This window comes from Tachypleus tridentatus, chromosome 4 (genome assembly GCF_004210375.1).
Source record: "Tachypleus tridentatus isolate NWPU-2018 chromosome 4, ASM421037v1, whole genome shotgun sequence".
Lineage (NCBI taxonomy): Eukaryota > Metazoa > Arthropoda > Merostomata > Xiphosura > Limulidae > Tachypleus > Tachypleus tridentatus.
In genome coordinates, this window is record NC_134828.1 from 117714303 (window position 1) to 117836198 (window position 121896).

General features: G+C 31.1%; 1 protein-coding gene across 3 annotated transcripts; it reads left to right on the forward strand.

The window, feature by feature from the left end:
* The first annotated feature begins 67772 nt into the window (after window positions 1–67772).
* LOC143249942 (myelin expression factor 2-like) lies at window positions 67773–116075 on the forward strand. Of its 3 annotated transcripts, XR_013028047.1 has the most exons (17): window positions 67773–67920; window positions 71799–71974; window positions 73292–73352; window positions 73835–73928; window positions 75381–75599; window positions 78739–78892; window positions 80915–80964; window positions 81789–81834; window positions 83083–83142; window positions 86076–86147; window positions 88459–88784; window positions 89761–89812; window positions 92464–92544; window positions 94210–94266; window positions 109156–109291; window positions 109790–109854; window positions 115132–116075. XR_013028047.1 is itself a non-coding variant. In XM_076500563.1 (15 exons), exons 1-14 carry the CDS (start codon window positions 67847–67849, stop codon window positions 94263–94265), a joined length of 1521 nt encoding a protein of 506 aa, XP_076356678.1. In that variant the 5' UTR covers window positions 67773–67846; the 3' UTR covers window position 94266; window positions 94706–95939. The 3 variants fall into 3 exon arrangements, 1 of the variants encoding a protein (XP_076356678.1); XR_013028046.1 differs by lacking the exon at window positions 109790–109854; XM_076500563.1 differs by lacking the exons at window positions 109156–109291; window positions 109790–109854; window positions 115132–116075 and adding an exon at window positions 94706–95939.
* The last annotated feature ends 5821 nt before the right edge of the window (window positions 116076–121896 follow it).

The window sequence follows — 121896 nt, forward strand, 5'->3', positions numbered from 1 at the left end:
TGTAGATTTGAATCCCACAATCGTGTAGTCTACATATCTGTACCAGTATAGTGGTGGATGTAATGCTGTGTTAATTGTTTGTGTTTCAACTTCTTCTAGCCAATATTTTATGCCACTAGTTGTCTTACCTTAGAGAAGTACTTACTGAGAGTGATCTTGTTGTCTTACCTTACAAAAGTAATTTCTGACAGTAATCTTGTTGTCTTACCTTACAGAAGTAGTTCCTGACAGTAATTTTGCTGTTTCACCTCACAGATGTAGTTTTTGACAGTAATCTTGTTGTATTACCTTACTCAAGTAGTTCCTGACAGAAATATTTGTATTACCTTACACAAGTAGTTCCTGACAGAAATATTTGTATTACCTTACACAAGTAGTTCCTGTCAGTAATCTTGTTGTCTTACCTTACACAAGTATTTTCTGACAGTAATCTTGTTGTATTACCTTACAGAGTAGTTTCTGACAGTAATCTTGTTGTATTACCTTACAGAAGTAGTTTCTGACAGTAATCTTGTTGTATTACCTTACAAAAGTATTTACTGACAGAAATATTTGTATTACCTTACAAAAGTATTTATTGACAGTAATCTTGTTGTATTACCTTACTCAAGTAGTTCCTGACAGAAATATTTGTATTACCTTACACAAGTAGTTCCTGACAGAAATATTTGTATTACCTTACACAAGTAGTTCCTGTCAGTAATCTTGTTGTCTTACCTTACACAAGTATTTTCTGACAGTAATCTTGTTGTATTACCTTACAGAGTAGTTTCTGACAGTAATCTTGTTGTATTACCTTACAGAAGTAGTTTCTGACAGTAAATTTGTTGTATTACCTTACAAAAGTATTTACTGACAGTAATCTTGTTGTATTACCTTACACAAGTAGTTCCTGACAGTAATCTTGTTGTATTACCTTACACAAGTAGTTCCTGACTGTAATCTTGTTGTATTATCTTACAAAAGTATTTACTGACAGTAATCTTGTTGTATTACCTTACACAAGTAGTTTCTGACAGTAATCTTATTGTCTTACCTTACACAAGTATTTACTGACAGTAATCTTGTTGTCTTACCTTACACAAGTATTTACTGACAGTAATTTTGTTGTCTTACCTTACAAAAGTAGTTCCTGACAAAAATCTTGTTGTATTACCTTACAGAAGTAGTTTCTGACAGTAATCTTGTTGTATTACCTTACAAAAGTATTTACTGACAGTAATCTTGTTGTCTTACCTTACAGAAGTAGTTTCTGACAGTAATCTTGTTGTATTACCTTACAGAAGTAGTTTTTGACAGTAATCTTGTTGTATTACCTTACAAAAGTATTTACTGACAGTAATCTTGTTGTCTTATCTTACAGAAGTAGTTTCTGACAGTAATCTTGTTGTCTTACCTTACAGAAGTAGTTTCTGACAGTAATCTTGTTGTATTACCTTACAAAAGTATTTACTGACAGTAATCTTGTTGTCTTACCTTACACAAGTATTTACTGACAGTAATCTTGTTGTATTACCTTACACAAGTAGTTTCTGACAGTAATCTTGTTGTATTACCTTACACAAGTAGTTCAATTCTAGAATATCTGAATAATGTATTATCATATATGAAATGTTTTAGGAATAATATAATTTTTTCTCCCAGATAATATTATTTGATTTTATCAAATGTCACTGATGTCTTCCAAAATCGGTGTGTCAGCCTTTAAAATTAAAGTGATGGCTAATGTCGAATAACAAGGTCCTATTATCATTGTTTATTGTAAAACACAACGGTTTTTAGCCCACCATAGATTAATGAAAATTGAAAATACACCCAGTATACACGGTGTTGTTTCACACCAATGGTAACTGTTTCCCAAACATATAGACTTATCTGAAGCCTAACACTTTTGATTTCCATAAAGATATAAACAATTAGATATGCCTGAAATCTAAAATAGTTTTCTGTCATAACGATATGAACCTAGGTGAAATGTAATAGAGTTGTTTGTCTCAATGAGATAAGCTACTGTAACTGGGTGTATTTAGTTGTAATGATATTAAGAACAAATATTCAATGTTTTATAACAACTCATACGACATGCATTTTGGAGCCCAGATCTTTTTATAAAGTCATATTTTCATCAGTTTTCAGTGTGTTATATGAAGGTCTCCAACAAGTTTGTGTATCACTCAACACATTTCTCTCTTTCCTGCTAAACCTCTAAGAGTTTGATGTTTTTAAAATTAACTTTTATTGTAAGCAGTGCCATACTAGACATGTGTTACACATAACACAAATTGTGCTGGCTTTGATACAAGATTAAAATGTGGTATTTTAAAATCGTTCTTGAAAAAAAAAAATCCAATTTCATGGAGACAACATTTATTATAAAGAAATTCATAAACTTAATATTAATTTGTTTCAAGTAATTAAAAATAACTTACTAAAGTGACAAGAAAATGTAAACTTGTTTCAAGACTCAGTTTAGTTCCACACTGCACTTCTTACTGTACGGGTTCTAATTTCGATTAATTAACCAGCATCAACAAAAGTTCTAATGTTTCCTCACAAATCCTTGAGTTTAGAATTTCTAATTCCATTTCTTTTTAAATATAAAACGAAACCGTATATCTCTCAGTGGCAGGACACGTAGCTTCATGTAACCCTTTTTTTAGTACGTAAGGAAAGTCACAAATTTAGTTTAGAGACCCTGACTTAAGAAACTTCATTACACCGTGTCTTTACTTAATCCTTAAACGAAACTCGTTCTTTGGTGTCGGTTGTAAACACTTTTTTTTTTGTAGACTCGATAAATTATCTGACACGGCCGGTGACAGGCTGTTAAATAGGTCAAAAGCTCATTTGACAAGAGAAGGTTCTGGATCAACTGAATTTTGCGATAAACGGTGTTTGTTTGTTTTTTGTATCTGCTTAGAATCTTGAATACATTATTTGTCTTGATTAACTGTATACTTGTCTCAATAAAACATCCGTTTCCAAGAGTAAAATAGTGTTTCGTTTGTTTGGTAGCTGTTAAGCACAAAGTAGCACAATGAGCTATCTGTGTTGTGGCTACTGCGAGTATCGAAACCCAGTCTTTAGACTGACCGCTGAGCTAATGGGAATAAGAAGTGGATACGTAGAACTGAGATAATACCAATTTTACCATGTTCATTAAAAGAGAAATTAAAAAAGAACGTATTTATGTAATTATTAACTAGTTCTGTCAATATAATTTATTAAAAAGTAAACTTCGAGTCTTAAAATACGTTCTTGCTTTTACTTCGGATTTGTGTTTAAGAGAGGATGAAAAAATATTGTAATTAACATGAAATATGTTATTAAACAAACTTTAGTGTTTTGGAAATTCGAAAGTGTGAAATTAAAGTGATATGTAATTACAATTGAAATAAACATAATGTGCTGAACTAATGTGCATGCCGTCTAGTTTGTGATACAGAATAGCATTGTTTTTACCATACACTCTGACAGTATGTTCGGTCAAATAATCTACAGGTTTATGTAAGTACAATATCATTCATACGCATATCGTCAGAATCAAATACAGTTTTCGAGTTGAACGTCACAGTCATGGCTATCCCCTCTTCTCTACTTTCAGTGTTGTCTTGATCTTTTCATAATTATCTAATTGAGACCGTCCATTAATATCATTGACACACACTTTCCTTCTATTGTTCCTGGTTTAGATAACATTAAATACAGTATTTCCAGGAACATTGTAATATATATCCAAAATATAATTTTCATTCTGTAAACATTCTCAAAACATGCTTTCTTAGTTACATAATATTAAAACTAAACATTATTCAGATATTCTACGAACATCCTGTTCAGTTATGTGATATTCTATCTAAACATTATTCAGACATTCTCAGAACATCCTGTTTAGTTATGTGACATTCTATCTAAACATTATTCCAACATTCTCAGAACATCCTGTTTAGTTATGTGACATTCTATCTAAACATTATTCCAACATTCTCAGAACATCCTGATTAGTTATGTGACATTCTATCTAAACATTATTCAAACATTCTCAGAACATCCTGTTTAGTTATGTGACATTCTATCTAAACATTATTCAAACATTCTCAGAACATCCTGTTTAGTTATGTGATATTCTATCTAAACATTATTCAGACATTCTCAGAATATCCTGTTTAGTTATGTAACATTCTATTTAAACATTATTCAGACATTCTCAGAACATCCTTTTTTGTTATGTGATATTCTATCTAAACATTATTCAGACATTCTCAGAACATCCTGTTTAGTTATGTGACATTCTATCTAAACATTATTCAAACATTCTCAGAATATCCTGTTTAGTTATGTGACATTCTAACTAAATATAATGATGAAAGATCTGTATATGGTCAATCACTTTCCTTTAGTACCATTATTTAGTACTACAATACCTAGTGTCAGGTGATCAAAGAAGAGTATGTGATCAATCACATTTCTTTCTTACAACTGTTTATTACTACCAGACCGAGTGTCAGGTGATGAAAAACTGTATATGGTCAATCAACCTCTTTCTAACCATTGTTTAGTACTTCCAAACCTAGTGTCAAGTGATGACCGAAATCTATATGATCAGTCACCATTCTTTCTTACCACTGTTTACTACTTCCAGACCTAGTGTCAGGTGATAAAGGGACAGTATATGATCAATCAACCTCCTTTCTTACCATTGCTTTGTACTTCCAAACCTAGTGTCAGGTGATAAAAGGACAGTATATGATCAATCTATCTCCTTTCCAACTATTGTTTTGTACTTCCAGACCTAGTGTCAGGTGATAAAAGGACAGTATATGATCAATCACCATTCTTTCTTACCATTGTTTTGTACTTCCAGACCTAGTGTCAGGTGATAAAAGGACAGTATATGATCAATCAATCTCCTTTCTTACCACTGTTTACTACTTCCAGACCTAGTGTCAGGTGATAAAAGGACAGTATACGATCAATCAACCTCCTTTCTTACCATTGTTTTGTACTTTCAGACCTAGTGTCAGGTGATAAAAGGACAGTATATGATCAATCAACCTCCTTTCTTACCACTGTTTACTACTTCCAGACCTAGTGTCAGGTGATAAAAGGACAGTATACGATCAATCTATCTCCTTTCTAACCATTGTTTTGTACTTCCAGACCTAGTGTCGGGTGATAAAAGGACAGTATATGATCAATCACCATTCTTTCTTACCATTGTTTTGTACTTCAAGACCTAGTGTCAGGTGATAAAAGGACAGTATATGATCAATCAACCTCCTTTCTTACCACTGTTTACTACTTCCAGACCTAGTGTCAGGTGATAAAAGGACAGTATACGATCAATCTATCTCCTTTCTAACCATTGTTTTGTACTTCCAGACCTAGTGTCAGGTGATAAAAGGACAGTATATGATCAATCACCATTCTTTCTTACCACTGTTTACTACTTCCAGACCTAGTGTCAGGTGATAAAAGGACAGTATACGATCAATCAACCTCCTTTCTTACCATTGTTTTGTACTTCCAGACCTAGTGTCAGGTGATAAAAGGACAGTATATGATCAATCAACCTCCTTTCTTACCACTGTTTACTACTTCCAGACCTAGTGTCAGGTGATAAAAGGACAGTATACGATCAATCAACCTCCTTTCTTACCATTGTTTTGTACTTCCAGACCTAGTGTCAGGTGGTAAAAGGACAGTATATGATCAATCAATCTCCTTTCTTACCATTGTTTTGTACTTCCAGACCTAGTGTCAGGTGATAAAAGGACAGTATATGATCAGTCAATCTCCTTTCTTACCATTGTTTTGTACTTCCAGACCTAGTGTCAGGTGATAAAAGGACAGTATATGATTAATCAACCTCCTTTCTTACCATTGTTTACTACTTCCAGACCTAGTGTCAGGTGATAAAAGGACAGTATATGATCAGTCACCATTTTTCTTACCATTGTTTTGTACTTCTAGACCTAGTGTCATGTGATAAAAGGACAGTATATGATCAATCAACCTCCTTTCTTACCATTGTTTTGTACTTCTAAGCCTAGTGTCAGGTGATAAAAGGACAGTATATGATCAGTCACCATTCTTTCTTACCATTGTTTTGTACTTCCAGACCTAGTGTCAGGTGATAAAAGGACAGTATACGATCAATCTATCTCCTTTCTAACCATTGTTTTGTACTTCCAGACCTAGTGTCAGGTGATAAAAGGACAGTATATGATCAATCACCATTCTTTCTTACCACTGTTTACTACTTCCAGACCTAGTGTCAGGTGATAAAAGGACAGTATACGATCAATCAGCCTCCTTTCTTACCATTGTTTTGTACTTCCAGACCTAGTGTCAGGTGATAAAAGGACAGTATATGATCAATCAACCTCCTTTCTTACCATTGTTTATTACCTCTAGGCCTTGTTTACTTAAGAACAAATACCAATATCTTGCAGTTTACTTAAGAATAAATACAAGTATTTTAGAGTTTACTTAAGAACGAATGCCAATATAATTCAGATTTCTTAAGAATTAATACCAACATATTAGAGTTTTCTTAAGAATTATTACCAACATCCTAGCATTTAATTAAGATCAAATACCGATACCTTAGAATTAACTCAAGATGAATACCAATATCTTAAAGTTTACGTAAGAACAAATACCAATATTTTTGAGATTACTTAAGAATAAATAGAATATCTTAGAGTATACGTAAGACGAAAACCAATATCTTAAGGTTTACTTAAGAACAAATACAAATATGGCAGAATTTACTTTCGAACAAATATCAATATGTTACAACTTACTTACGAACAGTTAAAAATATCTTAGAGATTACTTAGAACGAATACCAAAATCATAGAACTTAAGAACAATTCAAAATATCGTAGAGTTTACTTAAGGAGAAATACCGATATTTAAGTTTATTTAAGAACAATTATCAATGTTTTAGTTTATTTAAGAACAATTATCAATATCTTAGTTTATTTAAGAACAAGTATCAATATGTTAGAGTTTATTTAAAAACAAGTATCAATATGTTAGAGTTTATTTAAGAACAAATACCAATAAGTTATAGTTTAGTTATGAACAAATACCAATATTTTGGTTTACTTAAGAACAAATACCATAATCTCAGAGACAACGAAAAGAAAATACGTAGGAATAGTTGAACGAACGATTGTATTGACTAACAGTACATTCTGGGACCATGAAGTTATATTCATAATTAATATTAATATTCACAGAAAGAATATTGCGTTTCAATGTCACATAACTAAACAGGATATTCTGAGAATGTCTGAATAATGTTTAGTTAGAATGTCACATAACTAAACAGGATATTCTGAGAATGTCTGAATAATGTTTAGCTAGAATGTCACATAACTAAACAGGATATTCTGAGAATGTCTGAATAATGTTTAAATAGAATGTTACATAACTAAACAGGATATTCTGAGAATGTCTGAATAATGTTTAGATAAAATGTCACATAACTAAACTGAATATTCTGAGAATGTCTGAATAATGTTTAGATAGATTGTCACATAACTAAACAGGATATTCTGAGAATGTCTGAATTATATTAGCTGGAAGAAAAAATTTAATTATTCCAAAAACATTTCATATATGATAATACATTATTCAGATATTCTAGAACTGAACTACTTGTGTAAGGTAATACAACAAGATTACTGTCAGGAACTACTTGTATGAGGTAATACAACACTATTACTGTCAGGAACTACATGTGTAAGGTAATAGAAGAAGATTTCTGTCACCAAATCTGATACATTCCTCTGTTGAACTACTAAACAGTTTCTCAAGCCATAACACCATAGGCTTCTGCAAATCTGACACAGTCCTCTTTTAAACTACTAAATAGTTCCTTAGGTCATTAGACCATAGACTTCTGCAAGTCTGGCACAGTCCTCTGTTAAACTACAAAATAGTTCTTTACGTCATAAGACCATAGGTTTCTGCAAGTCTGTCACAGTCCTATGTTGAACTACTAAACAGTTTCATAGTTCATAACACCATAAGCTTCTATAAGTCTGGAACAATCCTCTCTTAAAATACTAAACAGTTCCTTAAGTCATAAGACCATAGGGTCCTGCAACTCTGGCACAGTTCTCTGTTAAACTACGAAACAGTTAATTAGGTCTTAAGACAAAAGGTTCTTGCAAATCTGGCACAGTCCACTGTTGAACTACTAAACCATAGGCTTCTGCACGTCTGGCACAGTCTTCTCTTAAACTACTAAACAGTTCCTTAAGTCAAAAGACCATAGGCTCCTGAAAATCTGGCACAGTCCTCTGTTGAAATACTAAACAGTTTATTAGGTCATAACACCATAGTCTTCTGCAAGTCTGGCACAGGTTTCTGTTAAACTAAAAAAAGAGTTTTTTAGGTCATGAGACCATAGGCTTCTGTAAGTCTGGCACAATCCTCTGTTAAACTGAAAAAGAGTTTTTTAGGTCATGAGACCATACGCTTCTGTAAGTCTGACACAATCCTCTGTTAAACTACTAAACAGTTTCTCAGTTCATAACACCATAGGCTTCGATAAGACTGGAACAATCCTCTGTTAATATACTAAACAGTTCCTTAAGTCATAAGACCATAGGGTCCTGTAAACCTGGCAAAGTTCTCTATTAAACTACTAAAGAGTTATTTAGGTCTTAACACTATAAGTTCTTGCTAGTCTGGAACAGTTTTGTGTTAAACAGTAAAACAAATCCTTAGGTCATAAGACCATAAAATCATGCATGTTTCGCACAATTTTCTGTTAAATTACTAAACAGTTATTTAGATTATAAGACCATACGCTCTTGCAAATCTGGTACAGTCCTCTGTTGAACTACTAAACAGTTTCTTAGTTCATAACACCATTGGCTTCCATAATTGTGGAACAATCCTCTATTAAACAACTAAACAACTCCTTAGGTCATAAGACCATAGGACACTGGAAGTTTGGCACAGTTCTCTGTTAAACTACTAAACAGATCCTTAAGTCATTATTCCAAAGGTTCTTGAAAGTCTGGCACAGTTCTCTGTTAAACAACTAAACAACTCCTTAGGTCATAAAATTCATAGGCTCATGCATGTTTCGCACAATTCTCTGTTAAACTACTAAACAGTTATTTAGGTCATGAGACCATAGGCTCTTGCAAATCTGGTATAGTCCTCTGTTAAACTACTAAACAGTTTATTAGGTCAAAAGAAACTATTGTCTTGGAAGTCTGGCAAAGTCCTCTGTTAAACTACAAAACAGAACCTTTGGTCATAAATCAATAGGCTTCTGGAAATTTCTCACAGTTCTCTACTAAACTACTAAACAGTTCCTTAGGTCATAAGATCATATGTTCCTGCAAGTCTGGCACAGTCATCTATTAAACTACTAAACAGTTCTTTAGGTCATAAGACCATAAGCTTCTGCAAATCTGCCATAGTCCTCTGTTAAACTACTAAACAGTTTCTTAGGTCATAACACCATAGTCTTCTGCAAGTCTGGCACAATTTTCTGTTAAACTACTTAACAACTCCTTACGGCACAAAACCATAAGCTCATGCATGTATCGCACAATTCTCTCTTAAACTAATAAACAGTTCATTAGGTCATAAGACCATAGGCTCCTGCAAATCTGGCACAGTCCTCTGTTGAACTACTAAACAGTTTCTTAGTTCATAACACCATTGGCTTCCATAATTGTGGAACAATCCTCTATTAAACAACTAAACAACTCCTTAGGTCATAAGACCATAGGACACTGGAAGTTTGGCACAGTTCTCTGTTAAACTACTAAACAGATCCTTAAGTCATTATTCCAAAGGTTCTTGAAAGTCTGGCACAGTTCTCTGTTAAACAACTAAACAACTCCTTAGGTCATAAAATTCATAGGCTCATGCATGTTTCGCACAATTCTCTGTTAAACTACTAAACAGTTATTTAGGTCATGAGACCATAGGCTCTTGCAAATCTGGTATAGTCCTCTGTTAAACTACTAAACAGTTTATTAGGTCAAAAGAAACTATTGTCTTGGAAGTCTGGCAAAGTCCTCTGTTAAACTACGAAACAGAACCTTTGGTCATAAATCAATAGGCTTCTGGAAATTTCTCACAGTTCTCTACTGAACTACTAAACAGTTCCTTAGGTCATAAGATCATATGTTCCTGCAAGTCTGGCACAGTCATCTATTAAACTACTAAACAGTTCTTTAGGTCATAAGACCATAAGCTTCTGCAAATCTGCCATAGTCCTCTGTTAAACTACTAAACAGTTTCTTAGGTCATAACACCATAGTCTTCTGCAAGTCTGGCACAATTTTCTGTTAAACTACTTAACAACTCCTTACGTCACAAAACCATAAGCTCATGCATGTATCGCACAATTCTCTCTTAAACTAATAAACAGTTCATTAGGTCATAAGACCATAGGCTCCTGCAAATCTGGCACAGTCCTCTGTTGAACTTCTAAACAGTTTCTTAGTTCATAACACCACAAGCTCCTATAATACTGGAACAATCCCCTCTTAAACTACTAAACAGTTTCTTAGGTCATAAGACCAGAGGCTTCTGCAAGTCTGGCACAATCCTCTGTTAAACTACTAAACAACTCCTTAGATCATAAGACCATAGGCTCCTGCAAATCTGGCACAGTTCTCTGTTAAACTACTAAATAGTTCCTTAGGTCATAAGACCATAGGTTTCTGCATGGACATTAATAGTGGGATAGGTATTATGTTGAAACACTTAGCAGTGGAATGGGCATTAAAAGTCAGACAGGTATTATATTGAAACACTTAGCAGTGGAATGGGCATTAAAAGTGAGACAGGTGTTATGTTGAAACACTTAGCAGTAGAATGGGCATTAAAAGTGAGACAGGTATTATGTTGAAACACTTAGCAGTGGAATGGACATTAAAAGTGAGACAGGTGTTATGTCGAAACACTTAGCAGTGGAATGGGCATTGAGACAAGTATTATGTTGAAACACTTAGCAGTGGAATTGGCATTAAAAGTGAGACAGGTATTATGTTGAAACACTTAGCAGTGGAATGAGCATTGAGACAAGAATTATGTTGAAACACTTAGCAGTAGAATGGGCATTAAAAGTGAGACAGGTATTATGTTGAAACACTTATTAGTGGAATGGACATTAAAAGTGAGACAGGTATTATGTTGAAACACTTAATAGTGGAATGGGCATTAAAAGTGAGACAGGTATTATGTTGAAACACTTAGCAGTGGAACAGGCATTAAAAGTGAGACAGGTGTTATGTTGAAACACTTAATAGTGGAATGGACATTAAAAGTGAGACAGGTGTTATGTTGAAACACTTAGCAGTAGAATGGGCATTAAAAGTGAGACAGGTATTATGTTGAAACACTTAGCAGTGGAATGGACATTAAAAGTGAGACAGGTGTTATGTTGAAACACTTAATAGTGGAATGGACATTAAAAGTGAGACAGGTGTTATGTTGAAACACTTAGCAGTAGAATGGGCATTAAAAGTGAGACAGGTATTATGTTGAAACACTTAATAGTGGAATGGGCATTAAAAGTGAGACAGGTGTTATGTTGAAACACTTAATAGTGGAATGGACATTAAAAGTGAGACAGGTGTTATGTTGAAACACTCAACAGTGGAATAGGCATTAGACATGAGGTATTTCTCACATTATAATGACTGTGAAGGAGGTGTCTTGAACATTTCCAAACGATAGTGTTTTCAGTATATATAAATATAATCTAAGCTTTATATCGTAGAAGATTGTCACGCTTACAACTTATTTCAATCAGAATCTGATTCATTATGTCAAACCGCGTGCGCGAACAATCCAATTAGCCCATTGAACTGAAATATCTTCGTGTAGGTTTTAAAACATTAGTTCATTCTGTATAATAGTTAGATAAACAATGTAAAGAAGATTTATGAAGTGAGGTTTGAAAACATAGGATCCATCACTACCTTGTGAAACCTAATGTGAAATAGATGAATACAGTAGTTTGATATCTTTAGAAAAAGTTCATGTGTAAAAAAAACGGACAGTTTATCTTAAACTGACAGTCCAGCTTAAAGCAAATATTCTTTTGTTTTGAAATTCGCACAAAGCTACACGAGGGCTCTCCACCCTAGCCGTCCTGATGAAGACAGCCATTCATCATCACCCACGGTTTAGACTCTTGAGCTACTCTTTGGCCAACGAATACTGTGACTGACCATCAAATTATAATTCCCCTACATCTGAAAGGGCAAGCATGTTTCGTTGGACGGGGATCCGAGCCCACGATCCTCAGATTGCGAGTGAAGCGTTTCAATCATCTGGCCATGCCGGGCCTCCTGAAGAAACACCAAATAATCCAAACAGCGTAACTCTAAACGTGTAATTCACCAAACCGAACTATCAAAGTCGGCGAGGCTCGATGGGTCACGTTCTGGAAGTCCGTTCTCCAGTGAAAGTCCCCCAAACACTTTTTCGTGTTCTCAGATTTTACATCATGCTGATTAAATATCTGTCTTATTGTAAATAACATTAAGACTTTATGTTAAACCTATGAGGCTAACTCTCGGAGTAAATGGTGTGTTGGTTTCTCTGTATCTAATAACTGCTACAACTTATTTAGTAGGTGTTGTAACTTTCGGAGTGTGTGAGAAAGGAATGTAACTGAGATTAGAGTGTCCTCTATTGACTAATAGAACAATTAATGTCGAAATGTGCACGTTATTTAGATGCTTCATTTTGAAGTACATGTTAAAAACAAGCAGATGTATGTTTTTTGTTTTTCTCTTTCTTCAGTTTTAATTACTAACAATTATTTTTAATGGATAAAACTTTAAGTCAATTGTTTATATTAGGTAGGTTTTTTAATACTGAGAATTACCCAAGTGCTCTGGCATTCTTTGACCCCCCAAAATAGTTGTGGCATTCAACTTAGCCTTCTGTAACTTAGTAGTAAACTCTAACTTGGGGTTTGACCCCTATAATAGTGACATAATAAATAACCTATTTTCTCGTTTAGTTATTAAAACAAGAGTTCGGTGAAAGAAGAAAAACACTTTGTGGGCTTGAGGAATTACTTCTGTCTTATCAACATAAAATATACTTCACATTTAAAGATGACAACTTTAACTGGTACGTGAAGTTTTCTAAAAATCCGATTAATCAATTATTGTGGATATTTAACGCATTACCTCTTGCCTCAACAGTAGGTTTAAACTTGAAACTCATGTGAGATATTAAAGGCTTTGTAACAACCCTTATTGTGTGTGTGTTTTCATATAGCAAAGCCATTTCAGGCTATCTGCTGAGTCCACCGAGGTGAATCGAACCATGGATTTTATAGCTGTAAATCCCTAGACTTACCGCTGTACCAGCGGGTGACTTATTGTGTGTCCTGCATCCAATGCGGATGACATATTGTGTATCGTACATTCAAAGCGGGTAACGTATTGTGTATCCTGCATCCAATTTTTATGACAGTTTTTAGATTCGGTCGTGTGTAGGTTGTTTAGTTTATAGCTTCAAGCATACCGTTGTATCCTGAAAGTTATAACTAAGTGGTTCCTATATACATACTTTGATTGAAAATCTGTCTGAAGTACATGGTTCGAATCATGAGTAATGTTAGCATATACTTAAAGAAAATTGTCGAATTTCTACTGATTATTTTATTGAAATTATTTCGGAGATTGTATTTTGGTAGAATATTTATGTAGATTCCCTCAGGAAAACGTCTTTCATCTCCAACATGATCCACAGATAACAATATTGTATACTATGTATTTGTAACACACAAACGAAGACAAATACATTTTCATATTGAATGTTTTTCTCAGGCTTGAGATTACATTATTAAAACTTTGAAGCTTTAATAAATTTAATGCTTTCTTCCATATAAACAGAATAATAAAACAGGGCATATGATAAGTTGAAATGGCGCCATCTATGGTAAAACTTAGCGGATTCTTTATTTGGTGTTTGCTCTGTGTGATGTCAAATATCACGAGATATATGGGATTCTATGCAGTAGTTCCATTTGAAGGAAATCTACAACTGAGAAATTAGACCATTTACTTAATTAATTAGGACTGGGCCTTTTTGATCAAGAACTTTACTACTTAGAATCAATAGTCAACTTCATTTTTACCCTAACACTCTGTCTAAAGAAACACAAGCTGTTTTACTTACAATCAGTGAACTTTTCAGGTATACTTCACTGTTTCTGTTTAAGTTTAATGCAAGTGTCATCACTTAGATAGTTTATAACGTGAGCTAGTTTTAGAAGTTATAGCGAAGTTATAGTTTAACGTAGGTTGTTTTGTATTTTTTTTTACATAACTGTTTACGAATCATACGCCGTGTAGTTCAATAGTTATGAAAGGGTGATTCTTATGTTACTGAGTCATGTTGCTAGAATTTTTTGGGTTTTTCTCTTTGTTTTTGAATCAATTTTATAGTATCATAATATCTAGTAGAATGTGAAACGATCTAGACCTTTGTTAGGATATAAATACAAGATAGAACGAGACTCCGCAAATGATATTTTAGCCATAAGAAACGTATAGTGGTGATTTAAATTATCACAGTTATGTTGTACTAACAGAGTATCAGGAATAAATTATCTTGTCATTTGTGTTCTAAAACAATTGAAACAGCATATGTAACTTTCAAAAAATAAAACAGTTATTCAAATATTTCAATACAACTGTGGTAACCAACATTTGTAGGGTGATGTTTAAATGAAATTACTACAAACTATGCACCTCAGAACAGCTGGTATGGGTTAAGAAAAACTGAAGACGACCTAGAAAGGTCAAAACATTCTTCTCTCCTTATCAATTAAAGTGTTAATACCAATACCAGCCGTTCTGAGATACACTTTTATTTCAAGCGGGTTTTTCATCATCAAGTATTAAAGACTATATTGTCATAACAAGATACAGAGAATAATTCCTTTTGTCAAATTCTGTGAGCTTTGATTAAAATGATACAGTTATGTAAAGCTCTGAATACAACTGTGATAACCAACTGTGCACTCAATATTTTATTTAGTATTATTGTATCGTAATATCTAGTAGTCTATAAAATGTTTTAGACCTCTGTCGGGGTATAAATACACGTTGGAAATTTGTTCAAAAGATAGAACTAATTGCGTATTGTAAATTTACTCATAAAGAACATATAGTAGCGATTGTTAATGTGAAATTATCACAGATTGCATTGTAATAACAGAATAGAGAAAAAGTAAGTTCTCTTATCAATTTTGTTCTGAAGTAATTGAACCAGACAGTGTGGACTTTCACGAGAAGGTGACATTTATTTAAAGCTGAAGATACAACTGTGGTAGCAAACAGCTATAGTGATGATTTAAAGTGTAGTTATCACATACTTTATTGTGAAAATAGAACAAAAATAACAATTTATCTGGTCAAGTTTTCTTACAAAGCTACTGAAACAACCTGTGTGAACTTTCACGAAAAGAAAACAATTATGTAAAGCTTTGGATAAAAAAACAAACAGTGCAATAAATATATGTTTTTCACTTGTTTCATATGTCATTTCAAACTAAGTTTACTGTGTGCTGTTTATTTATTGTTAAAATTTATCGCCAAAAAGTTACAGACACCTGGTACAAACAGTTTGGCCAAATATATAATCATCTAACACAGGGGTGTGCAACAGGCGGCCCGCCAAGCCATTTAGTGTGGCCCTAGTTGTTGTAATCTAACCATGTGGCCTGATCTGTAATCCAACGCAAATGGAATATTTTTAAAAGCATCGATCCTACGGGATTCCCAGGCTTCGACTCGACAAACTTCTAAAATTATCTTTGCTAGAGAGGAGCAGGCCGAATTCGATTGGTCGGCCTCCTTAGGGCATGAATAGATGACGTGCACTAGCACTATTGTCTACGACTCAACGTCATGTCCTAAACCTCGCCTTCGCCCGCTGGCGACAATTTTCCCTAACCTCTGCTGTCCGTCATTCATTATTGGTGAAAATTTTATTACCTTTTACAGTTACTACAAGAGATTGAAGGTAAATTGATTATTATTTAGCATATTGTTGTGACTTTACTGAATTTATTAAAATTTTTGCTTTCAGATGCATCTGATTCTATGTACAGTGTGACCTCGTTATTCGCGGGGGTTACGTTCTTTACCCTCCCGCGAATAGCGAAAACCGCGAATATTGGATGCAGTTTTAAAACGTATATGTATGCGATTATATACTATATGAAATGCTTCCCAAACACTAATGATACTTATACTCATTGATGCAGTAATAATGTAGCAATATTGCATACTGTTATGTATTTCACTAAATTGTACCGTGCGTTACCAGGCTGTGCTTTGCCGTTTGCGTTGTTGGGGAAGCTGAGGCAGTCAGCCAATAGCAGTCAATCTTGTTTGGTGAAGACGACAATTGATAAAACGGCTTGATTGAGTAAATACAACAGAAATCTCCTAAAAGCCCTTTCAGTCTCTGTGACCTACAAAAACGCAGTTCGCGCATAACCCGCGAATATGCGGGGCCGCGAATGGCGAACCGCGAATAGGCGAGGTCACACTGTATTTTGCTATTCTCAATTAATTTAAGTACCGGAAGGCTATGATCGGGATGCCAATTTAGAAACATGTGTTTCTGTCCATAAGAGGTTCCATGTGTAAATAAATTCTATGTTTTTTCTACTTTGCTATTTTCGTGAGAATAATTTTTGTTTTGATTTCAGGGCTAGTAAAATGTCAGCAGTTAAGAAACGAAAATTGATGATGAGGGAAGGTTATTCAACAGTGAATGGTGCACAAAATATCTTGTTGTCCCACATGATCAACGTGTTGTCTGCCTCGTCTGTCAAACTACAATTGCAGTCATGAAAGAGTACAATATTAAGCGACATTACGCAACTAAGCACTCCTCCCAGTTTGATGAAATTGTTGGTCAGGCACGAAAGGACAAAATTGAACATTTAAAACATCCATTGAAAAGCAACAAGGTGTTTTACCACTTTCAAGAAAAATTCAGAACTGGTGACAAAACTGAGTTTTAAGCTTTGTGAATGTATGGCAGAAAAGGGAAAGCCTTTCAGTGATGGAGAATTTATTAAAAATTGTTTAACAATATTCACAGAATATGCATGTCCAGAGAAAAATAGTTGGTGGAGCAAACTAGCCTTTCCGCTTTACTGTCTCACGCAGGACAAAAGATCTTTCAGAGGACATCAAAGAAACTTTGAAAAAGAGATTGAATTCGTGTAAAGCTTTCAGTCTGGCTTTGGATGAAAGCACTGATATCAATGACACATCCCAGCTTGTCATTTTCATCAGAGCTGTTACTGCAGGCTTTGATGTTTTCGAAGAGTTTTTAGATATGGCAAGCCTTTCCTCCACAACCACAGGACAGGATATTTGTGAACAAGTGCTTAAGGTTGTAGAAAAGTTTGAACTGAATCCTTATAAATTATGTGGTGTTACAACAGATGGTGCTCCTTCCATGACAGGTAGGACAAATGGATTCACCAAGAAATTTCTAACTGCAATTGGAGCACAAGACGTAGTTGTAAGCCATTGCATTATTCACCAAGAGAGCTTGTGCACCAAAGTTCTGGATTTTGCAGAAGTCATGAAAAATGTCGTCCAATGCGTAAATTATATTCGAACACGAAGATTAAATCATCGACAATTTAAAACTTTTTAAAACTGGACAGTGAGTATTCAGATGTTTTGTACTTCTCTGCTGTACGTTGGCTTAGTAGAGCTGCTACTTTGAAGAGATTCTGGAATCTGCGAGAGGAGATTAAGTTCTTCATGGAGAGCAAACGTCAGAATGTGGACTTCTTGAGCAATGAGAACTGGCTGAATGACTTAGCATTCCTCACAGACATTACACAGCATCTGTCTGATTTAAACTTAAAACTACAAGGGAAAAGTCAACTTGTGAATAAGTTGTTTGAGCATATTTGTGCTTTTGAGAAGAAATTGGAACTTTTCCAGGTTCAGTTGAGAAGAGCCATATTGACCCATTTTACATGTCTTGCAACCAGGAAACTGGAATTTCCTAATCTGGATTGCACCAAATATGGAACCAGTGTACAAAAGCTGCGTGATGAGTTTGCAAACAGATTTCCAGATTTCAGACAAACTGAAATTAGATTGAAATTGTTCGCTCAACCTTTTGATTTGGCAGTGGAAGACAGTCCTGATGATTGCCAAATGGAACTCATTGAACTGCAGGCTGACATGGACACTAAAAGGAAATTCTCTGAAAACAGTTTGCTAGACTTTTACAAACTCTGTGTACGTGAAAAGTTTCCCAATTTGTCCCGTCATGCACAAAGAATTGCCTCCCTTTTTGGTAGCACCTACTGCTGTGAGCAATTTTTCTCCAATATGAAGTTCATCAAAACCAAATGTAGAAATCAGCTGACTGATGAACATTTGACCAGTCAGTTAAGAGTGGCAACCACTTCTGTCAAAGCTGATATTGACAAGCTCTGCAAGGACTCTAAATTTCAAGTGTCGCACTAAAATGATCACTCATGCAAAAATATAAAATATTATTGCTTGCATTTTGAGAATTTTTTTAATTTATTGTGCATGTACACGAACAAGCTTGTTTTTTAAGTGGCCCCGCTTGATTGATGAAGTTGATTATATGGCCCACCGACGAAAAATGTTGCACACCCCTGATCTAACAGAACTTAATCTCCACACATAATATACTGTATATAAAAGCACGAGCTGCTTTACTTACAACCAGTAGATCAATCCAATTCAATCATCTTCTGCATCTATAATATTATATGTACAGAAGCACAAGCTGTTTTATTTAGAACTAGTAGACTGAACCAGTTTAATCTTTGTCTACACCTATAATATTATGTATATAAAAGCACAAGCTCTTTTAATTAGAACTAGTAGACTGAACTAGTTTAATCTTTGTCTACACATATAATATTATATATAGAGAAGCACAAGCTGTTTTATTTAAAACTAGTGAACTGATCTAGTTTAATCTTTGTCCACATCTATAATATTATGTATATAGAAGCACAAGCTGTTTCATTTAGAACTAGTGAATTGATCTAGTTTAATCTTTGTCTACACCTATAATATTATGTGAATAGAAGCACAAATTGATTTAATAAGAACTAATGTACTGATCTAGTTTAATCTTTGTCTACACCTATAATATTATGTATATAGAAGCACAAGTTGTTTTATTCAGAACTAGTGAATTGATCTAGTTTAATCTTTGTCTACACCTATAATATTATGTATATAGAAGCACAAGCTGTTTTATTTAGAACTAGTGAACTGATCTAGTTTAATCTTTGTCTACACCTATAATATTATGTATATAGAAGCACAATCTGTTTTATTTAGAACTAGTGGATTGATCTAGTTTAATTTTTGTCTACACCTATAATATTATGTATATAGAAGCACAAGCTGTTTTATTTAGAACTAGTGAACTGATCTAGTTTAATCTTTGTCTACACCTATAATATTATGTATATAGAAGCACAAGCTGTTTTATTTAGAACTAGTGGACTGATCTAGTTTAATCTTTGTCTACACCTATAATATTATGTATATAGAAGCACAAGCTGTTTTATTTAGAACTAGTGAACTGATCTAGTTTAATCTTTGTCTACACCTATAATATTATGTATATAGAAGCACAAGCTTTTTTATTTAGAACTAGTTGAATGATCTAGTTTAATCTTTGTCTACACCTATAATATTATGTATATAGAAGCACAAGCTGTTTTATTTAGAACTAGTGGACTGATCTAGTTTAATCTTTGTCTACACCTATAATATTATGTATATAGAAGCACAAATTGTTTTATTTAGAACTAGTGGACTGATCTAGTTTAATCTTTGTCTACACCTATAATATTATGTATATGGAAGCACAAGTTGTTTTATTTAGAACTATTGGACTGATCTAGTTTAATCTTTGTCTACACCTATAATATTATGTAAATAAAAGCACAGCTTGTTTTATTTAGAACTATTGGACTGATCTAGTTTAATTTTTGTCTACATCTATAATATCATGTATATAGAAGCACAAGTTGTTTTATTTAGAACTAGTGAACTGATCTAGTTTAATCTTTGTCTACACCTATAATATTATGTATATAGAAGCACAAGCTGTTTTATTTAGAACTAGTGAACTGATCTAGTTTAATCTTTGTCTACACCTATAATATTATGTATATAGAAGCACAAGCTGTTTTATTTAGAACTAGTGAACTGATCTAGTTTAATCTTTGTCTACACCTATAATATTATGTATATAGAAGCACAAGTTGTTTTATTTAGAACTAGTGGACTGATCTAGTTTAATCTTTGTCTACACCTATAATATTATGTATATAGAAGCACAAGCTGTTTTATTTAGAACTAGTGAACTGATCTAGTTTAATCTTTGTCTACACCTATAATATTATGTATATAGAAGCACAAGCTGTTTTATTTAGAACTAGTGAACTGATCTAGTTTAATCTTTGTCTACACCTATAATATTATGTATATAGAAGCACAAGCTGTTTTATTTAGAACTAGTGATCTAGTTTAATATTTGACTATACCTATAATATTATGTATACAGAAACACAAGCTTTTTTATTTAGAACTAGTGGACTGATCTGGTTTAATTTTTGTCTACACTTATAATATTATGTATATAGTTTAAGCACAAGCTGTTTTAATTAGAACTAGTAGACTGAACTAGTTTAATCTTTGTCTACACATATAATATTATATATATAGAAGCACAAGCTGTTTTATTTAGAACTAGTGAACTGATCTAGTTTAATCTTTGTCTACACCTATAATATTATGTATATAGAAGCACAAGCTGTTTTATTTAGAACTAGTGGACTGATCTAGTTTAATCTTTGTCTACACCTATAATATTATGTATATATATAGAAGCACAATCTTTGTTTTATTTAGAACTAGTGTTTTATTTAGAACTGATCTAGTTTAATCTTTGTCTACACCTATAATATTATGTATATAGAAGCACAAGCTGTTTTATTTAGAACTAGTGGACTGATCTAGTTTAATCTTTGTCTACACCTATTATATTATTTATATAGAAGCACAAGCTGTTTTATTTTGAACTAGTGATCTAGTTTAATCTTTGTCTACACCTATAATATTATGTATATAGAAGCACAAGCTGTTTTATTTAGAACTAGTGAACTGATCTAGTTTAATCTTTGTCTACACCTATAATATTATGTATATAGAAGCACAAGCTGTTTTATTTAGAACTAGTGGACTGATCTAGTTTAATCTTTGTCTACACCTATAATATTATGTATATAGAAGCACAAGCTGTTTTATTTAGAACTAGTGGACTGATCTAGTTTAATCTTTGTCTACACCTATAATATTATGTATATAGAAGCACAAGCTGTTTTATTTAGAACTAGTGGACTGATCTAGTTTAATCTTTGTCTACACCTATAATATTATGTATATAGAAGCACAAGTTGTTTTATTTAGAACTAGTGGACTGATCTAGTTTAATCTTTGTCTACACCTATAATATTATGTATATAGAAGCACAAGTTGTTTTATTTAGAACTAGTGGACTGATCTAGTTTAATCTTTGTCTACACCTATAATATTATGTATATAGAAGCACAAGTTGTTTTATTTAGAACTAGTGGACTGATCTAGTTTAATCTTTGTCTACACCTATAATATTATATATAGAAGCACAAGCTGTTTTATTTAGAACTAGTGAACTGATCTAGTTTAATCTTTGTCTACACCTATAATATTATGTATATAGAAGCACAAGCTGTTTTATTTAGAACTAGTGAACTGATCTAGTTTAATCTTTGTCTACACCTATAATATTATGTATATAGAAGCACAAGCTGTTTTATTTAGAACTAGTGACTGATCTAGTTTCTTTGTCTACACTATAATATTATGTATATAGAAGCACAAGCTGTTTTATTTAGAACTAGTACTGATCTAGTTTAATCTTTGTCTCTACCTATAATATATATATATAGAAGCACAAGCTGTTTTATTTAGAACTAGTGAACTGATCTAGTTTAATCTTTGTCTACACCTATAATATTATGTATATAGAAGCACAAGCTGTTTTATTTAGAACTAGTGGACTGATCTAGTTTAATCTTTGTCTACACCTATAATATTATGTATATAGAAGCACAAGCTGTTTTATTTAGAACTAGTGGACTGATCTAGTTTAATCTTTGTCTACACCTATAATATTATGTATATAGAAGCACAAGCTGTTTTATTTAGAACTAGTGGACTGATCTAGTTTAATCTTTGTCTACACCTATAATATTATGTATATAGAAGCACAAGCTGTTTTATTTAGAACTAGTGGACTGATCTAGTTTAATCTTTGTCTACACCTATAATATTATGTATATAGAAGCACAAGCTGTTTTATTTAGAACTAGTGGACTGATCTAGTTTAATCTTTGTCTACACCTATAATATTATGTATATAGAAGCACAAGCTGTTTTATTTAGAACTAGTGGACTGATCTAGTTTAATCTTTGTCTACACCTATAATATTATGTATATAGAAGCACAAGCTGTTTTATTTAGAACTAGTGAACTGATCTAGTTTAATCTTTGTCTACACCTATAATATTATGTATATAGAAGCACAAGCTGTTTTATTTAGAACTAGTGAACTGATCTAGTTTAATCTTTGTCTACACCTATAATATTATGTATATAGAAGCACAAGCTGTTTTATTTAGAACTAGTGAACTGATCTAGTTTAATCTTTGTCTACACCTATAATATTATGTATATAGAAGCACAAGCTGTTTTATTTAGAACTAGTGGACTGATCTAGTTTAATCTTTGTCTACACCTATAATATTATGTATATAGAAGCACAAGCTGTTTTATTTAGAACTAGTGGACTGATCTAGTTTAATCTTTGTCTACACCTATAATATTATGTATATAGAAGCACAAGCTGTTTTATTTAGAACTAGTGGACTGATCTAGTTTAATCTTTGTCTACACCTATAATATTATGTATATAGAAGCACAAGCTGTTTTATTTAGAACTAGTGGACTGATCTAGTTTAATCTTTGTCTACACCTATAATATTATGTATATAGAAGCACAAGCTGTTTTATTTAGAACTAGTGGACTGATCTAGTTTAATCTTTGTCTACACCTATAATATTATGTATATAGAAGCACAAGCTGTTTTATTTAGAACTAGTGGACTGATCTAGTTTAATCTTTGTCTACACTATAGAAGCACAATATTTATGTATGATCTAGTTTAATCTTTGTCACTATAATATTATGTATATAGAAGCACAAGCTGTTTTATTTAGAACTAGTGAACTGATCTAGTTTAATCTTTGTCTACACCTATAATATTATGTATATAGAAGCACAAGCTGTTTTATTTAGAACTAGTGGACTGATCTAGTTTAATCTTTGTCTACACCTATAATATTATGTATATAGAAGCACAAGCTGTTTTATTTAGAACTAGTGAACTGATCTAGTTTAATCTTTGTCTACACCTATAATATTATGTATATAGAAGCACAAGCTGTTTTATTTAGAACTAGTGAACTGATCTAGTTTAATCTTTGTCTACACCTATAATATTATGTATATAGAAGCACAAGCTGTTTTATTTAGAACTAGTGGACTGATCTAGTTTAATCTTTGTCTACACCTATTTATTATGTAGAAGCACAAGCTGTTTTATTTAGAACTAGTGGACTGATCTAGTTTAATCTTTGTCTACACCTATAATATTATGTATATAGAAGCACAAGCTGTTTTATTTAGAACTAGTGGACTGATCTAGTTTAATCTTTGTCTACACCTATAATATTATGTATATAGAAGCACAAGCTGTTTTATTTAGAACTAGTGGACTGATCTAGTTTAATCTTTGTCTACACCTATAATATTATGTATATAGAAGCACAAGTTTAATCTTTGTTTTATTTAGAACTAGTGGACTGATCTAGTTTAATCTTTGTCTACACCTATAATATTATGTATATAGAAGCACAAGCTGTTTTATTTAGAACTAGTGATCTAGACTGATCTAGTTTAATCTTTGTCTACACCTATAATATTATGTATATAGAAGCACAAGCTGTTTTATTTAGAACTAGTGAACTGATCTAGTTTAATCTTTGTCTACACCTATAATATTATGTATATAGAAGCACAAGCTGTTTTATTTAGAACTAGTGGACTGATCTAGTTTAATCTTTGTCTACACCTATAATATTATGTATATAGAAGCACAAGCTGTTTTATTTAGAACTAGTGGACTGATCTAGTTTAATCTTTGTCTACACCTATAATATTATGTATATAGAAGCACAAGCTGTTTTATTTAGAACTAGTGGACTGATCTAGTTTAATCTTTGTCTACACCTATAATATTATGTATATAGAAGCACAAGCTGTTTTATTTAGAACTAGTGGACTGATCTAGTTTAATCTTTGTCTACACCTATAATATTATGTATATAGAAGCACAAGCACTGTTTTATTTAGAACTAGTGAACTGATCTAGTTTAATCTTTGTCTACACCTATAATATTATGTATATAGAAGCACAAGCTGTTTTATTTAGAACTAGTGGACTGATCTAGTTTAATCTTTGTCTACACCTATAATATTATGTATATAGAAGCACAAGCTGTTTTATTTAGAACTAGTGGACTGATCTAGTTTAATCTTTGTCTACACCTATAATATTATGTATATAGAAGCACAAGCTGTTTTATTTAGAACTAGTGGACTGATCTAGTTTAATCTTTGTCTACACCTATAATATTATGTATATAGAAGCACAAGCTGTTTTATTTAGAACTAGTGGACTGATCTAGTTTAATCTTTGTCTACACCTATAATATTATGTATATAGAAGCACAAGCTGTTTTATTTAGAACTAGTGGACTGATCTAGTTTAATCTTTGTCTACACCTATAATATTATGTATATAGAAGCACAAGCTGTTTTATTTAGAACTAGTGGACTGATCTAGTTTAATCTTTGTCTACACCTATAATATTATGTATATAGAAGCACAAGCTGTTTTATTTAGAACTAGTGAACTGATCTAGTTTAATCTTTGTCTACACCTATAATATTATGTATATAGAAGCACAAGCTGTTTTATTTAGAACTAGTGGACTGATCTAGTTTAATCTTTGTCTACACCTATAATATTATGTATATAGAAGCACACAAGCTTGTTTTATTTAGAACTAGTGGACTGATCTAGTTTAATCTTTGTCTACACCTATAATATTATGTATATAGAAGCACAAGCTGTTTTATTTAGAACTAGTGGACTGATCTAGTTTAATCTTTGTCTACACCTATATATTATATATAGAAGCACAAGCTGTTTTATTTATATAGAAGCACACCTATAATGTTTTATTTAGAACTAGTGTTTTACTGATCTAGTTTAATCTTTGTCTACACCTATAATATTATGTATATAGAAGCACAAGCTGTTTTATTTAGAACTAGTGGACTGATCTAGTTTAATCTTTGTCTACACCTATAATATTATGTATATAGAAGCACAAGCTGTTTTATTTAGAACTAGTGGACTGATCTAGTTTAATCTTTGTCTACACCTATAATATTATGTATATAGAAGCACAAGCTGTTTTATTTAGAACTAGTGGACTGATCTAGTTTAATCTTTGTCTACACCTATAATATTATGTATATAGAAGCATCTTTGTCTACACCTATAATGTTTTATTTAGAAGTTGTTTTATTTAGAACTAGTGGACTGATCTAGTTTAATCTTTGTCTACACCTATAATATTATGTATATAGAAGCACAAGTTGTTTTATTTAGAACTAGTGAACTGATCTAGTTTAATCTTTGTCTACACCTATAATATTATGTATATAGAAGCACAAGCTGTTTTATTTAGAACTAGTGATCTAGTTTAACTGATCTAGTTTAATCTTTGTCTAACACCTATAATATTATGTATATAGAAGCACAAGCTGTTTTATTTAGAACTAGTGAACTGATCTAGTTTAATCTTTGTCTACACCTATAATATTATGTATATAGAAGCACAAGCTGTTTTATTTAGAACTAGTGGACTGATCTAGTTTAATCTTTGTCTACACCTATAATATTATGTATATAGAAGCACAAGCTGTTTTATTTAGAACTAGTGGACTGATCTAGTTTAATCTTTGTCTACACCTATAATATTATGTATATAGAAGCACAAGCTGTTTTATTTAGAACTAGTGGACTGATCTAGTTTAATCTTTGTCTACACCTATAATATTATGTATATAGAAGCACAAGCTGTTTTATTTAGAACTAGTGGACTGATCTAGTTTAATCTTTGTCTACACCTATAATATTATGTATATAGAAGCACAAGCTGTTTTATTTAGAACTAGTGGACTGATCTAGTTTAATCTTTGTCTACACCTATAATATTATGTATATAGAAGCACAAGCTGTTTTATTTAGAACTAGTGGACTGATCTAGTTTAATCTTTGTCTACACCTATAATATTATGTATATAGAAAGCACACAAGCTGTTTTATTTAGAACTAGTGACTGATCTAGTTTAATCTTTGTCTACACCTATAATATTATGTATATAGAAGCACAAGCTGTTTTATTTAGAACTAGTGAACTGATCTAGTTTAATCTTTGTCTACACCTATAATATTATGTATATAGAAGCACAAGCTGTTTTATTTAGAACTAGTGGACTGATCTAGTTTAATCTTTGTCTACACCTATAATATTATGTATATAGAAGCACAAGCTGTTTTATTTAGAACTAGTGATCTAGTTTAATCTTTGTCTACACCTATAATATTATGTATATAGAACCACAAGCTGTTTTATTTAGAACTAGTGGACTGATCTAGTTTAATCTTTGTCTACACCTATAATATTATGTATATAGAAGCACAAGCTGTTTTATTTAGAACTAGTGGACTGATCTAGTTTAATCTTTGTCTACACCTATAATATTATGTATATAGAAGCACAAGCTGTTTTATTTAGAACTAGTGGACTGATCTAGTTTAATCTTTGTCTACACCTATAATATTATGTATATAGAAGCACAAGCTGTTTTATTTAGAACTAGTGGACTGATCTAGTTTAATCTTTGTCTACACCTATAATATTATGTATATAGAAGCACAAGCTGTTTTATTTAGAACTAGTGGACTGATCTAGTTTAATCTTTGTCTACACCTATAATATTATGTATATAGAAGCACAAGCTGTTTTATTTAGAACTAGTGAACTGATCTAGTTTAATCTTTGTCTACACCTATAATATTATGTATATAGAAGCACAAGCTGTTTTATTTAGAACTAGTGAACTGATCTAGTTTAATCTTTGTCTACACCTATAATATATATGTATATAGAAGCACAAGCTGTTTTATTTAGAACTAGTGAACTGATCTAGTTTAATCTTTGTCTACACCTATAATATTATGTATATAGAAGCACAAGCTGTTTTATTTAGAACTAGTGGACTGATCTAGTTTAATCTTTGTCTACACCTATAATATTATGTATATAGAAGCACAAGCTGTTTTATTTAGAACTAGTGGACTGATCTAGTTTAATCTTTGTCTACACCTATAATATTATGTATATAGAAGCACAAGCTGTTTTATTTAGAACTAGTGGACTGATCTAGTTTAATCTTTGTCTACACCTATAATATTATGTATATAGAAGCACAAGCTGTTTTATTTAGAACTAGTGGACTGATCTAGTTTAATCTTTGTCTACACCTATAATATTATGTATATAGAAGCACAAGCTGTTTTATTTAGAACTAGTGGACTGATCTAGTTTAATCTTTGTCTACACCTATAATATTATGTATATAGAAGCACAAGCTGTTTTATTTAGAACTAGTGGACTGATCTAGTTTAATCTTTGTCTACACCTATAATATTATGTATATAGAAGCACAAGCTGTTTTATTTAGAACTAGTGGACTGATCTAGTTTAATCTTTGTCTACACCTATAATATTATGTATATAGAAGCACAAGCTGTTTTATTTAGAACTAGTGAACTGATCTAGTTTAATCTTTGTCTACACCTATAATATTATGTATATAGAAGCACAAGCTGTTTTATTTAGAACTAGTGAACTGATCTAGTTTAATCTTTGTCTACACCTATAATATTATGTATATAGAAGCACAAGCTGTTTTATTTAGAACTAGTGGACTGATCTGATATGTATATAGAAGCACAAGTTTAACTAGTTTGATCTAGTTTAATCTTTGTCTACACTATAATATTATGTATATAGAAGCACAAGCTGTTTTATTTAGAACTAGTGGACTGATCTAGTTTAATCTTTGTCTACACCTATAATTTTATTTAGAACTATTTAGAACTGACTGATCTAGTTTAACACCTATAATTTGTATAGAAGCACAACTGTTTTATTTAGAACTATACTGATAGTTTATCTTTGTCTACACCTATATATAGTATAAGCACAAGCTGTTTTATTTAGAACTAGTGAACTGATCTAGTTTAATCTTTGTCTACACCTATAATATTATGTATATAGAAGCACAAGCTGTTTTATTTAGAACTAGTGGACTGATCTAGTTTAATCTTTGTCTACACCTATAATATTATGTATATAGAAGCACAAGCTGTTTTATTTAGAACTAGTGGACTGATCTAGTTTAATCTTTGTCTACACCTATAATATTATGTATATAGAAGCACAAGCTTTGTTTTATTTAGAACTAGTGGACTGATCTAGTTTAATCTTTGTCTACACCTATAATATTATGTATATAGAATCACAAGCTGTTTTATTTAGAACTAGTGGACTGATCTAGTTTAATCTTTGTCTACACCTATAATATTATGTATATAGTTTAATCTTTGTCTACACCTATAATATTATGTATATAGAAGCACAAGCTGTTTTATTTAGAACTAGTGAACTGATCTAGTTTAATCTTTGTCTACACCTATAATATTATGTATATAGAAGCACAAGCTGTTTTATTTAGAACTAGTGGACTGATCTAGTTTAATCTTTGTCTACACCTATAATATTATGTATATAGAAGCACAAGCTGTTTTATTTAGAACTAGTGGACTGATCTAGTTTAATCTTTGTCTACACCTATAATATTATGTATATAGAAGCACAAGCTGTTTTATTTAGAACTAGTGGACTGATCTAGTTTAATCTTTGTCTACACCTATAATATTATGTATATAGAAGCACAAGCTGTTTTATTTAGAACTAGTGGACTGATCTAGTTTAATCTTTGTCTACACCTATAATATTATGTATATAGAAGCACAAGCTGTTTTATTTAGAACTAGTGGACTGATCTAGTTTAATCTTTGTCTACACCTATAATATTATGTATATAGAAGCACAAGCTGTTTTATTTAGAACTAGAACTAGTTTAATCTTTGTCTACACCTATAATATTATGTATATAGAAGCACAAGCTGTTTTATTTAGAACTAGTGAACTGATCTAGTTTAATCTTTGTCTACACCTATAATATTATGTATATAGAAGCACAAGCTGTTTTATTTAGAACTAGTGGACTGATCTAGTTTAATCTTTGTCTACACCTATAATATTATGTATATAGAAGCACACAAGAACTGTTTCTAGTTTAAGAACTATAATATTATGTATATAGAAGCACAAGCTGTTTTATTTAGAACTAGTGGACTGATCTAGTTTAATCTTTGTCTACACCTATAATATTATGTATATAGAAGCACAAGCTGTTTTATTTAGAACTAGTGGACTGATCTAGTTTAATCTTTGTCTACACCTATAATATTATGTATATAGAAGCACAACCTATAATGAAGAACTAGTGAACTGATCTAGTTTAATCTTTGTCTACACCTATAATATTATGTATATAGAAGCACAAGCTGTTTTATTTAGAACTAGTGGACTGATCTAGTTTAATCTTTGTCTACACCTATAATATTATGTATATAGAAGCACAAGCTGTTTTATTTAGAACTAGTGGACTGATCTAGTTTAATCTTTGTCTACACCTATAATATTATGTATATAGAAGCACAAGCTGTTTTATTTAGAACTAGTGGACTGATCTAGTTTAATCTTTGTCTACACCTATAATATTATGTATATAGAAGCACAAGCTGTTTTATTTAGAACTAGTGGACTGATCTAGTTTAATCTTTGTCTACACCTATAATATTATGTATATAGAAGCACAAGCTGTTTTATTTAGAACTAGTGGACTGATCTAGTTTAATCTTTGTCTACACCTATAATATTATGTATATAGAAGCACAAGCTGTTTTATTTAGAACTAGTGAACTGATCTAGTTTAATCTTTGTCTACACCTATAATATTATGTATATAGAAGCACAAGCTGTTTTATTTAGAACTAGTGGACTGATCTAGTTTAATCTTTGTCTACACCTATAATATTATGTATATAGAAGCACAAGCTGTTTTATTTAGAACTAGTGAACTGATCTAGTTTAATCTTTGTCTACACCTATAATATTATGTATATAGAAGCACAAGCTGTTTTATTTAGAACTAGTGAACTGATCTAGTTTAATCTTTGTCTACACCTATAATATTATGTATATAGAAGCACAAGCTGTTTTATTTAGAACTAGTGGACTGATCTAGTTTAATCTTTGTCTACACCTATAATATTATGTATATAGAAGCACAAGCTGTTTTATTTAGAACTAGTGGACTGATCTAGTTTAATCTTTGTCTACACCTATAATATTATGTATATAGAAGCACAAGCTGTTTTATTTAGAACTAGTGAACTGATCTAGTTTAATCTTTGTCTACACCTATAATATTATGTATATAGAAGCACAAGCTGTTTTATTTAGAACTAGTGACTGATCTAGTTTGATCTAGTTTAATCTTTGTCTACACCTATAATATTATGTATATAGAAGCACAAGCTGTTTTATTTAGAACTAGTGATCTACTGATCTAGTTTAATAGAACTTTGATCTAGTTTAATCTTTGTCTACACCTATAATATTATGTATATAGAATCTCAAGCTGTTTTATTTAGAACTAGTGGACTGATCTAGTTTAATCTTTGTCTACACCTATAATATTATGTATATAGAAGCACAAGCTGTTTTATTTAGAACTAGTGGACTGATCTAGTTTAATCTTTGTCTACACCTATAATATTATGTATATAGAAGCACAAGCTGTTTTATTTAGAACTAGTGGACTGATCTAGTTTAATCTTTGTCTACACCTATAATATTATGTATATAGAAGCACAAGCTGTTTTATTTAGAACTAGTGGACTGATCTAGTTTAATCTTTGTCTACACCTATAATATTATGTATATAGAAGCACAAGCTGTTTTATTTAGAACTAGTGGACTGATCTAGTTTAATCTTTGTCTACACCTATAATATTATGTATATAGAAGCACAAGCTGTTTTATTTAGAACTAGTGGACTGATCTAGTTTAATCTTTGTCTACACCTATAATATTATGTATATAGAAGCACAAGCTGTTTTATTTAGAACTAGTGGACTGATCTAGTTTAATCTTTGTCTACACCTATAATATTATGTATATAGAAGCACAAGTTGTTTTATTTAGAACTAGTGGACTGATCTAGTTTAATCTTTGTCTACACCTATAATATTATGTATATAGAAGCACAAGCTGTTTTATTTAGAACTAGAACTACTGATCTAGTTTAATCTTTGTCTACACCTATAATATTATGTATATAGAAGCACAAGCTGTTTTATTTAGAACTAGTGGACTGATCTAGTTTAATCTTTGTCTACACCTATAATATTATGTATATAGAAGCACAAGCTGTTTTATTTAGAACTAGTGGACTGATCTAGTTTAATCTTTGTCTACACCTATAATATTATGTATATAGAAGCACAAGCTGTTTTATTTAGAACTAGTGGACTGATCTAGTTTAATCTTTGTCTACACCTATAATATTATGTATATAGAAGCACAAGCTGTTTTATTTAGAACTAGTGGACTGATCTAGTTTAATCTTTGTCTACACCTATAATATTATGTATATAGAAGCACAAGCTGTTTTATTTAGAACTAGTGGACTGATCTAGTTTAATCTTTGTCTACACCTATAATATTATGTATATATGTTTTATAGAAGACTGATCTAGTTTAATCTTTGTCTACACCTATAATATTATGTATATAGAAGCACAAGCTGTTTTATTTAGAACTAGTGGACTGATCTAGTTTAATCTTTGTCTACACCTATAATATTATGTATATAGAAGCACAAGCTGTTTTATTTAGAACTAGTGAACTGATCTAGTTTAATCTTTGTCTACACCTATAATATTATGTATATAGAAGCACAAGCTGTTTTATTTAGAACTAGTGAACTGATCTAGTTTAATCTTTGTCTACACCTATAATATTATGTATATAGAAGCACAAGCTGTTTTATTTAGAACTAGTGGACTGATCTAGTTTAATCTTTGTCTACACCTATAATATTATGTATATAGAAGCACAAGCTGTTTTATTTAGAACTAGTGAACTGATCTAGTTTAATCTTTGTCTACACCTATAATATTATGTATATAGAAGCACAAGCTGTTTTATTTAGAACTAGTGGACTGATCTAGTTTAATCTTTGTCTACACCTATAATATTATGTATATAGAAGCACAAGCTGTTTTATTTAGAACTAGTGGACTGATCTAGTTTAATCTTTGTCTACACCTATAATATTATGTATATAGAAGCACAAGCTGTTTTATTTAGAACTAGTGGACTGATCTAGTTTAATCTTTGTCTACACCTATAATATTATGTATATAGAAGCACAAGCTGTTTTATTTAGAACTAGTGGACTGATCTAGTTTAATCTTTGTCTACACCTATAATATTATGTATATAGAAGCACAAGCTGTTTTATTTAGAACTAGTGGATTGATCTAGTTTAATCTTTGTCTATACTTATAATATTATGTATATAGAAGCACAAGATCTAGTTTAATCTTTGTCTACACCTATAATATTATGTTTATTTAGAACTAGTGAACTGATCTAGTTTAATCTTTGTCTACACCTATAATATTATGTATATAGAAGCACAAGCTGTTTTATTTAGAACTAGTGGACTGATCTAGTTTAATCTTTGTCTACACCTATAATATTATGTATATAGAAGCACAAGCTGTTTTATTTAGAACTAGTGGACTGATCTAGTTTAATCTTTGTCTACACCTATAATATTATGTATATGGAAGCACAAGCTGTTTTGTTTTTTAGAACTAGTGAACTGATCTAGTTTAATCTTTGTCTACACCTATAATATTATGTATATAGAAGCACAAGCTGTTTTATTTAGAACTAGTGGACTGATCTAGTTTAATCTTTGTCTACACCTATAATATTATGTATATAGAAGCACAAGCTGTTTTATTTAGAACTAGTGGACTGATCTAGTTTAATCTTTGTCTACACCTATAATATTATGTATATAGAAGCACAAGCTGTTTTATTTAGAACTAGTGGACTGATCTAGTTTAATCTTTGTCTACACCTATAATATTATGTATATAGAAGCACAAGCTGTTTTATTTAGAACTAGTGGACTGATCTAGTTTAATCTTTGTCTACACCTATAATATTATGTATATAGAAGCACAAGCTGTTTTATTTAGAACTAGTGAACTGATCTAGTTTAATCTTTGTCTACACCTATAATATTATGTATATAGAAGCACAAGCTGTTTTATTTAGAACTAGTGGACTGATCTAGTTTAATCTTTGTCTACACCTATAATATTATGTATATAGAAGCACAAGCTGTTTTATTTAGAACTAGTGGACTGATCTAGTTTAATCTTTGTCTACACCTATAATATTATGTATATAGAAGCACAAGCTGTTTTATTTAGAACTAGTGATCTAGACTGATCTAGTTTAATCTTTGTCTACACCTATAATATTATGTATATAGAAGCACAAGCTGTTTTATTTAGAACTAGTGGACTGATCTAGTTTAATCTTTGTCTACACCTATAATATTATGTATATAGAAGCACAAGCTGTTTTATTTAGAACTAGTGGACTGATCTAGTTTAATCTTTGAACTAGTATAGAAGAAGCAAGCTGTTTTATTTAGAACTAGTGATCTAGTTTAATCTTTGACTATACCTATAATATTATGTATACAGAAGCACAAGCTTTTTTATTTAGAACTAGTGGACTGATCTAGTTTAATCTTTTTGTCTACCTATATATTATGTATATATATAGAAGCACAAGCTGTTTTATTTAGAACTAGTGAACTGATCTAGTTTAATCTTTGTCTACACCTATAATATTATGTATATAGAAGCACAAGCTGTTTTATTTAGAACTAGTGAACTGATCTAGTTTAATCTTTGTCTACACCTATAATATTATGTATATAGAAGCACAAGCTGTTTTATTTAGAACTAGTGAACTGATCTAGTTTAATCTTTGTCTACACCTATAATATTATGTATATAGAAGCACAAGCTGTTTTATTTAGAACTAGTGAACTGATCTAGTTTAATCTTTGTCTACACCTATAATATTATGTATATAGAAGCACAAGCTGTTTTATTTAGAACTAGTGAACTGATCTAGTTTAATCTTTGTCTACACCTATAATATTATGTATATAGAAGCACAAGCTGTTTTATTTAGAACTAGTGGACTGATCTAGTTTAATCTTTGTCTACACCTATAATATTATGTATATAGAAGCACAAGCTGTTTTATTTAGAACTAGTGGACTGATCTAGTTTAATCTTTGTCTACACCTATAATATTATGTATATAGAAGCACAAGCTGTTTTATTTAAAACTAGTGGACTGACTGATCTAGTTTAATCTTTGTCTACACCTATAATATTATGTATATAGAAGCACAAGCTGTTTTATTTAGAACTAGTGGACTGATCTAGTTTAATCTTTGTCTACACCTATAATATTATGTATATAGAAGCACAAGCTGTTTTATTTAGAACTAGTGGACTGATCTAGTTTAATCTTTGTCTACACCTATAATATTATGTATATAGAAGCACAAGCTGTTTTATTTAGAACTAGTGGACTGATCTAGTTTAATCTTTGTCTACACCTATAATATTATGTATATAGAAGCACAAGCTTTGTTTTATTTAGAACTAGTGAACTGATCTAGTTTAATCTTTGTCTACACCTATAATATTATGTATATAGAAGCACAAGCTGTTTTATTTAGAACTAGTGGACTGATCTAGTTTAATCTTTGTCTACACCTATAATATTATGTATATAGAAGCACAAGCTGTTTTATTTAGAACTAGTGAACTGATCTAGTTTAATCTTTGTCTACACCTATAATATTATGTATATAGAAGCACAAGCTGTTTTATTTAGAACTAGTGGACTGATCTAGTTTAATCTTTGTCTACACCTATAATATTATGTATATAGAAGCACAAGCTGTTTTATTTAGAACTAGTGGACTGATCTAGTTTAATCTTTGTCTACACCTATAATATTATGTATATAGAAGCACAAGCTGTTTTATTTAGAACTAGTGGACTGATCTAGTTTAATCTTTGTCTACACCTATAATATTATGTATATAGAAGCACAAGCTGTTTTATTTAGAACTAGTGGACTGATCTAGTTTAATCTTTGTCTACACCTATAATATTATGTATATAGAAGCACAAGCTGTTTTATTTAGAACTAGTGATCTAGTTTAATCTTTGACTATACCTATAATATTATGTATACAGAAGCACAAGCTGTTTTATTTAGAACTAGTGGACTGATCTAGTTTAATCTTTGTCTACACCTATAATATTATGTATATAGAAGCACAAGCTGTTTTATTTAGAACTAGTGGACTGATCTAGTTTAATCTTTGTCTACACCTATAATATTATGTATATAGAACCACAAGCTGTTTTATTTAGAACTAGTGAACTGATCTAGTTTAATCTTTGTCTACACCTATAATATTATGTATATAGAAGCACAAGCTGTTTTATTTAGAACTAGTGGACTGATCTAGTTTAATCTTTGTCTACACCTATAATATTATGTATATAGAAGCACAAGCTGTTTTATTTAGAACTAGTGACTGATCTAGTTTAATCTTTGTCTACACCTATAATATTATGATCTAGTTTAAGTTTAATCTTTGTCTACACCTATAATATTATGTATATAGAAGCACAAGCTGTTTTATTTAGAACTAGTGGACTGATCTAGTTTAATCTTTGTCTACACCTATAATATTATGTATATAGAAGCACAAGCTGTTTTATTTAGAACTAGTGGACTGATCTAGTTTAATCTTTGTCTACACCTATAATATTATGTATATAGAAGCACAAGCTGTTTTATTTAGAACTAGTGTGACTGATCTAGTTTAATCTTTGTCTACACCTATAATATTATGTATATAGAAGCACAAGTTTAATCTTTGTCTACACCTATTTTATTTAGAACTAGTGAACTGATCTAGTTTAATCTTTGTCTACACCTATAATATTATGTATATAGAAGCACAAGCTGTTTTATTTAGAACTAGTGGACTGATCTAGTTTAATCTTTGTCTACACCTATAATATTATGTATATAGAAGCACAAGCTGTTTTATTTAGAACTAGTGAACTGATCTAGTTTAATCTTTGTCTACACCTATAATATTATGTATATAGAAGCACAAGCTGTTTTATTTAGAACTAGTGAACTGATCTAGTTTAATCTTTGTCTACACCTATAATATTATGTATATAGAAGCACAAGCTGTTTTATTTAGAACTAGTGGACTGATCTAGTTTAATCTTTGTCTACACCTATAATATTATGTATATAGAAGCACAAGCTGTTTTATTTAGAACTAGTGGACTGATCTAGTTTAATCTTTGTCTACACCTATAATATTATGTATATAGAAGCACAAGCTGTTTTATTTAGAACTAGTGAACTGATCTAGTTTAATCTTTGTCTACACCTATAATATTATGTATATAGAAGCACAAGCTGTTTTATTTAGAACTAGTGAACTGATCTAGTTTAATCTTTGTCTACACCTATAATATTATGTGTATAGAAGCACAAGTTGTTTTCTTAAGAACTAGTGCACTGATCTAGTTTAATCTTTGTCTACACCTATAATATTATGTATATAGAAGCACAAGCTGTTTTATTTAGAACTAGTGGACTGATCTAGTTTAATCTTTGTCTACACCTATAATATTATGTATATAGAAGCACAAGCTGTTTTATTTAGAACTAGTGAACTGATCTAGTTTAATCTTTGTCTACACCTATAATATTATGTATATAGAAGCACAAGCTGTTTTATTTAGAACTAGTGGACTGATCTAGTTTAATCTTTGTCTACACCTATAATATTATGTATATAGAAGCACAAGCTGTTTTATTTAGAACTAGTGGACTGATCTAGTTTAATCTTTGTCTACACCTATAATATATGTATATAAGCACAAGCTGTTTTATATAGAAGCACAATATTATGTTTTATTTAGAACTAGTGGACTGATCTAGTTTAATCTTTGTCTACACCTATAATATTATGTATATAGAAGCACAAGCTGTTTTATTTAGAACTAGTGGACTGATCTGGTTTAATTTTTGTCTACACCTATAATATTATGTATATAGAAGCACAAGCTGTTTTATTTAGAACTAGTGGACTGATCTAGTTTAATCTTTGTCTACACCTATAATATTATATATATAGAAGCACAAGCTGTTTTATTTAGAACTAGTGAACTGATCTAGTTTAATCTTTGTCTACACCTATAATATTATGTATATAGAAGCACAAGCTGTTTTATTTAGAACTAGTGGACTGATCTAGTTTAATCTTTGTCTACACCTATAATATTATGTATATAGAAGCACAAGCTGTTTTATTTAGAACTAGTGGACTGATCTAGTTTAATCTTTGTCTACACCTATAATATTATGTATATAGAAGCACAAGCTGTTTTATTTAGAACTAGTGGACTGATCTAGTTTAATCTTTGTCTACACCTATAATATTATGTATATAGAAGCACAGCTGTTTTATTTAGAACTAGTGTTTTATTTAGAACTAGTGAAGCACAACTGATCTAGTTTAATCTTTGTCTACACCTATAATATTATGTATATAGAAGCACAAGCTGTTTTATTTAGAACTAGTGGACTGATCTAGTTTAATCTTTGTCTACACCTATAATATTATGTATATAGAAGCACAAGCTGTTTTATTTAGAACTAGTGGACTGATCTAGTTTAATCTTTGTCTACACCTATAATATTATGTATATAGAAGCACAAGTTTAATCTTTGTTTTATTTAGAACTAGTGTGACTGATCTAGTTTAATCTTTGTCTACACCTATAATATTATGTATATAGAAGCACAAGCTGTTTTATTTAGAACTAGTGGACTGATCTAGTTTAATCTTTGTCTACACCTATAATATTATGTATATAGAAGCACAAGCTGTTTTATTTAGAACTAGTGGACTGATCTAGTTTAATCTTTGTCTACACCTATAATATTATGTATATAGAAGCACAAGCTGTTTTATTTAGAACTAGTGAACTGATCTAGTTTAATCTTTGTCTACACCTATAATATTATGTATATAGAAGCACAAGCTGTTTTATTTAGAACTAGTGTTTTATTTAGAACTGATCTAGTTTAATCTTTGTCTACACCTATAATATTATGTATATAGAAGCACAAGCTGTTTTATTTAGAACTAGTGGACTGATCTAGTTTAATCTTTGTCTACACCTATAATATTATGTATATAGAAGCACAAGCTGTTTTATTTAGAACTAGTGGACTGATCTAGTTTAATCTTTGTCTACACCTATAATATTATGTATATAGAAGCACAAGCTGTTTTATTTAGAACTAGTGGACTGATCTAGTTTAATCTTTGTCTACACCTATAATATTATGTATATAGAAGCACAAGCTGTTTTATTTAGAACTAGTGGACTGATCTAGTTTAATCTTTGTCTACACCTATAATATTATGTATATAGAAGCACAAGCTGTTTTATTTAGAACTAGTGGACTGATCTAGTTTAATCTTTGTCTACACCTATAATATTATGTATATAGAAGCACAAGCTGTTTTATTTAGAACTAGTGGACTGATCTAGTTTAATCTTTGTCTACACCTATAATATTATGTATATAGAAGCACAAGCTGTTTTATTTAGAACTAGTGAACTGATCTAGTTTAATCTTTGTCTACACCTATAATATTATGTATATAGAAGCACAAGCTGTTTTATTTAGAACTAGTGGACTGATCTAGTTTAATCTTTGTCTACACCTATAATATTATGTATATAGAAGCACAAGCTGTTTTATTTAGAACTAGTGGACTGATCTAGTTTAATCTTTGTCTACACCTATAATATTATGTATATAGAAGCACAAGCTGTTTTATTTAGAACTAGTGGACTGATCTAGTTTAATCTTTGTCTACACCTATAATATTATGTATATAGAAGCACAAGCTGTTTTATTTAGAACTAGTGGACTGATCTAGTTTAATCTTTGTCTACACCTATAATATTATGTATATAGAAGCACAAGCTGTTTTATTTAGAACTAGTGGACTGATCTAGTTTAATCTTTGTCTACACCTATAATATTATGTATATAGAAGCACAAGCTGTTTTATTTAGAACTAGTGGACTGATCTAGTTTAATCTTTGTCTACACCTATAATATTATGTATATAGAAGCACACAAGAACTGTTTTATTTAGAACTAGTGTTTTATTTAGAACTAGTGGACTGATCTAGTTTAATCTTTGTCTACACCTATAATATTATGTATATAGAAGCACAAGCTGTTTTATTTAGAACTAGTGGACTGATCTAGTTTAATCTTTGTCTACACCTATAATATTATGTATATAGAAGCACAAGCTGTTTTATTTAGAACTAGTGGACTGATCTAGTTTAATCTTTGTCTACACCTATAATATTATGTATATAGAAGCACAAGCTGTTTTATTTAGAACTAGTGGACTGATCTAGTTTAATCTTTGTCTACACCTATAATATTATGTATATAGAAGCACAAGCTGTTTTATTTAGAACTAGTGGACTGATCTAGTTTAATCTTTGTCTACACCTATAATATTATGTATATAGAAGCACAAGCTGTTTTATTTAGAACTAGTGGACTGATCTAGTTTAATCTTTGTCTACACCTATAATATTATGTATATAGAAGCACAAGCTTTTTTATTTAGAACTAGTGGACTGATCTAGTTTAATCTTTGTCTACACCTATAATATTATGTATATAGAAGCACAAGCTGTTTTATTTAGAACTAGTGGACTGATCTAGTTTAATCTTTGTCTACACCTATAATATTATGTATATAGAAGCACAAGCTGTTTTATTTAGAACTAGTGGACTGATCTAGTTTAATCTTTGTCTACACCTATAATATTATGTATATAGAAGCACAAGCTGTTTTATTTAGAACTAGTGGACTGATCTAGTTTAATCTTTGTCTACACCTATAATATTATGTATATAGAAGCACAAGCTGTTTTATTTAGAACTAGTGGACTGATCTAGTTTAATCTTTGTCTACACCTATAATATTATGTATATAGAAGCACAACTGATCTGTTTAATCTTTGTCTACACCTATTTTATTTAGCACAAACTGTTTTATTTAGAACTAGTGATCTAGTTTAATCTTTGACTATACCTATAATATTATGTATACAGAAGCACAAGCTGTTTTATTTAGAACTAGTGGACTGATCTAGTTTAATCTTTGTCTACACCTATAATATTATGTATATAGAAGCACAAGCTGTTTTATTTAGAACTAGTGAACTGATCTAGTTTAATCTTTGTCTACACCTATAATATTATGTATATAGAAGCACAAGCTGTTTTATTTAGAACTAGTGGACTGATCTAGTTTAATCTTTGTCTACACCTATAATATTATGTATATAGAAGCACAAGCTGTTTTATTTAGAACTAGTGGACTGATCTAGTTTAATCTTTGTCTACACCTATAATATTATGTATATAGAAGCACAAGCTGTTTTATTTAGAACTAGTGCACAAGCTGTTTTATTTAGACTGATCTAGTTTAATCTTTGTCTACACCTATAATATTATGTATATAGAAGCACAAGCTGTTTTATTTAGAACTAGTGGACTGATCTAGTTTAATCTTTGTCTACACCTATAATATTATGTATATAGAAGCACAAGCTGTTTTATTTAGAACTAGTGGACTGATCTAGTTTAATCTTTGTCTACACCTATAATATTATGTATATAGAAGCACAAGCTGTTTTATTTAGAACTAGTGAACTGATCTAGTTTAATCTTTGTCTACACCTATAATATTATGTATATAGAAGCACAAGCTGTTTTATTTAGAACTAGTGAACTGATCTAGTTTAATCTTTGTCTACACCTATATATATATATGCACAAGCTGTTTTATTTAGAACTAGTACTGAAGTTTAATCTTTGTCACAAGCTGTTTTATTTAGAACTAGTGAACTGATCTAGTTTAATCTTTGTCTACACCTATAATATTATGTATATAGAAGCACAAGCTGTTTTATTTAGAACTAGTGGACTGATCTAGTTTAATCTTTGTCTACACCTATAATATTATGTATATAGAAGCACAAGCTGTTTTATTTAGAACTAGTGGACTGATCTAGTTTAATCTTTGTCTACACCTATAATATTATGTATATAGAAGCACAAGCTGTTTTATTTAGAACTAGTGGACTGATCTAGTTTAATCTTTGTCTACACCTATAATATTATGTATATAGAAGCACAAGCTGTTTTATTTAGAACTAGTGAACTGATCTAGTTTAATCTTTGTCTACACCTATAATATTATGTATATAGAAGCACAAGCTGTTTTATTTAGAACTGGTGGACTGATCTAGTTTAATCTTTGTCTACACCTATAATATTATATATATATAGAAAGCACAATCTTTGTCTACACCTATAATATTATGTATATGTTTTATTTAGAACTAGTGGACTGATCTAGTTTAATCTTTGTCTACACCTATAATATTATGTATATAGAAGCACAAGCTGTTTTATTTAGAACTAGTGGACTGATCTAGTTTAATCTTTGTCTACACCTATAATATTATGTATATAGAAGCACAAGCTGTTTTATTTAGAACTAGTGGACTGATCTAGTTTAATCTTTGTCTACACCTATAATATTATGTATATAGAAGCACAAGCTGTTTTATTTAGAACTAGTGGAACTGATCTAGTTTAATCTTTGTCTACACCTATAATATTATGTATATAGAAGCACAAGCTGTTTTATTTAGAACTAGTGATCTAGTTTAATATTTGACTATACCTATAATATTATGTATACAGAAACACAAGCTTTTTTATTTAGAACTAGTGGACTGATCTGGTTTAATTTTTGTCTACACTTATAATATTATGTATATAAAAGCACAAGCTGTTTTAATTACAACTAGTAGACTGAACTAGTTTAATCTTTGTCTACACATATAATATTATATATAGAGAAGCACAAGCTGTTTTATTTAAAACTAGTGAACTGATCTAGTTTAATCTTTGTCTACATATATAATATTATGTATATAGAAGCACAAACTGTTTTATTTAGAACTAGTGAATTGATCTAGTTTAATTTTTGTCTACACCTATAATATTATGTGAATAGAAGCACAAATTGATTTAATAAGAACTAATGTACTGATCTAGTTTAATCTTTGTCTACACCTATAATATTATGTATATAGAAGCACAAGCTGTTTTATTTAGAACTAGTGGACTGATCTAGTTTAATCTTTGTCTACACCTATAATATTATGTATATAGAAGCACAAGCTGTTTTATTTAGAACTAGTGGACTGATCTAGTTTAATCTTTGTCTACACCTATAATATTATGTATATAGAAGCACAAGCTGTTTTATTTAGAACTAGTGAACTGATCTAGTTTAATCTTTGTCTACACCTATAATATTATGTATATAGAAGCACAAGCTGTTTTATTTAGAACTAGTGGACTGATCTAGTTTAATCTTTGTCTACACCTATAATATTATGTATATAGAAGCACAAGCTGTTTTATTTAGAACTAGTGGACTGATCTAGTTTAATCTTTGTCTACACCTATAATATTATGTATATAGAAGCACAAGCTGTTTTATTTAGAACTAGTGGACTGATCTAGTTTAATCTTTGTCTACACCTATAATATTATGTATATAGAAGCACAAGCTGTTTTATTTAGAACTAGTGGACTGATCTAGTTTAATCTTTGTCTACACCTATAATATTATGTATATAGAAGCACAAGCTGTTTTATTTAGAACTAGTGGACTGATCTAGTTTAATCTTTGTCTACACCTATAATATTATGTATATAGAAGCACAAGCTGTTTTATTTAGAACTAGTGGACTGATCTAGTTTAATCTTTGTCTACACCTATAATATTATGTATATAGAAGCACAAGCTGTTTTATTTAGAACTAGTGGACTGATCTAGTTTAATCTTTGTCTACACCTATAATATTATGTATATAGAAGCACAAGCTGTTTTATTTAGAACTAGTGGACTGATCTAGTTTAATCTTTGTCTACACCTATAATATTATGTATATAGAAGCACAAGCTGTTTTATTTAGAACTAGTGAACTGATCTAGTTTAATCTTTGTCTACACCTATAATATTATGTATATAGAAGCACAAGCTGTTTTATTTAGAACTAGTGGACTGATCTAGTTTAATCTTTGTCTACACCTATAATATTATGTATATAGAAGCACAAGCTGTTTTATTTAGAACTAGTGGACTGACTGATCTAGTTTAATCTTTGTCTACACCTGTTTTATTTACTATGATCTATTATGTATATATAAGCACAAGCTGTTTTATTTAGAACTAGTGGACTGATCTAGTTTAATCTTTGTCTACACCTATAATATTATGTATATAGAAGCACAAGCTGTTTTATTTAGAACTAGTATATGACTGATCTAGTTTAATCTTTGTCTACACCTATAATATTATGTATATAGAAGCACAAGCTGTTTTATTTAGAACTAGTGGACTGATCTAGTTTAATCTTTGTCTACACCTATAATATTATGTATATAGAAGCACAAGCTGTTTTATTTAGAACTAGTGGATTGATCTAGTTTAATCTTTGTCTACACCTATAATATTACGTATATAGAAACACAAGCTGTTTTATTTTGAACTAGTGGACTGATCAAGTTTAATCTTTCTCTTCACCTATAATATTATGTTTATAAAACCACAATCTGTTTGATTTAAAACTAGTGGATTGATCTAGTTTAATCTTTGTCTACACCTATAATATTATGTATATAGAAGCACAAGCTGTTTTATTTAGAACTAGTGACTGACTGATCTAGTTTAATCTTTGTCTACACCTATAATATTATGTATATAGAAGCACAAGCTGTTTTATTTAGAACTAGTGAACTGATCTAGTTTAATCTTTGTCTACACCTATAATATTATATATAGCACAATGTTTTATTTAGAAGCACAAGCTTTGTCTACACCTATTTATTATGTATTTAGAACTAGTGGACTGATCTAGTTTAATCTTTGTCTACACCTATAATATTATGTATATAGAAGCACAAGCTGTTTTATTTAGAACTAGTGAACTGATCTAGTTTAATCTTTGTCTACACCTATAATATTATGTATATAGAAGCACAAGCTGTTTTATTCAGAACTAGTGGACTGATCTAGTTTAATCTTTGTCTACACCTATAATATTATGTATATAGAAGCACAAGCTGTTTTATTTAGAACTAGTGGACTGATCTAGTTTAATCTTTGTCTACACCTATAATATTATGTATATAGAAGCACAAGCTGTTTTATTTAGAACTAGTGGACTGATCTAGTTTAATCTTTGTCTACACCTATAATATTATGTATATAGAAGCACAAGCTTTGTTTTATTTAGAACTAGCTGTTTTATTTAGAACTAGACTGATCTAGTTTAATCTTTGTCTACACCTATAATATTATGTATATAGAAGCACAAGCTGTTTTATTTAGAACTAGTGGACTGATCTAGTTTAATCTTTGTCTACACCTATAATATTATGTATATAGAAGCACAAGCTGTTTTATTTAGAACTAGAACTAGTTTAATCTTTGTCTACACCTGTATATAGAAGCACTAGTTTACTATCTTTGTCTACACCTATAATATTATGTATATAGAAGCACAAGCTGTTTTATTTAGAACTAGTGGACTGATCTAGTTTAATCTTTGTCTACACCTATAATATTATGTATATAGAAGCACAAGCTGTTTTATTTAGAACTAGTGGACTGATCTAGTTTAATCTTTGTCTACACCTATAATATTATGTATATAGAAGCACAAGCTGTTTTATTTAGAACTAGTGAACTGATCTAGTTTAATCTTTGTCTACACCTATAATATTATGTATATAGAAGCACAAGCTGTTTTATTTAGAACTAGTGAACTGATCTAGTTTAATCTTTGTCTACACCTATAATATTATGTATATAGAAGCACAAGCTGTTTTATTTAGAACTAGTGGACTGATCTAGTTTAATCTTTGTCTACACCTATAATATTATGTATATAGAAGCACAAGCTGTTTTATTTAGAACTAGTGGACTGATCTAGTTTAATCTTTGTCTACACCTATAATATTATGTATATAGAAGCACAAGCTGTTTTATTTAGAACTAGTGGACTGATCTAGTTTAATCTTTGTCTACACCTATAATATTATGTATATAGAAGCACAAGCTGTTTTATTTAGAACTAGTGGACTGATCTAGTTTAATCTTTGTCTACACCTATAATATTATGTATATAGAAGCACAAGCTGTTTTATTTAGAACTAGTGGACTGATCTAGTTTAATCTTTGTCTACACCTATAATATTATGTATATAGAAGCACAAGCTGTTTTATTTAGAACTAGTGGACTGATCTAGTTTAATCTTTGTCTACACCTATAATATTATGTATATAGAAGCACAAGCTGTTTTATTTAGAACTAGTGGACTGATCTAGTTTAATCTTTGTCTACACCTATAATATTATGTATATAGAAGCACAAGCTGTTTTATTTAGAACTAGTGGACTGATCTAGTTTAATCTTTGTCTACACCTATAATATTATGTATATAGAAGCACAAGCTGTTTTATTTAGAACTAGTGGACTGATCTAGTTTAATCTTTGTCTACACCTATAATATTATGTATATAGAAGCACAAGCTGTTTTATTTAGAACTAGTGGACTGATCTAGTTTAATCTTTGTCTACACCTATAATATTATGTATATAGAAGCACAAGCTGTTTTATTTAGAACTAGTGGACTGATCTAGTTTAATCTTTGTCTACACCTATAATATTATGTATATAGAAGCACAAGCTGTTTTATTTAGAACTAGTGGACTGATCTAGTTTAATCTTTGTCTACACCTATAATATTATGTATATAGAAGCACAAGCTGTTTTATTTAGAACTAGTGATCTAGTTTAATCTTTGACTACACCTATAATATTATGTATATAGAAGCACAAGCTGTTTTATTTAGAACTAGTGGACTGATCTAGTTTAATCTTTGTCTACACCTATAATATTATGTATATAGAAGCACAAGCTGTTTTATTTAGAACTAGTGGACTGATCTAGTTTAATCTTTGTCTACACCTATAATATTATGTATATAGAAGCACAAGCTGTTTTATTTAGAACTAGTGGACTGATCTAGTTTAATCTTTGTCTCTACACCTATAATATTATGTATATAGAAGCACAAGTTGTTTTATTTAGAACTAGTGGACTGATCTAGTTTAATCTTTGTCTACACCTATAATATTATGTATATAGAAGCACAAGCTGTTTTATTTAGAACTAGTGGACTGATCTAGTTTAATCTTTGTCTACACCTATAATATTATGTATATAGAAGCACAAGCTGTTTTATTTAGAACTAGTGGACTGATCTAGTTTAATCTTTGTCTACACCTATAATATTATGTATATAGAAGCACAAGCTGTTTTATTTAGAACTAGTGGACTGATCTAGTTTAATCTTTGTCTACACCTATAATATTATGTATATAGAAGCACAAGCTGTTTTATTTAGAACTAGTGGACTGATCTAGTTTAATCTTTGTCTACACCTATAATATTATGTATATAGAAGCACAAGCTGTTTTATTTAGAACTAGTGGACTGATCTAGTTTAATCTTTGTCTACACCTATAATATTATGTATATAGAAGCACAAATTGTTTTATTTAGAACTAGTGGACTGATCTAGTTTAATCTTTGTCTACACCTATAATATTATGTATATAGAAGCACAAGCTGTTTTATTTAGAACTAGTGAACTGATCTAGTTTAATCTTTGTCTACACCTATAATATTATGTATATAGAAGCACAAGCTGTTTTATTTAGAACTAGTGAACTGATCTAGTTTAATCTTTGTCTACACCTATAATATTATGTATATAGAAGCACAAGCTGTTTTATTTAGAACTAGTGAACTGATCTAGTTTAATCTTTGTCTACACCTATAATATTATGTATATAGAAGCACAAGCTGTTTTATTTAGAACTAGTGAACTGATCTAGTTTAATCTTTGTCTACACCTATAATATTATGTATATAGAAGCACAAGCTGTTTTATTTAGAACTAGTGGACTGATCTAGTTTAATCTTTGTCTACACCTATAATATTATGTATATAGAAGCACAAGCTGTTTTATTTAGAACTAGTGGACTGAACTAGTTTAATCTTTGTCTACACCTATAATATTATGTATATAGAAGCACAAGCTGTTTTATTTAGAACTAGTGGACTGATCTAGTTTAATCTATAATATTTGTCTACTGTTTTATTTAGAACTAGTGGACTGATCTAGTTTATCTTTGTCTACACCTATAATATTATGTATATAGAAGCACAAGCTGTTTTATTTAGAACTAGTGGACTGATCTAGTTTAATCTTTGTCTACACCTATAATATTATGTATATAGAAGCACAAGCTGTTTTATTTAGAACTAGTGGACTGATCTAGTTTAATCTTTGTCTACACCTATAATATTATGTATATAGAAGCACAAGCTGTTTTATTTAGAACTAGTGAACTGATCTAGTTTAATATTTTGTCTACACCTATAATATTATGTATATAGAAGCACAAGCTGTTTTATTTAGAACTAGTGACTGACTGATCTAGTTTAATCTGTTTTTTGTCTACACCTATAATATTATGTATATAGAAGCACAAGTTGTTTTATTTAGAACTAGTGGACTGATCTAGTTTAATCTTTGTCTACACCTATAATATTATTTATATAGAAGCACAAGCTGTTTTATTTTGAACTAGTGATCTAATTTAATCTAGTTTCTAGTTTAATCTTTGTCTACACCTATAATATTATGTATATAGAAGCACAAGCTGTTTTATTTAGAACTAGTGGACTGATCTAGTTTAATCTTTGTCTACACCTATAATATTATGTATATAGAAGCACAAGCTGTTTTATTTAGAACTAGTGGACTGATCTAGTTTAATCTTTGTCTACACCTATAATATTATGTATATAGAAGCACAAGCTGTTTTATTTAGAACTAGTGGACTGATCTAGTTTAATCTTTGTCTACACCTATAATATTATGTAGAAGCACAAGATGTTTTATTTAGAACTGATCAGTTTAAGCTACACCTATTTTATTTAGAACTAGTGAACTGATCTAGTTTAATCTTTGTCTACACCTATAATATTATGTATATAGAAGCACAAGCTGTTTTATTTAGAACTAGTGGACTGATCTAGTTTAATCTTTGTCTACACCTATAATATTATGTATATAGAAGCACAAGCTGTTTTATTTAGAACTAGTGGACTGATCTAGTTTAATCTTTGTCTACACCTATAATATTATGTATATAGAAGCACAAGCTGTTTTATTTAGAACTAGTGAACTGATCTAGTTTAATCTTTGTCTACACCTATAATATTATGTATATAGAAGCACAAGCTGTTTTATTTAGAACTAGTGGACTGATCTAGTTTAATCTTTGTCTACACCTATAATATTATGTATATAGAAGCACAAGTTGTTTTATTTAGAACTAGTGGACTGATCTAGTTTAATCTTTGTCTACACCTATAATATTATGTATATAGAAGCACAAGCTGTTTTATTTAGAACTAGTGGACTGATCTAGTTTAATCTTTGTCTACACCTATAATATTATGTATATAGAAGCACAAGTTGTTTTATTTAGAACTAGTGGACTGATCTAGTTTAATCTTTGTCTACACCTATAATATTATGTATATAGAAGCACAAGCTGTTTTATTTAGAACTAGTGAACTGATCTAGTTTAATCTTTGTCTACACCTATAATATTATGTATATAGAAGCACAAGCTGTTTTATTTAGAACTAGTGGACTGATCTAGTTTAATCTTTGTCTACACCTATAATATTATGTATATAGAAGCACAAGCTGTTTTATTTAGAACTAGTGAACTGATCTAGTTTAACCTTTGTCTACACCTATAATATTATGTATATAGAAGCACAAGCTGTTTTATTTAGAACTAGTAAACTGATCTAGTTTAATATTTGTCTACACCTATAATATTATGTATATAGAAGCACAAGCTGTTTTATTTAGAACTAGTGGACTGATCTAGTTTAATCTTTGTCTACACCTATAATATTATGTATATAGAAGCACAAGCTGTTTTATTTAGAACTAGTGGACTGATCTAGTTTAATCTTTGTCTACACCTATAATATTATGTATATAGAAGCACAAGCTGTTTTATTTAGAACTAGTGGACTGATCTAGTTTAATATTTGTCTACACCTATAATATTATGTATATAGAAGCACAAGCTGTTTTATTTAGAACTAGTGGACTGATCTAGTTTAATCTTTGTCTACACCTATAATATTATGTATATAGAACCACAAGCTGTTTTATTTAGAACTAGTTAACTGATCTAGTTTAATCTTTGTCTACACCTATAATATTATGTATATAGAAGCACAAATTGTTTTATTTAGAACTAGTGGACTGATCTAGTTTAATCTTTGTCTACACCTATAATATTATGTATATAGAAGCACAAGCTGTTTTATTTAGAACTAGTGGACTGATCTAGTTTAATCTTTGTCTACACCTATAATATTATGTATATAGAAGCACAAGCTGTTTTATTTAGAACTAGTGGACTGATCTAGTTTAATCTTTGTCTACACCTATAATATTATGTATATAGAAGCACAAGCTGTTTTATTTAGAACTAGTGAACTGATCTAGTTTAATCTTTGTCTACACCTATAATATTATGTATATAGAAGCACAAGCTGTTTTATTTAGAACTAGTGGACTGATCTAGTTTAATCTTTGTCTACACCTATAATATTATGTATATAGAAGCACAAGCTGTTTTATTTAGAACTAGTGGACTGATCTAGTTTAATCTTTGTCTACACCTATAATATTATGTATATAGAAGCACAAGCTGTTTTATTTAGAACTAGTGCACTGATCTAGTTTAATCTTTGTCTACACCTATAATATTATGTATATAGAAGCACAAGCTGTTTTATTTAGAACTAGTGAACTGATCTAGTTTAATATTTGTCTACACCTATAATATTATGTATATAGAAGCACAATTTGTTTTATTTAGAACTAGTGGACTGATCTAGTTTAATCTTTGTCTACACCTATAATATTATGTATATAGAAGCACAAGCTTTTTTATTTAGAACTAGTGGACTGATCTAGTTTAATTTTTGTCTACACCTATAATATTATGTATATAGAAGCACAAGCTGTTTTATTTAGAACTAGTGGACTGATCTAGTTTAATCTTTGTCTACACCTATAATATTATGTATATAAAAACACAAGCTGTTTTCTTCAGAACTAGTGGACTAATCTAGTTTAATTTTTGTCTATACCTATAATATTATGTATATAGAAGCACAAGCTGTTTTAGTTAGAACTAGTGCACTGATTTAGTTTAATCTTTGTCTACACCTATAATATTATTTATATAGAAGCACAAGCTTTTTTATTCAGAACTAGTGGATTGATCTAGTTTAATTTTTGTCAATACCTATAATATTATGTATGTAGAAGCACAAGATGTTTTTTTAGAACTAGTGAACTGATCTTGTTTAATCTTTGTCTACACCTATAATATTATGTATATTGAAGCACAAATTTTTTATTCAGAACTAGTGGACTGATCTAGTTTAATCTTTGTCTACACCTATAATATTATGTATATAGATGCACAAACTGTTTTATTTAGAACTAGTGCACTGATCTAGTTTAATCTTTGTCTACACCTATAATATTATGTATATAGAAGCACAAGCTGTTTTATTTAGAACTAGTGGACTGATCTAGTTTAATTTTTGTCTACACCTATAATATTATGTATATAGAAGCACAAGCTGTTTTATTTAGAACTAGTTGACTGATTTGCTTTAATTTTTGTTTACACTTATAATATTATGTATATAGAAGCACAAGCATTTTATTTAGAACTAGTGAACTGATCTTGTTTAATCTTTGTCTACACCTATAATATTATGTATATAGAAGCACAAATTGTTTTATTCAGAACTAGTGGACTGATCTAGTTTAATATTTGTCTACACCTATTATATTATGTATATAGAAGCACAAGCTGTTTTATTCAGAACTAGTGAACTGATCTAGTTTAACCTTTGTCTACACCGATAATATTATGTATATAGAAGCACAAAATGTTTTATTTAAAACTAATGAATTGATCTAGTTTAATATTTGTCTACTTTTATAATATTATGTATATAGAAGCCCAAGTTTTTTTATTTAGAACTAGTGAACTGATCTAGTTTTATCTTTCTCTTCACCTATAATATTATATATATCGAAGCACAAGCTGTTTTATTTAGAACTAGTGTACTGATCTAGTTTAATCTTTGTCTACACCTATAATATTATGTATATAAAAGCACAAATTGTTTGATACAGAACTAGTGGACTGATCTAGTTTAATGTTTGTCTATACATATAATATTATGTATATAGAAGCACAAGCTTTTTTATTTCGAACTAGTGTATTGATTTAGTTTAATCTTTGTCTACACCTATAATATTATGTATATAGAAGCACAAGCTGTTTTATTTAGAACTAGTGGACTGATCAAGTTTAATCTTTCTCTTCACCTATAATATTATGTGTATAGAAATACAAGCTGTTTTATTTAGAACTAGTGAACTGATCTAGTTTAATCTTTGTCTACACCTATAATATTATGTATATAGAAGCACAAGATGTTTTTTTAGAACTAGTTGACTGATCTAGTTTTATCTTTGTCTACATCTGTAATATTATGTATATAGAAGCACAAGCTGTTTTAGTTAGAACTAGTGCACTGACTTAGTTTAATCCTGGTCTACACCTATAATATTATTTATATTTAAACACAAGCTTTTTTATTCAGAACTAGTTGTTTCATATTTTTAATTTTTGTCAATACCTATTATATTATGTATGTAGAAGCACAAGATGTTTTGTTAGAACTAGTGAACTGATCTAGTTTTATCTTTCTCTTCACCTATAATATTATGTATATAGAAGCACAAACTTTTTTATTCATAACGAGTGGACTGTTCTGGTTTAATTTTTGTCTACACCTATAATATTATGTATATAGAAGCACAAGCTGTTTTATTTAGAACTAGTGGACTGATCTAGTTTAATCTTTGTCTACACCTATAATATTATGTATATAGAAGCACAAGCTGTTTTATTTAGAACTAGTGGACTGATCTAGTTTAATCTTTGTCTACACCTATAATATTATGTATATAGAAGCACAAGCTGTTTTATTTAGAACTAGTGGACTGATCTAGTTTAATCTTTGTCTACACCTATAATATTATGTATATAGAAGTACAAGCTGTTTTATTTAGAACTAGTGAACTGATCTAGTTTAACCTTTGTCTACACCTATAATATTATGTATATAGAAGCACAAGCTGTTTTATTTAGAACTAGTGGACTGATCTAGTTTAATCTTTGTCTACACCTATAATATTATGTATATAGAAGCACAAGTTTTTTTATTCAGAACTAGTGGACTGATCTAGTTTAATTTTTGTCTATACCTATAATATTATGTATTTAGAAGCACAAGCTGTTTTATTTAGAACTAGTGGTCTGATCTAGTTTAATCTTTGTCTACACCTATAATATTATGTATATAGAATCACAAGTTGTTTTATTCAGAACTAGTGAACTGATGTAGTTTACTCTTTGTCTACACCTATAATATTATGTGTATAGAAGCACAAGCTGTTTTATTTAGAACTTGTGGACTGACCTAGTTTAATCTTTGTCTACACCTATATTATTATTTGTATAGAAGCACAAGCTGTTTTTTTAGAACTAGTGTACTGATGAAGTTTAATCTTTTTCTTCACCTATAATATTATGTGTATAGAAGCACAAGCTGTTTTATTTAGAACTAGTGGACATACCTAGTTTAATTTTTGTCAATACCTATAATATTGTGTATATTATAGCACAAATTATTTATTCAGAACTAGTGGACTGATCTAGTTTAATCTTTGTCTACACCTATAATATTATGTATATAGATGCACAAACTGTTTTAGTTAGAACTAGTGCACTGACTTAGTTTAAACTTTGTCTACACCTATATTATTATTTGTATAGAAGCACAAGCTGTTTCTTTAGAACTAGTGTACTGATGAAGTTTAATCTTTCTCTTCACCTATAATATTATGTGTATAGAAGCACAAGCTGTTTTATTCTGAACTAGTGGACTGATTTGCTTTAATTTTTGTCTACACTTATAATATTATGTATATAGAAGCACAAGCTTTTTTATTTAGATCTAGTGGACTGATCTAGTTTAATCTTTCTCTTCATTTATAATATTATGTAAAAAGATGAACAAACATTTTTATTCAGAACTCGTGGACTGATCTAGTTTAATATTTGTCTACACCTATAATATTATGTATATAGAAGCACAAGCTGTTTTATTCTGAACTAGTGGACTGATCTGGTTTAATTTTTGTCTACACTTATAATATTATGTATATATAAGCACAAGATGTTTTATTTAGAACTAGTTAACTGATCTGGTTTAATCTTTGTCCACACCCATAATATTATATATATAGAACCACAAGCTGTTTTATTTAGAACTAGTGGACTGATCTAGTTTAATCTTTGTCTGCAACTATAATATTATGTATATAGAAGCACCAGTTGTTTTATTCAGAACTAGTGAAATGAATGGTTTAACGCCGAGCATTTTAACAATCTAACAACTACATTTCTATAAGTTATAAATATGAACTCAGCTAAATGGTTAATCTCCGAGCGTTTTAACATTCTAACTACTCCATTTCTCCTAGTTATTAATATGAATTCAGCTGAATGGTGAAACTCCGAGCATTTTAACAATCAAACTACTTCAATAATCCTTGTTATTAATATGAACTCAGCTAAATGGTTAAACTCCCAGCATTTTAACAATCTATCTACTACAGTTCTCCTAGTTAATAATATGAACTCAGCTAAATGGTTAAACTCCGAGCATTTTAACAATCTAACAACTATAGTTCTCCTAGTTATTAATATGAACTCATCTAAATTGTTGAACTCCGAGCATTTTAACAATCTAACTGCTACAGTTCACCTAGTTATTAATATGAACTCAGCTAAATGGTTAAACTCCCAGCATTTTAACAATCTAACAGCTACAGTTCTACTAGCTATTAATATGAACTCAGTTAAATGGTTAAACTCCAAGCGTTTTAACAATCTAACTACTACAGTTCTCCTAGTTATTAATATGAACTCAGCTAAATGGTTAAACTCCAAGCATTTTAACCATCTAACTACTACAATTTTCCTAGTTATTAATATGAACTCAGCTAAATGGTGAAACCCCGATCATTTTAACAATCAAACTACTACAATTCTTTTAGTTATTAATATGAACTCAGCTAAATGGTTAAACTCCCAGCATTTTAACAATCTAACTACTACACTTCTCCTAGTTATTAATATGAACTCGGCTAAGTGGTTAAACTCCGAGCATTTTATCAATCTAACTACTACAGTTTTCCTAGTTATTAATATGAACTCAGTTGAATGGTTAAACTCCGAGCATTTTAACAATTTAACTACTACGGTTCTCCTAGTTATTAATATGAACTCAGCTAAATGGTTAAACTCCAAGCATTTTAACCATCTAACTAGTACAATTCTCCTAGTTATTAATATGAACTCAGCTAAATGGTGAAACCCCGATCATTTTAACAATCAATCTACTACAATTCTTTTAGTTATTAATATGAACTCAGCTAAATGGTTAAACTCCGAGCATTTTAACAATCTAAGTACTACTGTTCTTCTAGTTATTAATATGAACTCAGCTAAATGGTTAAACTCTGAGTGTTTTTACAATCTAGCTACTACAGTTCTCCTAGTTATTAATATGAACTCAGTTGAATGGTTAAACTCCGAGCATTTTAACAATCTATCTTCTACAATTCTCCTAGTTATTAATAAACAACAAATGCTCTTGTATGATTGTTGAATTTTGCTTTACTAGCCATTTCTAATTTAGAAATGATTTGTTAGACAGAAGGTTCTTATTTCACATCACCCACCGTCAGCTAAGGACTATTCTTTCACAATGAAGATTGGAACTTAACATAACATTATAACGTCCATATGGCTGAAAGGATAACAACATTGAATTCTGCGACAAGCAGACTGCAAGTACATTGCCCTAATCATAAGGCCATGTTACACAAACAAAAACAGACACATTTTTCCAACTACCACGCATACAAGCCGTTTAACTAAGGCCTATTGAGAAACACAATGACTACAATCCGTGATGACGAGAACATATTCAGATACTCTTTGTTGTTGTTGTTTTTTCTTTTGTTCCATTTCAGATGTCCTAGTATTGCTATATTATCCAGAAGTAAAAACATTTATTAAACTAAGCATAATTTCTTAGGGCATGTTTCAACATAATTAATATGGTAAATTACTTAACCACTACCTTATGGTATTTGAGTGTTCTGTATATACCTTTAGTAGAATGTGTAATTTCTAAATAAAACTTACACTTTGTGAAGTTTTTGTAAAATATGTGGTCTTTTCTCAATAACTTAATGTTTTCGTCCCCCGCCGAAGCAGCAGTAAGTCAAGGGATTTACAACGCTAAAGTCAGAGGTTTAATTCCCCTCGGTGGGCACAGCAGAAATCTCTTAGTGGCTTTGCTATAAGACACTCTTAAGTTTTTCCGTGAGTATTATAAGTCTAGTATAGTGTAGCTTCTATCTTCTACTTAAAGTTCAAAAATACAATATTAAACAACTTTTTCTAAAATGAATTGGTTAAACTTTCAATGAAAATAAGATGTGTTTGTGTTCTTGTGGCGACTGATGAATAAAATGTGCAATGTTGTGGTAATCGTAAATACTAATGGCGACTGAGAATAACAATACAGAACAATTATTGAAAGCATTCACCCATTTATGAATAACATTATACTTCATTTTTAAAACGACTGGGTTTTGGTAACAAATAGCGGTTGCAAAACAGCCATATACAAGTACTTATTAAAGGACTTACTAGTGGTTACTGTAAACACTGAAGGTGACTGTTAAGTAACAACATACAAGTTTCCATTATAGTAATTCTAAATACTAATGTCGATATATAAACAATAATACACTAGAATTTTTAAATTGATTTACTAATTGTAACTGTAAACATTTTCGGCTGTTATGAAATATATAAAGATATATGAAGATTTTTCAAATATTTTGGTTACCAAAAGTCATCACTTTGAAACTCTTAATTATCTAACGCAGGTCCTACATATATATATCTAACGTATATTCTATATATATCTAACGTATGTACTACATTAATATATACATAATCTCTTCTATATATACCTAACGTATTTTCTATATGCATCTAATATATGTCCTATATGTATCTAATATACGTCCTGTATATATATAACATATGTACCACTAGGGTGCGTCAGCGGATAAAGGATAAAAATTAAAATGTCCCAATTTTTTTGCTCAGTTGCTCAGTTGTGCCACTGCATAAGAAAAGAACATAGACAAAGTTTCATTTCAATCGCGAAGTATTTAGGGGTCGCGCATCTCTGGCAAAGTTCACTATTTTCCTTATATTTACCCTACATTACATTGTTAATGGTAATTAAATTATTTAAAGAAATTATTTAATATTTATTGATTATACTATTTAACAAAAACATTAAAACTTGGAAGAAAAATTTATTTCATTGAAGTTTTATCTTGCCTGCCCCCTTCGCATTATGTTCGCCGATGTTCTTCTGCCACCTGAATCATATACTGAAATTGATCTTCGTTCTTGGTGCGGCCCTTTGCTGTGAACTGTTGAATTATAGCTACTCCTCTTTCAGCTGCGTCATTTGTCACAAAAAGTTTCTTTACTCTGTCCTTTCCTTGTTTGTACTCTTTGGAGGCGCTCCACTCTTTCGGTGGTAATGATAAAAATGCGCTACTAATATCCAGATGGTAGAATGTTTGTTTGTTTTTGGAATTTCGCACAAAGCTACTCGAGGGCTATCTATGCTAGCAGTCCCTAATTTAGCAGTGTAAGACTAAAGGGAAGGCAGCTAGTCATCACCACCCACCGCCAACTCTTGGGCTACTCTTTTACCAACGAATAGTGGGATTGACCGTCACATTATAACGCCCCCACGGCTGGGAGGGCGAGCATGTTTGGCGCGACTCGGGCGCGAACCCGCGACCCTCAGATTACGAAGCGCACGCCTTAACGCGCTAGGCCATGCCAGGCCCCAGATGGTAGAAAATTTTCTTCGTTGCCGAGGTAAAAAAATCTGGAAGTTTTCTGAAAACAGCATTGCTTGCAGCATCAACTGTTAAACGTGGAGTTGGCCTAGGAGATCCTTTCACGGTATTCATATTTGAGACCATCTTGAGTTTGTCGCTATTCGTTACACCGTCATCAAAGAGCGCAAGCCCAACTGCAACCTCAGATAAATACCATAAATGCCGATTCATTGCCTTTGTACCAACTTCCTTAATCATATGATTTTCATGCAATGCAAGTTTCTTGAGTAGTGTAAGTTCCCTTCGAGCTGCCACGGAAGCATCCTTAGCTGTAAACCATGAGAGCAAGTAATGTTTAGTTATAAAGACACACAAATCGCCACGTTTGCTGCAGAAATGTGCGTCAAATGAAACACGAGATGAAGCAGGCCGTGGTTGCAGTCTACCAAACTCCTCTTGGAACATCCAAATTTTTAGAGAATATATTGCTCGAGGCATCCATCGTGCACGATGTACAGCACCAGAAGTACGGAAAGAAACTGAGAACGTCCGTGTGGAAGAGATCCAAGAAAAATGACAGCTAATTCCAAGAGCTCTTTATAATCGTCCCGTGGTTGATGAGATTGAATGAGATTCTGACAAAATTGAATAATATCATCCTTCCAAGGCTGTATTCGGAGTGGCATTTCTTCTATTGCTGTTATGTACTTAGTTTTATTAATTTTAGGCCAACAATCTCTAAAGTTTAAAAACAAAGTAATATCTGGACTTTTTGATGTCTCTATCACGAGAGTAGAGAATACAGCGCTCAGAAGAATCTCCAAAATGTGATGTCTACAGGCAAGGTGCAAGAGCTCACGTTCAAGTAACATTTCAATCCTCAGACAGACGCCAGATTTGGATCCTGTATTGGTCGCCGTGGTATCAAAGCAAAGCGATTTAATTCTGTCTTTTACATTCCATTCTACTAAAACTGATCCGATCTCAGAAGCTACTGAATTTGCATCCCCACTGTCAATCTTGGGCACTGAAAGAATCTTCTCTATACCTTTACCTGAAACTAAAATTGCCAAACGTTCGATCTTCTCTCTGCCAACCAAGTCAGGCATCAGCTTACCATCCCAATGTAATGTCCATAACATAATAGGACATATGTTAGATATATATACATTATATATATATATATATATAGGACATACATTAGGTAAATATCGTACGTGCATTAAATATATATAGAACATGTATCAGATATATATAGAACATACATTAGATATATATAGACACGCATTAGATATATATAGTATATACATTACATGTTTATAGTACATACATTAGGTATATATAGTACATACGTTATATATATATATAGGACATGGTTAGATATATATAGTATATACATTAGATATATATATATATATATAGGGCATACATTAGATATACTGCTGGTCAAAACCTTAAGGCCAATGAACATAAAGGAAAAATATGCATATACTATGTATATCTAACGTATGTTCCATATGTATCTAACGTATGTACTCTAGTTATCTAATTATGTCCTATATATATATATATAAATATACTCTATACATATCTAATGTGAATCATATATATATCTAATGCGCGTCCTATATATATCTAACGTATGTTCTATATATATCTAACGTACGTTCCATATATATCTAACGTATGTTCTATATATATGTAAAGTATGTCCTGTATATATCTAACGTGTGTTCTATATACATCCAATGTATGTTCTGTATATATATATCTAACGTATGTCTAGCATATGTCCTATATATATCGAACTTATGTTCTATGTATATATAACGTATGTCCCATATATATTTAATGTATGTCCTATATAAATTTAACGTATGTTCTATATATATCTAAGTTCTATATATATATATCTAACGTATTATACATGTGTAACGTATGTACTATTTATATCTAACGTTATGTTGTATATATATGTAACGTGGGGCCTGGCATGGCCTAGCGCGTTAAGGCGTGCGCTTCGTAATCTGAGGGTCGCGGGTTCGCGCCCGAGTCGCCCCAAACATGCTCGCCCTCCCAGCCGTGGGGGCGTTATAATGTGAAGGTCAATCCCACTTTTCGTTGGTAAAAGAGTAGCCCAAGAGTTGGCGGTGGGTGGTGATGACTAGCTGCCTTCCCTCTAGTCTTACACTGCTAAATTAGGGACGGCTAGCACAGATAGCCCTCGAGTAGCTTTGTGCGAAATTCCAAAACAAACAAACAAACAATATATGTAACGTATGCTCTATATATATCTAACGTATATTCTATATATATCTAACGCATGTTCTATATATATCTAACGTATGTTCTATATATATCTAACGTATATATCTACTGTATATATATCTAACGTATGTTCTATATATATCTAACGTATATATCTACTGTATATATATCTAACGTATGTTCTATATATATCTAACGTATATATCTACTGTATATATATCTAACGTATGTTCTATATATATCTAACGTATATATCTACTGTATATATATCTAACGTATGTTCTATATATATCTAACGTATATTCTATATATATCTAATGTATGTCCTACTTTAGATATGCTTAGTATAAATTCTTATACTTCTTGCTAATATCTATAGAACCCGGATGAAATATGTATTGTTGTAGAATGTATTAGGTGTAATTCGAATATTCTATGACAGATAATTGAAAAGGGAAGAGCCGTCTTTACCAAGCAGTTGCTTATTATAGTATTTTGCTAGTCATCACGTCTTACGGGCTAATAACCCCACTTCTTCTATCTTGTATGAAACGCTCTTCACTGTGCACTGAAGATTCATGGGTTTGGTACAACTGAATGAAATCTTTTTAATGAGTTTTGGTTTCTTCATGTCTGATGTGACTCACAGCAGGATATAACTCTAACTTACACCACGATTTGTTGCATTGGGCTTCCAGTTTCCAGCTATCATCATCAATGTTGCATAGCTTTAAGCAATCTTCAAAAGTGGAGACTATCAGATCAGTATAACAATAAATATAATAATGATAAAACACATAAATGTTTTTACACTTTGCAGAGCAGATTACAAGATTGAGATTATGTTTGTATGAAAAGAGTAAGCATAATCCACAAAATGTAATTTTCACTTACGCCTTTTTATGGAATTTAGCGTCGCACAAAAATGCATAGACTTAAGTTTCCTACTCGTACAAACTGCTTAAAGAATAGACAAGAGACATACCTCACACATTCACAGTTTATAATTGTAGTTCCTTCCTTTGTCATATCTTTTATAGAGAGTATTTTCTCCACTTCTATATAATGTCCCCGCACATTTTAACAATTAAGGAATAATGACTTGTTTCTAACACTGTATTATTCATTCTGGATATTGTTGTTATGTACCCCTCTGTGTCCATAGAAGATGGAATAGATGCATCTAGTAACAGTATGAAACATAGTCATTCAACACTTGAGACTTTAAATATACCATTTCGGTTGACCAACAATATATTTCCTAAGTTTTTATGCACATATACTTTAATTTTTACGATACTGTTTACAAACAAACACAGGTATGAACACTTCTGTTGCTCTCCCTAAAAATTTTATGGACACATTGGAAAGCTGTTCAATTTTCCATTGGTAGTTTGAAACAAGACCTAATACGTGGTATCATTACAATCATTAAAGTTTTGGTATTTGTAGTCATGACTATTCATTTTTTTATTATAATTTGTTAATTTCGTTAATTTATTTCATAACGTTTAATTCACTGTTTTGCACTCTGAGAATATTTTTCAGATCCTTACTTGATACGATTATCTTTGTTGGAAATAACAACCTTGTTATTGAAATCCACCAGAAAATGAGTTCAATCATTGATTTTACATTTCAAATCACACCATCCACATAATTCTATACAACTGAAAAGTATTGAAAGGCTTTAACACAAGTAAAACAACCGCTTTGTCAGACTTCAGAAAACCTCTTCATTTTAATGGTTACCGTAATAACTATACTTAAGAATTTTTTTAAAAGTTTCTTTTAAATAAAGTTTGACAAAAACGGTTCAAGAAAACTTTACAGAATGAAAAGCTCAGCTGGATTCCTCATTTTGTAAAACTATTTAATATTCTGAGTGAAATATTCGTATTGTACAAATATTACACCAAGAAATTATTTGTTTAATCAGTGTAAATAAGAAAAATGAGTGAAAAGCAAAATTGACTTCCTAAAAACATTGGACTGAGTGGCTATTGTATTGTTAAGAATTCGATATATTAAATAAGATTCACTTAGTGTGATAACACATTGGTAAAACTGATCGTCCAGTACATGAACATTATAAGAATCTATTGCCACTTTCTAATTAAACATTGTTCAGTACATAAAACAACATAATTGGGTTGTCACGTTGTCTAAACTGAATTTAAACTATCAAATAAATAAACTGAAATAGATATAACAAATGAAATAAAAATCTCAAAGCCAACACTTATTATACACATACTTATCATGTTGTTTAACTCAAATTCACTTACCATACCGAAGATCAATCACTCTCTTACAAAAGTGAAACTTTCTTGGCTGAAGATTACTCTTATCCCGTGAAACGTAATGAAAATCCATTTACCATTTATTTGTCCAACTCATTAAATGATCTAAAACCTTTTGTAAATCAGCAGCATCCTCTTCACAGATAGCAACTTAATATAATCTGCAAGTTTATACATTGACTATTCCTCCTTCATCTATATCACTAGTGTGAAGACCTTAAGACTGAGATAACCCCTTTTAACATTAATCCAACCTCACTGAAATCCATTTATAATAAACTTATGCTTTCTTCCATCCAGCCCTCAGTGGCACAGCGCTACTTACAACGCTAAAATCCAGGTATCGACCCCCGTGATGGGCAGAGCACACATAGCCCATTGTGTAGCTTTGTGTTTAATTACAAACAACAGCGACATTTTTCATCTAGCCACTCTTTTATACAATTAGCTAACTTGTTTCCCCCACAAGAGAACATTTTTACAAACCTTTTATGTGGTACCTTGATAAATGCTGTTTGAAAATCCAAATACACTAAATCTACATTCTTATCTTCACCTACTAAAACAGTAACATTTTTAAAGAATGTCACAAGCTTTATATTGTAAGATGTTTCCTTCTGAAACTATGTTGACTATCCAGCAAAATTCTAATCCTTTTTAAATACCATTGCAAAAAATCTTTTATAAATTTTCCGCAACCGACGTAAGACTAACAGGCCTGTCCACACTGGTGCAACAGTATGTCTGCGCACTTACAACTCTGGAAACCAGGTTTCGTTACCTGTGGTAGGCAAAACACAGATAGCCCTTTGAGTAGCTTTGTGATTAACTATAAACAAACAAATACCTAATAGGCCTATAATTATAGAGGTAATCTTGTTTGTTTTGTTTTGAATTTCGCACAAAGCTACTCGAGGGCTATCTGTGCTAGCCATCCTAGGGAAGGCAGCTCCGCCAATTCTTGGGCTACTCTTTTACCAACGAATAGTGGGATTGACCGTAACATTATAACGCCTCCACGGCTGAAAGGGCGAGCATGTTTGGCGCGACAGGGATGCGAACCAGCGACCCTCAGATTACGAGTTGCACGCCTTAACACGCTTGGCCATGCCGGGCCCTGTGATTTTACATTGTTATTTTGATCATCTGTCTCCAAATAAGTCAACAACAGATAATTCTTGTCGCATCCCTTCAAAATTTTCTTTTCTAAAATTTGTAACCAAAATATCATTATTTCTATTTCTACATACCAGAATGAGCAATGATCACTTGAACCCAGTTGTTCCACAGTTTAACCCTATTACTGATTTCTGTAATTGAAGATTAAAGGTTAGTTTGAAGTGAAACAAAAAGCAACACAATAATCTATATGTGATTTCCCACCAAAGGTATCGAAATCCATATCCTATTGTTGTAAGCCCACGAATATACCACTGTGCCATTGACCTATTGGTAAAAAAAATCACAATGATAAGTTTTCAAAACCTTTCTCCTACATGGGTTGAGTCTAGCATTTAACAATCTTTATGTCTGAAATGAAAATCTCTCATAATTAAGACTTCAATAAGTGTTGAAATATTATTCTCATTTAAACTTTCCCACTAATTTCATGAGTTTTATCTAGTTGTGTATAACAGATTCCCAATAAAAAAAATTTTCCCTTTATGTCTGCTCATAGAAACCCAGGTTGATTCAATTTCCTTGTTATTATATTTGATATCCACAACTGCCACAGGATGTAACTCACACTTTACGTCTAAAGGTCTTCCCCCTCTCTTTAATACTCTATCCGTATTAAATAACTTATGACTCTGTACTTCAAAAAACTTCTGTCGTCAAAACGTAAATACGTTTCAGTTACTCCCATTATATCAACATCCATCATTCTTGCCAGTGCTCTAATGTAATCTGTTTTATTTCTTATACTTCTACCATTAGAACAGTAACAATTAAAACTATTCTTAGGACTAGCACTGTTCTTACTTCCTGTGCTAAACGTTTCTCTGCATATTTTATTTACATTCAGTTTATCCTGGCTCTCACCACTATCTAGTCCTAGTTTACAATTTCCCTTTCAGCTGAATAAATAATTCTAGTAAACAAGCCTGCCCCCATCTTTGGACTGATCCAAAAGGTCCAACCAAACAACTTGCTCATTCTTACTTACCTAAGCCTAGCATTTAGCCCTAGTGACCTACTTTTAACTTCATACACACAATTAATTCTGGACAGTATCCCTGCCAAAATTAAATTATAGCCTTTTACTTTAAATGGCTTTGTTGAAAGCCACTTAAAGGTTGAAATTTGTTGCTCTGTACAACAGGGTCATTGTAATTAAATTTTGTCACCCAGCAGCACAGTAGCACATCTGCAGATTCACATTGCTAGAAACTGGGCTTAGATACGCAGATAGCCCATTGTGTAGCTTTGTGCTCAATTCCAAACAAATAAAAATAACTACATTCACTACTTTTAGCTCTGTTAGTATTCTTTTCTGAATGTATTTAATGTATTTCTTACATGTAAAATTTTAATCTGCTCTTGAAATCCTGCTGTCATTACCCTTCATCTCAATAGTTTACCCTTCTTTTTATTTTTTACCTCTACTTTAATTAAGCTAGCCTCCACCTCTTCTTACAATCTCCAAACTCTACATACAAACTGCACATTTTCACTACTAGTAACTAGCATCCTTAAATATATATATCAATCCAGAGTTCCCAAATAAAACCAACAACATTTAACATTACGCTCTTAGCAAAATATAAAGACAAAGAGTCTCTTCTGACTCAGTTTTATAAACCTAGAATAAACAAATATAATTATTGGCTTTTATGATTATTATTTGCTATTTGTCTGATAGGTTGTAATTATCTATAAATAAGTTATTCTAATATCTTTTAACTTGCGTGTGCCAGCACATTACATTTCTATTATCAAGTCAGTTTTTAGTTGTTCTACGTGTCCTTATCGGTTATCAGTGTGTATTAGTTTTTAATGCTTTAACCTCTGATAAAGATATAAACCAAAATATCTGGCTTGAATGAATTTTTGTTTTCTGGAATATGATCAGTCTTTGTTTGTTTGTATTCATTTATTTTTCTTAAAATCAATTACATTTACTACTCCCATAAACTTTGAAGACAACTACTCCATGTCTTTATAAAAAAATGTCTTATTTGAAGATGATTACCATCCTGCCAAAATTTATATTTGTATACCGTAGTCCTACTATTCTCACTGTTAAGTAGGAAAAAAGATGATACGTCAAAACTACCAGTTTCCTTTACAGTCTTAAACACCTCAATCAGACCTTTAACTCTTTTTTCAAAAGAAAACAATTCGAAAGATTTCAACTTTTTCTGGTATGAAAACCTCTACATCCTAGGCAACATTTTAGAAAACCTTCTCTGAGCTCTTTCGAACAATTCAATGTATTTCCTAAGGAAAGGAGCTAAAGACTGAACAGAATACTCCAAATGTGGCCTAACCAATGATTTATAAACAATGAAATTATAATCTCTTTCGACTTGCATTCAATATTTCTGTAGGTAATCGAAAATCCTATTTTCCCTACCATTAGCAACAGCATACAACTTGGATGGCTTTAGAGACTGATCAACTAGTACACCAAGATCCTTTTCCTTCATAACAGTGTTAAAGTTATTCCCATTCAAATTATACTTAATTAAATAAGTATTAGTAAATAATTAAAATCAAACTCTGAAAACCCACGTGAATGATATTGCATTTAATATAAATAAAACCACATGCTATTTATTTCTCCAACTCACTAAATGATACAAATGCTTTTGTAAATGAACAGCTTCCTCCTCTTAATACAATTTGCAAATCTAAGTAATTTATTGTCCACTCCTTCATCAGCATCATTGATGTAAATTAAAAAGAGCAAAAGTTCTAATACTGAATCCTGAGGTGACCTACTTGTGACATTAATACAATTTGACTGAACTCCGTTTGTAATAGCAATCTGCTTTCTTCTATACGGCCATTGTTCTAACCAATTTGCTAAATTATTCGCCACACTTATAGAGATATTTTTACAAGCCTTTTATATGCGCCTTGTCAAATGTTTTCTGAAAATCCAGATACATTAAAACTACACCCTTATTCTCATCTACATAAGCAGTAACCAGAATGTAATCATGTAACCTAAATGAAGTCAAAATTTTCATTTACTAAAACTGTGTTGACTATCCAATAAAATTGTAAGCTTTGTTAAATGAGTTTGCGAAACATCTTTTAAGAGACTTTCCAAAAGATTTCCCATAAATAATTTTTATCACTTCCCTTGGAAAGAGGAATTACATGAGAAAACTTCCGATTCTTTGGTATCTACCCACTATTTAAGAACTGACAAGAAAACAGCAGTAAATGTCTCACGTGTACAAACACTTAGGGAAATGTTATATGATCCAAGAGCCTTATCGTTATTTAAACCTCCCGAATTTTTCTTAACCAGCACAGGATTAATGCAGTCATTTTGTTTGATCTCGTTTATATCAACTGTTTAAGATGTGGAATTATGCTTAAATTTTCGTTATTAAAAACCGAAGAAAAATCAAAATTTAGTAATGTATATATATATTTTTGTAAGGGGTTTATAAAATCGTTATACTAAATTATATATATTATTTCATTTAAAATACACACACACACACACACACATATATATATGACACTTAATATTAATGTCATACGACATGTACAATTGTTGTCGTTCTTTGGTGGCTTGTAAAAGACGAACATACCACAACAATGAGAACTATCGTGTGGCTGGAACATTATTATACACTTTTCTAATTTTTTAAAATATCTAAGAAACACTAGTAATACTGTCTCATGACAGTATTCTGTATATATATATGCAATCAAATACAAAATCAGCACAATTAATTAACTGAAGTTACACAAAAACTAATATTTGTAACATTGTTTAAAATAACACTTTAGGTATGTCGCAATAGGGATTTTTTGTTATTTTTTATTTTGGGAATATATCGACCTCTATCGTAGAATAGCTGTAATTTAATTTGCAGTAGCTATCATTTAACGCGCGTGCTCACGTTTCTTAGTTCTTACTTTGTTAGTGGTATACAAAAAAAGCGATGGAAAACATGGATACTGTTGGTGGTTTCGATGGAAATGGTACATCTAGCCCTGATAATAACTTTGACCTCAGGTACATTGATTTTAGTATTAATAACCGTTTGATACTTTAAGTAAAAGCATTAGCGGTAACGTTGAATATTTTCATTGTTTTTAGTGTTAAGGTGCTCAGATTTTCTATTTAGCTGTTAACGGTTACACAAGTTAGGGTTAAGTTGTCGTTAGGCTTAGCAGTGGGAACTTATTGTTTGTTATAGTGGTAGTGTTGGTTTACATTGGTAGACCTTAGCGGTAATTTGACTGAGCGTATATATGTGGTATTATTCATCATTATTAACAATGTTTTGTAATATATTATATAGATAACAATGGATCGCCTAGTCTTTATTTCACAGTTCAAGGTTGTTGTATTTGTTCGGAGGAATGAACACTGAAATCGCCCATTTCTTTCCAGAGATATTCATTGTTGATTATTATTTTAAGCAGTTTTATTACTTTTTCAGGTTTACATTGAGGTAGGGGTTTCATTTATTTTTAAATGTGTCAATTTACTCACTATTGGATTCGACAGTAGTAAATGGTAAATGACTGGATACAGTGAAACCTGCTAGACCAAAGTAGAGCATCAACATTAGTATCATTTCATGCATCACTGATCTTTATAGGTCCAGCCAAACTAAATTAGAGCATAAACAGAGGTAGTGTTTGCATCACTGATTTGTATTGGTTCAGGAATGTGAAATGACATACTGATTTCAGTTTTAACATTAGATTCTTGACAAGTGATGGACAATGAGTTTCATTATCATTATGCTATTTTTAAAGTGGATTTACAACTTGTGAGAGTTGAATTGCATTGAAATAAATCATCCAAATTTAGCGTGTGTTAATGCTTTAGATGGTTTTGTTTTTGTTGCACAATATTCTTTTTTGTGAGATTTATATATCAGCAATTTCTATTTCATATTAACATTCTTTCATAGCCAGAAACTACAATTATCTTCAACCCCTTAAATTACCAGACCAAGCAGACTTCATCTCAAAAATCTTAAATTTACATATCTCTGAAACCACCCTAATGTTTCTTTTCAATAAAACAATATTTTATCTCATTTTTTATCCTGTCACTGTATGGGTTGATCAGTTTGACTGACCTTATAACCACCAAAACAAATCAATTTAAAATTACCTTTTTTCTTTGGAGAATAATTTCAAATTGTAATGTGAAACTACATTTGTCTGTCCTAAGTATTTTTAAATTTGGTGATGACAAGAAAACCTACTTGTAGAGAAAAATATATGTGTAAAAATGGCTGGTTTGGGTTGAGAAAATTTTTATGTAGAGGAGTGAACAGTGTTTCGACCTTCTTCGGTCATCATCAGGTTCACAAAGAAAGAAAGAGGTAACTGACCGATAGCTGACCACATGTTTGAAGGGGGTGGTATAACCGAGTGTAGGAATGTAGAGGGCGTACTTAGATGTTTGATAATATTTATTAATATAGGTATAAAGGTGTTCCTTTGTATTGGTTTATTTTGGGCTTGAGTTGTTGTATAAGTAAGGCTTCTTTAATTTTGCATTTGTTTGTTTGTTTCTTTATTTAGTATTTGGGTGTTTTCTATGGTTATGCTATGTTTATTTGATTTGCAGTGTTCAAAAACCTGTGAAGGCGACTTTTTGTGTTACCTTTCTTTGTTAACCTGACGATGACCGAAGAAGGTCGAAACGTTGTTCACTCCTCTACATAAATATTTTTTCAACCCAAACCAGCTGTTTATACATATATGGCTTTAAACTTGTATACATCAACTTGTGCTTCAAGTTTATTGTTTATGTGCTATTTAACTGTGTTTAACTACTATTCTCACCATTATAAGTTACAAATTACTTGAACGTGTGGACAAAAACATATACACATTATTGTATTCCACAGTTTGACACTAGTAGACTTGCACTACAACTTCAGTTATGTGTATAATAATAAAAAAACTATCAATAATGATACCTGTAAATTCAGCTTTTGGACCAAGCAACCATTGGAACAGTGCTAACTAAAATATCTAATATAAAAGTATTGATTCACCTGGTAACCTGAGACACTTGAAAAATCATGACAATGTAAGATAAAATGTAGTCCTAATAAAATGTGTTGAAAACATATATGTGTGATTTCATGTTAAGTGAAATGAAAATTGTTAATTACCAGTGTTAAAATGAAGAATGAACTTACATATGTGCCTGTATAAGTAAAATACGAAAATTAATATCAAGATGTTTTGATAAAACAGAGGAGGTCTCATTTAAAATGTGTTTTTTAAAGACATTTCTCATTCTTCATGATTTATTTTCAAAGGGTCGATATTAGTTTTATATTTCTTCAAAGAAAAAAATCAACTGCTCATCTTAATTTTTATTCAGTGGTCTTTTTTTATGATCAAAAATCAGTTTGGAAAAGGAAAACAAGTGGACAGGTAGCTGTAAAAAAGAAGTGGGATGCTAAATGTGTATTTCTTCAATTGGCCCAAAGGAAATGAAACTATGGTATACTGCATAGTAGACTTGCCAAACCATCATATTGTCTTTTTACATTCAGTTCATGATATAAAAACAGGCTATCGCCAATTAACAATTTAAGCCCATCTTTGAGAAGGTGTCAGTTGCAGTTGGGAAGACGTGTATGTATATGTGTTATAACTTAGAAATAAGCTAAAACAAAATAAATTAAACAAAAAAAAAACTGTATTAATTGAAAAGATCCCAGGATTTTTTGTTTTTTGTAGATCTTATTGAGAGATGTAAGAATATATGGTAAAAACCTGAAAAGGCTGAATAACTGGTGACATGGTCAAACTGTGACCTGAAGTAAGGCTATTTTTAGCAAAATCAGGTTACATACAGCTGTATTTTTTTACAGGAGATCATAAACTTTTAATTACAACAATTGCTGATTTATCAACTGATATGTTATAGGAAATTAGAAAAACAAATTCAGCTTTGTATCATATCAAGTCTTAGAGCTATGGCTTATTACATAAACCAATATTTTTTTAAGATTTTGGGTTTTCAGGTGATTTTACTACCTCACTATGCAAATCCTGATAGCAATAAACTTTGACAGAAGTGTAATTTGAAAGACAGAGTTACAGGCTATTCAACTCTCCCAGCACAGGCTTGGTCCATAAGACAGAATTCATAACCATTTGTTCACTTTACAGTTTATATACTACTGACTTTTAGTATATTAAGTGTATCTTCACAATATGTGGTAGACCTTTAGTAAACATTACAATGCTTTTGGACATGAAGAATCGATGAAGTGTTTATACTCTTTGTAATATATCAGTTGTTTGTTTTAAAACTAGTGCTTGTGCAAAGTGATTTTTATTTTAAGATTACTTTTCTTTGTCTCAAAAATATCAAATTTTATTGACATAACCTCTAAAGCTTAAATACATATAACTTTTCCCTTTGTAAAACTTTATCTGTTATCATGTTTATTTGTTTCTTCAACCTGTAGACAACTCATCAAATATAATAAAAAGGAAAATTGTAAAATTAGAAATAAAATGAGCAGTACTGTGTGCTTTTTGTTTAAGAACAAATAAGATGTTAACCATCTTCCGCAAGGAAAGGTTTGTTTCTGTGAATACTGTGAATGTAACTTAATTCTGCAAATAAAATCTATTTCACTGAATTAGAATTCTTATCTGTATCATTTGTTTTTGTTAGTTGTTAAACTATGATAGAAAATTTTAATATTTTTGACTAGTATTAGATATCTGGACAGGTATTGTCTGGCCTTAGAAGACAAAGTTCAGTAAGCATCATTTGTTTGTTAAGAGTTCTATACAGTAATCTAAATTATCTGGTATTGTTTGTGAGGAGAGATCCATGATAATTATAAATGATTATATAGTCTGCTTAAATGTTTTATTCTTTCTTGTGGAAAGATCACGTTCAAGGTCTCCCATTGAACGAAACAAAGAAAGAGACAGAAAGGATTATTCTAGGGACAGAGGTGGGGAAAGACGTCAACATAGACAGACAGGCTACAGACGTGTGTATGTAGCTAATATACCTTTTGAATCTAAATGGACAGATATTAAAGATCTCTTCAGGGAGCAAGGTGAGTTGTATTTGAAATATAGTGTGATACTGTTATGTACATATATAGCTTTAAGGGTAGTTTTTGGTTTTAAACTGAATTGAAGGTTATTATTAGCTCCAGTAGCACTTTCACAGTTTGTTTGTTTGAACTAAATAAAACATTAAATCTTTAGGATAATGTTCATATATAAAATATTGAGGTGAAATGTAACTGGAATCATATAAAGAGGGAGTTGCTGTCTTGTGTGTGAAGGGGTCAGTAGGTGTCGGTTTAGGTCATTATGAGATCCAATAAAATGTAACAGTCTTCAGTTATGTTTTATTCAAGGGTTTAAGCTTGTAGATATATTAAATGTTCTTATTTGCTAAAATTATTTTTATATGCTTGTAAAATGTAATCAGAATTTAAAAAAATACGTTTTAAATTTTATGAGCCAGACCTTTTTGGTTTCTTTATTTTGAAGATAACTTTCTGTTTTTTATCAGTACTACATTACTATCTCGTGCATACAAAATCACTGATAGTTTTAACCTTTACTAAGTGGATTTTTCATCTTTCTTTTGTTAAAGCTAAAGCCAGAAAGATAAGTGACAATAAAAAGGGGACCCCTACACAGTAATTAAACGTGTGCAAAAACGGCTCGTTTGGGTTGAGAAAATATTTTACGTAGAAGGTCTAAACATTGTTCGCTCTTCTACGTAAAATATTTTCTCAACCCAAACGAGCTGTTTTTGCATATATATTTCTCTACAAGTGGGTTTTCTCGACATCACTGAGTAGTTAAACAAATACATTTTGAAAATAATTACAAACTTTTAAATAACTTAAGTCTAGGAGTAAACCAATCTTCTAAACGTGTAATTTGAAACAAAGATAAAGTAATAAAAATCTCGAACTCAAAACAGTAAAATAAATTATAAAGTAATAGAATCTAATCTGAATTAGGAATGTTGACACTCTTAGAAACAGGTGAAACACTAGTGTGATAAATATTAAACAGGTTGCATTCAATTTATTAGAAATAGATGCACATTGAAAAAGACCCAGCATAAGTCTTAAGAACTGCTTTTTCAATAGCCCAATCTATCTTGCACCAAAGTGTGAAACACTTAAGTATCTGACTGTAGAAAATGACATATAGTAGATCTGACAGAACAATACTGCTTAAGCATTTTAATGACATTCACCCTTGAGTTATTATCACAAAATTTCATTTTCCTGACTTCATTTTTTGTGATTTTTTCATTTTTCTTTCTCTGCATATACAATTAAAAGTTAAGTCATCCTTTCCTTTCTCAAGCTAAATTAAGCTTGGTTTTTAATGTTTTTGAACAGTTGGAGATGTTTCTTACGTTGAACTCTTCAATGATGAAAATGGAAAGTTTCGTGGATGTGGGTAAGTAAATCATGATAATGGATGATTAAAGCTAGTCTGTTATAATGTGTTTGGGGGATGGAACTGTGCCATAAGTAAGAAGTTGTCCAGAAAGAGAAAACTTATCACATTTAAACTGTATATGTAGGCATTGAATAATTTAAATATTAGTTAACTTTCTGAATTAATACCTTCAATCCAGTTCTGGATACAGTTAACTTGTATAAAGCATGCTCAAAATGGGTGAGAATTTTTCCTTGGGAAATCTTAAAAGATTATAAAAGAGTTCCAATGACAAAATTAAAACATTTCAGCTTTATGAATTTTTATTAGAAAAAGAAAGACAAACAGATGCGAACTTCTGGCATAAGTAATTAATGTTTATTCTTGAATATATTCAAGTATCTGATAAACCAGCAATTAGTATGATACACAAATGTTTAACTAGTGTGTTTTCAAGTAAGCAATTGAAATGGTAATTATTAGTTACTGTTGTGATTTAGGATTGTTGAGATGAAAGATGAAGCTGCAGCACAGAAAGCTATTGATGTACTGCATAGATTTGAATACAAGGGAAGAAGTCTGGTTGTGAAAGAAGTAAGTGTTGAACATTAAGAATTATTAATAAGTTTGTAGAAGCATAGTTTAACTCACTAAATTATCCAGAGGAACCTATATTTCATCTGTTATTGGTTTTATCATTATGCTTTTGTTATAGTTCAGTAAAATGCATGTATTTAGAACAGCACGTGTGTTCCTCATAACAGTTAATACTGTATCGTTGTATCTAGAGCAGGATGATTCAGTGATTAATAAGTGTTTCCAACTTTTATTTCTAGTCATCAAAAAAATAATTAACTGATCTAACTTCTGGCTATAATTGTTTGATTATTTCTACTGTACAAGTGATCAGAATATTACCATCATATTTAACTGTTATTAAACACCAAACTACATAATGGAGTGTCACATTATGAGTTTAGTTCTTCTCACCACTACACTTCCTTGCCCGGTATTTATTGTTACGAAGCTACTAATGCTTTCTGACAGTATTGCTAATTTTAAGGTGCTGATTATAAGGAAGACAACTGGCTAGCAACACCGACTGCTAGCTTTGGCTAATAGTGTAAATTTACTGGTGTATTATGTTCCATGTTTGTTTCTAATTAATAACTGTGATTCTTTAACTCTGCTGACACTGCCTAAGCCCACTGGATCAAACTTCTAAAGTCACTACTAGTAACTTCTAATGTATTAAATGTATCTTCATAAACTTTGATAGGCATTTGGTACACATTACAAGGCTTTTATACATAAAGTCAGGTTTTTTAATGAAGTATTTTTTATTAATATTTGTTCATGAAATTGTTGATTTTGTAACTAGTACAAGAGTAAAGTGATTTTCATTCTGAGATTAAAGATACTTTCCTTTGTCTCGGAAATCTCATATTTCACTTGTATAATCACTGGGAGGTTCAACTGTTAAATATATCCCACATATATTGTTTATTTTACTTTCAGTGCCTAAAGTTAAACCCACTGTAAACAGTTAATATCACGGACCATTATGGCATATGTTTTAGCCTGTACTCTATTTAGTTCATTAGTCAGTAACTATTTCTTAGCACCACTGCCATCATGAATTAAACATTTCATGCTTTAAAGCTGTAATAAATTGCTATATATATATTTGTGTGTGTGTGTGTGTGTGTGTGTATATATATATATATATAAAACTAAAGGTTTTATATCTTGTGTTTTAAACATTTGTTCCATAAATCTTGATTGTACATGTAATATTGTTTGATTAGGTTGTCTGTAATGTGAATATAACTTGGTGTGTTCTTTAAAATATTCATTTTATTAAATTGTAATAAATCTTATGTTTCAGTATGTGTAATAAGTTCCTTATGAAATTATAAGACAAAATGTTGATTATTAAAAGATTTCTCTTTTACTGGAGTTGTCATAAATTAATCAAAGATACTGTCTCCATTTAATTTTATTATTATTTAATATCACTGTAATTTCTGTTTATTATTATATTAGGATGATGACGTGGAAAGAGATCGATATGGACGACCATTAAAGGGCTCCAGAGAAAGAAATGTCTCTCTGAGTAACAGCTTTGCAGGGGGAATGGACGTAGGTCTGGCAGGGATAACCAGTACTTCATCCTCCCAGTTTAACACCTATGGATTAAGTCCTCAGTTTCTCAGATCACTTGGAATAGATGGACCTTTGTGTAACAGAGTATTTGTTTCAAATGTATGTCCTTTGTTTTTTAAGAATACCTAAATACTCTAAACATTCTGTTTTTTCTCTCTGCATGTTTCTTTCTTAACTACAAATTAAGATATAACATTTATTGGGAATCCATAGAAACTGGTGCTGCTCTAAAAATGTTTATATTGAATAATAAATAAAATTATTCATACATTATAAGAAAACAAACTTTGCTTTCTTTAATGAATAAAATTTTGATTTAACTTGCAACATGGACTCACTCGAACTGACCAACAACATGACCACTTTATACTTTTTCTTTGCAACTAACTTTGCCTTCACAAAAATTGGTAGACTTTCAGTTAGCATTACATGTCTTGTATATACAGGATTTCATAGTGAAGTATTGGTATTAAGGGTTTGTGTGTAATTTTTTAAATTTCATAGTAACATTTCAAGCATGTTTTTGGTGTTTCTTCATCAATAAACTGTCTTTTATTTTTTCTTTACCTTAACTGTACAAGGTTGGTCAATTTGATTAGCCTAGTAACCACCAAACCAAAAATGAAATTAATCTAAATTACCGTCTGTTCTTTCTAGAATAACTAAATTGTAATATGAAACCACATTTGTTTATCTTATAGCTTTAAACACATAACAGTAAACATTGTTTATTGTTTTATTGCCCTTTTGAATGATGTCTTAACTACTTGAACAACTTAAGTTATGAATCACTTGGAATGTGTAGCTGATATCACACTTGAATTACATTACTTACAAGTTGCTCAGAACATTTCGTGTGTGTGTATCATGAGAAAATTGTATTGTACTTAATTTAACCTTAATATGTTTCTGTTTTTACTTTTATAGGAAGGTACACAACAAACAAGAAATGAGTACTTACCTGGGTCTTCTTTCTTTCTTTGGCTGTCAGTGACAGTTAAACTTGCTTTTTTATACTAACGGTAATAGTGCATTAAATTTTTAGTTAATTAAATAATGCACCACAAAACATAGAATGATAATATGAGAAAAACAGACTGTGTCTCATAACTCATCAATATTTTTCTTTCCCTCTTACTATGTGACAAGAACTGTTACTAATTCATCTAAGCTAATTGTTGTTTTCCTTGAGAATGAAGGTTGTTCTGAAAGACAAATTAACACAGTAAACAATATAGCATGTCATTTGATAGAAGAAATCCTCAGTTTGTTGTTGTTTAAATGTGATAGAAATATTGACAAATCCTGAAAGAGAGGATATGACAGGTGGATGTAACAAGAGAGGGATATGACAGGTGGATGTAACAAGAGAGGGATATGACAGGTGGATGTAACAAGAGAGGGATATGACAGGTGGATGTAACAAGAGAGGGATATGACAGGTGGATGTAACAAGAGAGGGATATGACAGGTGGATGTAACAAGAGGGGATATGACAGGTGGATGTAACAAGAGAGGTCTGTTTTTTTTATTTGATTCTCTTTCCAAGGCTACAAAAATAATTCTTTATCTGAATGATGATAAAATTGTAGTAATTAATTTTCATTGAATGTTTTATTTCTAGGAGGTGTAGTAAAAACATTAGAGAGAAAGGGGTACCTAGAAAAAATTACAACATTTCTACACGAGGAAATCTGGGGCTTTTTTTTTAATGTTGCTTTATAAGGCTAAAATCTTAACTTGTGTACTATTAAAACTTGAATTATTAGATAGTGTTTTAAGTTATACTCATTGGTATAAAGTGGTTAAGTTAAATTAATTTTTGAACATCACAAATCCTGTTATTTTACATTCTTTATATTTTGAAAGTGAGAAAAATATTTTTGATATTAACTGTTTTTGTCATGGGCAGCTTTTTCTGTACGAGTTTTTTTGACATAAAAAAAAGTCAGTAATCCAATTTTATATGAGAATTGTGACATTTTCTTTCTAGATATCCCCTCTTCCAATTCATTTCCCAGTTATCCAAGAAGTATAAAATTGAATGTAAATTATGTATTAAATTCCATCATTCATTAGCAAAGCGTGATCTTCATAGCTGTGAGTTGTATTTTGTTGCAGAGAAGTAAAATAAAAACCTGTGCCCCTTTTGTAACATCCACTTTCACATTTAAAATTATGTATAATTTATAACCAACAGAAAGTCAAGACTAATCTATAGAATGACATATTGCATTATTTTCTATTCAGAAAATTCACAGTTGCATTCTGAATTCAATTATTATTCTCGAAGGAAATGCATCTGCAAGCTTAAATGAATTTTTGATGGCTCATGTGGAAAAAAGTAAGAAAAACTGGGATGGTTATGCTTTTTGCATTCTATTATTGTTTTTAGGTGGGTTTTTAATTCAATGACATTCTTCAGTGTTGTACTGACATTAGTATATAAAAAAATGAATGGTTCATAGTTATCAGCAACAAAAAAGACTTAGATAAGTGCTTTATTTTTTGTACTGACATTAGTATATAAAAAATGAATGGTTCAGAGTTATCAGCAACAAAAAAGACCTAGATAAGTGCTTTATTTTTTGTACTGACATTAGTATATAAAAAATGAATGGTTCAGAGTTATCAGCAACAAAAAAGACCTAGATAAGTGCTTTATTTTTTGTACTGACATTAGTATATAAAAAATGAATGGTTCAGAGTTATCAGCGACAAAAAAAGACCTAGATAAGTGCTTTATTTTTGTACTGACATTAGTATATAAAAAATGAATGGTTCAGAGTTATCAGCAACAAAAAAGACCTAGATAAGTGCTTTATTTTTTGTACTGACATTAGTATATAAAAAATGAATGGTTCAGAGTTATCAGCAACAAAAAAGATCTAGATTAAGTGCTTTATTTATTTACGAGGATGTATAGATGACGTGTTTTTTTATATCCAAGGCACTATGAATTGATAAATTATATATTCAGACAAATGTATAGAAAAAAATGCTTTGGTAAAAAAAATCTGTACAAAAGACAATGTTTAACTGAAAGTCTGCCAAATGTTGTGTAGATATACCTTCAGTATTAAAAGTTTAGTATGGATATTGTAATGAGTACTCACTTGTTACCATCTTGAGTCAATTTGAACAAACTCGTACCAATATTGTAGAATTTTAATTTTAAGAGTAAAATGTAGCAGTTACTGATAATACGTCGTCTCTGTTTTATACTGTCTTATAACAGCTGGAATACAAAGTAACAGAAGAAAAACTAGAAGATATATTTAAGTTAGCAGGGAAGATCTCCAAAGTAGACCTAAAAAAAGACAAAGATGGAGGAAGCAGAGGCTGTTGTGTTATCTCATATGAACATCCTGCTGAGGCTGTGCAGGCAATTTGTATCCTTTTATTTATTACTTCTCCATTGTTAATGTAAACCATTGTAATTCTGTTCAACAACTTAATAAATATGGTAATGATTGAATTCTAGTTTTAACAAGTGTTATCTGTAACTTGCACACCTGAAAAAAAGGTAAGTTGAGTGTTTGTTCTTCAGATGTTAATGAAGTTAATTGTTTTAATAACTGCAGTAATTGTTGTGAAAATACAAATATTTTTTCTGTGATAATTGTTTTATGATGAGCTCACTCATATTTGCTTAACAGTTTGCAAACAACAACTGATAAATCATATTTGATTTTTTTTTACAGATAATGCACATAAAATTGTTATTGGATGTCAGAAAGACTGGAATCTATGAACAAATCACTGTTTCAAGCATGAAGTACAATTTTACTAAAAATAACATGGAATTTTTAAGAATCATTCATAGATGGGATAAATTCACTGGAGTAATGAAAGACTTCAGATATGTACTTTATGTAACATGAAACATTTTCAGCAATAACTTAGAGATGTAACTATAAAGTTCTTATAATCAGGTTACACCTATCACAAGGTTGTTGTGTACCACTTTTTCTTGTGCATGGTAAAAATGAACTGTGGCTATTCTTGTTTGCTCTCTCATTACAGGCTTGGTTGAATCAGCCATGTTTGTGACCCCAAAATGATTTTTATAGTTACCATACTGTAACTTCTAATATGTTTTGTGTATCTTCATAAAATTTTAAAAGGTTTTAGTAATTATTAACCCTCTTGCTGTGGATATATTTTTCTGATTGTTACAATGTTTTTGAGTTAAATTCAAAATTTAAACAACTTTCTTTCCATGATATGTGAATACATTTCAAATAAAAATATAGCTAATAATTGTGCTTTTAATAACATACAAGATGTTCTTAATCTTATAATGAAATATTTTATCAAAATCCTTTTAGTCTGAGAATTGACGTTTTCTCTAGACATCTTCTCTTCTGTAATTTACCAACCCTCAAAGAAATATAAAATTTAATGGCAATTATGCTTTATAATGTCTGGTAATTATGCTTTATGTCATCATTGATCAGCATAATATTCATATTCTTTAACTTTATTTGGTTAGAGTTGTCAAATAGAAAATCTTACCATTTCCTTGCTCACCTATCCAATTTTCTCTTTCACAAATTAGTTCTTTTAATACTATATTATTTATAAATAACAAAGGAGGTTTTTGTTTGCCAGACAACATATTTATTATTACATTGCTTTCTGTATAAAGAATTGTCAATTTCTCTTTCAAAGTTTTTTCCCTAAGGGAAACATGACAACAAGCTTAGGTTAAATTTTAATGTTTCTTGTGTAATTAGAAAGCCAGAAAATTTTTTATAGTTATGAAGAATTCTGGTTTTTGCAGCTATTATTATATGTTCTTTGGTTTGTCTTTTAATTAAATGAAAATTAGTTGAAGCACCGCTATTAGTATAAAGAATGTTTAAATATCATTGACAGTGAACAGCAAGAAAATAAATACCAGTGTAAAGCAAAGTAATATAACATATATATTAAAGCCTTGTCTTATTATAAATAATATACTATTACATATAAGAAAGAACTTGACAATGTCTGAAAGAATGTGACATTGAGCAAAACAAGAGAGGGCTTACTCTTTAACAAGATACATTGAATACTATGAAAATAATGTTTTGTCTGAACAATAACAGCACTGTTCCAGTTCATATTTCTCAAATTTTGAATGTAACCCACTAAAACCTCATGATGTGTAGAAAAAGATGCCTGTATGGAAGGTGTTCTTTTTTATTTGGTTTGCAGAGTTGAATTTTGAAGAAACTTGTTAGTATTTTAAGTGTACTTTACATTATATATAAAATAACATATCTAAAGTAGTTGAATAAGGAACGTTTTGGTTGTTGAAAGAAACTGTATAAGTAAAATCATAGTAAATTTACATGCAAGGTTATGTTATAACTTCTTTTCTTTTAACTTTAAAAAATATATAAATTATGTCCTTAATTATTATTCAGCTATGTTTAATAACCAGAAGTTGTACAGTCGTACTATGAGTGTTCGCATGGTAAGTAGTTATATTAGTTGTAAGGTTCGATGAGTGAAATCAAAGGAGACTTGTGTTTTAATATGTTAACCACACTATTTGTCATATCCAGTATAAGAAGGCCTTTTTTTTAGTTCCAAATTCATCAGTTTGACTAGAATACAACATTGTAGTAGGCTAAAGTGATATTCATCTAGATTTCTTATGTCATGTTAATAACTTGCATATTTGTATCACATTTTGGGTATATACCATTTATCTCAAGTATTTTGATTTTAAGATACAAAATGGAAAACATCTAAGCTACATCACAAGTTCTTGGATAACTTTAAAAAGTACTTTGTCTCAAAAATTAGTTTCATTCTTACAATAAAGATGTTTTATTATTCTCAGGAAGTGTTGGCTTAAGATTTGTTTCATCAATATTTAATCTTGTACTACATCCAAAAAATAGAAGTTAGAGGTGTTTGTACAGTAAAATTTTATTTTCTATTAGTGGCACCACAAGTTAACTTATGGTAAATTGTAATTGCACATATTAAATGAAATTAATACTTTGTGACATATTTATTATCCTGACTTGTCTGGACCATATCTCGTCCATTTTGTGTAATATCAAACTTTTTAAACATTTTTCTCTGTTTTAGAAGCCACACTGTTTTTAATCTTTAATTACAGAATTATATGTGTGAAGTCATGATATTCTTCTAAGATATTACTTTTAGATAATGTGAAGACATTGTAAATAATTTAGTTTTTTTTTTTTACTGTCTTATATCTCTTGAAAAGATATTTTGTTTTCAACAAAGCATGCTTCAAATATGATATATAAGTTTCTATCTCAGGACAAAATGAATGATGACCTTGAAGGTTTACCACCTAAGCTGCCAAGTAAGTTTGCTTGTTTTAACTGCTGGTGTATCTTAAAATGTAACAGTGAATATCACATGATGTAGAGTGTTGAAAAATTCCAATAGTTATTTATACTGTAAGCTGAATGTCTTTAGGTCTCTGTACTCTTGTACAGATATACAAAACCTGTTTTTCTCTGTGAACAATACAGGGGTCTGTTGCTAAAAGGGCCCCGTACTAGCTAGTCTGCTAGTGCACTTTCTAAGGGCTATATTTGAGATACCTATTATTTGTGGCATCGGTAGCTGTGGCCTACTGATGTGTTATCCTGTCATAATATACTGACCACATGACCTATACTGTCTTAATCTGGGTGCACCCCTCATGAAGCAGAGACAGTTAATATCTAATAACTAGAATACACTTTACAAATATCAATGCCAGCAAAAAAGAAAACTGTTATCTTAACAGTAAACAGTTGCTAGTCTTTCAAAACCAGTCTTTTTCTTTGCAGTATTTTGGTCATTTCCCATTAAGGCCTTTTACATAAGGAATCATTGATGCATAAACTTGCCAACTTTAAGTAGGATTAGTGTAATTTCCTACAAAAAAGTCAAATTTGAAATCTACAAGTTTAAAGTATGCAAATTTAAACAAACCTCAATATTATTTTGTTTTTGTGAGTAGTGTGTTATTATTATTATTAGTGCTAGACATGCTGAAGAATTTTGTATCTGTTATCAAATTAAATATTTCTTTCAGATATGTGTAATAGAAGTTATAATTAAAGAATGTTATTTCTTGTATGTTTTTTTGTTTCCATGTCATTTTATTATACTTTTTTTAACTGTGAAAGGGTGACTGCCCACAATTAGAAACCTAGTGTTTGGGTATATTTGTGGACTAATAATTTATGCTAATTAGTGTGTCATTATTCACTTGCTTAAAGTGTGTATACATACATGTAATTAATATTGGTCATTGTGAATTAGTAGTTCAAACAGAAATTATCACCTACATGCATTATTGATGATGAGAAACCCACTTGAAATAAAAATGTATCCCATAAGAGCTTGTATGGGTATTAACACTTGTCAGTAACCAGAGAACAATGTTTTGACTTTCCTAGATCATGTTCAGGTTAACAAAAAACCTCAAGATGACCTGGAATGGTTGAAACATTCTCCTGATTATCAGTAAAAATGTTAATACTTATATCAGCTGTTCTGAGATGCACCTTCATGCATTCTTGTCTTATACGACCTTAGATAATTCTTTCTTTACCAGGTGGTCTTCAAGGAATTGGTAAAGGTCTGGGATCAAATGGGCAGCCTCTTAATATTTCCAGTAAGTATTTAGTAAACAGTGTGAACAGTGTGTTTGTTTCTATACATTTGACAATGGTCTTGAAAAAAGATGCTGTTTTTCTGATAAACATGTTTGCTATGTATTAAAGCAAGGTTCAAATAGCTTAAAAATTCTTAAGTCCAAGTATTGTATAAAATATCTATAATAATGTATCCTTTAGTTTCATATGATAAACCTGAAGATGACCTAAGAAGGTCAGAATTTAGTTTTTCATTAGTTTTGTGAGGTCAGTCATTATTTTCATCAGAACAACTCATTCAACTTTTCTGTGGTTTCCAAAAAACATCTTTTTAATCTTTTCTCCACTGTAAAATTATTCTGTTAATGTTGTATTACTCTATCAACGTAATGCAGTAAGTGTTGAGTGCAAGGCCAAACAGTGAGTAAAGGGAAAATGACACTTGTTATATTACTTAGTGTGTAATGTAAATCTGTTTGGTTGAATTGAACACTATTATCTGATCTTTCATCATAAAAGTTCAGTAGAAAGTAGTCAGACAAAGATGAACTGAGAATTTAAGTTAGAATATAGAAAGTTTGTTAGATCACTTGTAAAAAGATTTGTGAAAGCAAGGCCAGGCTTACATGTAGTTTTGTTTGCAATAGCCCTAAACTGATTTAAACTGTGGGTAGGTTTTATGTGTTTTTTTCAAATTGCTTTAAAAAAATACTTCTGTGATCAACTGAAACATGGTGTGTTTAACCATTAATACAACTACCATCAACATTTATTCTTTTAAGAGAATTACAGAAATTTCAAATTCTTTTGCAAACATGCTTTCTAATCTTTAGCAAAGAAGTTGAATGGCTGTTTCCAATGTTTTAATGGTTTGTTCTTCCACTTCGTTTTGCTGCTAAGTAAATCTACAGGTACTTGGATGAGTTTCCAGTTGGCAGAATTAATTTCTTTTTGATCCTACTTCTCAATCTTCAAGAACATTTTTTGGAGATGGATACACTGAACAGTATAATGAGGGAGTGGGGTAATGAACCAAGAAGTTGTCACTTGTCACATACATTTGTGTTACTGGGGAACCTTAAAACAGATCAGTTGTAGCATACATTTGTGTTACTGGGGAACCTTAAAACAGATCAGTTGTAACATACATTTGTGTTACTGGGGAACCTTGAAACAGATCAGTTGTAACATACATTTGTGTTACTGGGGAACCTTGAAACAGATCAGTTGTAACATACATTTGTGTTACTGGGGAACCTTGAAACAAATCAGTTGTAGCATACATTTGTGTTACTGGGGAACCTTAAAACAGATCAGTTGTAACATACATTTGTGTTACTGGGGAACCTTGAAACAGATCAGTTGTAGCATACATTTGTGTTACTGGGGAACCTTGAAACAGATCAGTTGTAGCATACATTTGTGTTACTGGGGAACCTTGAAACAGATCAGTTGTAACATACATTTGTGTTACTGGGGAACCTTGAAACAGATCAGTTGTAGCATACATTTGTGTTACTGGGGAACCTTAAAACAGATCAGTTGTAACATACATTTGTGTTACTGGGGAATCTTGAAACAGATCAGTTGTAACATACATTTGTGTTATTGGGGAACCTTGAAACAGATCAATTGTAACATATATTTGTGTTACTGGGAAACCTTGGAAAACAGGAAGTGAAATTTTCAAACCTTCACAAAAATTTTTGGGATATTATAAAGATTGTGTGTAAACAGCTTTATTGGATGTAAAATTAAAAAATATTATTAATAAAAATGGTATTGTAGGTTTAAAGAAAGTTATCTTATGTTTGTTGGATGTAAAACTATAATTATTACATTATTATTATTAATAAAAATGGTATTGTGGGTTTAAAGAAAGTTATCTTATGTTTGTTGGATGTAAAACTATAATTATTACATTATTATTAATAAAACTGGTATTGGGGGTTTAAAGAAAGTTATGTTTGTAGGATTAGCTTTGTTGGATGTAAAACTATAATTATTACATTATTATTATTAATAAAAATGGTATTGTGGGTTTAAAGAAAGTTATCTTATGTTTGTAGGATTAGCTTTGTTGGATGTAAAACTATAATTATTACATTATTATTATTAATAAAAATGGTATTGTGGGTTTAAAGAAAGTTATCTTATGTTTGTAGGATTAGCTTTGTTGGATGTAAAACTATAATTATTACATTATTATTATTAATAAAAATGGTATTGTGGGTTTAAAGAAAGTTATCTTATGTTTGTAGGATTAGCTTTGTTGGATGTAAAACTAAAATTATTACATTATTATTATTAATAAAAATGGTATTGTAGGTTTAAAGAGAGTTATGTTTGTAGGATTAGCTTTGTTGGATGTAAAACTATAATTATTACATTATTATTAATAAAAATGGTATTGTGGGTTTAAAGAAAGTTATCTTATGTTTGTAGGATTAGCTTCATTGCTCTGAAAATTCCAATCATTTATTGAGAAATATTCCAATATGTTATATACTCTAGATTTTAATTATGTGGATGGATTTCAAATTTTTAATTAGAAAACAGTTTTCAACATACGAAGTTAACTTTAGTGTAAATATGTTGTTTACTGTGACTAGATTTCAGGAATATCTATTATTAAACATTTTTCTTCAGTATAAAATTGAGTATTTTGTGATGTTCATATGAATCCTTGTATTGTTGAGTTTTAATTGTATTGTGATGTTTGTACGAATCCTTGTATTGTGGAGTTTTGATCGTATTGTGATGTTTGTATGAATCCTTGTATTGTGGAGTTTTAATCGTATTGTGATGTTTGTACGAATCCTTGTATTGTGGAGTTTTGATCGTATTGTGATGTTTGTACGAATCCTTGTATTGTGGAGTTTTGATCGTATTGTGATGTTTGTACGAATCCTTGTATTGTGGAGTTTTGATCGTATTGTGGTTTTATTTTTAGGTTTGGTTGCTGCTGCCAGTCTTGGAGCAGGAATGCTTGGAGGTGGTCTTGGGCTCATGGGGTTGAATACAGGTTATTTATTGACTTTCAGATACATCACGTAATTCATGACTAGTTTTTAAGATACATAAGTGGTAGTGACATTATTGAACAGCTGTTTATAAACTTTTCTACTTAATGTAAATTATAAACTGTGATAGCCCCTTATCACATGGTGCACTAACTTATGAAAGTGAAGCATATAGTTTGTTTTAAAGTATTTGTAATTGCATCTAGGTTACATAACTTATTTGCTTGGAAATAAATAATATACAGATTTAATTAACATGAACTTTAAACTATACTTGATGTGTTTATAAACAATAACCTTCATAACTGTGAGAAACAAAAATGTCTAGCACAACTTTATGGTTTAGGGACAGTTCAGCTAAAGACATTTCAAACAGTATATAATATTAAGGGTAATTATTGTAAGTTATTTTTTGATAGCATTACTTCATGTTGTTTACATCTTGTTGTAGTTGAATACTGTTCGAGTCAAATATTATATAGATAGTTGATACTAAAGATATTTAACCTCCACAGAAGAAATGACATACTGCTAAAATATTAGTCAAGACCTGTGTAAGCACAGTAACATCTGTGTCAGTCTGAATGTTTAGTGAGAAGTTGGTGTCTACAAAACTGATTGTATTTATTCCTCATGTTGTAATAAATCAGTTGATCTTTTCAGATGAAAGTATGCTGCTAGCCTTGAAAACATAATTAATGATACTTATAGTATTGTAGGATGTGGTTATAATGACGTTATTTTTGGTCTTGAAACAGTTGATACATATAGTATCTTAAGATGTTATAATGACTTTATTTTTAGTCTTGAAAGAATTAGTGATACAGTATTGTGGGATGTTATAATGACTTTTTTGGTCTTGAAACATGATTAATTATTCTTATAGTATCATAGGATGTTATAACGACATTATTTTTAGTATTGAAACAGTTGATACATATAGTATGATAGGATGTTATAAGGACATTATTTTTGGTCTTGAAACATGATACAGTGTATTTCAATATATAGTGATTTAAGTAACTTTGTTGAAGTGTAATTAATGATACTTATTGTATCTTAGGATATTATAATGACTATTGTTGCCAGTTCTTATGTTTTTAGCATATTAATTGATATTGGTTTTGTCAGAAATCATGAATTTTTGAAATTAAAGCTCAGGACAAAGTAAATGCATGCTTTTATATATGTAAAGTGTTACAGTTTTGACTATTATGAAAACTGAAAATAGGTTACATGAATATTTCAGTGAGATATATAAAATTATCTTTAATGTACTTAAATAAGTTCTCAAATCTTTCTTGTTAAAGATTTAAAATGAGTCATTCTCACTGATAACTGTAGCTACAAAATGAGTCATTAGTTAAAATGAGTCATTCTCACTGATAACTGTAGCTACATAATTTTCACCGTCACATTACTTCTCACCAACTGTGAATTATAAACATTGCTTTTTACATTAGATTTGAAAATACCAAAAAACTTGTTTGCTTTGTAGTAGTTGATTGTTCTTTGTCAGAGCAATATTAAAGATTGTGAGGTAATTAATAAATCCATATTATGTGAGCAAGAAATGTTTGTCAGAATTGGCCAACTCTGACCATTTGGACAGGCACTTTACCTGGCATGGTTATAACCTTTTTAACCTTGGAGAACTTACACAAGTATTCAAGTTTGTTTTGCTAGCTTTTCCTTCAGCAGTTTTAGTGTTATGACATAAAACCTTGGATCAGACTTGCTTATATGTGTTGTTATTAATTGTGTACAAGAAACAAATGTGGTTTGAATGTACTTCACTATTAATCCTGTACTTTTGAAAGGTTATATAGTTTTTGTTTGTTTTTTTTAATTAATATTTTGAACCCTTATATTTTCCTAAAATACTGTGCTCCTATTAAATGGAGATTTTGATGCTATGTGGTGAAATTTGACTAATGGTAAACTGTCAGTAACAAGGTTTAGTGCCACAAGTAATTTGTCACTAATGTACTATGGATATACTGAATGTATAGAATGATTGTATTTGCATTTTTTACTTGAAATAATGTAATTGGATTGAATAACCCATAATATATTACCTTTCTACAAATCAAATAGCTGAATTTTTGTTTGCTTTTATTGTATAATATTTAGCATTTAAACCTTAAATGAGGAGAGTATTGACATAATGTGAAAACATATAAAAAGTTAAACAAATTAGATTAATATTAAAACAATAGAGCATGAATAATAAAATGTATTATAATGAAACCTGCTGTTAGTACTAATTTTGTTTTTATATTAGAAATGTGATACTGATGTATAACTTTACAGGAGTAAGTGGAATGGGTACTGGTGGCTTAGCTAACATGATGAGTAACACAATTGGGACCCAGCCAGTTGGAGGTTTGGGAGATCAGGGAATAATGAATTCTGGAATGGCTGGAGGCCTGTCTGGAACAATGGGAACTGGTTTGAATATGGCTTCAGCAGCAGGACTTGGGATGAATAATGCTGGTGGTAGTAACCTGATGGGTGGATTTGACCTTGGCACTGGAGGTTCTGGGAACTTGGGAGGTCGAATGAAAAATTATACAGATATAGAGTGCCTTGGTTTTGAAAACAATTTAAGAAGCTCTGATACTGTCACTGTCAAAAATGTGAGTTGTGCTAGTGATAACTGTTAAAGTCGAAGTCACTGCTAGCTACTTAAGATCTTGGGCTCAAGGTTTATTCCATTTTGTTATGATATAGATCACAATTTTCTGTTTTAATTTTTCAAAACACCATCTGAGGATTTGAATTGTTGGATATTAAAACTATTTAATTTTGACCAGCAGAAATAACTGCAAGCAGGTTTAGTGATGAAATTATCATCAGACTAGCAACCTTTCTTAATGTAGCAGAGCTCAGTTTGTTGAATTTACATATGTTACTTTATGATTGTAATTATCTTTCTTTATCAGCTTTCATGCAAAATGAGAATAGTAAAAAACCTAGCAATATTGATGTTTCTAATGATTCAAGTAATCCTTGTAAATAAAAACTATGAACTATAATATTTTAACTTATAACACTTCATTAAAGTGATAAATGCTTTACTGGCAAAATAGTTGTAATTAAATTATGTTTAAATTTTAAGCTGTAAAAGATTGTTTGTAAAACATCAAAAGGAAGCAGTTTGATATGTATTTAAAAAAGGTAACTGATAATCGACACTTGGATGGTCATGTACATCTACATGACAATAGTATTAAGAAACTTAATAGTATTAGTCATGACAACATTATAAAAGGAATGTAATAACTATTTAAAATCTCTATTCTTTTGATGTTCCCATTTCAGACAGTCCTTTCTTTGTCTTTAGATACTTTTTCTTATTTTGTTATGCATATAAGATTATTTAAAGCAAGTACACTAGATGTGTGAAACATACCTTAACGATCTTTATCACTTGGTTGTTGTTACTTGTTTACTGAGGCAGAAGTAATAGAGAATTGTTCTCTCTTCACTTGGAAATTATTTTTTCATTGGTAAAATTATTTAATGTCTGATGATGTGATTGTTATTACTTAATTTGGACATTGTAACATGCAAGAGTTTCTTAATAATAATCTCTCTGAACTTTGTTATTAGCTTCCACATTCCTACAACTGGCAGTCCTTGCGAGATAAGTTTAAAGATATAGGTAAGTTTTGTCATATGTGACATGCTTTATATACATCATTTATTTTAGATAGATAGGTAGTAACAATGAAATTTTCTATGACTTGTATGCCAGAGGTTGAATATGAAGAAATATAATAGCACAACTGGTTTTTAGATAAAATAAACCTTATGAGTTATATGTACTATTATATCGCTGCTCTCACTGCCATAGTCATCTTGCAACAGTTACTCTATTTCACATTTTTATCCTCCATCTGGTTCAGACAGGTCAAATTTTCCCCATGCTCTTTTGTGAACAAGATGTGATACACATCAGAAACCATTTTCCAGCACTGTTAAAGGAACTGACTTCACTAAATATTTTTTTTGGTTACCTCTTAACTCTATACCTATAGGTTTGATCACTTTTCCTAGCCTTATAGCCACCATGTTACACTATACACTACAACTCTGAATGTGCTAAATGTAACTCAAAGTGACAACATTATAGTAAACATTAAAAGTGTTTTGCACAGATACATGAGATTTTGGAATCAGCTAATGTACTAAAGATTAATCTGTATGTTTACAAAATATTTACTGTATTTATATAAGTGAAAAATAGTTTTTTTCATCTTATACTTTTCATATTTTTATTTATATAATGTCTAGAACCTACTAAATAAGTACCTTTTTTAATGTTTCATATCTCTTTTGATTTATTGGTCTTTGAACTCTCTTAACTATTACTTCAAACAGTAAGTTTCCCAGTTGCTGTGTAGAAAGATTAGATACTAAATAGTTTCAGGTTACACTGCATGATGTTCAACTATGTAAGTAATCATAAAAAAAATTTTTTGTGTGTGTAACTTGTGCAAGTTTAAAAAAAGAAACATAACTAGCTCTGTGTACATAGATGGCTGGTACTTAAATGTTTATGGTCCAAAAATATAGCCTGTACTAAATAGAATATCCCTTAACTGCTGTAATTAATGACTAAGTTTATAATTGGGTAAAAAAGATTTCATCACTCAAATAGAAACTTCAGCAAACATATGAAGACTAACTTGCAAGATAGTGGCTTTCACTGCAGAGACCATCATAAGTATTACCTAGTTCATAAAGTGGGCTTTCTATTGGTGTTAAATACATACAGTTGGCAAGTGATTTAAGAACTAACAGTTCATAGGGTGAGGTGATGAACTTATATCTTAGAAAATAGAGAGTATATGATGATGTAATTTTATGTTAATGGTTGTTTATGTATCTAGTTGGTGAAACCTAGGTAATGGAAGAAAAATTTAAAATTCAGAGCAGAGGAAATAGAGATTGAAAGTTAATCTAAGTATTTACTTTTAAAACTTGTCGAAAACATTAATTATAGTTATTTAATTGTGTTGTTGAATATAGCTGTAAAAGGTTGTGACATGTACACCTTGACCTATGACCCTGTGTATAGAGGTTCTAATCCTTTCCAAGTGCTATGTTGTAGAATTTCATGTACTAGAAAGATGGTTTACTGCAGTTTCTTAACTAATACATTTTACATAGATTTTCATGTGGAGATTCAAGAAACCAATTGCATGATAAAGAATCTCTGCCATATACAGTTACACACTCTGTGCAGTAAAAAATAATTGATTCTGACAAAAACTTTGTTAATTTTTTTATATCATCCACTTCTCCATTAAAAGTTTTGTATCATTTTGAAAAATGTGATTGTTTCTCTCATTAAATTAAGTCTCCAGTGTATGTTTGTTTTTGTTCAATATGTGAGCAGAATATGATGAATCTATTACCTTAACTGTTAGTTCAGTAACTGTTTTTGAGTAGAGTTGTTCAAAAGTAGAATCTCTGAGCAGAATGTGGTGAATCTATTACCTTAACTGTTAGTTCAGTAACTGTTTTTGTGTAGAGTTGTTCAAAAGTAGAATCTCTGAGCAGAATGTGGTGAATCTATTACCTTAACTGTTAGTTCAGTAACTGTTTTTGTGTAGAGTTGTTTAAAAGTGGAATCTCTGAGAATAAGCTTCACTCCCAGTTTGTGATTGTTTATGGCCTTTTTTTTGTACTGTTTGTATAGTTATTCCTTTTTGTCTTGTGTCTACATTAAAAATAATGATACTAATGGACACTATCTGGTATTCATAATCCTGCTGTAATTGTTTTACCTGAGTTCACTGGATCAATAGGAGTTGTGTTTGATCCATTTCACATGAATTGGAAAATATACATACACTGTTCTGGTGTTGGCTGATGACTTCTGGCTGGTGACTTACACAAAACGTAAATACACTGTACTGGTGCTGGCTGTTGTCTGCATAATTGTGTGTGTTTGAACTTTCTTTTGGAATAAATTCTAAATCTTTTGATTGTGAAAAATTTCTTCATCTGCAACTGTATATGTACAGTTAATCGTGACCTTTAGTTAGTAGTAATTTATGATTCATAAGTCAACTATGTATCACATGAGATAACTGAGTCAGAATAAACATGGAGGCTGTTTGATTTGTTTTTAAGTTCACTGTCATCTCTTGTAATAGAACTTGTGTAATACCATATAAAGTACAAATAAAATTAACGTAAGTCAGCAAAGTAATGAAATATGATTAGTTTTTAGTATTCATTGTAATCTTTATTATTTTTTGTTTACTATTTAACATTGAATTAACTTGGTAAAAACACTTGCAGGTGACGTACGATTTGTGGAGTTTAAAAAAGGAACTGCTTACATACGTTTCAGCTCTGAACGAGATGCACAGCGTGCAGTTGGTATCCTTTCAATTAAAATGATTTTTCATTGTGTAGAATATTTGATTTATGTAGTTTTAAAAATCTTAATACTCACCTCAAACTAATAAAAAACAAACTAGAAATGACCTAAATTACAGTTGTGTGTATAGTGTATTAGCATTCAGAGCAGCTTTTAACTAGTGGGTTGATGAAAATAAAAGTGGTTGATATAGCTGTGAATTTGATCTTAATTTCAGTATAAAATCAGTAACTCATTGATAAAGGGAATAACACAAACTAAATTGATGAATCAACAGTCTTGGTGTATATTGTATGTTGTGAACTTTTTCTTCTGTTTTTTCAAACTTTGCATATCTTATGTATCATTGCTTTCCTGCCTTTTGTTGTGATTTCAGTCAGTTCTATTTTGTGAATAGTAATAACTATGAAACGAAACTATATCCGGAAGATAAGTGTATTTGCAACTATACTGAATGGTTTAAGGCCTCAGTTATATATTTTTATAATAAACATGAAGTTTATAATTTAATAAAAACCACCATGTAATAATTCTATATTGTATCCTTGTATACCTCACGATCTTTAAAACCATTATACATTGTTATTAGCCAAGGACCACCATGGACCTAACCATATTGTGTGCTGTGCAATAGCCCACTCATTTAACTTTTTCCATATGGGTCAAAGATCATATCATTGCATTTGTTGCTTTGCACTCAAAATTTTGTTTATTTATTAAGTTTAGTATTAAACTGTAGATTGTAATTCAGATCTTAGTTTTTTTTAATTTCTTAAATTAAAATTAAATATATAAAACAGTAAAGTAAAGGAAATAATTATCTCTCCTACTTATAACCCTTCTACTCAACTGCTGCTTCTCGTAGGTTTCTAAGCCTTAATTTCACTTGGTGTTGGTTTTATGCATTCATTTGAAACAACCAAGAATTGTTAATTACTATATTGATACCATGTGCTGTAATTTTTCAAGCTTAGTAACTTAGTTGCATGAAATTACAATCAGACAAAAGACTCAACCTGTCCCCTAAGGGTCTTGTTTGGAAATAATGAGATAATGTGAATATACTTGAAAATGGCTGAGAAAGCCACTAGGTTGCTCCTAAGCTTTTGATTTTTATTATTATTCACATGTCAGAGGCAGAAGTAAGAATATATGAGGGAGCCTTTCCAAAAATGGAAGTAGATAAGTGGAACCATTGATTTTAATTCAGTACCTTAGTGGTATCTAAGCAAACAGAAAAGCCAGGAGGTTTTTATATACTAGCTTGTCTATATTGGATAATTTTACTTCCTGATTCATTCAAAACTAGACTTAATATTTTGAACCAGTGCTGTATTCAACATACCATGTGACACAAAAAAAGTGTTTAGATGTTTGTTTGTATTTTTAATATTAACTTTTTAAATTAAGAAATTTAAGTAACATATAATACTAAAATTTGAATTATCTACAGTTTAATACCAATTATAAATTTATAAAATATTATTTCAATTACATTTTGAATTCAAATCAACAAATACAATGACATGGCCTTTAACCAGTGATCTTGGGAAGACCCATCTCAATAGGTTCAATATCCCTTGTATAGTAAACTGAACATTTGGTAATTTTAAGATAATATAATGATGGTTTAAGATATTTTTGTATTGCTTAACCAAGTGAAGATTTAATGGACGGAGCAAGGATTCAGGGACGTTCGATTGAGGTCCAGCTATTCTAAGGTAAGTTTTTAATAGTTACGTTAAGCCATACTTATTCTGCTTAAACTTTGAAATAAGAACTGTAGTGTTATTGACTGTATTTCTGCTGTGACAAGTTATCTTGTTTATGTAATTAAGGTTTTACATTTTAATTGAAGAATTATTTGTTTAAAAAATATACTTACTTAAAATGATTCATTTCTTGGACTTGTTTGTTGCTTGAATCATAGAAGATTGTTCAAATTACTATTTGTATTTCTAAAAGAATGTTTCCATTGGATAAAATGTTCTCTTATTTATACTTATGTTTCTTAAGGATTAATAATTGTGCTGTTGGATTGAATGTGGTTTCACCATTCTTAATTTATCTAAAAGTGGTTTACTTCTAATGAAGATGTTTTTTCAGGTCCTTAATTATGAGATAAATTGGTTTTAGAAAAGCTGTTTTTATGTTTTGTAGTTACAGAATGATGGAATCAGACTTTCGTTCATCGTTGGCTCTGAAATAGCCGTCATCTTGAAGAAGAAGTGTTTTCAATTAGCTACCTTGCAGAGTTTCTTATGTTCAGTTTATTCATGATCACCACTTCACAATGGCTTCAGCTGGTAGGGTCTAGGTGACCTTCGTATGTGTAGGTGTTAAAACACTTGGACAGAATCCAGTTCATACAATTTCTTTTTGTCTCAGTGTGTAAATTGTGACATGTTTTTATCATCCTTAGTGGCATAGTTTACCATTATATTTTATGGAGGAATAAAGGGTGTTTTCCGTAGTGTCTGTTTTTTGTTGTTTCCTATATATATATATATATATATACGTGTGTGTATCCATGGATGTGGTTAAATATGCAACTTATTAAGATGCATTTAGTTTTGTGTGGAATGTTCTTTCAGACATTCTTGAAGCCTCCTTTTAAATGGAACAAAAGAGTTGTTAATTTTTCTCAATGAATGTGAACACAAATCAAGAAAAGTAAAGGAAAAAATTATGGAATTATGATTTAGTTTTAGGTCAGTCAGATGTGACTATTCTTCTTCTGAGTTTGGAAAACTGGAAAAAACAAAAAAAAAGTTTTGTACATCTGAGAATTTGATGATTCTTCATTTGTTTGTACATGTACTGAAAATACAAGGAGGAATGTTCTTATGTCAGATTTTACTGCCCCTTCTTTCTGGTTTAATTTTATACTGTTACTGTATTCAAAAATAATATTAATTGTGACAAAATGAGTTTCATTCAGTTGATTATAAATAGTGGTTTATTTTAAGGGTGTCTGTACTTTGGGTATCGTACACCACCATTAACTTAAATTGGTTAAAATTACAAAAAGACATTATATGGTTAGTGTCAATAACATTGTTTGGTTTTAATTCTGAATAATTTCTCTGGTGTGTTTCCAAGATATCTGAATGAACAAATAAAATTAAAAGCATTACATAAATCAAACTTAGTATTTTCTTTCTTTCAATTTCTATGCTTTCTTTGTTTTCTTAGTTTATGTATTTTTTACAAGCTATTCACATTGTTTGTACTTTCTATGATAATTTGAGATTTACCAAGTAACTCAAAGCTTAAGGTTCACTTGTCTAAATATGAATATGGGAACTTTTTAATATTTTTTTCATTACAGAGTAGTGATTTTTGAATACAAATTCTACCAGTTGTATGTTCAATAAACACTATGCCACTTCCATATTGTGTTGTTTCCTTTATGTTTGTGGATATTTCTCAAAGAGTATTCTGCTGAGAAAGGTAATTCTACAAATCTAGAAATTATTACATGTTCGATTCTGGAATTTATGACAGGTCATTCAGCAGAAGCAAGTCCTGGTGTTATGAAATATATCCTCAACCTACTAAATGGCCCTTAATCTTAACCATTTTGGCTAGAGTCTGTTACCACGGTAACTGTTCATCAGATAGAAATTAGTCCTGATGTTATAAAGTAACCTCCTCAATGGCCCTTAAAACTAACCTTTCTAGCCAAAGTCTATTACCACTGCGACTGGTTATCAGATAGAAGTTAATCCTGATGGTATAAGGTAACCTACTACATGGCCCTCAGTTTTAACTTTTTTTTGGCTAAAGTTGTTATCACTTCTTAGGATCTACTCTTACAACTGTGTACAACTGCTTCCTACATTATATGCTGAAACTGGACAGTTAGAAAGATAAAGCATATTTGTTAGTAGTTATTAAAATACAAAGTTAGACTGCCTTGTACAGTTATTCATTTTTTAATTTCAAATAGTAAATTTGTATTTTTCAACAATATATTTGCATCACGTAACCGCTGAGTGTCTTAATGTTCTTATTGAACTTATTCCACAGTCACCGTCCCTTTTGATTGTAGGTGTTGTTTCACAATAAACTTGAGTTGATTCGTATAACAGTTAATTTTGAAAAGTTATTTTGATTTATTGCTTTTTTCTTCTGAAGTGAGAAAAAAAATAATTGTTTTTGAGTTCAAATTTGGACCAATTTACAAACCACCACTCTTATTGACCTCGCACATTGCTGTGAGTATAGATATATTTGTAGTAGTGAAAGAGTTGAGTGTTGTATGATGTAGTAGCTTCTAAAGTATTGACACAAAAATCTTGTAGGATATTTATCACAATAACTTCTATTATAAATTATATACAAGAAAATATTTTGTAACTTGCATTTATACATATGAGTGTTAAACGTTTAATGAAAGATAGTTACGTTCATTCAACTGCAACTGAATGTAGATATACATTTTTAAAGGAGAGAGTTATTTTAAAATCTTCTGTTTTAAGTAAAATTAATTAACAAACTGCTAAATAATGTGAACTTGAAAAACCACACTTATTAACTTCAGCCACATATTATTACAACAGTTTACTAAGCTACACTACACCTTTGAAGTTCCTTGTAAGGTGATTCCCAAACAAACGTAGTGAGTGCTGTAACATAAATTCTGTGTAATTTATTCTTTAAATAGTCTTGACAGAACATGTATTCAGCATTTTAGAAACATTTTGAAATCAAGTCACTGTAGACATAATATTGTTTAAATATGTTTCATACCACTGTAGAGAACCTAGTATTTCTTCATACACAAAAACGTAATAGTGAATAAAGTTTTCAATCAAATCCCAGATTTCTTAACTACACCATAACGGCTCATTGATGGATTTGTAATACTAAAAATTGGGTTTTAGTACCTGTGATGGGCATAGTGTAGACAGCTTTGTGTTTGCTAGCAAACAGACAAGGCTATTTTAAACTACTTTACAGGTAGGCATAATAGTAAGGGCACAATTTTATTTTGTGTTCTGGTTCTATTCTGGAACAGTTTTGGTTAGCTCATTTATAAATCATATTATCTTGCTTAAGACAAAATCTTTTTTGGACCAAAAGTATTGTAAGAGTTTCTGAAAACGTGGTTGTGTTTGTGAAACAATTACATCTGTATTTTCATTTTAAGGATAAAAACATTTTGGAGTTTTAGGAGAATATACAATTACTTTGACTTGAAAAAGTTGTTTATGGAATATACATCAATGAAAATATTATACTGTTATCACTTCATATACCTGATAAATATTTATAAAGTTTTATTAACAAGAAATAGTGATTCACATATATTTATTACCTAAAACACATTACTTTGGTGTTGGATTTGTGATACATCAGTAGAGAACATCTGGTTTTATTATAATTAAATGGTGAAGGTTTCTCAAATGTGTTGTACTTGGAGAGCTTCAGTGTGTTTGTACAAAGTACAAGATTAACAGTTTCAGCTTTACAAAATACATGGATATGTAGATTTTTCAGATATCAAATATTTCATAATTGTCTGCTGTTCATGAACAACTTATCTACACAATTGTATCCTTATGGTATTAAACATTTCCAAGCAGATGTCATTTATATTCACATGATAGTTATATTTGAGTCTTTGCTGCTAACTGGATAGTTAAGCCATCAGTTTTATATAGGTGGTTGGTTGTTTCATGTTTCAGAGTATTTTGTTCTTTCACATAAATATAATTCTAGTTAGATTTAACTGTTTTTCTACAAGGAGTTATTTTTCATGAAATTCAAAGTACCAGCTGACCTTGGATTAAGCAGTAAGACATACTCTTAAAGATGTGCTGTTTTTATTATTCAATTACTAGGTAGTTTATTAGAAGATTGGATACGTGAGTTAACATGGATATCACTTAAACTGCAGTATATTTATGTTACACCAAAAGTAGTGTAATCTTATTTGGACACTATCTGCACTTTGAAGTTAGCTCACCTTAGCATGTGTTTTAAGGTTTTCCTTGTTTATCCAGCTTTCTGATCCAGGGCTCTGTACCTTTTAAAAATTAAATATTAAGATATACTTTTCTAACACTAGCATAATAGGGTAAAAATTTTCAAACACTAGAGTTGTTGCTCAAGAGAAGACGTTAAATCATTTCTCTTTGTACACCACCACTGTGTGGCAAAAGTAACTTGCCGTTTTATTTAATCATACCAAGGCCTTTCATAACTACATAGGCCTTAGCATGTATCCTTGAAACATTAAGATGATATAGAACTTATTGATAAAGGTTTCTTCCACATGTTAGTTTACTGTCTGTCTGTACCCCTACTTCTAATTTTACTGAAGTAACGTAATGTTGAATATTCCATTATTTCTAAACCAGTCATGTGGTATATATCTAAACACAAAAGATTTAAAAAAACAAATACTATTAGTAGTGGAGGGAAGGAAGACCAGTGGTACTAGACTGTCAATATAACCTGATCTCCCTTGATTCTGCATGTAAAAACATATTGGTAGTGAAGGAAAGGAAGTAATACTAGAGTATCAGTACTAAAGCCTGATGTTCCTTGATTGTATGTGTAAAAATTAATACCATTGTTAGTGAAGGAAAGGAAGTAATATTAGAGTGTCAGTACTAAAGCCTGATGTTCCTTGATTGTATGTGTAAAAATTAATACCATCGTTAGTGAAGGAAAGGAAGTAATACTAGAGTCAGTACTAAAGCCTGATGTTCATTGATTGTATGTGTAAAAATTAATACCATCTTTAGTGAAGGAAAGGAAGTAATACTAGAGTGTCAGTACTAAAGCCTGATGTTCCTTGATTGTATGTGTAAAAATTAATACCATCGTTAGTGAAGGAAAGGAAGTAATACTAGAGTGTCAGTACTAAAGCCTGATGTTCCTTGATTGTATGTGTAAAATTAATACCATCGTTAGTGAAGGAAAGGAAGTAATACTAGAGTGTCAGTACTAAAGCCTGATGTTTCTTGATTGTATGTGTAAAAATTAATACCATCATTAGTGAAGGAAAGGAAGTAATACTAGAGTGTCAGTACTAAAGCCTGATGTTCCTTGACTGTATGTGTAAAAATTAATACCATCATTAGTGGAGAAAAGGAAGTAATACTAGAGTGTCAGTACTAAAGCCTGATGTTCCTTGACTGTATGTGTAAAAATTAATACCATCATTAGTGAAGGAAAGGAAGTAATACTAGAGTGTCAGTACTAAAGCCTGATGTTCCTTGATTGTATGTGTAAAAATTAATACCATCGTTAGTGAAGGAAAGGAAGTAATACTAGAGTGTCAGTACTAAAGCCTGATGTTCCTTGATTGTATGTGTAAAAATTAATACCATCGTTAGTGAAGGAAAGGAAGTAATACTAGAGTGTCAGTACTAAAGCCTGATGTTCCTTGATTGTATGTGTAAAAATTAATACCATCATTAGTGGAGGAAAGGAAGTAATACTAGAGTGTCGGTACTAAAGCCTGATGTTCCTTGACTGTATGTGTAAAAATTAATACCATCGTTAGTGGAGGAAAGGAAGTAATACTAGAGTGTCAGTACTAAAGCCTGATGTTCCTTGACTGTATGTGTAAAAATTAATACCATTAGTGGAGGGAAGGAAGGATAGTAGTAGTAGTACTAGACTGTCAGTATTAAAACCTGATTTTCCTTGATTGTGTGTAAAAAGAAATAACATTAGTAGTGAAGGTAAGGAAGTAGTACTAGACTGTCAATATTAAAACCTGATGTTCCTTGATTGTGTGTATAAAATCAAATACCATTAGTAGTGAAGGTAAGGAAGTAGTACTAGGCTGTCAATATTAAAACACATGTTTCTTGATTGTAGAGAGAAAGAAGGTTAGTAATACTAGACTGTCAGTATTAAAACACATGTTTCTTGATTGTGATAGTGGAGGGAATGAATACTAGACTGTCAATATTAAAACGTGTTTCTTGATTGTGATAGTGGAGGGAATGAAGGTTAGTAATACTAGACTGTCAGTATTAAAACACACGTTTCTTGATTGTGATAGTGGAGGGAATGAAGGTTAGTAATACAAGACTGTCAACATTAAAACACGTTTCTTGATTGTGATAGTGGAGGGAATGAAGGTTAGTAATACTAGACTATCAACATTAAAACACGTTTCTTGATTGTGATAGTGGAGGGATGAAGGTTAGTAATACTAGACTATCAATATTAAAACACGTTTCTTGATTGTGATAGTGGAGGGAATGAAGGTTAGTAATACTAGACTGTCAGTATTAAAACACATGTTTCTTGATTGTGATAGTGGAGGGAATGAAGGTTAGTAATACTAGACTGTCAGTATTAAAACACGTTTCTTGATTGTGATAGTGGAGGGAATGAAGGTTAGTAATACTAGACTATCAGTATTAAAACACATGTTTCTTGATTGTGATAGTGGAGGGAATGAAGGTTAGTAATACTAGACTGTCAGTATTAAAACACGTTTCTTGATTGTGATAGTGGAGGGAATGAAGGTTAGTAATACTAGACTGTCAGTATTAAAACACGTTTCTTGATTGTGATAGTGGAGGGAATGAAGGTTAGTAATACTAGACTGTCAGTATTAAAACACGTTTCTTGATTGTGATAGTGGAGGGAATGAAGGTTAGTAATACTAGACTGTCAGTATTAAAACACACGTTTCTTGATTATGATAGTGGAGGGAATGAAGGTTATTAATACTAGACTATCAACATTTAAACACGTTTCTTGATTGTGATAGTGGAGGGAATGAAGGTTAGTAATACTAGACTATCAACATTAAAACACGTTTCTTGATTGTGATAGTGGAGGGAATGAAGGTTAGTAATACTAGACTATCAATATTAAAACACGTTTCTTGATTGTGATAGTGGAGGGAATGAAGGTTAGTAATACTAGACTGTCAGTATTAAAACACATGTTTCTTGATTGTGATAGTGGAGGGAATGAAGGTTAGTAATACTAGACTGTCAGTATTAAAACACATGTTTCTTGATTGTGATAGTGGAGGGAATGAAGGTTAGTAATACTAGACTGTCAAGTATTAAAACACGTTTCTTGATTGTGATAGTGGAGGGAATGAAGGTTAGTAATACTAGACTGTCAGTATTAAAACACGTTTCTTGATTGTGATAGTGGAGGGAATGAAGGTTAGTAATACTAGACTGTCAGTATTAAAACACGTTTCTTGATTGTGATAGTGGAGGGAATGAAGGTTAGTAATACTAGACTGTTAATATTAAAACACGTTTCTTGATTGTGATAGTGGAGGGAATGAAGGTTAGTAATACTAGACTGTCAGTATTAAAACGCACGTTTCTTGATTGTGATAGTGGAGGGAATGAAGGTTAGTAATACTAGACTGTCAACATTAAAACACGTTTTTTGATTGTGATAGTGGAGGGAATGAAGGTTAGTAATACTAGACTGTCAACATTAAAACACGTTTCTTGATTGTGATAGTGGAGGGAATGAAGGTTAGTAATACTAGACTGTCAACATTAAAACACGTTTTTTGATTGTGATAGTGGAGGGAATGAAGGTTAGTAATACTAGACTGTCAACATTAAAACACGTTTCTTGATTGTGATAGTGGAGGGAATGAAGGTTAGTAATACTACACTATCAATATTAAAACACGTTTCTTGTTTGTGATAGTGGAGGGAATGAAGGTTATTAATACTAGACTGTCAGTATTAAAACACATGTTTCTTGATTGTGATAGTGGAGGGAATGAAGGTTAGTATTACTAGACTGTCAATATTAAAACACACGTTTCTTGATTGTGATAGTGGAGGGAATGAAGGTTAGTAATACTAGACTGTCAGTATCAAAACATGATGTTCTTTGATGGTGTGTGTAAAAAGAAATACCCTTGGTTGAGGACAGAAAGAAGGTAAGTAGTACTAGAATGTTAGTATCAAAAACTGATTGGTTGTGTTGTGTGGAAATATAGATTGTTTGTGATGCATATTTAACATACACATAAAACAGACCTTGGAACTGTACATATTTCACAGAAGAATGTATCTGTGAATATCAGGGGAAAACATTTCATAATTGATAAATTTCTCTGGTGCTGTTGTAACCAGTTCTTTAGTGTCAAATTAAAGATAAAAGCTCTGAAAAGTAGTGAATAATAGTCTCAAGTCCTCATGATTTACTATATTGTAAACACTTAAGATATTGTAGTTTCAATGGTTCTTATACTTTTTCTAGTTCTCACATTCGCTCGTATTATGTTTGGTGAACATATTAGTTTGCTAATAGTTTATGAAGAAACTATTTCTTCTTGACTGTTCAAGATATTTGAGTATTTGTAAGCTTCAGGCAAGTTAACATTTCATTTCAAATGTTACTGGATCAAACCGCACAAAACACTTGAGGTACTCAATTTATTATAAGAACTTATCTGGAATACAAACAAAGATTGTGTATTAATGAGAGGATTTTGTTGGTACTCAATTTATTATAAGAACTTATCTGGAATACAAACAAAGATTGTGTATTTATGAGAGGTTTTGTTGGTACTCAATTTATTATAAGAACTTTTCTGGAATACAAACATTGTGTATTTAAGAGTATAAGAGTATAAACACGTGAATGTTATAGGTTGTGCAGTCGACTAGTCAGTCTTGTGATAATTTTATAACCTTGATGCAAGATACAAATTTATCAACAACAGGATCAGACTAGTTTCTTGAGACAGGCAACTTTATGTGCACATGTTTAGATGGAAGTCCATATCTTTATAACTTTTAAATTATCAGTTGATTGTTGTTGATATAGACAAAAAGATTTTATTTTTTCACATTTAATAATCCACATGCACTTCTTGTTATGGTTTTCATTAAATGTATGAAGCCCAACAAAGACTGATCTCACACATGTTCACTGTTGTACCACTTGATTTTTATCATAAGGTTAATTTAGAAACATTCATACACTGCTGGCCAAAATCTTAAGGCCAATTAACATAAAAAAAAAAATATGCATTTTGCATTATTAGACTCAACTACTTATTTGGGTAGAGCTTTGAAAGATGAAAATAAGAAAAGGGAAAATAAAAATAACTTTTTTAGCATTTAATAGGGAAAATGTGAACACTATGAAATTAGCCTAAATACTAGCTAGTAAGAAGTTTAAGACCATACCAAAAAGAAGTCCTAAACAGGGTAGGAAATGCCCAACAAGAGGTCTCAGTAGTGAGTTGCACAGCCGTTATTGAGAATAACTTCAAACATTCACTTTGACATGGTTGATATAAGTGTTTGCAGAAGGCTGGGTGGAATGTTATTCCAAGTGGTGAAGATGACTTCACAAAGATCATGTGCTGTTTGGAATTGACGTGAATTTTTATAGACTTCCCTTGCTATCCACCCCAAAACATTTTCAATGGGGTTCATTTCGAGCAAACACACTGGATGGTCCAAAAGAATCGTTTTATTTGCCATGATAAAGTTCTTTGTCCTGTGGGCATTGTGGATTGCAGCATTATCCTACTGAAAGATCCAGTCATTTCCATACAAGCAAGGGCCTTCAGTCAATAAGGATGCTCTCTCCAACATGCCAGTGTAGCCAGCTGCTGTTTGACGCCCCTGTATAACCTGAAGCTTCATTGTTCCATGGAAGGAGAAAGCACCCCAAATCATGATGGAACTTCCTCCACTGTGTTGTGTAGAAAATGTCTCCGGTGGGATATCCATGTTATGCCAGTAACGTTGGAAGCCATCTGGACCATCCACATTAAATTTTTTCTCATTAGAGAACAAAATGTTTGTCCACTTTTCTACGTCCCATGTTTGGTGGTGCTTAGCAAAGTTTAACCGAGCTGTTTCGAGGTGTGGCCTTTGAAGACGTTTACGGTTTTTAAATCCTTTCTCTCATAGATGCCATCTTATTATTCTTGGGCTGTATTCTGTGTCTGTAAGGGTCTTAATCTGGTTCGACGATCGGCTAGTATCTTACCAGACAACCCGTCAAATCCTTCAGCTCAACTCCGGCAAAATTTTCTTGGGCCGACCACTTGAAATTTTCATTCCGTGTCCTTTAGGGTCTTTTAAGAAATTTGCAACAGCATTTTTACTATGCCCAATCTCACCAGCGATGGCACTTGGAGAGAGACCTTGCTTTCGCAGTTTGACAATTCTCTCACTTTCAAATTCTGTCAACTTTTTAGTCTTTGCTATGTTTGTACCCAATGTAACACAGAAGATGTTCACAATGCTAATGCTTGAACATAAATGACTAAATTTCATTACATGTTTACTGACTAATGCTTTGTTTTAACCTAGTCTTAAACTTTTGACCAGCTAGTATTTAGGCTAATTTCATAGTGTTCCCATTTTCCCTATTAAATGTGAAAAACATTTTTTTATTTTTATTTTCTCTTATTTTTATCTTTTGAAACCACTTAGTTGAGTCTAACAATGCAAAATGCATATTTTTTTTTATGTTCATTGGCCTTAAGATTTTGGCCAGCAGTGTATCTCAGATTGCTGTTGTAATGGTGTTCATTTACTTAAATCATAAATGGCTTTTCATTCATTGTCCTGACAGGTTTCCTGAAGAAAAATTAAAAGTTTAAAAGAAATCAGACATTTGTCAGCAGTTCTAGTTTTAGGGTTTCCCTGATCCTTCAGGTATTGCTCTATTATCCCAAGTTTGTTTTGTTTCAATTTGGTGTCTTGAATGTTACAAGTTTCTCCAAAACATTAGTAATCAAAATAAAATAACTTAGAACTGAAAATCTTATGATTGATATCAGTTGAAGTAAGAGGGGAAAAAATTGTTACAGGACCTGTTTTTATTCAAACAAATAAAGGTGTTTGTACTGTTACAGGATTTTGTTTTTTCTCAAAGATAAAACTAACTTCAGCAGTCTCATCACACAAACATCCATAGGTGCTTAACAGTGACTTAACTGGTATGGAATAACATTGCTACTTGGTTCATTCTGTAGCAGCTTAAGGTATGCAATGCTTGAGTAGGAGATACAGCAGTAATTCTTATCTTCCTGAATCCATATGCTGTTTGCCTTATTTCAAAATCCATATTAATTATACTGCATACTGTTGTTTAATGTCTTTTCCCATTGTTCTTTATGGATTCTTACCTGTATAAGATGATTCACCATGCTTCCTGTAGTTGGAGTACAAGTTGTTGCAGGCCCCAGTCTCAAGTTGATTGATATACCTTAATTTTGTGTGCTCTAAATGAAAGATATTTCTGTCTGATAAATTTAATCTGAATGTGTGAATGTCTTGTAGTCCAAAGAGCTTTTATATATTATTTGAAAAAGCAGACAAGTTTTCAAAGGCATCATGCCATCTATGAAATGCCATACAATGTCAAAATGTAGTTCTGATGCAGTGTGTTCCACCATAACTTTGTATTGTCTGTAGGTGAGATGATGACATCATGATACAAAAGCTATAATATATGTATAATAATACACACAACTTACCACATGTCAGTTTAATAACTTAAAAATAACTTACATTTTTAAGTCAACATGTATATACCAGTAAATAATGTCAACTGCCTTTGAAGTAGCTACAATCTCATGATAAAAAACATGTTAACAAATGTTAGGTTACTAAATAGAAAGTATTAAAAAATAAATTAAACAACATGTGATATGAAAGTTTTATTTATGGATAGAACACACACTTTTTTATAACTTTAATTTTTGAAAACAAGTGTGATTGGTTTACCTAGCATTGTCAGATGTTTGTATTTGAATAACAGAAAAAAAGGTTGTGTCATGGTATCAACAGTGATGCTACAGTGTTAAACAACATCATAAAGGTAAGTCAATGTAATTATTAAATATGGAAAAATTAAATGTATTTTTACATCTCAGTAGTAGATAATACTAGGTTTTTGTTTAACAAAGAGAACTGCTTCAGTTTCTGTTTTATTTGCATTGTTTTCTCCATCAGTAACTTCAACATTTGAAGAAAATTATTTTGGTTCATATATCATATTTCCTACACCATCATACTTGTGTATGTATAGTAATATATTAGTTACATATAACATGCTAATGTATTTCCAGTTTCTTTTCTGTGATGTGTGCATACATTTGTTGACAAAATTCTTCAGCAGCTGGTTTATGTATTAGATGTACTTCCAGTTCCTTATCTGTGATGTGTGCATAAGTTTGTTGACAAAATTCTTGAGCAGCTGGTTTATGTATTAGATATACTTCCAGTTCCTTATCTGTGATGTGTGCATAAGTTTCTTGACAAAAGTTCTTCAGCAGCTGGTTTATGTATTAGATATACTTCCAGTTCCTTATCTGTGATGTGTGCATACTTTTGTTGACAGAAGTTCTGCAGCAGCTGGTTTATGTATTAGATATACTTCCAGTTCCTTATCTGTGATGTGTGCATAAGTTTCTTGACAAAAGTTCTGCAGCAGCTGGTTTATGTATTAGATATACTTCCAGTTCCTTATCTGTGATGTGTGCATAAGTTTGTTGACAAAAGTTCTGCAGCAGCTGGTTTATGTATTAGATATACTTCCAGTTCCTTATCTGTGATGTGTGCATAAGTTTGTTGACAAAATTCTTGAGCAGCTGGTTTATGTATTAGATATACTTCCAGTTCCTTATCTGTGATGTGTGCATAAGTTTCTTGACAAAAGTTCTTCAGCAGCTGGTTTATGTATTAGATGTACTTCCAGTTTTTTATCTGTGATGTGTGCATACGTTTGTTGACAAAAGTTCTGCAGCAGCTGGTTTATGTATTAGATATACTTCCAGTTCCTTATCTGTGATGTGTGCATAAGTTTCTTGACAAAAGTTCTGCAGCAGCTGGTTTATGTATTAGATATACTTCCAGTTCCTTATCTGTGATGTGTGCATAAGTTTCTTGACAAAATTCTTGAGCAGCTGGTTTATGTATTAGATGTACTTCCAGTTCCTTATCTGTGATGTGTGCATACGTTTGTTGACAAAAGTTCTTCAGCAGCTGGTTTATGTATTAGATATACTTCCAGTTCCTTATCTGTGATGTGTGCATAAGTTTGTTGACAAAATTCTTGAGCAGCTGGTTTATGTATTAGATATACTTCCAGTTCCTTATCTGTGATGTGTGCATAAGTTTCTTGACAAAAGTTCTTCAGCAGCTGGTTCATGTATTAGATGTACTTCCAGTTTTTTATCTGTGATGTGTGCATACGTTTGTTGACAAAAGTTCTGCAGCAGCTGGTTTATGTATTAGATATACTTCCAGTTCCTTATCTGTGATGTGTGCATAAGTTTCTTGACAAAAGTTCTGCAGCAGCTGGTTTATGTATTAGATATACTTCCAGTTCCTTATCTGTGATGTGTGCATAAGTTTGTTGACAAAATTCTTGAGCAGCTGGTTTATGTATTAGCTGTACTTCCAGTTTTTTATCTGTGATGTGTGCATAAGTTTATTGACAAAATTCTTCAGCAGTTGGTTTATGTGTTAGATATACTTCCAGTTCCTTATCTGTGATGTGTGCGTAAGTTTGTTGACAGAATTCTTCAGCAGCTGGTTTATGTATTAGATATACTTCTAGTTTTGTATCTGTGATGTGTGCATAAGTTTGTTAACAAGAGTTTTGATTGTATTTACAGAAGTATTGAATACAAGTCTAAAGAGGTTATAATTTCATTGTGCAGGTCACTGGTTAGGGAACAGTTGGAATATTGTTTTCAGTCTTGGACTTCTTAGCTTAGGAATGAGATTTAACTGTTGAAAAAGGTTATAATGATCTGGTTATCATATGAAGAGATATTAAGATATATATCTGGTAGAGGTGTTTAAGTTTTAAAGGGAATTGATAGTGTTGATACATCTTTTATTCGACTTGATGATAATAGTGGGCTTAAGGGGCACATCTATAAATATGGACAAAGTAGGAGACAGTTTTATTTTTCTGACAGGGTGATTGTCCTCTAGATTGGGTTGCATTTGGATATTTTTGAGACAGTAAATTTATGTGAGTTTAGTAAGAGAAAGCTTGGTAAAGCTGAGCTTAAGATTGTTATAGTTTTTTTTATTTGATAGTTCTGAAGATGTGACAGCCAAGATATGTTAATAGGTTCACTAAACATTGTTATATCTTGTGCTTTCATTGATACATTTTTGTAACAGTTAAGTTTTTTTTATATTTCTGTTGATGGTTTTTCAAGCAAAATCAAATGTGCAGAAGTTATGTCTGGAATATTTAGCTGGAATAGGCTGCTAGACCTCATCTTTAGAGCTGTTCTTATTTTAATATCCACTTTTAATAGTTTTTCGCTCATGATATTGTGCTTGTTATATAAGTTTATTCAGTATAATGTTTTTGCTGTGATCTTTCCTTCCATTATTTGTGGGGCAGTTTGTTGTACAACATGAAACAAGTAAGCTGAATACTTACTTCAGTTTGTCCATTCTGATATATGTATGTGAATAGAACCTCTGTTCGCACCATATATATACATAAGACGTGTGTGTGTGGTAATTAGTCTAGGGAATATTATGAGATTAATATTTACCCCCTGTATCTTTTAGTTATTTAAATGTTTTTTCAAATGTGATAATTATTATTTTGTTCAATTTAAGACTGTTTTCTGTGTACAGATAAAACTATTATGCAGAGAAATATTCAAATTTTGGTGGCCAAGAGTGGTCACAGTTAATTGTTGATGATTCTACTGAAAGCTGTCCTTCTACCAGTAGTACCGAGTGACATCATGAAAAGGTGTGTGTACCCTTGGTGAGTTAGTGTATTATATTGAATCTTAAGCTGTTATTTATATAATTTATGACTGTCTGAAACATACTGTAGCTAAAACCTAAAATAATTAAAAATACCACTTGTGTTTTGCCAGTGTTCACTTGTCTGTTTTACCTTTATTAATGCAGACATACTGTTAGCTGTCCTTTTTCATAGTGATTTTAGTTCATCTGTTCTTGTCACTAGTTTGGGAAATATTCATAAGTAAGTATCAATCTTTTGTAAATCTAATAAGGTTTGTGATGAATACCAGCAGTCTGTTTCATTAAAATACTGTATTATTTTATTCATCAACAGTGGTATTGCTTAATCTCAGTCAGTATGTCATGTCATGACCTTTTAATGAGTTGCATTAAAATTCCCATTCAACAACTTTATTATCAATGAATGTTGCAGGGAAAAAGTGATATACATTTAGTTGTTTTTTTTAAATTAAATATGTAAATATATTCATGTGACACATGTTCCTTTATACAGGCTTCAGAGTGTACCGTCAGTTAAAATATACACACTGACATGACAGGATGTAAAACATGAACTTGGTGAGATATAAATAAATTTCTTATAAGTAAAAGTTCTATTTTCGAGATTGCGCTTCATAATGGCCTGTGGTTTGTTTTTGTTTTATGGTCTACCATTGTTGTTTGGTGGGAATGTTACAGTTCATGTAGATATGAACTGTACCAATAAAACAAAATTAAAGTTAACAGTTGAAACTGTGAAGTTAAGAAGACTTGGTTCATTGAAATCAACTTAGTGTTTTCTGTTTTATCAATTCACTTACATTTATGTTCTTGTCACAATGAATGTAATGTGAAAAGAGGTACCAAAACAAATTTTGTTATTCACTTACATGTGTTCTAGTTTTCTATGAAATGTTACGTATAAAATAACAGGTACCAAAACACATATAGTGATTCACTTACATGTGTTCTAGTTTTCTATGAAATGTTACGTATAAAATAACAGGTACCAAAACACATATTGTGATTCACTTAGATGTGTTCTAGTTTTCTATGAAATGTAACGTATAAAATAACAGGTACCAAAACACATATAGTGATTCACTTACATGTGTTCTAGTTTTCTATGAAATGTTACGTATAAAATAACAGGTACCAAAACACATATTGTGATTCACTTAGATGTGTTCTAGTTTTCTATGAAATGTTACGTATAAAATAACAGGTACCAAAACACATATTGTGATTCACTTACATGTGTTCTAGTTTTCTATGAAATGTAATGTATAAAATAGCAACAGAAAGTAATTACATGTTTAACATGAAAATCACCATGCACTCAAACTAGTACAAGTCTGAAACATAAATTCAGAAAGAAATCTTTAGTAAACATATGTTATTGAAATATCTAATCTTTGGGTACAATAAAAATGTGATGTTTACTAAAAGGTTGTCAAATTTCATGAAGGATCCACTTGTTAAATACAGAATTGAAACAAACTAGGTGAATGAATCTGTGTTAGTGAATACAGGGAAAGGATAATTTTACTGATAAAGTTAATGATAAATTCAAGCAGTGAGAGTAAGATGTCAACTGTTAACAAGTCATGAAGGATTTTAATTTTTTTAAATTTCAAGAATCAGACCATGACGATTTTTATAAATTGTTCAGAATAGTTTTCTTCACTAGTTAGTCAGAGAACCTACAAGGAACAATGCTATTTTAGGGTTATTGTTAATTTCTAATATATAAATTGTTGACTGTGTGGAGATTGAGGACATGTGTGCAAGTGATAGTTGCTATATTAGGTTCAACGTTTAAAGAAATCCAACAAGAATTACCACTGGAAAACTTTAAAAACAATGTTATAAAAATTCAAGATAGATTTGTTTCATATAGAAAAAGAGAATGGTTATTAGCATAACACTAGGGTAAGAAGAACCTCTCAGGAATGATAAGAGAAAGCTGAGATCTGATAGTTATGAGGTGAATGAGTTAATCTTAGTAATGAAAATTTAAATAATATTTCTCATCTTGTACAGACACAAGATAGAAACAGAAAACAATATGCACTTTAATCTCAGCTTAAGAAAGCATTTACAGCAGGGGTTGGCAACCTATGGCTTGCAGGCCAAATGCGGTTCTCAAATGAAACATCTCATTCACCCGGCCTGCAGTGCTTCTAAAAAAAGAATTCAAGTTTGTAACTATCTCAGGCCTGATTTTGAGAGACAAACAGCACTAATTGCTCTGTCCTTCACAACATGAATATTACTTAAATAAAATAAATATTAATCATAGTTCATTGCGTTTTATTAATATTACCTTTATTTATCAGCTATAGAGATTAACGTGGCTCTCCATCTGCTCACAGACATGGCCTCTAGCCCCTGTGCAGAAAGAGGTTGCCAACCCCTGATTTACAGGGTTAGAGACTTGTACGGCTTCTGGGCTAGATAGTATTTCCACTTGGTGCTATTTTTTGGAAGTCTTTGAATAGTTTGCAGGAGCTATGGGAATGAAAGTCGACCAGTGTAACTTTTCAACAAAGGTGATAAATGTATCAGTAATTATAAAGGATGCTTTGCAAAGACATTTAACAGAGTTTAAAATTTTATTGGATAGTCAACATGGTATCACTAGGGGTAAGTCTTGCCTTTCAAACCTTCTGGCAATTTTTGAAAAGATTTTCTTCATGTACATGAGGGTAAAGATGTGGGTTTGGTATATCTAGATTTTCAGAAAACATTAAAGAATTTTTTAAAGTGATTTCTGCATGTATAGAGGATAAGTTAGCTCATTGGATAGGAAAATGACTGAATAGAAGAAAGCAGAAGGTTATTGTAATTTGAGTCAAACTGGATTTCTGATGTTGCAAGTAGAGAACCTCAGGGACCAGTGTTAGGATCTTTGTTCATTATTAACATCAGTAATGCACATGAAGAAATTGTTGATATAATAACTTAAATTTGCTGATGTTAGTAAGATCTTGGGTGTTGCTGTTTATGAAAGGACTGACATACTTTGTTAGTTGAGTTAATGTGCTGTAGGTGGCTTTTAATTATAATAAATGGAAGGTAATGTGTATGGGTTACCATAATATAATTATACATTTGATAATAATAACATTAAAAATTACTGATCACATCTGTTTATGATATATTTATTTAAATATTTACATACATTCATTGAATTGTTTTTAAATGTTAATCTGTATGCTTTGATCACAACATGAACAACAGGAGTCTAGCTTAATGTACACATTGTACAAAAGTAGAGCTTTCAGACTAGCTTTATATGACTCGCTAGTCTCCATTCTTTCAGACTAGCTTTATATGACTCGCTAGTCTCCATTCTTTCAGACTAGCTTTATATGACTCGCTAGTCTCCATTCTTTCAGACTAACTTTATATGACTCACTAGTCTCCATTCTTTCAGACTAACTTTATATGACTCACTAGTCTCCATTCTTTCAGACTAACTTTATATGACTCTGTAGTCTCCATTCTTTCAGACTAACTTTATATGACTCTGTAGTCTCCATTCTTTCAGACTAACTTTATATGACTCTGTAGTCTCCATTCTTTCAGACTAACTTTATATGACTCTGTAGTCTCCATTCTTTCAGACTAACTTTATATGACTCTGTAGTCTCCATTCTTTCAGACTAACTTTATGACTCACTAGTCTCCATTCTTTCAGACTAACTTTATATGACTCACTAGTCTCCATTCTTTCAGACTATCTTTATATGACTCACTAGTCTCCATTCTTTCAGACTAACTTTATATGACTCACTAGTCTCCATTCTTTCAGACTAACTTTATATGACTCAGTAGTCTCCATTCTTTCAGACTAACTTTACATGACTCACTAGTCTCCATTCTTTCAGACTAACTTTATGACTCACTAGTCTCCATTCTTTCAGACTAACTTTATGACTCACTAGTCTCCATTCTTTCAGACTAACTTTATGACTCACTAGTCTCCATTCTTTCAGACTAACTTTATATGACTCACTAGTCTCCATTCTTTCAGACCAACTTTATATGACTCGGTAGTCTTTATTCTTGAGGATATTTCATTCTTTCATCAACAATCATACAGAAGCACAATGTATCTTGTATTGTGTAATGAGAAACAACTTCAGTAAAGTGAAACTTTTGTTCCTTAAATTCTGTTACTGTAAGTGAGATCCAGCAAGTTGCTTTGATAAGTCATGAATTTGATCATTCATCTGTCCTTGTGTAATCAGATAAAACAGTTTGTTCAAGTGTCACAGAAGTAGAAATTACAAGATAGAGACAATTCATTGTCATATGTTTCCCAATTTGCCGGTGAATATTCTGTGAGGTACTGGCTTCTTGGAGAATGCATTTTCTGGATATTTAATGTATTGTTTAGTTTTACCTGAAAACCCAAGAACATTAGTTTTACAAAAATACCAGTGAGTTGTGTTATTTTTTGGCTCGTGCCATGTCATGGGAATCCAAGTTGTATAGTTTCTCTCCTATTGAGCCACCATGTCAAGCCAAGTGTGTAAACTGTGTTACACATTATGATTTCAAATAACCAAACAATTTAATTTAGAAGTTAATTGAATGTTAATGTATCAAATTTAAGATATTTGTCTACAAGATTGATACATACAATTTATAATAAAGATTATTACAAATAATGATTTGGATACAAAATTTTACCAACTTGCAAACCATACCAAGTCTTCCATCTGGTTTGGAACTAAATATTTTGTCAAAGGTTCACAAGACATAAATTAATTTTATGTTGTACACTTCACTTGACAATAATTCTAATTAGCTGTATTCTTTGCATGTAAGTTTTTTTGCTGATGAAAATATCTGTTGTCCAAAGTTGATTCACTGAAGTTTGTAATGTTAACGATCTCTAAACGTGTGGTTAAATATCTGTAGATTTGTGATTAATAAATGTATGTAACAGTTATATCTTCTGAGGCTTATAGTATACTGACTGTAGTGACCCAACATTATTATTAAACTGTCTTTCTGCATGTTAATTTATGAACTTTAAGGGCATGTTCTCAAAGTTCAATTGACAACAATAATGCCAATCACTGGTGTTACATATGTACCCAGTACAACACTAATGCCAGTCACTGGTATTACATACATACCTAGTACAACAATAATGCCAATCACTAGTATTACATACATAACTTGTAGAACAATAATCCCAATCACTAGTATTATGTACCTAGTACAACAATAATACCAATCACTGGTGTTACATATGCACCCAGTACAACACTAATGCCAGTCACTAGTATTACATGCATACCTTGTAGAACGATAATCCCAATCACTAGTATTATGTACCTAGTACAACAATAATACCAATCACTGGTGTTACATATGCACCCAGTACAACAATAATGCCAATCACTGGTATAACATGCGTACTTAGTACGTTGTTGATTCTTATGCTCGAGAATCTTCTACAAAGTTAGAGAACATGCAGGACTTTCACAATACGTAACATGTATTCCTAAATAAATATTAAAATAGTAAACCCGCTACAACTGTACAACACACATGGAGCCCAATGGTTTTCTTGGTCATCATTGTTTCACCCAAACTAGAGACAGTAACCTACCTTTACCTTGTGTGTAATGTTTTGCTTTTCTGAAACTGTAATGTGTTTTTCAAAAATATAGTACAAATTGTTTGATTTTTTTGCACTTTCAGACTTTAAGTGAACTGGAGACAGCATTCAAAAAGATTTTCTGAAAAAATATGAAATAATTTATATTTCAAGAACTAGAGTTTAAAAGATTTTTTTAAAAAACAAAAGTTTTGCAGAATCTGATTATATCACAGGTATGATGCAAGGAAGAATCACAGTGTGTGGACAGAATCTGATTATATCACAGGTATGATGCAAGGAAGAGTCACAGTGCGTGGACAGAATCTGATTATATCACAGGTATGATGCAAGGAAGAGTCACAGTGCGTGGACAGAATCTGATTATATCACAGGTATGATGCAAGGAAGAGTCACAGTGCGTGGACAGAATCTGATTATATCACAGGTATGATGCAAGGAAGAGTCACAGTGTGTGGACAGAATCTGATTATATCACAGGTATGATGCAAGGAAGAGTCACAGTGCGTGGACAGAATCTGATTATATCACAGGTATGATGCAAGGAAGAGTCACAGTGCGTGGACAGAATCTGATTATATCACAGGTATGATGCAAGGAAGAGTCACAGTGTGTGGACAGAATCTGATTATATCACAGGTATGATGCAAGGAAGAGTCACAGTGTGGACAGAATCTGATTATATCACAGGTATGATGCAAGGAAGAGTCAGTGTGTGGACAGAATCTGATTATATCACAGGTATGATGCAAGGAAGAGTCACAGTGCGTGGACAGAATCTGATTATATCACAGGTATGATGCAAGGAAGAGTCACAGTGTGTGGACAGAATCTGATTATATCACAGGTATGATGAAAGGAAGAGTCACAGTGTGTGGACAGAATCTGATTATATCACAGGTATGATGAAAGGAAGAGTCACAGTGCGTGGAGCTGAGAGAGTCATCTGACTCCATCACTTTTATACTTGAGGGACTTCTCAAATGTTCTATCAAACCAGAAGTGATGTAAGTTGTTATTTATATCAAGAATTCACAGCATGTATGAACAGTATATTTGGAATTGTACACCAATTCAACATAGTCAGTGTTTGAGATTATCAAACGTGTACCTTTTGTCCATCCATTAAACTGTCCAGATAAACTTAATCTATTGTACTGAGTCAATTGTGTGGTATTTCACATTGTGCTGATAAAATGTTGAGATAGTATGAAAACACAAATGTTTTACCTACATTTTTTAAATCAGTATTATCAGATTATCATTTGTTGTCCATGTAATTAATAATTTCCAGCTTTAGAATTTTGTTTATTTCACCAAAGTCTTTATTGAAACTACAGTGATATGTTTATGGCCACATACAAGGTAATGAATATGTTTAGGTTTTGGTACTATGTGTGGTAGTGAAGATAATTTACAGACTTTGTTACTCGAACCATTCTTGTAACTACTATGTACCTGAAACTGTACATAATCTAAGTGAATGTATTAAGGTTATTTTCATATTTTGCTTCCATAATTTTGAGAATGTCAGAAATGGATATCAAAAATGTTTCTCAGACAGATCATTAACCTTTATCTCTTAATATATATACTTTAACTGTTGTAAAACCTGAAAAGTGTCAAATAAGATTAGTGTTCGTTTCCAGAAATAATTCATACAGCTTTTAAATCACAAAAATACACCAGACATTATAATTAAATGTTCAAAACTACTTAGTGAATGTGACTTTCTGGCTAACATATAAGGAAGTTAAATTTCAATATTGCTTGCAGGAACAACCTTGGTCGATACACATCAAATGTTGGTGGTGAACTTTGAGTTTGAGCACCAAAACAAATCTGATTTATGTGGTGTATAATTTATTGTTTTTGTTAGTTACAAACATACTCAGTAACAATGTCATAGACTATACTAAAGGGCTTGTCAGTGTGAATTAAATGAATATAGTGGTATATCAGTAGAACAAGAAGTTGTAGTAACAGTGTCACTACTTCATGTCATTCAGGAGGATCCAGCCTGACAGTCTAGTGAATTATGTTCTTTGGTATTAAAATTTAGATATGTTTTGATTTTAAATTTATTAACATACATTGTTTTAATTTTCTAATATAAATTTGTATGTCCTTTGTTAACTGAGCATGACCCTGTGCCACATTATTTTTGACAGTTAAGTTGAAAAAGAAAAATTTACTTCTAAAACCAAATGTGTCCAGAAATGAGAATAACAGTTCTGAGATATGGCTGTGTTCAAAATCTACTCAGGTAAAAGTTGGTACTCTACACAACTTTATGAAGGCCATTTGAAAAGTGCCATAATACTGTATTTTCAGGCAGGTTGCCCATAAAAATGGTGGTGCCATAAAAAGTGTACTTCAAATATTAATAAAGTCACCCCTTCTTTCAGAAAAAGGGAAGTGTAAGATATAGTGTCTAATATAAACTGTGCACTTTACATCTTCTCCAGAATCAATAATTTCATTAAATCATGATCACAAAATAGCATGATATATTTTTTTAGTAATCTCATTTTTGGGATTAATTCAACATAGAGGGCGCCATTTATAGATATTATATGGGCTAATTTAGTAGCATGTTTACCACACTGATATTTTCTGTTTGATAAATATATTATTTTCTTAAACTTAAGAGAATTCTGCTGTTGTATATAATGTCCTGTTGGTGAAACAGTAGTTCAGTAAAACCAAAATTATGACTATGGAAGTGTGTGAATAATCATAGAACATGGTGGTCACAGGACTCAGTATGGCTGAAGATAACAGACACGAGGATCTGTTTTATTCATGACAGAGGACAAAATCTTTGGTCATATTTTGTCTTCTAAAAGTAAGATTTAAAGTCAAGACTGGAAGATGACTGTCCAGTCTGACAAAATGGCTTGAACCAAATGAAGAACTTCAAACATGATGTGAGATCTCTATAATTACTACCCAGTGGAGTCCAAAGAAAACCGGAAACCTAAACGATACGTATCAGCAAGCAAGGTAACTTTATTAACAGAACTGAGAACTGTCTGCCAAAACCTAGGTTTTGTATAGCAACTTTTGAAATAACTGTTTGCTGTCAATTATTCTTAATTGTGTATTGAAACAGAGTACATATGAAACACAAGAAAAAATGTCATTATAACAAGCTTACTTACTGATGTTCACATTTATATAGTTAAATAGACCACATTGGCTGAATTGGATAAACATATGTTGCTTTAATCCAACAAATCAAAATGATAAAATTACTCATTCTGTAAATTTGGATTTTTTTTCTCTCTATGGAAAGAAGTGTGTCACCCACATTTATTAAACATGTTATGTAATAGTGACCTCTTATTCATTGGAACCTGGTAAAATTTATTTTATTTAGATTACATTATGGACCTGAACAATTTCAACATTATCAATGGAATAGATCTGTGGTAGATGTGTTTGTTGCAGTGACGTAAGCTGTTGTGTTTCCTTTTTTGTTCTCTGCTAGCAGAAGCGATTGACTTTGAGTACATTTTCTTCTATAACCTGGAGGAGATACTTGTGAGGCAGGTCAGCTGCATATCTCCATTTTTTATAGCTTTCTTACAGTAACATATATTTGTTACATTTCTAGAAGATGAGTGACTTTGTAGTCATTATTTTATCATTTTTAGCAGTACTGGCTTTATTGAATTATGTCTGATACTTTGGAAACTGATGAAGTCAGACCACTTGTTCAGAATACTTGTCTCTAAACATCGTTGGTGATCACCTGTTTCTGTGCAGCTTTATATCAAGCATCAATGTATTGGTCATAAGAGAATCTGTTTAAGTAGTTTATGGATTAAATACAACTGCAACATGTTTCAAAATAATAAACTTTGGTATGAATAAAACATCCCATCTTTCTTGCATCCTGATAGTCTCACAGTGCTTAGTTAGGAACTGTAAATTTCGTCTTTACTTGATTTATATTTTTATCTTAATTAAATGTAGTTAAACTATCTGAATTTCTTAGCTAGCTTAAAATAAATCTTTCTTGGTTTTTGCAATTTTCATACATCCATAACCAGATGTTGTGACTATTAAAATGGGCAAAATAAGTGTTAAGAGAAAGAACTAATGAATTTGGGGATATTGTTACCATTGTTTTGTTATTTATGTTGTTCATATTAATTGTAACGTATTTCACTAGGTGTCACTGTAAATTATAATTGAAACAAGGCTTGTAGATACAAGGCAGTTGAAGTAGTAGATGATAATCCAAGAAAATCTTTGATAGTTGTATGAAGACATTATTTGTCTTGAATGTCATCATGTTTGAACTTGTAGAGTCCAGAAGTTTTAAAAACCCAAGATTACATGCTACTAGTATATTGAAATATTTTATTACTGTGTTACATTATTCTGAGGTACACGTGGTAATCATAAAAGTGCAGCCCTCAGGAAAACGATGTCAAAGCCATCTGAAGTAACTGTTAAAAACTTGTTTGTCTGGAAACCTTTCTGTGAACATCAGCATTTTGTTTCTTTATTCAGTAAATAACAAACTGCAAAGTCATCCAGGATCTGATTTGTCTATATCTCTATAAGCAACCAGCAATCATAACATTTGAGATAGCAATATTTCTTAAAGAGTGTATTGTACATTTTGCCTTAGAAAATGTGTGTAGTCTTAGAAAACCAGACCTGTTGGAAGTGTCTAAACATATTGAATTGGAGGGTTATGGTTGTTATGGAAAAGGCAGATATGTTCAGTGTGTTAGTACATCGTTTGGTGATGAGAAAATGTTAAGTAAGTGTGATGAATGAATAAAACTTGTGGATTCACAAACTAATAGCTGAGAGATTTAGTCTTACAACATCAGGGTGCAGGAAATACAACTAAAGACATTAGAATCAAAAATAAATTGAGCTACATAGGCTTGAAATTGAAGTAATCATACACCAGTCACTTGACTTATATAAAGGTATAAATTTCCACTTTTCAGGAAAAAGATATTGAGTACTGCTTTCTGAATAGATGGGAAGTTCTAAATGGTCTAAAGAAAAATGGATTTAAATGGTACCCAGTGTATTAGTAGGTAAAACGCACAATTTGATCTGTTGGACAAGATGTTGATTGTGTCATTTCGGGCAACTTATCTTGAAAGTTGAGAAGTTAGACCTGAGACCTGAAGACAGTAACTAGAAGAAAAACGAAGTAAAAACTTGGGTTGAATTTGTAAGGTATTGGGAAAATTGGTTTGATAAAACAAAGGATGTTGTTGAAGTTTGGCAGTCTAAGACAACTATTCCTGGCTTAGCAATTCAAATCTTCTGCCCCAGGTAATGTTAACACTTATTTCAGCAAACAGAGATTTGAAATATTGTGTGAGGGTACTGTTCCAACTGGTGACTGTACTCTTAACTCATTAGATCAGATCTTTAAAACCTAGTACCCCATTTAGTGATGATAAGAAATACTTTGCAGTCCAACCAGGATCCCCTCGAAGAGGAAGAAAGCTAAATCCAGTCTCTAAATCTAACTCTAAGAGTAATAGAGATGGGGTTAGATCGTCTTGTTCAGTATGTAATTATTGTAAAAACTGGGCTTTGTTACTTTTGAGTGTTTGACTTTATAGCAGAACAACCAAGCGAAGGTCAATGTCTTTGTGATGTCTAACCTACAACCTTGCATTGGGTCTGAAGGCAGAATACCCTACAGCTGGAACTGTTCCACCAGACATCAGTAAACTCTCTTTACACTGCCATGTTAAGGTAAAGAAGCATCTAATATGTAAAATATTTTATCCAGTTCAGTTGAACCACAACACACTGTGACAGAAAACCACTCGTGAAGTACCGTGGAGACGCCACACCCAACAGCTTCCACACCAGCTGGAAATCTCTCAATCACCTACGTTCCTAAGTCGGCAGTTCTAGGACTAAGATGGTGAAATAAGAGTACTCCAGCAGACCTGCAACTGTGGTGAGAAGCAAACGATTTCAGGTCTCATACTTACTAGAAGATCTCACTGTAGTCAGGTGTGTGTGAGGAACCAGTTGGACAAAAGTAGAAGTGCAGTTAAGTAATTACAGGTTTCAGATACTACAAAAATCTAGTTTAAATTCATGTACAAACAATTTAGAAAAAAGAAATGTGACGACAGTTGATTTTTCCTTCTTAATACCATAATTAGAAAAATTCGCTGTTTTATGAATGTTGTACATTAACTATCTCCGTACAGTCATCCAAAAATTGACAATTAGGCTTGGTTTTCAGACCACAATTTTACCTGCTAAGCGAATAAAATATTACCCCATTTTAATTTGTGGTGGTTATGTACCCAATACTTTGTAAGTAGTTTAGAAGAAGTAAAAAAGAAAGGGTTGATACCATTGTAAAAAGTGATGTAGTAACAAATGTTGTTACTTGTTTCTTGATGCCATTTTTAAAATTCACTATTTTATAACATCACGTTATGATCAAGATCTTAACCAAAGATGGCGATTATGTCCAAGGTTAAAGTATTCAATCAAATAAAGTTGTGTGTAGATGTATATTTTATTTATAGGCATACCGTGATAAGGTTCTAGTAAGTGTTTTTAACAGATACGGAGAGACAGAATTTGGAGTTAAAATGTTTATATGGGTTATTTTTCGATAAACAGTAATTTTTGTTTTAGGTTAATGCTGTTCTTTACAACCAGGAAAGGTAAAGAATTACTCGTTTCAACTTCTTAGGTAAATTTTATAGAAACATGTTGGATATTTCGAACGTAAGGCAATTTTGAACAAGATAAGAATATTGTCAACAAAGGGATATCTCTACTGTTCTTTTGAACAAAAACGAAGGTAACTGATTTATTATCTCACCTTATATACATACTTTTAAAATCAGAGTCTACTAAAAACATATCAAGGAACTAAAAGTTCACAACTTGTGTGTTGTTAAAACCTTATTATTTATGCACAGCGTGCAGAATATGTAAGCTTGTACATCTATTACTTG

What these genes read in the sequence shown, in the direction of transcription:
- LOC143249942 (XM_076500563.1), top strand. Translation starts at nt 67,847, where the DNA reads ATGGAAAACATGGATACTGTTGGTGGTTTCGATGGAAATGGTACATCT. An exon ending in TGAGGCTGTGCAGGCAATTT is followed by an intron (nt 78,893 to 80,914) that starts GTATCCTTTTAT and finishes ATTATTATTCAG; the next exon opens with CTATGTTTAATAACCAGAAG. An exon ending in AGATAAGTTTAAAGATATAG is followed by an intron (nt 89,813 to 92,463) that starts GTAAGTTTTGTC and finishes AAACACTTGCAG; the next exon opens with GTGACGTACGATTTGTGGAG.